We start from the raw sequence: 103,319 nt of genomic DNA, 5'->3' as shown, positions 1-103,319 counted from the left end.
TGAAGACTTCCTTTGCAGGCATGTCGATAGATTATATCATAATCAAGCGAAGGAAGAATACAGGTAAAAGTTTTTAACAAAATACTCTAAAACCAGGAAAGATAAAAAAAAACTAAAAAACCAGGATGACATAAAACACATTTAAAACCGTTGCATCAAGAGTCTGTAGGAGAACGGTGGTGAGTTGTCCATCTGACGCTATGGTCCAAGTGTCCACCTTGACGTTCGTCCCACCCCCAAGTTCTTCGCATGAGGCGGCCTGCACTCCAAGCCACCAGAACACATGCAATAAAAACAAGACAAAACCACAAATAGTTTTAAAAGCACTAAAACAATCATACAAAGGGATAAAAGTCAATCCCTATAAAAGCCAAATAAAATCCACTGGCGGCTGAGCTACAGGCTGTTCATCAAATCAAGCTGACACTAAACTTTAGGAGGGGTGAAGCCCGTTCACCCCTCTGCGTCTCTAGACGGCAGTGTTTGACCTCCCTGCGGGTATCCTGTCTCCCTCCACGTGAGTGTTTTGGTGGTCTTCGGCCCGATGAAGACCCGTGATGGCTGTGGCCGGTGCTTTGCCGCCTCCGCGTCGTGGATTGCGCCCCTCCGGCTCCAAGCTCTCCTCCTGCCTGTACCTTGCAGATCGCGCCCAAGCGTCACGGACCACGCGCCTCTCGACCCTGACAGCAGGCCACGCCCGACTGTCACGGACTCCACACGCTGGCTCCAAACATTCTCTCTGCCCTGCAGGCTGCGTCCCAGCGTCAGGAACTCCACACGCTGGTTCCAATAGTCCTCTCTCTGCCCTTGGTTTCCTATAAGAAAAGAAAAGCCTCCCTGCTCTGTGTGTAACCACACCCTCCCACACAGATCTCCCTCATTCACCATCAGCAAGTTGTGAAAGCAGTCACATTCGACCTGATGACATTTCAGGAGACGGACCAGAAGCATACAAAACAGTGTCATCGGCATAAATGGAGAAAAGAGTAAGGCCAAGATCAGACCCCTGTGGCACAACTTTAAAGACACAGAGAGGGACTTCCGGTTGGGTGAGCATGGTGTAGTGACGTTGTTTTCCTATCCCGCATTACTTCACCTTATTAACGCACAGAAACGGCTTTTCTTATGAAAAACTTGTATTGAGTGTTTTCTCCTAAACCTCTGTCGCTCCTATTGGACCTAATCATGCCACCAAAATATGCCAAATCGACCGACAAAACCCCGGAGCTGGAAACGGCAGCAGCTGTTAGCAGAGGCGGCATAATAGCATTGCTAACTGAGCACAGGGCAACGCTGGTAGCCGAGTTGAAAACAACTTTTTTTGACGAAGTCAACAGCAAACTGGATGGACTCCAGAAAGAATCGGACAGCCACAGTGAGCGCCTAACCTCACTTGAAGAGAATGCTGATGCAATCGACCAACGGGTGGCTAGCCTTGAAGCTACATGCTCCATGCTAAAGTCTGCTAACGACAAGCTAAAAGCTAAGCTGGTGGATGTGGAAGGAAGACACAGACGTCTCAACGCACGCTTGGTGGGCCTGCCGGAGGGGATCGAAGGGCCCCAGCCATTCAGGTTTTTTTCGCAGCGTAGAAAATGTATGTTTTAATATCTTATTCTTTATTATGTTACAGCTTTATCTTTAGTGTGAAGTGAACTTATTTTGAACTATCCAGATTTATGGTCGTGTGACATTCCTTTTTGCTTTATGGTTGCAGCATCCTGTGAAGACATAGGATGTTCTTTGTGCAAACTTAGGTGTTTTTCATAGGTGCCATAAATATGCCATGGGCGATATCCGTACCATCTGGGTTGAAGATTCTTCCCCTGGGAAAGTGTGAAGATTCGTGTTCTCATGTGGAGGTTGAAGCTGACCTTTGCTCTGGATACCGGTAAAAGGAACCTTGAGTTGTCCAGGAATGATTTACTCTGACCAGATGGGGACTCTCTTGATCATCGGACTGTGTGCGCCGGTGAAATGGGCCCCCGAGAGGCGGAGCGGATCCGAAGCTGGCAATCGTCAGCTATTGGCCAGAGGAAGCAGGCGGGCTATCAGCTGACGAATCAGAGCGACCAGGGGCGGAGGACCAGCGACCATGATCTTTCCGGAAGGCGGAGATTCAAACACATCTTAAAAAGACTGGTTTTAAAGTTTTCCATTGTTCTTAGGAAAATCTACGAGTAATTCGCATGTAACTTGTGCGTCAGTAGATCTTTACTTGAGAATCCAGATATCTGCATTAATGTTTTAATCTGTGCTTTAGAACTATTGTCAGGGAAATAAACTCTGTGTATTTTTAAACCGGTTGAATCCTTGTTTGTTTTACCACTCTCGACTATCGAACACGCATGGATGGAAAGAACTTAAAAACGGACGAATCTCTTTCCTTCAGCAGCTACTTCAGGACGCCTTAGGCCGAGAAATTTTCCCCACTCCGCCGGAATTAGACCGAGCCCATCGCAGCTTACTTCCCAAACCGGGCCCCGGAGAGAGACCGCGGCCTGTCATCATATGTTTCCACCGATACCAAAAAAAGGAGCTGCTGATTCGGGAAGCCGGAATAGAAAGAGAGGTGAAATACCAGGAAATGGCTTTCCAAGTATATGAAGACTACAGCCCTGAGGTGATGGAACAGAGGAAAGTTTATAAAACTGTGATGTCGGACATGTATCAGAGAGGCTTACGGCCCTCTCTGCTCTATCCAGCACGGTTACACATCATCAAACCAGAAGGCACCCGTGTCATGTTAAACTCTGTGGCCGGGGCTAAAAGGTATATGGAAGACTTTGGACGAGATTAAACTGTCTACTTCAGGTGAAGTATGGAGCTGCTCTAATGCCAAACCTTTAGCGTGTAGCTAAGCTTGATGCTCCATGCTTCACGCTAAAATCTGCTAACAACAAGCTAAGTGTTCATTGTTTACAATGGGTATTTCATAGATACTCTTCAAGACATGACGTCTATATCTTACTTGCTGTTTCTGTGTGTTTGTTTTAAAGTTTATTTACCTTGTTTTCTTAAACTTTACTTTAATTTTTTTTAATAGTTTAATTTACTATAGAAGTATTTGTAGGATAGGTAGGTTTAGTATGGAAGGTTTGCATCTAGATAAGGTAGGTGTGCTGCAGACATTTGCAGCTAGTTTCACCTGTTTTTGTTTTGCTTTCTTTTTTTTTTGTTTGTTTGTTTTTTTTGGAGGGGGGCTGTTTGGGGTTTGCTGTCAATGTTTCCAGTTTGAAAGTTTTATAAATGGTCTGGTGATCATTTCATTCCTCCCTAGCAACACAAGTTGTAATGGCTGGTTCCTTTTACATTATCACCTGGAATGTAAAGGGCTTAAATCACCCCATTAAAAGAAAGAAGGCTCTGACACACTTAAAACATTTGAGTGCGGATATTATCTTCCTACTAGAAACTCATCTCAAAATCTCGGATCATAACCGGTTGAAATGTGGCTGGGTGGGGCAGCTTTTTCACTCATCCTTTCAAGGGAAAGCTAGAGGGACTGCAATACTTATAGGAAAAAATATCTCTTTTACATGCTCCTCTGTCCTTGCTGATCTGGCTGGCAGATACATCATAGTTACTGGCTCACTTTATAATCTTGGTGTTATTTTGGTCAATATTTATGCTCCCAATTGCAATGATCCTTCCTTTTTCTCACGGGTTTTTGGTCAGATACCATGCCTTAACTCACATTTGCTTATTATGGGAGGAGATTTTAACCTATGCCTGAACCCTGGGCTGGACAGGTCATCTGTGAAACCTGGATACCTAAATCTGTTGCCTATGTTCAATCATTCCTCTCCACCTACGACGTTTTGGATATCTGGGGTTTTTTACACCCACAAGACAGGCAATACTCTTTTTTTTTCAAATGCGCATCAGTCTTACAGCAGGATTGATTATTTCTTTGCAGATAATAAATTGACTCCAAATATTCAGCTATGTCATTATCAGCCATTCGTAATATCTGACCACGCCCCTCTTGTGCTAAAACTGAATATACCTGCTTCCTTTTCTCCCAGGAGACACTGGAGATTCAACTCTCTTTTACTGAGTGACGAAACATTTGTAGATTTCATCTCAGACCAGATCTCCTTGTTCCTGGAATTTAATTTAACATCTGATGTCTCTATTACAACTGTGTGGGAGGTTCTTAAGGCTTATCTTAGAGGTCAAGTGATATCTTTTACGGCCAAAATGAAACGTGACTCTGTGTCAAGGCAGAAAGATCTGGAAAAACAAATAGCTGATGTGGATCAAGGGCACTCTCAAAACCCCACACAAGATTTATATAAAAAGCGCCTGGCACTCAGTGCCGAACATGACATGCTCACCTCACACTCTATTGAATACTTGTTAATGAAAACTCGTAGCAACATGTACGAACATGGGGAAAAGGCAGGTGAAATACTGGCGAGACAACTGAAAAGTGCGAGGGCCAAGCAAGTTATTCATGGGGTTGCTGCACCAGATGGCACAGTGTTGACTGACCAGCAGGAAATAAAGGATGCTTTCCAATCTTATTACTACAAATTATATAGCTCTGATAATATGTGCAACTCTAAACTTCTTTCTGATTTTTTAGAGACCTACCAATACCCACCTTGAGACCAGAGGAATTGTCAAGGTTGAATGCACCTATATAACAGCAGGAGGTCTTGAAAGCATTTAGGGCTTTACATCCACACAAAGCACCAGGCCCCGATGGTCTGCCAAGTGAGTTTTATTCCGCTTTTGCTGAAAAACTGGCCCCTTTGATGACCACAATGTATGCAGACTCTCTTGGCAAAGGTACTCTTCCTAATAGTTTGATCCAAGCAAGTATTACTTTACTCCCTAAAAAGGATAAAAACCTACTAGAGTGCGGTTCTTACAGGCCAATTTCACTCTTGAACACTGACTATAAAATCCTGGCTAAAGTCCTTGCCTGTCGGCTCGAAACTGTCCTGCCTAGTCTTGTCTCTAATGACCAATCTGGTTTTGTTAAGGACGGTCGGTCATTTTTTAGTATTAGATGGCAACTCAATGTTTTATACACCCCTAGGGTGACAGAATCTGAATGTCTTCTTTCCATGGATGCTGAGAAAGCCTTGGATAGGATTGAATGGGAATATGTATTTGAGACTCTAAACAAATTTGGGGTCGGGGGATCCTTTCTATCATGGGTCAAGCTTTTGTATGCCTGTCCCTGTGCTACAGTACTCATTAATGACACCTACTCCAAACCGTTTAGTTTACACCATGGTACCCGACAGGGCTGCCCCTTCAGCCCACTACTTTTTGTGTTAGCCATCGAGCCCTTAGCAATAACAATAAGGAAAAATAATGACATTCGTGGCATTTCAAGATGGGGTACAGAACATAGGTTAGCCCTTTAAAACGGTCTTGGCGCTGTAAGAGACGGCAGCCACTCCAGGCGCTCCGCAGCACTGTTTCTCTTTCTTCAATCCTTTCTTTGTTTTCTTTCTTTTTCTTATCCTACGTTTTACTGATAGGTATCCTATGGATACGGACCTTTTTCACATTAGACCCAGCTCTCTCGTTTATTCTAGAGAAGTTTTGCTGGCTCTCAGGAAGAGTACGCACGGAGTGAGGCACGACATCCCAGTGGAATTGCGGAGGAGATACCGGGGCTGCAAAGCCGGGGCTAAGCTAAAGGCTAGGCTAGCGGACAATCGGAGGCGATATAAACCATCGCTTCCCTCCGTGATTATGGGAAACGTCAACTCACTGCCGAATAAGATGGACGAGCTGTCCGCTCTGGAGAACCAGCGGATTTACCGTGAGTGCAGCTTGCTCATTCTGACGGAGACATGGCTAACCGATAGCGTACCGGACGCTAACGTGGACCTGCGGGGATTTACAGCTGTAAGAGCCGACAGAGACACGAAGGCGTGTGGGAAAAGCAAAGGTGGGGGACTGATCATCTACATCAACAGCCGTTGGTGCAACCCTGGCCATGTCACAGTCAAGGCAGTGTGTTGTTGTCCTAATCTGGAACTGCTAGCCGTTAGTCTGCGGCCATATTATCTGCCCAGGGAGTTCAGTCACGTGATCTCCATCTGTGTGTACATCCCTCCGAGGGCGGACGCAGCCGCTGCTTGCAAGAAAATACACAGCATCACAGCACGGCTGCAGGCACAACATTCTGAGGCCTTCATAATAATTTCGGGAGACTTTAATCATGTCACCCTGGACTCCATCCTGGCTACCTTTCACCAGGTTGTAAACTGTCCAACCAGGAAGAACAGGACAATAGGCTTATCATTGGACTTCCGGTTGAGTGAACGCTGGCGCGTTTTGGCTGCCGCTGCTCCCTGGACTCTATGCCACTTTAAGGCTCTACTTGCCCCTGTGGACTATGTCTTTTGCTATTAATGTGACTTTTCCTCACTCATCACCTTCTCGCAGCTATCTGCAGTTTGTCACCTGGATCAGTGTACGTTAACGTTTGAGCTCTGATCACCATACACGCAGTGTGTGAGAGCTAGCTTACCTGCTGCTCACTCCCAAGGCTGCCGCAATGTGGATCAACTGTGTTTGGATTCTAGTCGCCTGGATCATCCTGTCATTTCTCAAGCATCCACTGACAGCCCTGCTCCAATACTCTGTCGCTGACTTTGCCAAGCTTCGCTCTTCTCCACTCGATTCACCTCCACCAGCGCTGCTCCAGCACCAGGACATCCTATTCCAGCCTCATCGGAGATACATTCACCGCGGCTCGCGTCGGATGATCCGTGATGAGAACTCCAACTCCAACACCATCAGGTCATTTTGGTCCGCCAGTCGCTGTCCGCCGAGAAACTTTGGTCGTCGCGCTAATCAAAGCTTCCTGACTCGTCTGCCTCGGTCACCTAACGATCCGGCCGCCAAACTCTCCGCCAACTTTGGTCTTCTGAACATCCGCTCTCTCACGAGCAAGGGTCATCTCATCCAAGATCTCCTACTCGACCACAAGTTGGATTTTATGTGCCTAACAGAAACATGGCAGCAGCCAAATGACTTCACCTCACTGAATGATGCTACCCCTCCGGGGTTTGTTTACATCGCGCAACCACGTGGCTCCGGCCGCGGAGGGGGGCTCGCGATGATCTATCGCGAGAGTTGGAGGATAACGCCTGTGACTGTCCCTGCCTATGAGACATTTGAGGCAAGTGTATGTCAACTCTCTGGCCCTGTTCCAACTATTGTCGCTGCATTTTACAGACCCCCAAGATCAGTCAAAAATTTTATTACTGACTTTTCTGCTCTTTTAACTCTCCTTTCCACTCTTTCACCGAGAATAATAATTTTAGGGGATTTTAATATTCACATGGACAGTGACACCAACTCCCTCACCAAAGACTTTGTTTCCTGTCTGGACAGCTTCAGTCTCAATCAACATGTTAACTTTCCCACCCATATTAAGGGTCATGTATTGGACCTCGTTTGCTGCTCGGGTGTTACACCTGCGGACTGTAAACCAGACCCCCTCCCGTATTCTGATCATATGCTGTTATCTTTTCATGTCAACCTCTCTGTTTCTAAATCCAATCTTCCACGCACCATTAGCTTACGTAAAATTACGGACATTAACCTGGACAATTTATCCTCACTCATCCATAGCATGCCCAGTCCTGATAGTGCCTCCCCTCCCGAGGAACTTATCTCCCACTACAATTATAACCTCCATCATTTTCTAGACATTCTCGCCCCGCTCAAAACAAGGTCTATCTCATTCAACATCTCTGCACCCTGGTTTACTCCAATCCTCAGACAACTCAAAGCTAAAGGTCGCCAACTAGAACGACTCTACAAGAAAACTGGGCTCACTATTCATAAAGACATGTATTATAACCATATCATCCAATACAAAGACTCCATCTCCAAGACCAAAACAGAATATTTCTCTGGTTTGATAAATTCCGCTAATGGCAACTCAAAGGTCCTATTTTCTATCCTCTCACGTACAACCACCTGCCAAAATTCACTTCCTCCTCATTTGTACTCCTCTGATTTCTGTAACACCCTAGCGTCTTATTTCTCTTCAAAAATCCATGACATTCACCAGCAACTTCAATCCAACTCAAGTCAAAATGTAACGGCACCAGCTCTTCTCTCCCCACATCAGCCATTCTCATCATTTAATCTTCCATCAGTTGAGCAAATCACCGAACTCATTAACAAATCCAAAACCAACTCCTGCCAACTTGACCCAATTCCCACTGCTTTGGTCAAGGCTACTCTCCCCTCTTTATCGCCCCTCATTACTAGCATCATTCACGCCTTCCTTAAGACTGGAACTGTTCCTCCTGTTCTCAAAACCGCAGCTGTCACCCCCATACTGAAAAAAACAGGTTCTGATCCCACCAATCTCAATAACTACCGCCCAATCTCTAATGCTCCACTCATTGCAAAAATCCTTGAAAAAACTGTCACCTCTCAACTTCAAACCCACCTCTCTTCCAATAATTTATATGAACAACTCCAGTCTGGCTTCCGTCAATTTCACAATACAGAAACAGCCCTCCTTAAAATTACTAATGACCTTCTACTCGCCGCTGACTCTGGTTTAGCCTCCATCCTCCTTCTACTTGATCTGACTGCTGCTTTTGATACAATCTCACACCCCATCCTTCTGGAAAGACTTTCAACCATTGGCATCACTGACCTACCCCTCAGCTGGTTCCAGTCCTACCTTTCAGGCCGCACGCAATTCATACAATTAAAGTCATTCACCTCTCCCACAGTTCAGTTACCACAGGTGTGCCCCAAGGTTCTGTCCTAGGGCCCCTGCTATTCATCATTTACCTTCTTCCCCTTGGTTATATTTTCCGTAAACACAACATCCACTTTCACTGTTATGCAGATGATACCCAGCTCTACCTCTCCTCCAAACCTGACTCCACTCTCCCACCTGCCTCCCTCTCCAAATGCCTTCTTGAAATAAAATCCTGGTTCACTGCAAACTTCCTTAAATTAAATAGTAACAAAACTGAACTCCTCATCGTAGGAACAAAGACCACCCTAAATAAACTCCCTAACTTCTCCATTTCCTTCGATAACTGCTCCATCCTTCCCTTCCCCACAAGTTAAGAGTCTGGGTGTCATCCTTGACAGCACTCTCTCCTTTACTGCCCACATAAATAGCATCACCCGGACGGCCTATTTCCACCTCCGAAACATCCGCCGTCTCCGCCCCTCTCTCAGTCCTCACTCCACGGCCATTCTAGTCCACAGTCTCATCACCTCTCGTCTGGACTACTGCAACTCCCTTTTATCCGGACTCCCTTACAAAACCATTCACAAACTACAACTGCTACAAAATTCTGCTGCCCGGATCATAACACAAACCCCCTCAACTATGCATATCACACCTGTTCTACAAAAACTCCACTGGCTACCAGTGTCTTTCCGGATTAACTATAAAATCCTTATCTTGACCTACAAACCCCTCCATAACCTCGCCCCCCCATATCTGTCTGACCTTATCCATGTTGCCATTCCCACCCGCTCCCTTAGGTCTGCCTCTTCACTCCAGCTTGCTACACCCACCGCTCGGCTCGTCACTATGGGGGGCAGAGCATTCAGCCGCTCTGCCCCCCAGCTCTGGAACTCACTGCCCCCAGGTCTGCGGAACATGAATTCACTCACACAGTTTGCTAAAAATCTGAAAACCCACCTCTTCAGAAAAGCATACCCACCCTAGTTAATTTTATGATTCCATTGTTTTGTATGTTTTTAACTAATGTGTCTTTCTTTTAACTGTATTTTATTGTTTCTATCTATAAGGCGACCTTGGGTGTCTAGAAAGGCGCCATATAAATAAAATTCATTATTATTATTATTATTATTAATAGATTTACTGTATACCAATGTGAAGGAGGCATACAGAGTCACCGCCCTGCCCCCACTGGGAAAGTCAGACCACAACCTGGTGTACATACAGCCCCAATACACACCCCTGGTCCAAAGGCAGGCTGTCTCCACTCGTTCCATCAGGAGGTGGACTCCTGAAGCAGAGGAGGCACTGAGAGACTGCTACAACGCCACGGACTGGGATGTGCTGCTGGGTGAACATGACGAGGACATCGAGGGGATGACGCACTGCATCACAGACTATCTTAACTTCTGTGCAGATGTGGTCGCCCCCACCAAGACTGTTCGGTGTTACCCAAATAACAAACCATGGGTAACACAGGAAGTCAAGGCTGTCCTCAACCGGAAGAAGAAGGCCTTCAGGACTAAGGACAAGGAGGAGATGAAAACAGCACAGAGGGAGGTGAAACGCTGCCTGAGGGAAGCAAAGGACTGCTACAGGAAGAAAGTGGAGCAGAAGCTGAGGGAGAACAACATGAGGGACGTCTGGGAAGGTGTCAGGACCATCACTGGACACAAAGCCAGGACCAGCACAGAGGGGGGGAGTGTAGAGCGAGCCAACGACCTGAACATGTTTTTCAATAGGTTCAGTGAGAACACTCCACTCCCCACCGTCACTGTAGCCTGCCCTCCCCCCGACATATCTTCATCACCAGCAGTCACCACAGTCACCAGCAGCCCACCCTCCTCTCCCCCCCACCAGCTGCCGCAGCCACCACTTCTTCACACCCTCCCACTCTCACCTCTCCTGCACTACACCCCCCAACCTGCACCTTCTCCTCCTCCACGGGAGCTGAACAGCCCCCCAACCCATCTACCCTCCTCACAGCCCTTCCCCTGTTTCACGGCTGACCAAGTGAGGGGGGAGCTGAGGAAGCTCCGGCCCAGGAAGGCAGCAGGACCCGATATGGTGTGCCCACGGCTTCTGAAGACCTGCGCCGCTGAACTCGGGGAGCCGTTACAACGCATCTTCAACCTGAGCCTCCAACTCGGGAGAGTGCCCACCCTCTGGAAGACTTCATGCATCGTTCCGGTCCCCAAGAAGAACCGGCCCAGCGAGCTGAATGACTTCCGACCAGTGGCACTCACATCACATCTGATGAAGATGTTGGAGCGGCTCTTCCTCAAGCTCCTCAGACCCCAGGTGCTGCACGCTGAGGACCCCCTACAGTTCGCCTACCAGGCAGAGGTTGGAGTAGAGGATGCCATCCTCTTCCTCCTACACAGAGCACACTCGCATCTGGACAAGGGAAAAGGCACTGTGAGGATTACTTTCCTGGACTTTTCCAGTGCCTTCAACACCATCCAGCCCCTTGTACTCCAGGAAAAACTCTCCAGTATGCGAGTGGACCCGTGCCTGGTTGCTTGGATTTCCAGCTACCTCACTGACAGACCACAGTACGTCAGGCTGAAGGACATCACATCTGACACTGTGGTCAGCAACGTGGGAGCTCCACAGGGGACTGTACTTTCCCCTTTCCTCTTCACCCTGTACACCGCGGACTTCTGCTACAACTCGGACACGTGTCACATCCAGAAGTTCGCAGATGACACAGCCATCGTGGGGTGTATCAGTGGCGACGAGGAGGAGGAGTACAGGAGCCTGGTGGATAATTATGTTGTCTGGAGCCACAAAAACAACTTACAGCTCAACACCTCCAAGACTAAGGAACTGGTCGTCGACTTTGGGAGGGACAGACCCAACCCCAGACCAGTTCTGATAGGAGTGGAGGAGGTGGAGGTCGTGCAGACCTATAAATATCTTGGGCTGTGGCTGGACAACAAGCTGGACTGGACGAGCAACACGGGGCAGCTGTACAAGAAGGCCCAGAGCAGGATGTACTTCTTGAGGAGGTTAAGATCCTTCAACATCTGCAAGAAGCTCCTGGGGATCTTTTATCAGTCTGTGGTCGCCAGTGTAATAACCTACGCTGTGGTGTGCTGGGGGGGGGAGCACCTCAAAGACAGACTTCTCCAGGCTGGAGAAGCTGATCAGGCGGGCTGGCTCTGTGGTTGGCACAAGGCTGGACCCTCTGGCTACTGTGGCAGAGAGAAGGACACTGAAAAAACTGACAGGTATCCTGGACAATACCACCCACCCTCTGCACACGACCATCAGTAGCCAGAGAAGCACCTTCAGCAAGAGGCTGCTCCTCCCAAGGTGCAGGACTAATAGACTGAGGAACTCCTTTGTCCCCCGGGCCATCAAACTCTTTAACCTCCACTTAGGAGGGGGGAGGAAGACGGAAAAGGAAAGGGAAAGGGCCTGAATGACCTTTTTTTGTATATACTGTTTGGAATTTTTCTAGTCACTGTGCTGCTTTTTCCTCTTTACTATATGTATGTCAACCAGTGCTGTATGCGATGGAGATGTCAATTTCCATGCGGGAACCTCCCAAATGGATAAATAAAGTTGTCTATCTATCTATCTATCTATCTATCTATCTATCTATCTATCTATCTATCTATCTATCTATCTATCTATCTATCTATCTATCTATCTATCTATCTATCTATCTATCTATCTATCTATCTATCATCTATCTATCTATCTATCTATCTATCTATCTATCTATCTATCTATCTATCTATCTATCTATCTATCTTTATGCGGATGACCTCCTGCTGTTTATATCTAAGGCTAAAGACACTATCCCTCATATTTTAGAACTTCTTGGTAAGTTTGAAAATATTTCCGGTTACAAAATAAATCTGCAGAAAAGTGAGTTATTGCCACTTAACATATCTGATTCAGCCATGAAGGAAATTACTCTCCCATTTAAGATAACAAGAGCTAGCTTTGTTTATTTAGGAATAACTGTAACACAAAAACCCTGTGATTTGTTTAAAGAAAACTTTGGGAAACTGCAGGTGACAATACAACAGGACCTGGCTAAATGGTCTCCCCTTTACCTCTCGCTAGTTGGGAGAGTGAACGTGGTTAAGATGTCTGTACTACCCAGATTTCTTATCTATTTCAGAGCATCCCCGTATATATCCCAAATAGTTACTTTAAAAAACTTGACTCTATTATATCAGAGTTTATACGGAAGGCAAAAAACCACGGCTGCGTAAGGAACATCTGCAGAAAGCAAAACAGCATGGTGGGTTCTCACCTCCAAATCTACTCCATTATTATTGGGCTGCTAATCTGTGTTGTGTCACATACTGGGCACATTACTCTAATGATGTTGGACCGCCGTAGGTGGATATGGAGAAACTTTCTGCTGGGCCTGGTCTGTTACCATCGGTCGTTGGTGCAACACTTCCCCTGGTTAAACCTTTGACTATTGATAATCCTGTAATACATAACTCGATTAAAATCTCCCATCAATTCAGAAAACATTCTGGTTACTTAGGGATGAGCCTGCAAGTTCCGATAGCATCCAATACATTTTTCCAACCTTCATTGTTGGATGCTGCATTTCAGAGGTGGCGGCGACAAGGTTTGAAGACCTTTAACGACTTATTTTCTGATAATCAATTTGCCTCTTTTCAGCAACTGGTCGACAAATATAATGTTCCTAGCTCCGATTTTTTTAGATACTTACAGGTGCGTCATCTCATCATGACCTCCATCACAGGGTTCCCTATTAAACCTCCTCAAAACACTCTGGATAACATTTTGATCTTCAAACCCACCCGGAAGAAATCCATATCTAAATTGCTTAGCATGATCTCAGCCGTAGAGTCTTCTTCAATGCTAACCATTAAAACATCTTGGGAGCAGGATCTTGATGAAACCATTGGTGAAAAAGACTGGGAAAATATTGTGAGGAACATCAACTCATCTTCAATGTGTGCAAAACACTGTCTACTGCAGTTTAAGGTTGTGCATCGTGCTCACCTCTGTGAAGCCAGATTAGCTCAAATGTATCCACAAATTGATCCACTGTGTAACAGATGCAAATCAGCAGAGGCCACACTAATCCACAATTTTTGGTACTGCCCCAAAATACAGTGCTTTTGGGGAAATATCTGTGAGCCACTAAGCTGCATGTTGGGAGTCAAACTGACTTTGAACCCACTTGTATTTCTGTTTGGAATAAACAGAGGGGCTCCCACAATGCCTGCAGGTGGTCAGAGGATCATTACTTTTTTAACTTTACTAGCTCGACGCCTCATTCTTCTTAAGTGGAAGGATGCTGCCCCACCCACTTCATCACATTGGATTCAAGATGTGCTTTACCATCTTAAACTTGAAAAAATAAGATTTACCGTGAGACGATCAGAGCATAAATTTTATAAGGTATGAAGACCATTTCTCAACATTTTTAGTCTACATCTACAAGTGTGATAGAATGATGCCCCTTTTTTTCTCTCTTTTTTGTTCTTTCTTTTCTTTACATGTGTATTGATATATTTGCACTTTACTTATTGTTTTTTTTACATATATGCTATTTCACCTATACTGTGACTGATTTTATATATTCATGTTTCTCTCTGCTTATAACTTGTACCATTTTATTTCCTTATATTTTCTTTACAAAAATTGATATTGGTGTATATGTCACTGACAGCAGCGGGGGGTGGGGGACTGGGTTTTGAATTTGTTTGTATTATGTTTTAAAACTGAAAACTTAATAAATATATAAAACACTAAAGACACAGAGAGGCTGAGAATATAAAAATGTATATATATATATATTTACCTGTTGCATTCTGTCAGACAAATAGTTAGTACACCATATTAGAGACTGATTGGAAATGCCAATGTTGTCAAGTCTGTTCAATAAAATAGAATGGTTTACTGAATCAAAAGCTTTAGCTAGATCAATGAATACTGCAGCACAATACTGTTTGGAGCACAAAGCAGAGCCAATATCATCAAGTACTTTTATCACTGCAGTGATACAACCATGACCAGAATGGAAGCCAGTACTGGAGATAATATTTTATGAATTTTAAGAAGATGGTGAGTCTGCTGTTTATTAACATGACTCTCCAGAACCTGGAAAACACAGGGTAAAATGGATATTGGCCTGTAACTATTCAGGTCAGAGCAGTCACCACCTTTAAATGAGGGGCCCACCATCGCAAATTTCCATTCAGCTGGAACAATTCATCTATCTGTCCCTTTGTCGAGCTCCTCTGGCACTAAAGCTTCATTTTGGAAGTTAAACAGCACTATCCTTGAGCACCTGGAGGTGATTTCTGAAACTCATCGCTTGATTAAACTTTATTGGAACAAAGCACTAGCTGAACACTCATTCTGTAACAATTGGGAACTTTTAAAATACGAACTTGGTAAATTCTTTAGAAAATATTACTCTGACTTAACAAAAAACAGAAGAGCTGATGAGACAGATGTAATACAGAAGATTGCTCTTCTTACATCTAAGCCAACAGATGTCCTGGATGAAACGGATAAAACAGCTTTAATAGACTTACAACACAAGTTAGATGACATTTATAAACGCAAAGCAGGAGCGTTTATCAGATCTAGGAGAAGGTGGATAGGAGAGCAGAACTCTGCCTATTTTTTCAGGCTACAGAAATACAAGTCCAATATCAATTCTATTTCACAATTAAATATTAATGGGGTCATTTCTGATGATAGAAGTACCATAGCAAAATATTGTTCTGATTTTTATAGTAAACTTTATTCTTCCAACTATTGTTCAACATCTGCCCTTACCTTTCTTAACACTGTCAATAATATTACTCCAGTGAGTGAAGCGGACAGAGTCTGTTGTGATGAGGTCATCTCTTTGAATGAGGTTACAGATGCTATAAAATATCTGAAAATAAATAAATCTCCTGGAACAGACGGCCTTACTGCCGAGTTCTATAAACAGTTTTCTGACAACTTAGCCCCATTTTTATTGAAAGTTTTTGAAGAAAGCATTAACAAGGGTGTACTCCCTCCCACGTTATCTCAAGGACTGATTACGTTCAGGAACCTCCCAAATGGATAAATAAAGTTGTCTATCATATCTACATTGATCCCTAAACCGAGAAAAGATCCTCTCTCCTTAGATAACTGGCGACCAATCACCTTATTGAATTGTGATTATAAGATATTGGCTTTGATTCTTGCAAATAGAATAAAGCCAGTCTTAGATACAATTATTAATGAAGATCAGTCTGGATTTATGCAGAATCGTCATATCTCAAACAATATTAGATTAATTTTAGACATACTAGATTACTCAGAACTCGTGCAGGATGACAGTCTCATTCTTTTTCTGGACTTTTATAAAGCCTTTGATTCTTTGGAACACAATTTTATTATTGCTGCTTTAATTAAATTTGGTTTTGGTCAATTCTTCTGCAATGCCGTTCAAACTTTATATGTCAATAGTAATAGTTCTATAAAACTCGCCAGTGGAACTTCTAGATTCTTCTTAAAACGTGGGGTAAGGCAGGGATGCCCCTTGTCAGTCTATCTGTTTCTTCTTTCTGTTCAACTCCTCAACCTACATATCAAACTCAGCCCATTAAAAGGTTTAATTGTGGCTAAAAGGGAAATATTCATAAGTCAACTAGCAGATGACACTGCTCTCTTTCTCCGAGACGCTTCACAAGTAGCTGTGGCGATTGATATTATCCAGTCCTTTTCTAAAGCTTCAGGACTTACCCTTAATTTAAATAAATGTGACATTCTGCCTGTTAAAAACTGTTTGCTTACATCTATCCAAGGTATTCCTGTAAAAACATCTGTAACATACCTTCGTATTCAAATCACTAAAGATATGCAATCCAGATGTTCTACAAATTTCTCTCCTTTAATGGATAAAACCCAAAAAACCCTAAACCAATGGCTGCAAAGAGATTTGTCTTTGAAGGGCAGAGTTCTGCTTACAAAAGCAGAAGGAATCTCTCGTTTAACTTATGCGGCTCAATCTCTACAGGTTAATAACACAGTCTGCAATGCAATTAATAGAATATGATATAACTTTCTATGGAGAAATAAAACTCACTATATCAGAAAATCTGTTATTTTACATACCTCTGATAAAGGCGGTTTAAATTGTATTGATTTCACTGCACTTCATAATACACTCAAAGTAATCTGGATTAAGAAATATCTCAATAACCCCACATCTATCTGGAGATTTATTCCACATTTTGTATTCTCAAAGTTAGGAGGCCTTAACTTCCTGCTGTGCTGTAACTACAGTATTCCAAAAATCCCTTTGAAACTGTCAAATTTTCAACAACAGGTTCTCTGAACACTGATCTGCAAACATAACTTTCTCCACAGAGTTGTATTATCTGGAATAACTGTAATATTGTCTACAAGAAGAAAACTCTGTTTTTATATAACTGGTTCAATAATGGTATACTTTTCCTCAATCGATTATTCAAAGAAGCAGGATTATTATATAACTACTCAGATTTCACAATGCAGAATAAAATACCAATGACCCCCAAAGAATTTGCAGTAGTGTTTGATGCCGTCCCGTCTGGGCTTTGCATGTTATTCAGGGGTTTCTACAGCGCTCATCCTCTGACTCTTCATCCTCGTGATGTGTTCAAATCCCCTCTGGTCGTTTCTGCTTCACCTCCGCTAAACAGTTGAACTCAAAAATCAGAGCTTTGTTTCAAAATCATTTAGTTTCTGTTCCATCAGCTGCCTTTTATTGGGCTCATTTCACCTCGAACATTGAATGGAAAAAAGTCTGGTCTTTACCACAAAAATACTTCTTAACAAATAAAGTCAAAGAAATCTCTTTTAAAGTCCTACACAGATTTTATCCAGCAAAGAATTATTTAACTAAATGTAAACATAAATGCCAGCTGTACTTTCTGCCAGAACCAACCTGAAGCCTGCTCTCATTTATTCTGGTTTTGTGAATTCACATACAAATTTTGGAAAAGCATTCACAAATTTATCACCAACTCTATTTCTGCTGATATAAAACTTTATAATAAAAATGTACTATTTGGTTTTCATAGCTTTGATGTCAGAAATCGTGATGCTTTTTTTGTGTAAACATGTTATTATTTATGGCTAAATTTCATATTCACAAAAGCAAATTCTCCAATAAAAAACCCGATTTCTTTGTGTTCAAACTTGAACTGAAGCAATATTTAAACTTAATTTCAGCTTCAAAAAATACAAAAGCTCAAAAAACAATTGACATTTGTAAATCTTTTGGACTACTGACATAAGTTTACTCTCGCATTTTCTCTTTCTCTTTTTTTATTTTATTTTTCTTTGCTTAGTTTTATTTTATTTTTTTTATTCCCTTTTGTGATTGTTACTAATAATTAGAATAATTAGAATCTTCTTAAGGATGTAACACGCTTATTCTGTATTCAGAATTTTATTGTACATTATATGTGCATAATTGTTGCATTTTCTTGTTCTGTATTTTGCAATTTTTCACTCATAAATAAATAAATAAATAAATAAAAGGAAGTGTATTATAAATTAACAAACTACTTCCGGGAAAATAAGATGCACTTCCGTTTGGCAGATCTCGCATCTTGTCTACAAACAGGTCGATCTCGCAGCTCGGTTCGGCTAGTTTCCTGTCTCCCGGACGGGTTTTCGTTGTCCCGGTTCGTGTCGCTGACCCGGCAGGCATGTCCTCCCACGAGCCTGTCAACATGAAGCTGCCCCCGATCCAGTCCACGGCGGGGGCCGTGCCGGTCCGGAACGAGAAAGGTGAACGATTCGCCTGTATTAGCCTAGCCTAGCCTAGCTTAGCCTAGCTTAGCCTGGCTCGGGTCTCTGGGTTTTATTAATTTGTACTGCGATACCTTCGAGGCGGAATAACTAGTTCGGAATAGGTTCTGGTTCTGGGTTTATCTTGGACCTGAAACAGAAACTAAGACCAAAGGAGGCAAACCCGTCCCCCGTTACTGTTGTTTAAAACCTTTTGTTGTTGTTATTATTATTATAATATTAATGTTTTACTTCTTGAAGCAAAGAGGAGTATCTGACCGGATGTTGATTTAATACTTTAGGAGGACTTCCGTTGATGTTTCAGGTGTTTGAACCCAGTCTCTGTTGGTACCCAAAGCCAGAACTTTCTACGGTCCAGAGATAAAAGTTGGAGACCACAAAACGACAGTTTCTAATTCTGAACACAGAAATACAAAAAAATTCTCAAGAGCCCTACAATTAAGCAAGTCATTAATATTTTGCGTCTTGCTGATCGCCTTTGTTTTGTGGATAGAAAACAATGGAAAACTTAGAAATCCGTGTTTTTGTCTTTATTCTCACCACATCCTCCCTTTCTGTGCTCCAAAGCATCACTGTGTCACAGGACACTATGATTGACACTGGACACTGATTCTGCGGTGTTTAATCATTTTTAGAAGATGGTTCATGTTGTGGTATTACATGCTTTACGTCTGCAGAGGGCAGTTCATTATTCTGTTCTGGGGCTTGAACCTGTGACCGTTGCTTACCGCCCTCATTGTTCGTCATGATGTGACGTTTGGCATTCGGTCTGCATCAACAAACGCAGCGCGTTTCCTCAGTGTAGAAGGGTTTTTAGTCATCTGGGACTTCTCACAAAGCTGTGAAATCGTTGGCTCACAAATGTCCGCTAAGTCCACTGTACCTGTTCCAAATCCAAACCAAAGTCAAAGCTAGCCCAGGACGCACCGCATGTTTGAACACTGTACAGTTCCCAAACCAAGTTCTTCCACGGTGAACAGACGCCCGTGCCGGACCCACACTCTGACGTCTCTTTCTCCAGGCGAGATCTCCATGGAGAAGGTGAAGGTGAAGAGGTACGTCTCGGGAAAACGGCCAGACTATGCACCCATGGAGTCCTCGGATGAGGATGAGGAGGACTTCCAGTTTGTGAGGGGAAAGGAGGTGGAGCCAGAGGTGGAGGTGGAGCAAGAGGACGTTTCAGACCCACGTCTGAAGCGTCTGATGAACCGGACCTCTGAGGACGTAGAAGAGAGGTAAGGCGGCGCCCCGACCCGACCCCCCTGACACGACCGGCCCCCTGGTGCTCAGCAGCCCCCTCTCTCTGAAACAGACTGGCCCGGCACCGGCAGATAGTGGAGCCTGAAGTGGTGGCGCAGAGCAGCGAGGACTCCGACGAAGGCACATGGCATCCTCGGCATGAGGAGAGCAGTGAGGATGAAGAGGAGGAGGAGGAGGAAGTGGATGATGAGGTGACTTTGACTCTGTCTCTGTGTTTTCCTTGGCATCGTCCGGATCCAAACACGCTTCTGATTGCACACAGGAAATAGAGAGGAGACGAGCGATGATGCGCCAGCGAGCGCTGGAGAGGAAGACGGAGGAGATGGAGGTCATGGAGGTGGAGGAGGAGGGGAAGTCTGGGGCGGAGTCCGAGTCGGAGTCAGAGTATGAAGAATACACCGACAGTGAAGACGAAGCAGAGCCGCGGCTCAAACCCGTCTTTATCCGCAAGTAAGAGCCCACATGTCTGCAGAAAAATGTGTTTCTGCTTCAAAAGTTTGAATGTTTTCCTCAAAATTCTGCAAAAGACTTTGACTTCTGGGAAAAACAGTCATGCCAGCCTAAAAGATTTTTGTCTGATAAAATGTTTCTGTCTAGATTTTTAGTTTTGCACAGTGTTTTTCAACCAGTGAGCCGCGGGAAATGACCCATTCTCTGACCTAAAAACATTTCCATCTCCAAGATCTCAGCTCTGTGTTCATCCAAACAGGCCCTGATAAAATATGAAAAGATCATAAAATACTTTTTCTGTTTATTTGATTCTATTAAAGACACTTTGATAAGAATGACGGTACAGCGATTTAGCCGTAGCTTCAGCTGTTTTAGGAAAAGTCCCGCCCCTTTAACTGTCTCCACCAATCATTCTTGGAGGCTCAATCACATGTCATCAGTCTGACCAATCAGAAGTGGTTAAAGTCTTCACTTCCTTGTTCTGATTCTGCTCATAAAGTCTCTCAGTTCCAACAGAAATACCAGCTAAAGCTCGTCTTTAGCGGTGTAGCTTTCCACAGAATCCGGTATCAGACCGTGGAACAAGTGAACAAAACCATGAAGCTCAGAGAAGAGAGTCTGTCTGCCATCACTACATCTCCCATGATGCATTGGGTTAAAGTGACAGCGTCTCAGCGTACAATGAGTCTTCCTGTTAAACGTCTTAAACCACAACGAACACACATTTAACAGTTTTTCAATCTTCAGAGGTCAACAGTTTAGTTTTCCTTCCAGGTTTGTGTTTCTTAACAGCCAAACATCCCAGAGTTTGGTCCAAGTCATCTTTCTGACTGAAACACTTTTCTAAGAACGTCTGGATTATTTTAGATGTTAAACTTAAGAAGAAGTAAGAACATTTAAGAAACAGGATGAAGGTGAAACAGACACAATGAAACTAAACTGAAACAATCTAATCTTCTAAAAAGAAAAGAAAACATTTTTGTTAAAGTTTTCAAAGACTTCATCTTTGATTAAGACAAAAGAAAATATTGTTTTTTTGTGAGGTTACATAAAATTACATGTTAATAAACTGGAGGGAAAAACAACTACTAGAGTAAAATGTCAAATTATTTAGTTAAAAATTATTACTGAAAACTAACTTAACATTTATTAGAACTTTTAGAAAAAACAGCTGTAACTTCCAGCTTTTTCTGCCACAATCATCACAAACATGCCTGTGAGATCATGGAGGAACTGTCCATCAATACAGACTATGAGTTTCTCCTTTTTCATTTTTGGATGCTGGTGTGAAGTGGGAGTTTTGTCCAGGATAAAGTGCGCCTTGGCTGAAAAAAGGTTGAAAAAGGGAGATTTTTACTCAGGGTGAAGACTTCTGCTTCTTTGAAAAGCTTTGTGTCTGCGAGGAAACGGGTTTGTGTGAAAAGACGCTCCTTTGTGAGGCTGAAGGTGGTAGTGGGGTGACGAAGAGCTCATGCAGGGACTTTTCTGCCCGAAGGAAGGACAGAGTCACAGTGGCTGAGCGGGAAGCCGAGGAGCAGAGGCAGAAGGAGCTGGAGGTGGAAGCCAAGAGGCAGGCGGAGGAGCGCCGTCGCTACACCCTCAAGATCGTGGAAGAGGAGGCGAAGAAGGAGTTTGAAGAAAACCGCCGCACCCTGGCTGCTCTGGACGCTCTGGACACAGATGGAGAGAACGAAGAGGAAGAGTATGAAGCTTGGAAGGTCCGAGAGCTGAAGCGCATCAAGAGAGACCGAGAGGCTCGAGAGAAGTGAGTAACCTGTCAGGGGGGAGAGGAATCCTGGGGCGGGAGCTTTCTGAACCACATCCTCTGTCTTGTTTCCAGCATGGAAAAGGAGAAGGCTGAAATCGAGAGATTCCACAGCCTGACGGAGGAGGAGCGCCGGGCGGAGCTGCGGAACAGCGGCAAGGTGGTAACCAACAAGGCCTCTAAAGGAAAGTACAAGTTCCTGCAGAAGTACTACCACAGAGGAGCCTTCTTCATGGTAAGCACCGTCGTCTGTTCAGGCCACACCCACCCCGACAGCCGTCACACGGATGATCCTGCTGTCACTGAGAGCAGCTCTGTCCTTTGAGCTCCATGACGGGTTTAGTCCCTGATCCCTTCATGTTCTAGACCCGTTTAGTCCCTGTGGGCTGCTGGAGCCTATCCCTATAGGGGCAGTGCAGAAACTTTGGTAACATTTTCCTGCATCAGTCTCAGGTTGTCTGAATTTTCACTGCTTAGTGCCCTGCAGAGGACGCTCAGTGTGTTCTCTGGTGTCTGAATCTTCAGCTGTGTCCACATTCCCTCCCTTCTCCATAACTACTAAAACACCGTCTTGGAAAAACAATGCCGACGCCACGCTCACCATTTGTCTTTTTTAAACGGCAATTATGTCAGCGAATTCACAAAGTGTAACTCTAATCAATGGGAGGATTTTACGATGACTAATCATGAATCCACTGTGTTCTGATGATGCAAAAATGATTTATTTAAAAATACATTTAAAGACGTTATTTTCAAACGCAATGCATTGTGGTCTACATTCGCCAATCTAGTGAGCATCGATGTATGCTGGGTTTTCTGCAGAGATTTTACTGGATCTGCTCAGCCATGTGTCATACTTTCCCGCCCTTTCCAATATGGCATCACTATTCACGTCATGGAAACAGCCGAGTGCAGCGTCTGTAGAAGTCCTCTCAGCTCAGACCATGAGGAGCCGCCCCCCCTGTACTCCTGCAGTAGTGACGTGCTTCGGATGGAGACAGTAGTCGTGAAGCTGCACTCTCAAAGTGTCCAGCAGGTGTCAGTGCTGAGCCATGTGCTACAGGTTTGAGGTTCAGAAACACCTGAGTAATCAGATCCACGGTGGTCACCTGCAGAAATGTCCATCAGCAGTAAAGTGGTCATGGTTGATCCTCCGTTTGTCCCAAACGTTTCCATTGAAACATGAAACCACAGGAACAGGTTTACACAGAGGGACAAATCAGATCATTAGGGAGAGAGGAGAGGACTGCTGTTCAGATCAAACTGGCGTGTTACTAATCAGCGGCTCCATTCCAGGATGAGGAGGAGGACGTCTACAAAAGAGACTTCAGCGCCCCCACCCTGGAGGATCACTTCAACAAAACCATCCTGCCCAAAGTCATGCAGGTACGCTGCTCTCACCTGCTGACCTGTGTCTTAGACGGTCTGAACTGCAGCTGAACCCTTCTGCTAACCCCCCTGCAGGTGAAAAACTTTGGTCGGTCCGGACGTACTAAGTACACCCACCTGGTGGACCAGGACACCACGTCCTTCGACTCGGCCTGGGCCCAGGAGAGCACCCAGAACAGCAAGTTCTTCAAACAGAAGGCGGCGGGGGTGAGGGACGTGTTTGACCGGCCCACCACCAAGAAGAGGAAGACTTAGCTGCACATGCACGCTTTAAGAGGGACTGTACCATTGTTCCTGGGGGGGTGTGCCCCCGAAGCTTTTGTAAATTAACTTTGTGTCTGAATAAAGGACTCGCTAACACTTTTATAAACAAGCAGATGAAAACTTTATTGAACCGGGAGATGACAGTGATGGGCGGGGTTTGGCGGTCAGTCAGTCAGCGCCACCAGGGCCTTCCCCACGTTCCCCAGGTGTTCCCTCAGACTGCGTTCTGCCACCGCCCTGGAAATTTCCATCTCGGACATCTGCACAAGAGATCAGCCACAGATCAGGGAGGGGGCTGCAGGTTCACTGCTATGGGGTTTTTGCAACAGTCTGAGACCAGAGGAGAAACTGAGAAAACTATCGGCGTCATGGCGGTCCAGCCAGTCGGTACGCTCACTCCTATAGAAACCCTATGGAGGGTTGCTAAGCAACAGCCAACGAAACTGAATCTTTTAGAAGTCCTTTTTCTTTATGGAGTTCTTTATGCGCTGAAACCTGCTCAACTATCTGATCTCTGTGCTGCTAATACGGGTTTTACCACCAAGTATTAACTTAAACACTTCTTTACCTCAATGAAATGAAAATGCATTTATAAAAAAATCTTTAACTTCAATTCCTTAATTTTCTCTCCCTCACTGTTCAAATGGACCTACCATCACGATAACAGACTGGATTTGCTTTTAGGAGCACAAACATACAAAACCAGCAGGAGATCAAATCCTGTTTTTTAGTGAGCGACTGAGGCGTGTACATGAACGACTGACGGGTTGTTCACGTGAACGACTGACGCGTTTACGTGAACCAGCAGGGGTTCTGACATCCAGAGACAGACCTGCTGCTGCCCACGGATAGAGTGAGGCCGTTAACATGCTAACATGTCATGGCTGTAACATGGTAGTGTATTGACAGCCATGACATGTTGCATGTTAAATACATGACATTTTGGCATGTTACAAATGTGACAATTTGGCATGTGACAGCCATGACATGTAACAGTCATGACATGTTGCATGTTACAGTCTCGACATGTTGGCATGTTACAGCCTTGACATGTGGGCATATTACAAGTATGACATGTGGGCATGTTACAGCCATGACATGTTGGCATGTTACAGTCTTGACATGTGGGCATGTTACAGCCATTACATGTGGACATGTTACAGCCATTACATGTGGGCATGTTACAGTCTTGACATGTGGGCATGTTACAGCCATTACATGTGAGCATGTTACAGCCATGACATGTGGGCATGTTACAGCCATGACATGTTGGCTTGTTACAGCCATGACGTGGGCATGTTACAGCCATGACATGTGAGCATGTTACTGCCATGACATATGGGCATGTTACAGCCATGACATATGGGCATGTTACAGCCATGACATGTGGGCATGTTACAGCCAGGACATGTTGGCATGTTATAGCCATGACATGTGGGCATGTTACAGCCATGACATATGGGCATGTTACAGTCATGACATGTGGGAATGTTACAGCCATGACATGTGGGAATGTTACAGCCATGACATGTGGGCATGTTACAGTCTTGACATGTGGGCATATTAAAGCCATGACATGTGGGCATGTTACAGCCATGACATGTGGGCATGTTACAGTCTAGACATGTGGGCATATTACAGTCTTGAGATGTGGTCATGTTACAGCCATGACATGTGGGCATGTTACAGTCTTGACATGTGGGCATGTTACAGCCATGACATGTGGGCATGTTACAGCCATTACATGTGGGCATGTTACAGCCACGACATGGTGGCATGTTACAGCCATAACATGTTGGCATGTTACAGCCATGACATGGTGGCATGTTATAGCCACAAAATGTTGGCATGTTACAGCCACGACATGTGGGCATGTTACAGCCAGGACATGTTGGCATGTTACAGTCTTGACATGTGGGCATGTTACAGTCTTGACATGTGGGCATGTTACAGTCTTGACATGTGGGCATGTTACAGCCATGACATGTTGGCATGTTACAGTCTTGACATGTGGGCATATTAAAGCCATGACATGTGGGCATGTTACAGCCATGACATATGGGCATGTTACAGCCATGACATGTGGGCATGTTACAGTCTAGACATGTGGGCATATTACAGTCTTGAGATGTGGTCATGTTACAGCCATGACATGTGGGCATGTTACAGTCTTGACATGTGAGCATGTTACAGCCATGACATGTGGGCATGTTACAGCCATTACATGTGGTAATGTTACAGCCACGACATGGTGGCATGTTACAGCCACAACATGTTGGCATGTTACAGCCATGACATGGTGGCATGTTATAGCCACAAAATGTTGGCATGTTACAGCCACGACATGTGGGCATGTTACAGCCATGACATGGGGGCATGTTACAGCCAGGACATGTTGGCATGTTACAGTCTTGACATGTGGGCATGTTACAGTCTTGACATGTGGGCATGTTACAGTCTTGACATGTGGGCATGTTACAGCCATGACATGTTGGCATGTTACAGTCTTGACATGTGGGCATATTAAAGCCATGACATGTGGGCATGTTACAGCCATGACATATGGGCATGTTACAGCCATGACATGTGGGCATGTTACAGTCTAGACATGTGGGCATATTACAGTCTTGAGATGTGGTCATGTTACAGCCATGACATGTGGGCATGTTACAGTCTTGACATGTGAGCATGTTACAGCCATGACATGTGGGCATGTTACAGCCATTACATGTGGTAATGTTACAGCCACGACATGGTGGCATGTTACAGCCACAACATGTTGGCATGTTACAGCCATGACATGGTGGCATGTTATAGCCACAAAATGTTGGCATGTTACAGCCACGACATGTGGGCATGTTACAGCCATGACATGGGGGCATGTTACCGCCATGACATGTTGGCATGTTACAGCCATGACATGTTGGCATGTTCCAGCCATGACATGGTGGCATGTTATAGCCACAACATGTGGGCATGTTACAGCCATTATATGTGGGCATGTTACAGCCAGGGCATGTTACAGCCATGACATGTGGGCATGTTACAGCCATGACATGTGGGCATGTTACAGCCATGACATGTTGGCATGTTACAGCCATGACATGTTGGCATGTTACAGCCATGACATGGTGGCATGTCATAACCACAACATGTGGGCATGTTACCGCTATTACATGTGGGCATGTTACAGCCATTACATGTGGGTATGTTACAGTCATTACATGTGGGCACGTTACAGTCTTGACATGTTGGCATGTTACAGCCATGACATGGTGCCATGTTATAGCCACGACATGTGGGCATGTTACAGCCATGACATGTTGGCATGTTACAGTCTTGACATGTGGGCATGTTACAGCCATGACATGTGGGCATGTTAAAGCCATGACATGTTGGCTTGTTACAGCCATGACATGTGGTCATGTTACAGCCATGACATGTGGGCATGTTACAGCCATGACATGTGGGCATGTTACAGCCATTACATGTGGGCATGTTACAGTCTTGACATGTTGGCATGTTACAGCCATGACATGGTGGCATGTTACAATCATAACATGTGGGCATATTACAGTCTTGACATGTTGGCATGTTACAGCCATGACATGTGGGCATGTTACAGCCATGACATGTGGGCATGTTACAGCCACGACATGTGGGCATGTTACAGCCATGACATGGTGGCATGTTACAGCCATTATATGTGGGCATGTTACAGCCAGGGCATGTTACAGCCATGACATGTGGGCATGTTACAGCCATGACATGTGGGCATGTTACAGCCATGACATGTGGGCATGTTACAGCCATGACATGGTGGCATGTTACAGCCATGACATGGTGGCATGTTACAGCCATGACATGGTGGCATGTTATAGCCACGACATGTGGGCATGTTACAGCCATGACATGTGGGCATGTTACAGCCATGACATGTGGGCATGTTACAGACATTACATGTGGGCATGTTACAGTCTTGACATGTGGGCATGTTACAGCCATGACATGTTGGCATGTTACAGCCATGACATGTGGGCATGTTACAGCCATGACATGTGGGCATGTTACAGCCATGACATGTGGGCATGTTACAGCCATGACATGTGGGCATGTTTCAGCCATGACATGTGGGCATGTTACAGCCATGACATGGTGGCATGTCATAACCACAACATGTGGGCATGTTACAGCTATTACATGTGGGCATGTTACAGTCATTACATGTGGGCATGTTACAGTCTTGACATGTTGGCATGTTACAGCCATGACATGGTGGCATGTTATAGCCACGACATGTGGGCATGTTACAGCCATGACATGTTGGCATGTTACAGTTTTGACATGTGGGCATGTTACAGCCATGACATGTGGGCATGTTAAAGCCATGACATGTGGGCATGTTAAAGCCATGACATGTGGTCATGTTACAGCCATGACATGTGGGCATGTTACAGCCATTACATGTGGGCATGTTACAGCCATTACATGTGGGCATGTTACAGCCATTACATGTGGGCATGTTACAGCCATTACATGTGGGCATGTTACAGCCATTTCATTTGGGCATGTTACAGTCTTGACATGTTGGCATGTTACAGACATATGAACTGTGCTGGGTCCTCTCTGGCATCCTATGGATAAAGCAGACTTCACCTGTGAGGGCTCTTTACATCATACATGATTATTTTTTCATGCATGTTTTGCATTGATGTCATGGAGGAATAATCTTTGGAATTGGCTCATAAACTCTTTTTTTAACTTAAAATACAATGAACTGCTTTACAGAAGTCAGTGACGCTCTATCCGGCAGGTGGGGGGGATTACTTACGATCAGTTCCACGTCCTCCTTCTTGATGGTGACTTTGGCCAGCTCCTTCTCCCTGAAACAGAACACAGCAGCTCAGGTCCTGCCTGCTGGCTCCATAGAGGTCTGGGTCCCTGTTCGCCCCTCTGGGTCCCTCCGGGCCCCTGTGGGTCCCCGTGGGCCCTGCTCACCTCTCCTGCTTGGCCTTCTGCTCCCGGGATCTTCTGTCTCCGATCACCGACATGGCCTGAGCAGAGAAACAGAGGGGCAAAGGGGTCAGAACTGGTTCTGTCCAGCCCAAAGCCTTTGAGACTGAAACAAAGACTCACATCTCCCAAGATGCATCACTTCTCATCCGAGCAGTAAATTCTGATTTAAAGCTCAACATTTTTCAGGTTTTATTTTTTCTCTTATTTAATACTATTGCTAACACAATCCAGAACTTTCATGTTTCGTTCACCAGGGAATGGGTTGTGCCAGAACGAGCATCTATCGGAACTTTCCTACTGGATCGCTTCTGGACCGGGTTACCAGAGCTCAAACGGTTTCTTCCTGGTCCAAACATGGTTCTGAACTTTGCTTTTCGTTCTGGACCAGAGATCACAGGTCTGGCAGTGAGGCGTCGGTCAGACCGGATCTCCTGTTATCCGGTTCTCTGCTGTATCATCCTCCTCCGGTGATGAGACAACAGGGCACGCGGCTGAGCACGCGCAGCTCTCACCGTCTGCAGGTCGGAGCTGGAGATCTCCTTCTCCTCCGCATAGTCGGTGACTCTCTCCAGGTCCGCGGCCCCGCTGTCATGTTTGCGGGGCTTCTCCGCGGGCTTCCCGGTGCAGTTTTCCTCCGCTTCTAGGTCGAGGTCCACGTCTGCCTCCGCCGCCATGGCTGCCGGAACCAAGAGAAAGGTTCCTACCCCAACCGGATAGAAGACGAGGCTGCACCGGAGGGGCGTTTTTTTGTAAAACTTTATTGACAAAATATTTGCTCTTTGTTGATAAAATTCGACTCATAGGATAGAAACAACGAGTTTATTTTCACACGTTGAGTTCCTTTCTTTGATTGAAAATGATAGGGATGGCCCGTTTGACACGGGGCTTCGGCGCGCGGTTCACCTTCATGAAACAGAGTGTTTCGGCACAATGTTTCAAAGCGTGTGTCAACCAGCGCAGATCACGTGATTGATGACGTATGACGCGCCAAATGCATCACTCACCTGAACCAGGTTTCAGATCTCAGGTGTGTTTGATCAGAAGGGCGCGCTGTTGTCTATAAATACAGATGAATCCCAAACAACGTTTCCCGACCAGTTCTGTTGTTTCCCGTGTATCGTAAGAATCAACGTCATGGCACCCGGTAAAAAACGTTCTGTGGCTTGGGATCATTTCAACTTGATTTCTCCAAATAAGGTAATACACTATTAACGTTATTTTATTAGTAGCCATTGCTGATTATGTCAGTTTTATAGGTATGTCTGTCAGTTGAAAGGAATCATTTTTATTCTTTCCATTTTTTTTTTTTTTAGGTGCAATGTTTGATTTGCAAACATGAATTTGCATTTAATGATAGTACATCCTCCATGATGCGACATCTCCGCTCCGTTCATCATGTTGAAACTCCGCAGTCGGAAAATCAAGCCTTCAATCCACCTCATATTGGTAATAAGAATATATCCAACTAATGGCACTCTGAATAAGAACTAAAATGGATAGCTCAGTGGAAAAAGCAGTGACATGTGAATGCTGAGGTTCTGGGTTCGAGGCTCAGCTTCTACAATTAATATTTTTTTTTTCTTCATATGTATATTTTGCAGTGTCAAGAAAGCAAGAACTTGATTCTGCATTGGTGGATATGATTGTAATGGATGCACAACCATTTTCAATTGTTGAAGACAAAGGCTTCAAGGTAAGGTGGCTAATATTATATAGCATTTACATTATTTATGTTTTTGTGTACATAATAAGCTGTATTTTATTTGTCACTATTAGGCTTTTGTCAACCTTTTGGACCCATCCTACATAATTCCTAATAGGAAGGCCTTGAGGACAATGGTGGAGGAGAAGTACAAAGCCAAAAAGGAGAAGGCTTTAGATGTGGTTAGCAGGGCCTCTGCTGTCAGCCTTACAGCAGACATGTGGACATCCATTAACATGGACGCTTACTTGGCTGTAACATGCCATTTTATCACCGAGGAGGTAGGTATCCCCTGCTTTGTGCAATGCTTTGGTTTATGTATCTCAGTTTGACTTTGTTCATTCTAGGTGGAGCTGGCCTCTGTGGTCTTGGGGGTTCTGAAGTTTCCCCAAACCCACACTGCAGCTCACTTGGCTGAGGCCAAAAATCTTCTCATGGAAGAATGGGGAATTAAAGGGAAGGTGCGAGCCAGATCAATAAAGTACAAAATCATTCATCAATATGGCCTCCCACTACCTAATATACATGATTTGTGAACATGTAATCTTTCTTCCAGGTGACAGGCCTGGTTACAGACTGTGCTCCCAACATGGTTGCATGTGCTAATATATTACTGCTTCGGCACATAATGTGTTTTGCACATATGCTTAATTTGGTGGTGAAAAAGTCCCTTGCCCAAACCCCTGAACTAGAGGATATCCGAAGTAAGGGGCGTAGGATTGTCGGTCTTTTTAAATCCAGCACCACAGCGAAGGAGAAGCTGTCAGAGATGCAGCGACAGCTGGCCAGGCCAGAGCACAAATTAATACAAGAGGTGAAACATTTTCTTTTTTTTAAATCTAAGATTTTACATGTTTTTGCAGTTGTTTATTGTGTTACTTTCTTCTCTCCTTTAAAATGTGCTTGCTGTCTTATCTTAGGTGGAAACAAGATGGAGCAGCACATTTAATATGTTGGAAAGGTTGTTTAAGGAGAGAGAGCCACTGGGGGCAGCTCTGGCCACCCTCCATACGGACCTTCCTCCACTCACCTCAGAGGACTACCAGGCCATACACCACTGCTTGAGCATTCTTTCACCGTTTCAAGAGGCCACAGTTGAGCTTTCGACAGAAAAACGAGTGTCAGCATCCAAAGTCATTCCCATGGTTAAAATGCTGAAACATTACATCTCAAGCAGGTGTGGTCAGATCACACACCCACTTGGTGAAAAACTGGCCACTAACTTGAAGAACAATCTCCATGAGAGGTTTTCAGCTCTGGAGAAGGTCACTGCTCTGTCAATGGCAACCTTGATGGACCCAAGGCTTAAAGAGCTGGGGTTCTGCAGCCAAGGCTCTGCCCACACGGCCATAGAGCGACTCACTAAAGAGTGTGCTGCAACAATGCAGGCGCTACTTCCAGAGGCACAGCCACAGTCGCCACCTAGAGAAGGTCCTTCAAGTCAGCAGGAAGATGGTGGTCTCTGGGCCCTGCTGGACAGGCATGTGGGGGTTCAACAGCAGGGGACCAGCACAACTGCCAGTGCAACAGTGGAGGTTCAGAGGTACAGTAAAGATTAGAATCCTCATCATAACTTCTGCTCATTTTAGACTGGTGCATGACAATAGGCTATTAATGTCCTTCTAGGTACTTAAAGGAACCTCACATCCCAAGGACTCAGGACCCACTGAGATACTGGGTTACCCACAAGGTTTTATACCCACATCTCTACAAGCTGGCAATGAAGTTTTTATGCACACCAGCTTCATCTGTGCCTTGTGAGAGGATCTTCTCCAAGGCTGGCGAAATCGTCAGCCAAAGACGAAACAGGCTGAAGCCCAGCACAGTGGAGAAAATTCTGTTTTTAAATAAAAATCTATAACATGTATCCCACCCAGTCATGTTAGACCCTGGTTCACAATCACTCATTCTCACTTTATACATGGCATTCACAATGTAACACAAGCACTTCCTCACAAATCTTCAAACATTGTCTTTGTTTTATTTCCACACTGAAGTGTTACAAGGGCAAGGAACTTAGTGGAGTAGATGATATATGTCCTGTCTGCCACCAGATGCCGCTGTTCTGTGTGGTTTCGAAGCCCCAAATGCTTCATTCATTTTTCTGGCACATTTACACGAAGCCCCATGAGAGCTTCATGGGGCTTCGATTCCCATCCCTAGAAAATGATATAATTTATGGTGTAAACAAATTTCCTGATGCAATTATTATAATAGGAGGGGATTTTAATATAGCATTAAATCAGCTGGACAAATGGCCACCACGTGCTCCTTCTTCTGATAGTCCCTTACATTCATTCATGCAGAGATAGAACTTAAAAGATGTCTGCAGAGAAAATTTCCCATCAGATTGTGTTTTTACCTGGAGTAATGATGATGGATCCAAACAATCTCACATCCATTACTGGCTGGTGCCTGATTGTGTAGATGCAGATGATATTGTAACGAACCAGCTGAGTCGTCACTTTAGTGGAGACGCAAAACCAAGCTGCTAGCGAAGTGGCTACATTGGCGAGCTGTCCGTGCCACATACACCGCACGAGTCCAGATGGTCTCAAGGAGGTAGAAACAGGCAGGGAAGTCAAGTTCCCATTCAGCATCAAGCCCATTTATTCAAGCACACAAACAGCCTAAACAGCATGGATGTCACTTCAACTTCCAGCCCTCTCACTCAAGGTTTTCACCCCAAAACTCTCCACTTCCCATGAGGCTTAGGGGTTGAAAGCAAGGCTAACCCCCAGGTCGCTACACTATTGAAGTCAACATTCTTCCTTCTCCACTAACAGATCATAAAGCAATTTACATTTCTATTAAATTATCCGAAACTAGATCCCAAAATAAGAAAGCATACTGGATGTTAAATAACTCACTGCTTAAACTAGACATAGTACAACAAAAGGTTTCCGAATTCATCTCTTACTTTAATAATCTAGCAAAAGAAGAAAACTGTTACGGTAAAAACTGGGAACTTTTTAGTTTGAAATCACTAATTTTCTTAGAAAGCTTAGTTCAGAACTAAATAAAACTAAAAAGGCTAAAGAAAGCCAAATTATCAATGACATGACAATTTCAAAAAAAAATCCTGCAGATTTATCAGATGATGATAAAATAAATTTTGCATTATTACAAAAAGAATTAGACAGTATTTATAAGAACAGAGCTGAAGGAGCCTTTGGAAGATCAACGCTGAAATGGTTAGAAGAGGGGGAGAATAATTCCTCTTATTTTTTTCCAACTGCAGAAACATCGTTCCAAGACAAATACACTACAGCAGTTAAACATTGAAGGCCAGATTACCTCTGATCCCAAAGTTATTGCAAATTACGTTAGCCTGTTTTACAGTAAACTGTATGCCTTTGAACCCAGTGAAGATCCTGATCACTTCCTAAACTAGAATCTACAACAAATCCAGGCCTCTGAACGGGATCTCTGTGACTCTCCTCTTTCAGAAAATAAAGTACTTTTCTCTATTAACCATCTTAAGAATAACAAATCTCCTGGACCAGATGGCTTAACGGGAGAATTTTATAAACAATTTAGTGATAAAATGAGCCCCTTTCTAACACAGGTATTTGTAGAGAGCATAGAAAAAGGCTTCCTTCCTCCAACATTAAATCAAGGTGTTCTTACTCTGATACCCAAACCCCAAAAAGATGTACTTCTCATTGACAACTGGCGTCCCGTATATCTATTAAATAATGACTACAAGATTCTTGCATCTGTCTTTGCAAAAAGACTTAAATCTGTTCTAAACTCAATTATTGCAGACACAATCAGGATTCATGCAGACAGACACATCTCCAATAACATTGGTCTAGTTCTTGATATTCTAGATTCCTCACACCTGATCTCTGATGACAGTTGATTCTCTTTTTAGACTTTTATAAAGCGTTTGACTCTGTTAACCATCATTTTATCTTCAGCTGTCTTCATACATTTGGTTCTGGCCCTTTTTTCTGTAAAACAGTTAAAACTCTGTATAATAATGCTAATTGTTCTGTCAAACTAAAAAATGCCCCCCCCCCCCCCAGATTCAATCCTAATAGAGGAATCAGATGGGGGTGGGTGGGGGGGGGGGTCCTATTTCACCGTATCTTTTTCTTCTAGTTACCCAAACTCTTGCTGATTGTATCAATATTCATAAATTAAAAGGCGTCTCAGTTCTTAATAGAAGAAATGTTAATGAGTCAGTTTGCTGATGACACGACTCTCTTCTTCAGAGACAGCAGTCAGGTTTCCTGATCTCTGAACCGTATCCAGTCTGTCTCTGATGTCTCAGGTCTACGTCTCAGTCTGAACAAATAAGAACTTCTTTCTGTTGAAGATTGTGCTTTAGAATCTGCAACAGTCCTGTAAAAGAAACTGTAACATATTTAGGCATTATTATTTCCAAAAGTAATTTAGGAAGATGCTCATTAAATTTCACTCCCCTAATTGATGAAGCCAAGAAACGTTTGAACCAAAGGCTTCAGAGAGACCTGAGTCTGAGGAAGGATTTACTCTCCACAGCAGAGGGGATTTCTAGACTGACTAATTCTGGACAATCAGTCTCTGAAATCTATTGACCAAATGTTGCTAAACTTCATCTGGAAAAACCGTATTTGTTATTTAAAAAAATCTGTATTAATGAACTCCCATGAAAAAGGAGGCCTAATTTTTCTTGATTTTACTACTTTAAATAATACTTTTAAAATAAACTGGATTAAGTCATATTTAAAAAATCCACTCTCCATGTGGAATATTTTCCCTCATCACATGTTTGCTAAAGTAGGTGGTCTCCATTTTCTTCTGCTTTGTGATTATAATATCGACAAAATCCCAGTGAAACTCTCTGCTTTTCACAGACAAACTCTTCTTTTATGGGCATTTATTTATAAACACAATTTTTCCCCTCGTAAGTTTATTATTTGGAATAACATATCCTTTACAAGAACAAATCTTTATTTTACAATCATTGGTTTGACAATAATATCCTACTGGTGGCTCAGCTCTTTAACCACAATGGTCAATGACTTAGATATGAAGAATTTAACCTTAAACACAACCTTGCTGTTCCTCCTAAAGAGTATGCCATTGTTTTGGACGCTGTCAATACTGAAATCTGTGAACTCTTTAAAAATACTGGACTTGATGCAAATATTCCCTTCAAATCTCTAAGTGACACCACTATTGGAAAATCTTGTTTCAACTAAATAACAAGATCATACGTGTTTCAGCAAAATGTTATTTCTGTTCCCTCTGCTGTTTTTTATTGGAGAACATTTATTCCTGACTTGTCCCGGAAAAATGTTTGGACCCTGCATCAGAAATTATTAATTAATAACAAGATTTGATTTGATTTGAAATGGTTTATTTCAAGCAATCAAATAGGAATAATACACAAAAACAATCCAATCGTCAGTTATACATTCATACAATAACTAATCAAACTTAGTGTAATTAGACATACAATTAAGTATTGCTTGAAAGGGAGTGGAAGGAAGTGAACTTCTATAATCCCACCCCTGTTCTACTGTAACCATTTTATTACATGATTTATAATATCCGGTTCCTAGAAAGGACATGACAAAGATGAATTACTTAAATTATTTTGTAAAAAATAACTTTTAGAAATCAACATGGCAATGAAGTATCCAAAATATATGCAGATTATGTTACTTATAAAAGTCATTGATATGATTAAAAAAATAATACTATATCAGTAAAATAGACAAAACACTATTTCAGGATGAGATGAGAGACGTCTCCTACAAACCCCTACATAGAATCTATCCCATAATCAATACATGCTCCGATAGAAGAAGACTATTGACCCCAACTGTACATTTTGTAAAGAACACCCAGAAACAATCAGTCACCTATTCTGGAATTGTAATATTACTAAGTAATTTTGGAAAGATTTTGCACGTTTTCTAAATTACAAATTAGATTCACAATATCAGATGAGATTTGAACATATCATATTTGGCCTTCACGAAAAAAATATAAGATCAAACGTAAAATTGGCAATTAATAATTAATTAATTATTAACTATTATACTAATTGTATTTGGTAAATTTCATATTGACTAATCAAAGTTTTCTTAATCAAAAAAATGTTTCCCCCTGTTATAATTAAAGACTTAGAATCTTTACATTTGTTCATTTTCTGTTCCGTTTTCTCCCTTTCGGGGTCACGGGGCTGCTGGAGCCTATCCCGGCCACTTGTGGGCGAAGGCAGGGGATGCCCTGGACAGGTCGCCAGTCTGTCTCAGGGTAGAATGTCCTCAATCACACACCCATGCACTCTCACACTCACACCTATGGACAATTTAGATTAACCAATCAACCTATGAAGAATGTTTTTGGACGGTGGGAGGAAGCCGGAGACCCCGGAGAGAACCCACACATGCAAACTCCACACAGAAAGGTCCCCATTGATGTTCTGGTTCAATTCCCCCAACCGGGACTTGAACCGGGGGTCTTCTTGCTGTGAGGCAAGAGTGCTAACCACTGCGCCAACATGCAGCTCTTATTTACATACTATTTCTAATAGCTTAAACAAAAAGGCCACACATATTTATGAAAACTCTTTAAATATTATCAATGCATAGCAATCTGTTTCTGTAATTTTTCTTTTTTATACATGTACCATCCCCTGACATTCTCGATGTTATGACTATTGTTCCTGTCATACATATTTGTTCTATTTGTTTTGAACAATAAAGTTTTAAAAAAGAGTTCATTTTCACACTAAATTCAACTTTAGAGCTTTAGACTGGTAACAAAAAAGAAAAAAAGAAAACATTTATTTTTATAATTGTATTGTATCTGTAAGGCGACCTTGTGCCCAGAAAGGCTCCACATAACTAAAATTCATTATTATTATTATTATCATTATCATAGAAAACAGTAGAAGGAAAATGCTCATGGGCTACCGGGTAACTTTTTTTGCCCTGTTCCTAGCTGATCTACACTGTAGTTTTCAGTTTCCATAATTACCAAATGTCATTTATTCATGTAAACTGCAGTTTTTGAGGATTTTATTTACTAGCATAATCGCTAAAGGAACAGCAGTTTGGTTTTGCACTCGAGTTGTTGCCATGTTCTGTTTGTTTGGGATTTTTGGGTCATAAACTAGGAATACTGAATCTATCCTGCTATGTATCAACAGTTCAGGCTGGTGGTGGTGGTGTCATGGTGTGGGGGATGTTTTCTTGGCACACTTTGGTCCCCTTAGTACCAGTTGAGCATGGTTCCAACTGTTGGAAATAATAATCTGTCGCTTTGAGATTACTTTCCTTGTTGCACGTTCAATAAAGTCGAGAAGGAGAAACCACGGAACTCGGCCGGATTAAAGATTAACACATTTATTTCCCTAACAATATTTCTAAAAACAGAGTAAAACAAAATATAACAGATATCCGGTTTCCCAAAGTTTCAGAACTTGCACAGCGCCAAATTACAAACGTCTTACCGTGTCAGCCTGTTGGGAACAACGAAAGTTCCTCCGTCCAGCTGTTTTAACATCTTGGTTTCAGCCTCCTCCTCCGTAACACAGCATGGCATCCAGACTCCTCCTCTGGACGCTCGGATTGGCTGCCAGGGAGCCTGCCTCCTTCTGTCAGTCCATATTAGGAGTCAGCATCCGTTTCCCGCGTCTGAAGTCACCTCCCAGACTGACATGGTCCTGCAACCAAATGGCTCCCTAGGTGGTCCCCCACATAGTAGACAATACACCTTTGTTCCCCACACGGGAGCAGATGCCTGTGGCGATTCCCAGGGATGGAGTCAGTCCATAAGATGATTGATTTATGATCCAAGTCAGACCTACAACCAAATGGCCTCAGAAGATCAAAGACCGTTTCCTCCTTGAAGGGGATGAGTTCGAAGCTCCAGCATCACAACCTCTTTACATATGCAATGTTCAGGAAGCCCCTTTGAAATTCAAAGTATGGGAACCTCACACAGTAAACCTGTAAGAAACCTTCAATGAAATAAAGATAAGATAAAAGCCTAGGAGAAATGAGAACCACAGAAAATAAATTCCTTCAGTTTCCCTCTCTTGACCTCACGAAGTGAGGTCACACAAAAAATAAAAACACATCATCACATCATGCAATCAAAACAGCTGTGGTCTCAAGCCCTCACAATCTTTAGCAGAACCAATGTGCCCTTCAAAGGTGTGAATGATCTATTCATAAGTGTAGGAGCGAAAACCTGTCAGAGTTTGCATTAACCATCTTTAAGAAACGTTCAGTTGGACAGGGAAAATTCTCGCTACGGTCCCGTGCCCCATCGGCGACCATCCCTAAGGATACTTATGCTTCATTAGATATTTGGCACATTGGCATTTACAAAGAACAATACATGAAATAGTAGTCAAATTTAAATTTAAAAAAGTCAAAATATAAAAGTAAAAAGGTAAAAAATACAACAAAGATAACACTTCCTATAAAGAAAAGAAAACACCTAGAATTAAGGGAAAAAATGGAGATAGGTTAAACAGAACAAACTCACACAGACTGATTTCCCACCCAGTGTGGTGAAAAGGGATCACTAACAGGTAACATTGTATATTGTCCGTATTCCCGAACCTTTTCTCCCAGAGCCTGCTCTATTAGGCGTGTCATAAGGGTCCTAAGGCAGGGAATACAACAACAACCACACAGTGTGAGAATCGCTGAAAAAACTGCTCCTGAAACGAGAACGGATGAGACTAAAGTTTTCCATGGACCAAACATTTTGAGCCAGTCACCCCACATAGATGTATTTACGCCTGCATGTTCCTTCATTTTGTTATTCAATGTGCGCATACCTTCAATCGCCACTGTCAATTTTCCATCTGACTGTGTATTGTTGGGGATAAAAGAACAACATTGATCCCCAAAAATACCACAAACGCCAGATTTCTCTGCCAATAACATATCTAACGCAATTCTGTTTTGGAATGCCATTAATGATGTGGCCTTTAACTGTTCATGAACTGCTTCAAAACCTACAATAGTGTAGTTTCCTAATTTTTGAACATTGTAATGGATGTAATTAATTCTGTCAACGTTTTTATTAGGAGTTACCCATAGAAAAATACTTTCAAAACCGGCTGCCACCTGATTGACTGATTTATATTCATCGGGCACACCACGGGGCACACCTAATGCGTCAATATAAGTTGGATCTGCAGCATTCCAATGTGTTGATCGCTTCCTCCAGGTTGGTTTGGATTCGTGTTTTTGTTCCACCACAGCTAAGAAATCTGACAAAGCAACAGGTTGAACATACACAGGGAGTAATAGTGATATTAGAGCACAACGTCCTGATGCATTCATAGGTAACCTGTCAAAAATCTGATCCGTCCCGCACCAAATCCAGAGGTCAGCTCTGGAGACAGGTTTGAAGTTACTGAAGGTTTGAATATTATTACACCAGTCATAATCAATTTTTCCCAAAGACATAATACCTTTATCCTCTGAAAATTCAAAACATGAAAAATTTTGTTTGGCTACTTTCCTGTCAAAAATGGGCTTACCTTTCTCGCTGGGGACCACTGGATAGTACTGATTTAAGTCATTACATTGTAATTTGTTAGGAATTGAATTGACCATGACGTCTGCAATACATTGTGATGTAACAGTGGCAGGCACCACCTTAAGTAAAGGTCTGGGGCCCATACAAACCAGACAATCAGCGTTGGTTGTGTTAGCTGCCTGTTCTACCATTAACAACCAGTTATTAGCGTCTGCACTAATACCTGTTATAGCTTGGAACCAATTGTCTGGAGAAGGAGTACCTTCTATAATTTTAACCTGTCTGGCCGGACCGACACCTGACACTGTCCTTACGGGGGTGGGGGTGGTAGCATTGAAGTCTGGGCAGAACATAAGCTGCCAACACGGATCTTTTCCATTTGGCCATGCACAAATAAGTAATCGTGAGCAAAAAGTGATGTAGCCCTTTGTTGGTGTAGGAAAAAGTTGACCAGTAGTGTTCACACGGAAAGTAAAAAATGAATCTGAAACTGTAAAATTAGAAATGATTCTGGACCATTGTTGAGCCTGGGATGTCCAACCAAAGGTACCTTTCTCCCAAGATGATTCTGCTGTGGATCTAAATATAGATCCCCATCCTTCATCCCCTGACAATCCTCGGATGTACCAATGATAACCCCGCCACTCACTTGCTGTTCCCCAGTGATTATGTTTAAAATTCCCCCTTGGTGCTATAATCAATACATCCATTGTCTGATTAGAATTGTAGCAAAAATAAGGGAATTCTACGGGGGGTGCCAGAGAACCACACATTAATTGTTCAGCTTCCCTGGTATAAGTCCAGATATCATAAAATGCATTGCGCCTGGTTCTGTCATGTCCTGTAGTTGTCTGCCTGTGGGTTTGTACATCAGAAAAGGTAAACCATACAAGAAATATTAAAAATACAACAAAACTAATACCTGCTAATGTCCATTTCCCTCTCTTGGACTGGGAGAATCCCAGTCCACTAGCGGAAGAAAACATATTAGACACAGACATGGGCAAAGCACACAACACAGAAATATAAAACGATAGTAAAAATATATGTAGAAAGTTAAAATGGAAATGGAATGCAAAAAGTAAAATCAAAATAGAAAATACAAACGGAAAAAAGAGAAATTGAATATAAAAAGATAAATGTAAAATTATAAATGAAAAAATAGAAATGAGTGGAAGAATATAAATGAAAAAATAGAAATGGAATGTAAAATTATAAACGAAAAAATAGAAATGAATGGAAAAATATAAATGAAAAAATAGAAATTGAATGCAAAAGTTTGAACAACAAACAGTTCAGTGTCCCGTTCAGATTTAACTGGCGTCCCGTCCACGTTCCTGTGAAAGGCAAGGTCTTAACATGGAGTAATGGTACCACTTGTTGTGTCTGAATTGCAGCTGCACAGCAGACGTCGTTCGAGCTGTAACACGATAGGGACCCGTCCACCTAGGCTCTGACCACTTCCTTTTGTACGCTTTGACGTAAACGTGCGTCCAGTCAGCTAGGTCTGCACCTGGTGGGTCAGCTGGGGGCACGTCCTTCTTTCGAATCTGCGCAGAAAAAGCGGATGAGAAAGCATGCAACATTTTCCAATATGTGACTAAGGACCTGTTGGGGGAGTGGGCGTCGTCTAAAGGTCTAATAGTCGACGAGGGACCTGGCATCAATCTACCGGTCAAAAGTTCGAACGGAGAGAAACCTGTTCTGCGATTCACTGATTGTCTGACAGCCAACAAAGCTAATGGAAGAGCAGTCACCCAATCTAAATTAGTGGAGGTGCATATTTTTGCCAACTTTTCTTTTAACGTGCGATTCATACGTTCCACAGAGCCCTGTGAAGAAGGATGGTACACTGCGCGAAAAGAGCCAGAATCCTCAATATCTGTTGTGGATACTTTCTTAAATATCTAAAGAATCTGGCCCATTTCTAATGCATATCCAGACATGCAGCATATCTGAAGATATCCGGGCAAAAGATACTGGTTGTGTCTTATTTTGGTCATATCAAAGTTCCGAATATGACCTGAAGTCAAATCTGGAAATATCTGGAGTAAAGATACTGAAGAAGGTAAATATCTTGTAGTATCTGTAGTGTATACTTATCTAAGTGTTGAGGCATTTCTGGTGCATATCCAGACATGCGGCATATCTGAAGATATCCGGGCAGAAGATACTGGTTGTGTCTTATTTTGGCCATATCCAAGTTCAGAATATGACCTGAACTGAAATCTGGGAATATCTGGAGTAAAGATACTGAAGAAGGTAAATATCCTGTAGTATCTGTAGTGTATACTTATCTAAGTGTTGAGGCATTTCTGGTGCATATCCAGACATGCGGCATATCTGAAGATATCCGGGCAGAAGATACTGGTTGTGTCTTATTTTGGCCATATCCAAGTTCAGAATATGACCTGAACTGAAATCTGGGAATATCTGGAGTAAAGATACTGAAGAAGGTAAATATCCTGTAGTATCTGTAGTGTATACTTATCTAAGTGTTGAGGCATTTCTGGTGCATATCCAGACATGCAGCATATCTGAAGGTATCCGGGCAGAAGATACTGGTTGTGTCTTATTTTGGCCATATCCAAGTTCCGAATATGACTTGAAGTCAAATCTGAAAATATCTGGAGTAAAGATACTGAAGAAGGTAAATATCCTGTAGTATCTGTAGTGTATACTTATCTAAGTGTTGAGGTATTTCTGGTGCATATCCTCCGTAGTTACCATTGCCGCTGTAGGTACCATAACCGTTCGGCCTGGAACTTCCCTTTGGGGTCCTTCGACTAGTGCTGACGTCACATTATGTGATTGGCTGTGTGTTGGTCTGATGACGTGTCAGACAGTGATTGGTCTGGACAATTTACGATACTATCTATCTATTTACCAAGGCTGTGTCCCACCAAGGTGGGGTAGCCTAGACAGGGCACACAATTTTAACTCCCTCCTTCTCTTCCCCAAACCCTCCCCCTTCAGTGTGTGCGTGTGTGTGTGCGTTAGTGTGTGTGAGACTGGTCTAAGGCCTGGTCTAAGCCACACCACACTGCACCAGGGTCAGCTGCACACTCCAGTGTGGGCACCTCCACAGCAGGGCCTCAGCCAAGGCTGGTTTCCCCTTGCCGCTTCATCCCAAGACCAGACTTCTACCACACCCATCCATTCATTCATACACAAACTCTCTCCACCCATCCCTGTCCTGAGCAGCCTCTCTCCCCTGCACCACAGTCATCCCTCTTGCATTCAACGCTCTCCTTACACCCTCTGTCCATCCCATTCGCGGTCTTCCTCTCATTCTCACTCCACTCACATCAGATTCATATACCCTTTTCACCAAACGCTCCCTTTCCATTCTTTCAACATGTCCAAACCATCCCAGTGCCTTTTGCTCTGCTCTATAGGCCAACTCTCGCATCACACCAGTTCTCTCTCGGATAACTTCATTTCTCATACGATCCATACGCGTCACACCACACATACTCCTCAAACATCTCATCTCAACTACATTCAGCTTCCTCTTTTCCGCCACTTTCAGACTCTGTTTCAGCCCCATATAACGCTGCAGGCACCACCACACCCTCATACAATCTCCGTTTCGCATGCTTTTCCAGTGATCTACATTCAATCACTCTCTTCATCCCCCCCCCCCCCCATATCTTTCGTACTTCGTTCATTCTAAACTCTACCTCTTCCCCTATTCCACCATCCACACAGACACACGACCCCAAATGCTGAAAACACTCTACCTCTTCCAACAACTCCCCATTTAATGCCACATTCAATCTACGTTCACCCTTTAACCTCGTACACCTCATCACCTTACTCTTTCCCTTATTCACCAATTTACGATACTAATATTAATAATATTAATAAATAATATTATGACGTCTGTTGTAAACGAACAGAGCTGCGAGATAGTATTCGAAAGGTGCCTTTATTATTGTTATGATTATTATTGAATTCATGTTCTCTTATAGTTCTTTTTATCTGTGCACCCATTGCTTTATTATTGACAGAACGGACCCGGAAGGGCAACATTTAGCCGTGCTGACAAAAATTTCAGCCACGGCTGAACTTAAACTGGAGTAACGAGCGGATTGTGACAACATGTCTTTATAAAAATGACAAAGAATATTGTCATACACAATTTATGGGGGAAAACTCCTTTAGGTTACAAAAGGGAACGTGAAATGAAAATACGTAGCGCCCAAGCAGATGTCAACGCTACGTAGTTTGTCCAAGTGGGGTTTCCGTAGTGTGACGTTATACTCAGTCGAAAGGACCCCGAACGGAAGTTCCAGGCCGAAAGGTTATGGTACCTACACCGTATTTTGTGATTTGTGCAAAGGCGATACTGCATTAGGACATGTATTGTCTCTGGATATTATATGTATCACTTGTTTGATAAGTGCCTTGCCTAGCAATTTATGTGCACAAGATACTTCAAAAGCACATATATTTGAGAGTTTGCTCTGCACTTATATTTTCCCACAAATTTTTAAAAACAGGTGTGAAAAGTATTGACAAGTCAACCCAAGTTTGATTAAGATATACAGTAATATCCTCATTGCTTCATCAAAGGTAATAAATACAATAGCACTTCGGGCATACAACAAATTTTGTCATTTTCAACAGCCAATTTCTTCCTGAGCATGTATCAAGTGGCAGGAAAGTCTTTTGTGATGTTTTGTAAAACAGTATCTCATATTATACCAAAAAAAACCATAAGAAACCTTTTAAAAAACTTTAGTATCGTTTTTGGTAAGAAATCAATGATAACTGCTGCTCTGTTTAGTGTTTTCAGGGAGTGGGTGAAGAAAGTTTATTTTTTTTAACTTTATTGTTCAAAATGTAGGTACAGCCAGGAGAGCAAACATATTACATGCATTTTACACAAAAACATTCAGGTTTCCACAACTTTCATACAAACATACAGCTTTCTTAAGGCTTTCAGAGATTTAACTGAGATACATTTCAATTTGTTTGATTAACACGGGGGGGGGGGGGGGATAGAAGATGAATAAAATTAGCATTTATGAATATACAATTTGCCAAATATAATAATAACATTAATTATTAGTTTTTATTTGAGTCCAAGTTTTTATTATAAAACCCAAAAATTATATATTCGAATTTCAGAGTGAAGTTGGGGTGAATATGATTACTGATAAATTGTAAACACTTCTAAAAAAATTACCAAAAAAATTATCAAATTCTAATTTCAGTACAATTCCAAAAAAGAAGATTAATTGCTTTTGGATGTTCTTTGCAAAAGGGACAAATCAATTTTTTAATGTATGTTAGCATGAATTGATTAGTGGGGTAAATTTTGTGCATGATTTTAAAAGAAACTTCTTTCATTTTTTATTTTATTTATCATAGATTTTTGGGTCACACTCCAGCCCTTTCTCCAAATGCTGCCGGGAACAAAACGTCTTCAGTAGTTTCGAAGCCGCTAAACAACACGAGGAGAACGAACGGCCGTGACGTCTTACCCGAGCTCCAGTAAAGTGAAATTTGATTGGTCACGTTCTGCAACGCGACCAATCAGCTGTCAAGTTACAGCGCTCCGCGCTGCCATGACGCAGTCTGTTTGAAAACAATGGCGGCACGGAGCGTTAGGTCCGAAGATGAAGACGGAAAAAAAGAATAAAAGTTGACCATAGGAGACATGGACACCCTCTAGTAAGCGAGGCCGACCGCGTCCTCACAGCGAAAAGACCTCAGAGGATCCGGGAGTTGGCGGCAGTGACCCGGCCGAGCCGATAAGTTCAGGTAAAACTTTTGATCTAAATGGGCATGTTATAGTTATATTCGGGGCTTGGAGGCTACGGGGTTATATTTAACCAATTCCGGGGCTATTTTAAATAGCAAAAATAAACCACATCCTTCCCTTTTGCCAGGAAAAGTTCATCTGAAGCGATTGAAACATAATCACAGAGGCTGGACGACGTGGAGAAAACCAAGAAGAAGCTACAAGAACACCGGATACGACCCCCCCTCGAAGTTTCCGTATGTATCTTCCGTGTGTAAAAATATTTTGTGCTGAAAAACTTCGCTTTTGTATAAAACTTCAAGTAACCCAGAAACATGTCATCACCTAACGGACAGACGTCGAACAGCGACTTTGACGCGGTAAACAGCAGGACGTGACCGAACAGGTTAAATGAAGTGCGTGGTGGGGATGGGGGATGGGGGCTTGGGGGGTGGAATCCGCGGCACACGTCTGTGCAGAACCGGGGCCTGTGATCCGTATGGATCATGGATCATCCGCGCAGCCTAGTAGCTTCTCCTGGGATTCGGTGTCAGACTGTAAAACCTCATCATCCGCGGGACGTCATCACCGCGGACCCACACTTAAATTATTTATTTATTTATTTGAAGACACAGAGGACTCATATGGTGTGTGATTTGAACTATAAACATATTCATATTTGCTAATTATTGTGTATTCTCGTGCGGTTATGGACAAATGTTGGACACCCTGGGCACTATGTCAATTAGGTTTCTTTTAGGTTCTACGTGTTGGGCGGCCGCGGCGTCACTCCTCTCGATTCCCCCGCTGGAGCGGCAGACGTCGCCCCCCACTGCCGTGGGGCCTGTGTAGCGTGAGCAGCATGGAGACACGGGGGTCCACCGGCAGCTGCGCCCGAACCGGCTGCACAGGGTCCGAACGTCGGCTCCCCTCTCGCTAAGGGCGCCGGAGGAGGGAAAGGAGAGGCGAGGAGCCTGCGGGGCGAGGGTGGAGCGCAGGCGCCCCGATGTCTCTGCACTTCTGTCAAAAGTGGCAGGAAAATATACGTCTGTATGCACTACGAGCTCCTCATGGGAGCGTGAATTCAGCGCGGCAGGAAACATCGTCACCCCGTTAAGATCCTCACTGATAGCTGACTCGGTTATCATGTTGGTGTTCCGGTCACGTAACATGAAGACGGACGAATAAAAGCAGCAGCACGATTCACTAAAGCAGCCAAACAGACAAACACGTGTTCACTTTTTTTGCACTTTAAAAAAGGTTGTTCATGTTTAGCCTATGTTGAACCTTTCCTGCGAGGACTATTCTCTTTCTGACTGTGGTAGGAAAACGTCGGCGGATCTTCCTTTGGGGTTATAAGCTACATGCGTTCTTGAGTTTGCCACTCGGCCGCTGGGGGTTTTTGTGTTGGGCAGGTGCCTGTATTCTAGAACATTGGCCATAACAGCAATGTTACTGTATCCTCACAGACTTGTTCTTTCTTTCAGATTCTTGTCCATCACAAACACAAGAACCTCGGAGAGCAGCTCCAGTGGAAGGTCCGGGCAGATGACAAGTATGTTTCTTTCTCACTATCGTTTAAGGAAACTTGACAAGAACTCCAGTCAGTTATAAAATATTGTCTTTTCTTTAGCTTCAGAACACCACACAATGAGGACATGACGGCAGCAGTGAAAGATGTGGAACCAAATTGGAGTTTCCACCAAGTTAGAAGTAAGCACATGAAGTTGGATTTACACAACTCGCCATAAGTTAGAGATAATGTGAGAGACTCAATGTCAATAATCAGTGTTACTTTCTTTTCAGAGATTTTTTGAATAGGATTGCAATTGTATTAGTGTGATAGACAGCTCATTTAATGTTTCCATGTCTTAAGACCAAACACTAAGTTACAATAACGATATAGCATTGACAATGGATAATTAAGATAAGCCACTGTGACAGTCTGCATGGCACATTTTGAATATTCCACTTTGGAAACATGTTTGCAATATGTTGACCTCATCTTCTGTACATTTCATATTTCCATCGACTTGGAGCTTGCAATCAAGCTATTGACAGTCTCAAGTGCAAAGAGAGAGAATGGAGATAGAAGCAAGGAGGAGGTCAAAAGGAGGACCAGTCAGCATGATCAGGTGAGTTGTCCTATTTGTGACCTTGTTTCATTTACTCAGGTCATGCATGGTCCAGTTGAACTGTGTATGTCTGTGTATGTTGTTTCCACTAATTAAAATAATATTTTCCTTTCCTGTTGGTCCACAGCTCTTCAAAAAGAGGGTTAAAATTGCTGAGAAGATTCTCAATCAAGAAGATCTGTCATAAATAAAAAGAGCCAATGCAAACTATGTCAGCGACGAGGAAAGTGACGAGGACAAACCATCTTATTATCAAGCCTCGCCAAAGTGGCGCTCCACTAGGCTAACCATGGTGATGCTGAAATGCCATAAAGCCTGGGATGAAAACTGGAGGAGTGGAATTGAGCCAAAATTACTCTTTAGACACTCAGCTGGCTTTACTGAAGGAAACCCACCACCAGTCAAGAGCTGCTATCTGGCAGAAGAGAAAAAAAGGATACATGTTTGTTTGTGGTTTTTGACTTATTTATTTATTTTGTAATAAAATATTTTTGAGTAATACCGGTTTTCTGTTACCTTTTATTTCTTATATATTTTGGAGATGACTGGTATCTTGAAATATCCTGACTTACATCATTAGTGTTTGTTCTTCAGATATGCCTGCTGGCCATATGTTCCAAATCCTAACTTCAGATATGACTGGTATACGGATATCAGATATCAACAGATATGACATGGAGAGAATCTGGAAATATCCTGACCTTGGATATCACAAGTGACGCATCTCATATCTGGAGAGAATCTCATCTCCAGATTCTATCAGAATAAAAGTGTCCCATACTCGGAGTTGATATGCTCAGGACATGAACTTAGAGACAGTCATGTCCGGAGAGTATCCACCGTAGATATCACCAGATATGGGGTATTTCTGAGGATATCCAGACAAATATATGTCCTGATTCTGGGGGCTTTTGCGCAGTGGGTAAACACAGCCAAACTTATGTTGCAAACCAAAAGATGCTTCAACTTGCTGTAGGTGCTTACCATTGAAATGGGTCCCATTGTCAGATCTAATTTTTGCAGGGAAACCATGTGTGGGTATGTAATTATTTACCAGTGCTTTGATCACGGAGAGGGAATCCTCTTTTTTGCAAGGATAGGCTTCCGGCCATCCTGAAAAGGAATCAACGAGAACCAGCAAATACCGCTTACCTTGCACGGGGTTGATCATGTCAGTGAAATCCATCACAATCTCAGCTCCTGGCCAGGGGGCAGGATCAAAAGTTCCTGGCAAAGGTTTTAGGGTGGGCCTAACATTGTAGGACTGACAAACTGTACAGTTTTGCACATAAGCATGACATACATCACGTAACCTGGGATGCCACCACATGCACAGCTTTGTCATCATGACAGATGGACCTAAATGCGCCGGGCCATGGCTTTCCTTAAGGACTTGCTGGAGAAGAGGCCCGTCTGGTGCCACAGGCTGGCCATACGGACCAACCCACAATCCATCCGAGGTTTTCACTGCACCTCTTTGAAGCCAATAGGATCTCTGCTCTGGCGAGGTTTTGGATTGCAAGGTCACCAGGTCATCATGCGTGGGACTCTCCAACAGCTCAGGTGGTGTGTAAACACTTACCATTTGAAGTGTGGGGTTGTACCCTGCTGCTGCCTTCGCAGCCGCATCAGCAGCATTATTTCCCTTTGTTGTTAAAGAATTACCTTTACTGTGACCCGGAACTTTGACCACCGCCACTCTGGAAGGCATTTGCAGCGCATGATCCAGTCGCTGCATCAGATCCTTATGAGCTATGGGCTCACCTCTTGCTGTAAGATAAGAGTTCCTTTTCCATGCAGCGAGATCCAACAACGCAGCCGACACTGCATAAGCAGAGTCCGAATATACTGTTACCTGCTCTCCAGATGCAGCTTCAAGGGCCAGGCACAGGGCCAGAACTTCTGCTGCCTGTGCTGACGGCTTAACTGTCAAAGTTTGTGCAGTCAAAGTGATGAACTTACCTCCAGAAAACTCAACCACGGCAGCTGCTGCCTGAAGGGGTCCAGCTTTGGAGCGGAAACAGCAACCATCTGTAAAGAAAATCCTTCCTGCTGGAAGAGGCTTTGTCTCCAAGTCAGGCCTAGTTCGCAGCTCCTTCGCCACAGCTACAGAGCAAGAGTGAGGGTCCACAGAAATTCCCTCTGACATGTTAATCCCCGTGTGTTGATATTGAATATTTGGAGCTGTCAGAGTTTTCATGAGCCTCGTCTGTCTCAAAAATGACAGTGTAAAAGAAGATGACGCAACATACGATGTGACTGAATGTTCTGTCAAAATTATCAAAGGATGCGACATCACAATGTGTGCTGTTTTTAGAATGACTTTTGCTAATCCTGCAGCATAGCGAGTACAAAGCGGTGCGCGGGCTTCAACAGCATCCAGGGAGATGCTACAATACATCAGCACATCCCGTCTACCCTGATTCTTCTGAAAAAGAACAGCATTAACAACTGTGGGTGTCATAGAAGCATCAAGATAAAACGGCTGAGTATAATCTGGTGGTGCGAGAGCAGCCGCGCATGCCATGTCCTGCACTAATGTGACAAAAATCTCATCAGTTTCTGCTGTCCAGTTTAACACGGCTGTGAGGTTAGTTACACCCTGTTCTTTAATTATTGACCTCAAGGGGGCAGTGCGTTCTACAAAACAAGGAAGAAAATGTCTACTGTAACCACAAAGACCTAAGAAAGCCAACATGTCTCTGACTGTCTCTGGACGTTTATGCTGCAAAATAGACATTCTATGCTCCGTAGACATTGATGATCCCGTGCTAGAAACAATTCTGCCAAGAAATGTAACCTCTCGTCTGCAACATTGCAATTTCTTTTTAGACACTTTAAAACCTAAATTACACAACTTCAGGAGAAGATCTTTCGTCGCCTGAAGGCAGGTTTCAGCAGTGGGAGCTGCTAGCAAGAGATCGTCAACATACATCAGCAAAACACAACCTCCTGGCAGCTCAAGATCCTGTAGACAAGATTTCAAACACTGATTGAAAATGCCAGGAGAGTTTCTAAAGCCTTGTGGCAAACAAGTGTACTGCAAGCGGACGCCCTTATATTGAAATGCAAATAGATGTCTGCTGTTCTCATGTAACGGAATACAAAAGAAAGCATTTGCTAAATCAATAGCAGTGAACCACACACATTGTGGGGTTAAAATTGACAGCATGCGATGTGGATCAGGCACAGGAAGGACTGGAGTAATGGTGACATCATTCACAGCCCTTAAATCATGCGCCATTCGATATGTTTCACCATCTGCTTTCAAAACCGGTCGCAAAGGAGTACACCATGACAACTGCGAATGCTCAATAACACCAGATTTCCACAAACCAGTCAGAGTTTCCTCCATCCCTTCATCTGCATCCTTCACCCAGCGGTATTGTGGTCTGAACACCTTGGCTCCTGCAGTTACCTGAATCTCCACCGGGGGAATGGTGGAGCATGAACCAACATCAAATGGACAGACAGACCATAAAGACTTTTAATAACCCCTCTGCATCTTCATGATCCGTCTTCTGCCTGCCATGATGTCTGGCAATGCATACATGCTCCAGTATTGAGGAGTTAGTAGTCAAAGGCAAAGTTATTCTGTACATTTTTGTAGATGGAGAAAATTGGACACCTGGATGAGCACAATCCTGCCAGTCTGTGTTGTTCACGCCCCTCTTAGTCATGGGTCCGAGTTGTCGAGCCTCATCACCAGGGGATAATGCTAATGATATGTGTGGCACCGCTGTGTCTAACATCCGATACCATTGCATTTGTGTGTGTGTTAATACACAATGAGCCGCTACACCCTCCGGACCAATATATATATCAGTGGAAGTTAAATGCCACGTGTGGCCTTCAACCTGATGAAATGCTTCCTGATATAGTTGATCTTCCTCTCTGTCGTAATAAAGTGTGCAGTGCAGCTCATCTGGAGGCGGGAAATATGGCTTTAAAGACAAGATCCAGGATTTCCACACCTGAAATTCATAAAAAACACCTGGCGTTTCAGGGGTCTCCGGATCCAACAGGGCCCAGTAGATGTCAGCAGTGGGGGTTGGCTGTGCTTGAGGCTGCAGCAACCACTGTCCCTCATATTGTGTGCCATGGCATCCAGTCAGAACCTGTCCATTCGGGAAGGTGATCTGTATCCCATCTGGAGAACATAGGATGCTGGCACCTGTTTTGACAAGAATATCCCGTCCCAACAGATTCACAGGTGTATGTGGTGAATGCACAAATGAATGTTCCACCTTCTGACCAGCCATTTCAAAAGTGAGTGGGATGATCTTTTGCAGGTTTTGAGGTGTCCCAGAGAAGCCAACAAAGTTCATATGTTCATTTGTCAGAGCAGATGTAGGTAACTGACAGTTTATAGAGGAACAAGTCGCTCCAGTATCCACTAATCCCATCATATGATTACCTCTGAGTTTGAAAGGGACCATGGCTCCTGCATCACCAAGTGGTCCCAAGGTTCCTGGGCACCCCTAGTGGTATTGTCCGGTTTGCCACTCCTGTGGTCCCTTTGCCCAATGATCCAGAGCGCCACAGATGAAGCATTCATCTCTAGCTGCTGCAGGCGGGGGTCCCCTGGGTGGTCCACGTCTTCCAGGATATGCACCTCTTCTCCTGCCTCGGTCTCCGTAAACCGGCGCCTGCCACATAATCGCTGCTGGTTCTGGGGATATTTGACTCATCATGTTATTTTCTTTTTTAACCTCCTTTTTATCTTGTTTATCCTGAGTGGATTCTTTACGAGCCTGTGCTAGTTGGAGTTTTAATAACTGTGTTTTTAGCTGTTCAATCTCTCCCTCCGCTTTGTCTTTTTTGTCCAAATGTGCTTTGCAATGATAACCCAAATGCCTTTTGAAACGACCCTCATCACTCGCCATCAAGTCTGGGTCTGCTTTTAATGAATCCTGCACATCCTGAGGCAATTCTGCCAGGATTCCAGTCCTAAACATGACTGTCTCAGGAGGTGACAGGCTGGGATCTCTGCCCGTGCTGTCTGTCCATTTCTGGACGCACTCTGAGTAAAATGTGTTGGGGTCCTTACCTGTGAAGGGGAAACAGGATGGAGCTGCAGTCTGTGGATCTGGAAAAAGTTCTCTGATGGTATCAAAAACTGGACCTTGAACCTCCACTAAAAGAGTGGAGTCCGGAAGGTCCTGCACATCCGCACGCTGTTCTATAGACTGGATCTCAGTAATTGTTGCTGTTATGCCCAAAATCTGTCTCAAATCACCCATACAGGGAACATGACCCTGCATAACTGTACATAATTGCTGGAGGAAGTTACGTCCACCATTCGCCACACGTGGTAAACGTTCACCAAGTGTCGACACATCCTTTAGCGGAAGGGGCTGATAAATAGGCACACCAGCTCCCGTCGCTATCATAGGAAACATATGTTTTGAGTCCCCACCTTTCTTACCTTTTCTGGGTCTTAAATTGTATTGTAGTCTACTTACCTGCGTCAAATCCTGATTGGTGACAGGGACACGTGGTCGGCGTGGAGAGTCTTCATCCTCCTCCTCCTCCTCAGATTTGTCGCCTTTCTGGTCTGAAAATATCAACCTTTGACATTTTTTGAATTCAGCTGGTGATTGATACTGACCTGCCAGGCGCTGCAAGGCATTCTCAAGATGCACAGTGCGGTTCTCATATGCTTGCAGGATCTGTTGGACCTGAGGGTCAATCACTGGTGTCTCAGCTCCTACCTGTGAGACTGGAGGACTGTTAGAGTCAGGATAAGCGCATGCGCCTGCATAACTTACCCATGGCCCAGAGGGGGTTTCTGGCTGAGGATTCATGAGATCTCGGGGGAGGTCTGCTCCTTTGTCACCCCTTTTGGATCGTCTCTCCCGCAGCATGAGGGCTACATGCTGTTTTTCCTCAGGGGTTAAATCTTCATCCATGTCACAAGCAACTCCACCACAAATTTTCAACATTGGGTACATGTTTTGTGAAGCATAAGGAGGGGGAAAAGCAACTGGAGGGGTTTCTGTCCCTACTGGAAGGGGAGGGTAAAGAGGGAGGGGGGCTTTGGGGGAAGATAGCCTCACAGGAGATTCATGTCTCTCCTGCTCCGCCTTTACCACAGCTAATGCTGTAGCAGCAAGAGTTAACTGATGAAGCACGCGTCTAATTTCATCAGCTTCCTTGTGTCTCCGTTTATTTCCTATCCTTTCCATCCATGATCCTTCTTTTACCTTCACCTCCAACTCCCGAACCTGTTTCATCACACAATCCTCATTCCTTCGTAACTGCTGACTAAATGTCAACCAACTTTCAGTCCGTTTCAAATCCATCTGAACCCACACATCACGCAATTTCACTCTCTCCTTCTCTCTCTTACTCTTCTCTATTCCACCCAACACCTGGCTTTCCAAAATCTCATACGTTCTCGCCCATTCAGCATCATTCAAGTCACCGTCACCGCTATTGTCCTCGTCACGTGGTCTGTCGTCAAAACAAAATACACCGGTTTCCTCATTTTTTCTGTCTAGTGCACCTTTCATTTTAATTGTGAATCTCTCTGTGGTTTCTCTCCGCATAAAAATAATTTGTGAAGGTTCGCCGCCTTCCTGGTGTTTCCGAAAATCCTAAAACGCGCAAAATTATTTCCTATAGTAACACCGTTTTTTCGTACGGGATTTTGTACAGGCTCAAACAGACGCAAAACCTACTAAATTTTAACGTAATCCAAATATCACACGCTCCCAATTTAGTGTTTATTCAATTTTTGACAGGCTGAACTGACACAAAACCTGCTCAATTTCCTCAAATTCAATTTCATAAATTTCCTAGGTCCAATTTGCTGTTTCAGTAGGGTGAACCACAAAACTTATAGGTGCGCTATGCCGCTCACACAATCCACTTCCCCACAATTTTTAGTTATTCACTAAGAGAATAACCTTGTCAATATGCAGAATTTATGAACAGGTTCCTGCTTACCTTGTTAATGATGGGGCCCCGAGGGAAATTGACCACGTGAGGGGGGACGCGTCACCTACTTTTCGCCGAAAGTCTCAGAGATCTCGTTATAAACCACTATGTTCCGGTTCAACCGGTCTAATCCGCGTTGCGATTCCGCGTTCCTTTCCCACCTTTCACGGTCGGGGTCACCAAAGTTGTTGGAAATAATAATCTGTCGCTTTGAGATTACTTTCCTTGTTGCCTGTTCAATAAAGTCGAGAAGGAGAAACCACGGAACTCGGCCGGATTAAAGATTAACACATTTATTTCCCTAACAATATTTCTAAAAACAGAGTAAAACAAAATATAACAGATATCCGGTTTCCCAAAGTTTCAGAACTTGCACAGCGCCAAATTACAAACGTCTTACCGTGTCAGCCTGTTGGGAACAACGAAAGTTCCTCCGTCCAGCTGTTTTAACATCTCGGTTTCAGCCTCCTCCTTCGTAACACAGCATGGCGTCCAGACTCCTCCTCTGGACGCTCGGATTGGCTGGCAGGGAGCCTGCCTCCTTCTGTCAGTCCATATTAGGAGTCAGCATCCGTTTCCCGCGTCTGAAGTCACTTCCCAGACTGACATGGTCCCGCAACCAAATGGCTCCCTAGGTGGTCCCCCACATGTGGCCGGATTTACCTAGCATACAGTAGACAATACACCTTTGTTCCCCACACGGGAGCAGATGCCTGTGGCGATTCCCAGGGATGGAGTCAGTCCATAAGATGATTGATTTTTGATCCAAGTCAGACCTACAACCAAATGGCCTCAGAAGATCAAAGACCGTTTCCTCCTTGAAGGGGATGAGTTCGAAGCTCCAGCATCACAACCTCTTTACATATGCAATGTTCAGGAAGCCCCTTTGAAATTCAAAGTATGGGAACCTTACACAGTAAACCTGTAAGAAATCTTCAATGAAATAAAGATAAGATAAAAGCCTAGGAGAAATGAGAACCACAAAAAATAAATTCCTTCACAACCCCACAGCCTACCTGAGTATTCATGCTGACCATGTCCATCCCTTTCTGACCACAGTGTTCCATCTTCTGATGCTACTTCCAGCAGGATAAGGCTCCATGTCATCAAGCTGGAATCCTCTCAGACTGGTTTTTTAGAACATGACAATGAGTTTTCTGGACTCAAACGGCCTCCACAGTCACCAGAACCCAATAGAGAACCTTTGGGATGTGGTGGAACGGGAAACCGGCATCATGGATGTTCAGCAGACAAATCTCTCGCAACTGATGCTGTCATGTCAACATGAACCAAAGTCTCTGAGGAATGTTTCCTTGTTGAATCTCTGCCACCAAGGATCAAGGCGGTTCTGAAGACATAAGGGGTCCAACCCGGTTCTACAAAGGTGGACCTGACAAAGAGGCTGGTGGGTGTACTACACCAGAGAAGCCAGTTAGGAGTCCATCCGATGAAAAGGATTCAGTGATCAAATATACCAAATGCCGCATTGAAATCCAGTAGATGTAGCTCTTAAATGTCATGTTGTTTTTACTAACCGGTCACTGGGATTAAGGGATTTTTAACTTAAAAATGGTAAATTGAGGAACATAGCCTAATACTTCAGGCTCTTTTTTAGGAGGACCCTCATCACAGCTGTTCTAAAGACAACAGAGGATATAACATATTTTTGAAAAAGGGATGTGGAAACTAAATCTTAACCCTTGTGCTATCTTAGATGACCCCCCCTTCCATTGAGGTGTTCTCCCTACCATGACAAAGGTGGATAAAGGTGGAAAGATTTCATGTAATCCATGGACACCAGTGAAGATCACAAACCATTGAAGAAAAAAGGTTCAGAGCACTGTCTAGTAGATGACCCAACTCCCAACGTTAACGTGCCTAGGATACCACAAAGGTTGCATGCGAGCGAACATGCAATTTCATTCCCTGACATTAGATGGCGCTTAATGTAAAACAGAAATACTCCTGTACACAAGGTGGCGCTGCGCAACTTTACGCTTCTTAAAGTCGCTTTTCACTCAGAAGAAGAGAGCAAGTATTTACGCGCTTGTCAGAATCAAACAAAGAAAACATGAATATTTCGGGGATATTTTAGAATGTCCGTCATTATTTCTTCGCGGCAGTGTAGACGCTACCTGGCGTCTATCTTCTTCGCTGGTATATGTGCTCAGCAAGGCAGTTTTGTGTTTGAGCGCCCCCAAGTTGTGTTTTACTGTAACTTCAGAGGCTCTAGACACGTGTGCAAAAGCGGCATTCTCATTGGTCGAATAGATTTTGACGCGAGGCGTCAAAAAAAAAAAACGAACCCGAGGCGTTTTTTTTTTTTTACGCTTTGACGCTTGGCGTTTTTTCGCGTCGGTGTGCACACTGACATTGGTGCCCTTTGTTTAGTCACGAGGCGTTAAACGTCGGCGAAAATCGCGCGCAAAATTCTTCTCGGTGTGTACGGGCCTTTAGGGATGGCCGCCGAAGGGCGCGGTGGAGTTTTGTCCTCCGTGACTGCTCAATGAATGTTTCACACAGATGGTATAAGTTTTGCCCTGGAGGTTTTTGCTTGCCACACACATGCATCACCTACCACCTCTGATATGTTAATTTATTCACGTTGATTTTTATGTATTCTTGTGTATTTACATATGCCTATACCCTTTTGTTTTCGATGCAGAGCCGATATGTCTATACTGAAAATCTTCGTGAAGTGGGATATGGTTGATGATGAGAAGTGTTCTGCTGACTTTCCGTATATAATTTTGATATGACAAACAGGGGGGTATGTGAAGAATAGTTAGAAACTGCCTTTAACTTTTATTACACTAATGGTTTAAACTTAATTTACTAAGCATGTATTGTCATCTCAAAATTATATTACAGGAAGACGACACAGCCAAGCTATTGTTCTCGAAGTTTATTCTCATCCTCCCTTTTTTCTGTGCATGTGTGATGTGCTGAGCAGGCCTCAGAGTTATCTTCACTTTAGCCTTGGAGTTTCTCTCGTCTCTTCGTGGGCGTGATTTTCACACGGGGTCCATCGGACGATCTTCTGAATATGCAAATGCAGGGCTTATATACCAAGCCCATTTTCCCGTTTTCTTTGTTTAGACTTTGAGCTCCGTTGTTCGGACTCTGATGCCACAACCCTGTTCATCTGTCTGTAACCCTGCGTACAAATTTGTGCTCTTTGTGCGGAGTAAACCTACAAGAAGATAAGTGTCTCTGAGTCATTATTCATTTATTTCTTTGTGCAAGAAACTGACGGGGTACGAACTAATATTTAATACAGTCCTTTCTAGAGAATCCAGAGGTATATGTAGAAACCAAATGTTCCTGTGAAATTTACTATCTCACTACCTCATCCACTGAGGCTGCATAATACTCCCACCGCCATGCTTCACTATGTAGTATGTCATGATGATTTTTACCAGTCTACAAGGAACTGTATTAGGAAAAGCTTTGCTTCATGGAGATCAGAACCCATTTTGTTTGTCCAAAAACAGAGTGAAACACATGAAGGAAAACAGATTTAATATTTTAGATGTAGTCAGAATGATTCCCATTTTGGTGCAGACACTTTCAGAGAGTCAGGCCTCTCTCCTGGAACAGCTCAGCCAGCTTCTCCTCCAGAACGGAGTTGGTTCCTTTCAGGTTCCTCACCACCTCAGAGGCCCACACGAAATATTCGTGGACGCGTTCGCTGCTCCAGCCTGAACACAGTTATGACACTCATCAGATGAACTCATAGAAACATGCCTCACTGAGAAGATTCACTAGACCTCTTTGAAATTGTTTTTCTCCTGGATCTTTTCTCAGCCATAAAAAAGGTATTCTGTTGGAAAATGTGTTGCTTTAAATGGAGCCACATTTGTAAAGATATGCATTTAAGGGAGAGATGAGCAGAATTGTGGAAGCAGTTTATGCCCATAAAACACATACAATCTTCTCATGTAACCCTTGTGCTTTATTGTGCACTTTATCCCCCCCCCCCCGATCTGTAGAACTCTGCAGTTCATCCAGAGGGATCATGGGCCTCTTGGCAGCATCTCTGATCAGTCTTCTCCTTGTTCGACCTGTTAGTTTAGGTAGACGACCGTGTCTGGGTAGGTCTGCAGTTGTGCAATAGTCTTTCCATTAGCTCCACTTGAATCTCTGTTGTGATGCAATGTAGACTAAACTTGAGTGAACAATTATAAGCAGTTTCCACTTTTCCAGTTTAGGTCAAAAATCCCTGAAAAGCTAAATGACAAAAGCACTTGAATGTTTTCTGTGAGGTTTTAGACAACACCACATCAGAGAATGCCGTTTCCATAGTGATGATATCATATCTGTACACTGAAACAGGAAACTGGTGAAAAGTCCCAGAGAATAATAATAATAATACCAAACGGCTCCCAGCAGCAAGGAGGCGCGGTCTCAGAAATGAGAGTGGGGAAACGGTTGTCCTGAAAGAGCCGTTGGTCCTCTGAGTCTGCACTTTCATTATACCAGAACTGGTCGCACAACTCTTGTTTGGTGAGAAGGCGGCTTAAGTGGAGGAGTTTAAGTATCTGCTGTTTCCACCAGTGAGGGAAGGATGGAGACACAAAAAGGGGCAGTGGCTGCACAACATTGGAAATGGCCCATGCCATACGACACATTCTTTCACAAACGTTTTTAGAAACAGTCTGCATGTCAGAGAGATGATTTTATACACCTGTGGCCAGAATAAGTGATTAGGACACCAGATTCTGATCACCTGGGTGGGGGAACCAATACTTTTGGTTATATGGTGTAGATTGACTAAGTGTCAGTCATTTATTGACGTCATCTGAGTATAAAAGTGCATCTAAAGTAACAGTAAGGGGCAGCTGGCTCTCCTCTCTTTTTTTAAGTGATGCTTCTTTTGACTACAATGTTTCCCCTAAACTAGCAGTTGCCATTGAGTCACTGGAAAGGGTTAGTGTAACCATGAGTGACGGGTCAGTAGAGCGTCAAGCTTTCCAAAGTACGACCATAGTATGCAGCACATACGGCAGCCCCCCTCAAACCTGCTCCCTCTACACAAACACAGAGACCGTGGCAAAAACAGTCAGTGCAAAACACGATGTGAACAGACGTCTGGTGGAAATCATTCATTCTCTCCAGATGGGAACTAAATCCGGACTGACCCACAGGAGTGCAGCGGTTCAGGTCCCTCAGGTTGTAGAGCTTGTCTGCCAGTTTGACCAGTTTAGCCTGCCGGCTGCACTGGGCTGCGTGCTCCACCTGCACCCGCTTCCGCTCCCGCTTCGGCAGGCTTTTGTCGTCTGTGACTTCCTGTACGATTCGAGCAACAACCGGGCCAAACTTTGCTTCCAGCTCCGTGGGGGTGGTGTCCGTGTCCTCCACCGTGTCGTGCAGCAGTGCGGCCTGCAAACACGGACGGCGTGAGGATGGAGACATCAATGCAGACACTAAGACACGGCTGCAGACATACCTGCAGCACCTCCACGTCTGTCACACCGCCCTCATGGCTCAGGATCCTGGCAACACCTGAGGACCAGAAACACCATCCACTGCATGAGGAGACACGCAAGCGGTCTGATGACAGGTTCAGACTTCTATTTATCAGTTCTATTTCTTACTTCTATACTTCTTCCTGACTTCTTGGCACCTTAAACTTCTGACAGTTGTGTTCATTTGAAAAGAAAATATTACAGCTAAACTCAATCTAAGTCCAAACTAAACGAAGGAGACTAAAGCAGAAAATAAAGTTCAAGAACTTTTCCCCCCGATTAAGCAAAACAAACTAAATCTAAAGTTTGAAGAAGGAAAACTAAACACAAAGACTCAAACCTGAACCCGAAGACGAAAAACGGAATCCCCAGTGTGTGACTGTGTGTGTGAATGTGTGTGTGACTGGGTGAATGGGTCTGTGACTGTAAAGCGCTTTGTCCTTGTAGGAAGAAAGGCGCTATATAAGTATACGCCATTTACCATTACCAAGATGGTAACGTCAAGAACGGAAAAGTCAAACCGGAAAATAAAGAATTCAAATCTGTTGATGGGAAATCGAACATGAAGATATATAACGAAACTCAGGATGGAAAAAAAGCCAACATCTAAAATTGAGACCAAAAGATAAGAAAATAAACCCCAAAAAAACTGAACACAAAACTTAAAAATATTAACGAATGTAAATATCCTACTAAAACAATGCTTTGCTTCACTTTGAGCATGAGCAGTGATTAATAACACATAGACGCTATTGATGTGCAGACGAGACAGATCAAAGTGGAGCTGTGTGACGTCATACGCACCGATGGGGTGGTTGATGTACGGCGTTTCCTCCGGGTCTTTGCGCCGCTGTTTTCGATGTTTGTCCGCAGCAAAGTTAACCGTTTCTATCAAGATTCCCGCCTCAGAGTTCATTGCTGCGGTTAATAGATATTTTCTCTTTTAGGTCCGGTTTTCTTAGACTTACAGTCTAGAATTACAGTCTAACTTAAGAACTACCCGATGTTTTTTAGGAAGTGCCGCAAGCGGGAGCTTCGATCAAAATAACAAAAACGTTGTTGGTGTAGCCAGGAAGTCTTCTTTATGTGGACATAAATAACGTATTAATTACAGGCAAGCTGAATTTAACTGCTTATAAATATAACTGTCAAGCGACACTTTTAGAAACTGCCGAAGGCTTGAATCTCCACCGGTGATTATTGTCGCTGCTCTCCACCCGATCACATTTGCCAGCGCACATCCTGTGCTCCACTTGATCTTTCCGGTGGGGAACAGATCTCCAGGTGATTGGTTCCACTTTATGAGCTACGGAGGCGGAACTCACAGATCGAGACATTTATGCTGTTAATGATCGATTAACGGAGAAATGTCTACAATAATTTGTAGATGTTAAATGTTTCTTTATTGATAAACAAACATTATATTCGTAATCACGTTTCGTTCCTGTGAAGCAGCGCTCGACCTCCGGTCCCGGCGGTCCACTAGCATCCTAGCTAGCCCCAGTCCTGCTGCCCGCTCTCTGCTGCCAGGATGGCCCGCAGGGACACCCCCGGGCTCCCGGACTTCTCTCTGCTGAAGCGGCTTGCCAGGGACCAGCTTGTTTACCTGCTGGAACAGGTAAGTGCGTGAATCTGTGTGGAGGTGTGCGTGTTTGCTGGACAAAAAAGGTCGAAACAGACTTAGGACAGTTTGTCCACAGAGGCTTCTTTTTGAAGCCTCTTTCGAACCAGCCGTCCTCCGTGAAGAATGGGACTTTGTCTTAAGAGTCCACTGTTCTTCAGCGGACCTTGTTGGTCCTGGTCTGGTGACGTCACATCCTGTTTAGATGATCAGCTGGTGGGGAGCAGAGAGCCCTGTCTGTTGATGAACGGATGTAGAAATCCACCTTTTCCCACGTCCACATTTAAATGTATAGTTAATATCTTTTCTTTGTTGGTTGAGTTAACGGCCTGGTTGCTGTTGTCATGTTCTGACATCTTCCAGAGTGGGGGACAACCCAATATTCAGGTTCCTGACTTGTCTTTTCAGAGAACCTGGTTCTTTTGTCCGTTGCATTGATGTGACGAGTGAACTTCAGCCATAAGTGGGATCCGATGTGTGGATGTAGTTCCAGTGAGGACTGCCACTGCTCTGTTTCTACTTCTTCCACACAGAGATCGGCTCAGGCTGCAGTGGGGGACGCTGCTGACTCCTCATGTGTCCAGCAGCTGGTTCTTCTTTGTCTTTTCGGGTCCGTCACTGGTGTCCAGGCTCCTGGGGTTTGTAGGGAGAGGCAGAAAAACGTCCTCCCTTCTCAGAGATGCTCCGGGTCCATTTGAAAGACACCTAACTCCAGATCCAGACTTCAAAACAGAGGGAGACCTTTACCAAAATGTGGACATGACCAGCAGTCTGTTGTGGGTGGATATTTTATGTGGATCTCAGGACCCACAGATGAAGTTTCAGCCTGAATCAGATGCACCCATCTGGGTGCTGTGTGAGTTTTTGGGCCTAAAGAGGGCTGTAAACAGGAGGAGCCTTGAGGGACATCGTAAAAATTTTATCGGGAAGTACTTGTAAGTTGAACATAAGTTACTCACACTTCTGTCGTACGGGTGTTGCTGACGTACAGAACACTTACACCACACTCTAGTAATAGTATGGAGCGAGTATGTGCTCCCTACTGAGCATGTGCAGATGTGGGTGTGCTACGCCGTATACGTCTGCAGGACATTTACCCAAACTACTCTGTCTCCTTTCCCATTTCTAACATGCAAGGAGTGTGCACATGTCACGTGAACAGCACCAGTCTGCAGGATTGGCGAAAAAATGAAATGTTTTCAACATCCCTGTGTCTGGAATTCTTTACCAGTGCTTGAACCTTTGTGTGTGTGTTCAGTAGGAGCTGTCACTCACAGCATGCCTGTGGAGAGAATGTGGCAGGAACGTTTTCTTTCTATGCTGTGACTGAACGCTCTAAGACTGTAACGTTTGGTGCAGGCCCTGCATGTATGAAGGTAAAAATGCTCCAAAAAGAACGCACCTGTAGATTCGATGTGAGAACTTTTAATATAGAATGTGAAAACTTGTGCATCAAAAATCTGCATCTGTGTGTAAAAATCTTCTGCTGTGAACTGACAAATTTCCATTAGCATGAGTTCATTTAGAGTTCCAACTTCAAATCTGTGATTCCAACTGCTCAAATGTGCTTCTGCGTGAATCTGCTGGCTCAAATCACAAGTGCGCTACAACTGCGCTCTGAATTCTGACACATTCCTTGCGAGAAACTTGTCTAAACTGATCTGTGTCCGATAATGGGACTAGGGGGGGGAAGGAGGGTTAGAGGAGGCGGAGTCGACCAATCAGAGTGCAGGATTCGGAGAACTTGGTAAAGTTAGAAAAATTTATTTTTTTGGTAAAGTTAGAAATATCTTCACAGATTCAGACTTCCTGCTTCAATAACTCTTCTGATAAACGTTCAAATGTGACAGCAAGTCTCTCAATCATTTTGTATTAACACAGAGAGTGAACTACAAATGCATTTCTGAAGAAAAACTCAGGAAAATCATCTTTGTTGTAGCAGGACAACAGGGCCAGGGCAATTGAGCAACTTTATTATAAAGCATATGGATTAACATTTGAAAATATATATATATATATTAGATTAGATCAACGCGTTCCCCGCGACATTCCAGGCGACGGCACGGCGGAGCGCGGTACGCGACACCGCGCCATGCCCTCGTCCAGCGGGATCGTCGGCCTCTCCTTCCTCCGTGGAGCTCGGCGGCTGGCAGCGGTGTGACACCGTGCTACGCCCTCGCTCAGCCGCGCTCCGCCGAGCCGTCGCCTGGAACGTCGCGGGGAACGCGTTGATCTAATCTAATATATATATATTTTTTGTAGGTGTGTCACGTACAGGTGTGTCACGTACAGGCGTACCCTGTACAGGTGTGTCAAGTACAGGTGTCTCACGTACAGGTGTCACGTACAGGTGTGTCACGTACAGGTGTGTCACGTACAGGTGTGCCCTGTACAGGTGTGTCAAGTACAGATGTGCCCCGTACAGGTGTGTCACGTACAGGTGTGCTACGTACAGGTGTGCTCCGTACAGGCGTGTCACGTACAGGCGTGTCACGTACAGGTGTGTCAAGTACAGGTGTGCCACGTACAGGTGTGTCACGTACAGGTGTGCCCTGTACAGGTGTGTCAAGTACAGATGTGCCCCGTACAGGTGTGTCATGTACAGGGTTGCCCAGTACAGGTGTGCCCAGTACAGGTGTATCAAGTGCATGTGTGCCCTGTACAGGTGTGCCCCATACAGGTGTGCCACGTACAAGCAAGTCCCATACATTGGTTTCCTCAATTCAGACCAGAATCCTTAGACTGAAGATGTGTGGATCCTGATCTGCTACTTATTGTCTTCTCAGCTGCCAGGAAAGAAAGACTTGTTCATTGAGTCGGACCTGATGAGTCCTCTGGATCGGATCGCTAACATGTCGACCCTAAAGGTGAGCAAAGGTTCAGCCCCTCCCCCACCCTACAGCTGACTGTCCTGATGGAGGTCTTCCTCATTAAACCTTGTCTTCTGTCTAACAGCAACATGACATCGTCAAACTGTACAAAGTGGAGTACAAAGCAACAGTGAGCCTGTCCGATCAGTAAGACCCCCGCCCTCCCTCAGTTTAAACCCCACCCACCCCGCCGTGACCCCTGACCCTGTGTTTCTAATGTCTACAGGCTCTGCTTTCTGATCAGACCCAGAATCCAGACAGTGAAGTGGATTTGTGGTGAGCGCCCCTCTGTTTCTGTTTTAAGACTCTAGAACAGCTTTAAGGAGCATGTTCCAGCTTCTATGAGTCCTTTTTGTCCCTCTTGTATGTCCGTGATTGGAAAATTTAAAGTTCTGTGACCTCTTATCCTTTAGCATGGAGGTCCTGGGGGTCACATGACCTGTGCTGTGGAGCTGTATCTGGACTATGGATGAATGAAAATGCAGATACGTCGTCCTGATGCTGCTTCTCTGTCTCATTTCTCAGATGTGGTCAATGCAGACAAAGCAGTGGGAAGGTTCAGAAGATACAAGATCATCTTTACCCCTCAGAGGGTAGGTCTGCTGTATAGTCTTTACCCCTCAGAGGGTAGGTCTGCTGTATAGTGTCAGTCTGCCCCAGGGCAGCTGTGGCTACAACAGTAGCTTACCGTCACCTAGTATGAATGAGGAGTGAATGAATAATGGACACAATGTAAGCACTTTGACTGTCTGGAAAAGCGCAGATAAATCCAATCCATTATTATTATTATTATTATAGTCTTTACCCCTCAGAGGGTAGATCTGCTGTATAGTCTTTACCCCTCAGAGGGTAAATCCGCTGTATAGTCTTTACCCCTCAGAGGGTAGGTCTGCTGTATAGTCATTACCGCTCAGAGGGCAGATCTGCTGTATAGTCTTTACCCCTCAGAGGGTAGATCTGCTGTATAGTCTCTACCCCTCAGAGGGTAGGTCTGCTGTATAGTCTTTACCCCTCAGAGGGTAGGTCTGCTGTATAGTCTCTACCCCTCAGAGGGTAGGTCTGCTGTATAGTCTCTACCCCTCAGAGGGTAGGTTTGCTGTATAGTCTTTACCCCTCAGAGGGTAGGTCTGCTGTATAGTGTCAGTCTGCCCCAGGGCAGCTGTGGCTACAACAGTAGCTTACCGTCACCAAGTATGAATGAGGAGTGACTGAATAATGGACACAATGTAAGCACTTTGACTGTCTGGAAAAGCGCAGATAAATCCAATCCATTATTATTATTATTATTATAGTCTTTACCCCTCAGAGGGTAGATCTGCTGTATAGTCTTTACCCCTCAGAGGGTAGGTCTGCTGTATAGTCTTTACCCCTCAGAGGGTAGATCTGCTGTATAGTCTTTACCCCTCAGAGGGCAGATCTGCTGTATAGTCTCTACCCCTCAGAGGGTAGGTCTGCTGTATAGTCTTTACCCCTCAGAGGGTAGATCTGCTGTATAGTCTTTACCGCTCAGAGGGCAGATCTGCTGTATAGTCTCTACCCCTCAGAGGGTAGGTCTGCTGTATAGTCTTTACCCCTCAGAGGGTAGATCTGCTGTATAGTCTCTACCCCTCAGAGGGTAGGTCTGCTGTATAGTCTTTACCCCTCAGAGGGTAGATCTGCTGTATAGTCTTTACCCCTCAGAGGGTAGGTCTGCTGTATAGTCTTTACCCCTCAGAGGGTAGATCTGCTGTATAGTCTTTACCGCTCAGAGGGCAGATCTGCTGTATAGTCTTTACCCCTCAGAGGGTAGATCTGCTGTATAGTCTCTACCCCTCAGAGGGTAGGTCTGCTGTATAGTCTCTACCCCTCAGAGGGTAGATCTGCTGTATAGTCTTTACCCCTCAGAGGGTAGGTCTGCTGTATAGTCTTTACCCCTCAGAGGGTAGATCTGCTGTATAGTCTTTACCGCTCAGAGGGCAGATCTGCTGTATAGTCTTTACCCCTCAGAGGGTAGATCTGCTGTATAGTCTCTACCCCTCAGAGGGTAGGTCTGCTGTATAGTCTCTACCCCTCAGAGGGTAGGTCTGCTGTATAGTCATTACCCCTCAGAGGGTAGATCTGCTGTATAGTCTTTACCCCTCAGAGGGTAGGTCTGCTGTATAGTCTTTACCCCTCAGAGGGTAGATCTGCTGTATAGTCTCTACCCCTCAGAGGGTAGGTCTGCTGTATAGTCATTACCGCTCAGAGGGCAGATCTGCTGTATAGTCTTTACCCCTCAGAGGGTAGGTCTGCTGTATAGTCTTTACCCCTCAGAGGGTAGGTCTGCTGTATAGTCTTTACCCCTCAGAGGGTAGATCTGCTGTATAGTCTCTACCCCTCAGAGGGTAGGTCTGCTGTATAGTCTTTACCCCTCAGAGGGTAGATCTGCTGTATAGTCTCTACCCCTCAGAGGGTAGGTCTGCTGTATAGTCTCTACCCCTCAGAGGGTAGGTCTGCTGTATAGTCATTACCCCTCAGAGGGCAGATCTGCTGTATAGTCTTTACCCCTCAGAGGGTAGGTCTGCTGTATAGTCTTTACCCCTCAGAGGGTAGATCTGCTGTATAGTCTCTACCCCTCAGAGGGTAGGTCTGCTGTATAGTCATTACCGCTCAGAGGGCAGATCTGCTGTATAGTCTTTACCCCTCAGAGGGTAGGTCTGCTGTATAGTCTTTACCCCTCAGAGGGTAGATCTGCTGTATAGTCTTTACCGCTCAGAGGGCAGATCTGCTGTATAGTCTCTACCCCTCAGAGGGTAGGTCTGCTGTATAGTCTTTACCCCTCAGAGGGTAGATCTGCTGTATAGTCTCTACCCCTCAGAGGGTAGGTCTGCTGTATAGTCTTTACCGCTCAGAGGGCAGATCTGCTGTATAGTCTTTACCGCTCAGAGGGCAGATCTGCTGTATAGTCTCTACCCCTCAGAGGGCAGATCTGCTGTATAGTCTTTACCGCTCAGAGGGCAGATCTGCTGTATAGTCTTTACCGCTCAGAGGGCAGATCTGCTGTATAGTCTCTACCCTTCAGAGGGTAGGTCTGCTGCATACGCCCCGCGGTGCTGGGTCTGAGTCCTGATGTTCTCCCTCTCCCACAGTTCTTTGCATGTGAGGCGGTGCTGGAGGAGGAGGGCGTCTTTGGCGGTAAGCTTCTCTGCATGTCTGCCTGGAGGCAGGAATGCCGGTTCCAGGTGCTAACACAGTCTCCGTGTCCGGACAGACGTGACCACAGACGAGTGGGCCTTCTACCTCCTCCCCCTTGATGATGACATCTTAAGTATGGAGCTGCCTGAGTTCTTTCACGACAATTTTCTGGTAAATAAAGTTCCAGTGCCTGTGTGGACTATGCAGGACGTACATCTTTGTCTGAGCTGCTCCTAGAATTGTCAGAGTTGTTTTCAGGTCTTCTAGATCAGTGTTTTTCGACCAGTGTGCCGCAGCACACTAGTGTGCGGTGGGAGATGGTCAGGTGTAGGAAATGACCCATTCACTGACCTAAAAACATTTCCATCTCCAGGATATCAGCTCTGTGTTCATCCAAACAGGCCCTGATAAAACACTGAGTAGTTAGGAATATAAAATACTTTTTTCTTTGTGTTTATTTGATTCTATTAAAGACATTTTGATAAGAATGACGGTACCACAATTTAGCCGTAGCTTCAGCTGTTTTAGGAAAAGTCCCGCCCCTTTAACTGTCTCCACCAATCATTCTTGGAGGCTCAATCACATGTCATCAGTCTGACCAATCAGAAGTGGTTAAAGTCTTCACTTCCTTGTTCTGATTTTGCTCATAAAGTCTCTCAGTTCCAACAGAAATACCAGCTAAAGCTCGTCTTTAGCGGTGTAGCTTTCCACAGAATCCGGTGTCAGACCGTGGAACAAGTGAGCGAAACCATGAAGCTCAGAGAAGAGAGTCTGTCTGCCATCACTACATCTCCCATGATGCATTGGGTCAAAGTGACAGCGTCTCAGCGTACAATGAGTCGTCCTTGTTAAACGCCTTGAAACCACAACGAACACACATTAAACAGTTTTTAAATCTTCTAACTTAACTTTTATTCCATCTTTTAGAAAAAACATCTGCAGCTTCCAGCTTTTTCTGCCACAATTATCACAAAAATGTATGAGATCATGGAGGGACTGTAGATCAATACAGACTATGACTTTCTCCTTTTTTTTTTTTTGGATGCTGGTGTGCCGCAGGATTTTTGTCAAGGTTAAAGTGTCCCGTGGCTCAAAAAAGGTTGAAAAACACTGATCTAGACCTTTCCATTTCAATTAAACACCTCACAATAAAGCTTTTCGTAACAGAACTCTCTATTTGGAGACAGGATTTGTTTTTGTAGGTATGGCTGAGATGACAAAGCCTAAACTATCATTCTGTCTTTTGATTGGCCCATACTGTTCAGGGATCCGAACTGTAAACAGAATCAGAGGTTTGATGTGTTTGTGGTGGCAGGAATGCCTTCTCCCTGTTCTGGTTCTCACATCCATTGACTGTTTAGAGAACTGGACCGGGTCAGTGGGTCATCACCCCTAGACAATGGCTTGTTTCCAGTTCCAATGAAGTAAAGTGCGTTTTTCTTGATGTGGATGCTGCTATGTTGAAGCCAGATGATGTCAGTAAGCAGAGATTGGTCTGAATCAGTCGTGTTACACTCATTCAGTCCACGTTTTCTGTACAGTCAATGTGTTTCACATTAACGTTTAGTGATGTAGTTGTTATCAGTTGTTATGCTCCCAATAAATATGTCAACAGTCTACAAAGGATTTTTTTTAACCTTTTCCCTCATTTTTGTCTTGAGTTCAGTAGTTGTAAAGCTGCCAAGCTCAAGTCTTCTTTTCAGAATACAAGTTGAACCCCTGCTGTTTTCCACCAGGAAGTCAGAGCTGGGCTTTCACATCAGGATTTACGCTGTCTCTCTTCCAGGCAGGAGATCAGCGGTGGCTGAGAACAGTAGGGGGCGCTCTGCACCTCCTCCACTCGGTTTACGGCCCGTTCTCCAAGCTGTACGGGATTGGCTCCTGTTCCCAGGTGCAGCGAGTCTTCTCCGCCCCCTCCAGGTTCTCCTGGCCTTTTTTCCGCTGGCCTGAAAAGTGTTTCCGTCTTGACTGCAGATGACGTACGAGTGGTGGAGGGAGCAGGTGGAGCAGGGAGAACAAGGAGCTCGTCCTGCTGAGATTGGGAGTGTCTTTCTCATTGACCGAGGTGGGACGGTTGATCCTGGAGGGGGGGTCCTGATGCGCGGCTCTGCCTTATCGGCTTCTCCTCTGTCTCCTCAGACGTAGACTTCGTCACTCCTCTGTGCTCACAGGTGGTGTACGAGGGGCTGCTGGACGACATTTTTCGGATCAAGTGTGGTTGGTGTTGGTCGTTGGACAGTTGACTTGGCTTTGACTCTGATGTGTTTGTGCTCAAACCTGCTCCATGCACCTCAAGGTTACCTTTGAAACTTGAAAGAGGCGGATGCTGGTTCTGCTGCTTCTTCTCTACTTTTCTGCTTTTTTGTTGTTTGTCTTTCCTCTCCTTTTTGGTTTCCTTTGGTCCTTTCTGTTTCTTCTTCAGTTTTTCCCTGACTCTTCTCTGGTTGCTCTGTGCTTCTTTTGGCCTCGTCTTCTCTCCTCACTGGTTTTCATCTTTGTGGTTTGTCTGCAGGCTGCGTGGAGTTTGGTCCAGACGTCACCTCCTCTGACAGAAGTGTGAAGGTCATGCTGAACTCCCAGGATAAGGTGGGCTGGGATGGGAGCTGCAGCTCCTTCTCTGTGCACACTCTGGACTGATCCTGTCTCTTTCTGCAGGTCTTCAATGAAATCCGAAACGAACATTTCTCCAACGTCTTTGGTTTCCTCAGCCAGAAGGCCAGGAACCTGCAGACTGCATACGACGTGCGTGAGTGTTGTGAAACCCGTGGTAGTCAGTGAGCCGCTCTGACGCTGTGGTGACCCTGCAGAAGCGTCAGGGGATGGACATCAAGCAGATGAAAACGTTTGTGTCTGAGGAGCTGAAAGGACTGAAGCAGGAGCACCGGCTGCTCAGCCTGCGTAGGTTTGAGTGACAGGCTCCACGGGGTGACACCAGCAAATGCGTGCTGACCTGCGTTTGTTCTGCAGACATTGGTGCTAGTGAGTCCATCATGAAGAAGAAGACAAAGCAGGACTTCCAAGAGCTGCTGCAGAGAGAACACTGTGAGCCACTGATGCTTTTGCCGCTGAGCTTCTCCAGAGAGGCTGATTGAAACAAGCTTTAAGGCTTTTTCTTCTTCCTATTGGTTTTTAACGTCTGTTTCTTCAGGTCTACTTGAAGGCTTTGAAATCCGTGAAAGCATTTCCTTCATAGAGGAGCACATCAACAGACAGGTGAGTCCTCGTCGACACGGTTAGGAGATGAAACTCCACAAAGTCCGACCCCGTTCCTCCGTTTCCTGCAGATCTCCATGATGGAAAGCCTGCGGATGCTGTGTCTTCTGTCCATCACAGAGAACGGTAAACACTCACTCCTCAAAAAGGGATGGGTTGTTCTTGTTTTTTCATGATTCTGCTTCATCACAGGACTGCTGCCCAAAGACTATCGCTCTTTGAAGACGCAGTACCTCCAGGTACGTTCTTAAAGCAGCTTTATGAGTCCAATGAGGTGGACATCAACTTCTGCAATGTCGGCTGTCTTCAGAGTTATGGCTTTGACCACCTGCTCACCTTCTCCAACCTGAGGCAGCTGGGGCTGCTGGTGGAGCAGCAGGGGGCGGAGACGCTCACCGTCATGGAAAGCAAAGTGGGAAAGCTGGTCAACGACAAAACGGCAGGTACACCAGTCCTGATTAGTCCTTCAGACCAACGTCAGATCATGAAAGTCCACTTTGAGGTAGAAAGTGTCATCATAGCAAAGATCTAAATAACGGGGGTCCACACGGCTTACAGAAGATTCATGAAATGTTCACAGAACCTCTAAGAACAATGGAGACAAAGCTTAAGTAAAAGGAAAGAAAAACCAGTTAGGCAGGACTGTAGAGAACAACAGAAAGGAAAAAAGAACATTTAAAGAAGTAATAGAGTAAACGGGTTAGTCATGCCAGTATGTAGTGCAGAACCACGGAGGAACAGCTGTTCATTTCTCTATAGAAGGCTCTGGAAAGTTGGCTTCCTGGAGCCAGCAGCTACTTCCTGTTTGAAACACGAAGGGGGGAGGAGTCACTCAGTCCAGTTCTCATGTACAGTCAATGGTTATGACACTGTAGTGTACAGTATTATAAGTCTGTGGTACTTTACACAGACTTTTTTTTAGTGTGGAGTTTTGTACATAAATTTTGTAAAAATACTCTACAATTGTTCAAATCTAATTTGTTTATTTGTATAAAGTTCTTTACTTTTATTTAATGCATATTGTTGTATAGAGTTGTATGAAAGTCTTTGTTGTATTTGATCTATACATCTAAGGCTACGTTCACACTGCAGGCTGAAACGACCCAATTCCGATCTTTTCATGACAGTCTGAACGACACAGATCCCATCTTTTCAAATGCGACCGCCGTCTGAACGGCCAGGCCACCTGAATCTGAATCGTACGTCATCGATACGCTACAAACGTCATCATTCTGCGTTGAAGTAGGCGGGAACGAGAACATAAACAGCAACCATGGTGGACGATGCTGCTGAGACCAGTCAGTGGAAGGGAAGTGAGGTCACCCATTGGATTAACATTTGGGGTGACAGCTCTATTCAGGACAAACTCCAGGGCTCTGATCGCAACCGGGCGGTTTTTGAAAATATTTCCAGCTAAATGGCCGAGCGAGGTGTTGAACATTTCCCGCAATGTTTTCTTTCCTCCGTAACACACAACATGAATGCGCCCCCACTGCCCCCCCCCCCATTCTCTACCTCGCTGCATGCGCTCTCTCCTCTCTCTTACACACACACACGGCCCCAGCACACACACATCCCCATTCCACTACAGTGGGTCCAGACGACCCTGCCTCCATTGCCTTCTTAAAATGAGAAGATTGTAATTGATCTGGCTCCTTTGTGAAAATAAATGTAATAATGCAAAAAGAGCTCAGCTGTTGACAACACTGATGTTGACATCCATTGCTAACGTTGGCTACTTCCACAAACAACAGTGACGTCGTTCACCGTTGAGGACTCTTCTGCGCATGCGGGTCACTTCTGGGTCATTTCAGGGTCACACTGGAGATCACAAAAGTTCGGATTTACTTGGAAATGTGAACGGTCTTGCAAAAAAATTCGGATTTTTTCAAAAAATCTGAATTGAGCATTAAGCCCTGCAGTGTGAATGTGGCCTAAAGTTGCTGGAAATTTATATTTTGGGTTGTTTAAAGTTGTGTGTTTTGTGTAGTGTTTGTGTTAAGCTTCTTAAACAGATGTTTGTGTTGCAGGGAAGATCACAGACGCCTTCTCCTCTTTGGCTAGGAGAAGTCATTTTCGGGCTCTGAGCCGGAAGCTGAATTTGGTAAAGCACACGCCTCTCTGGTCACGCCTTGCTGGATTTTGCGGGGTTGTAAGAGGCGGAGTCATTTTTTCTGGCAGGTGCCAAAGTCGGATGAGGAGTATGACCTGCGCGTTCCTAAAGACATGGCTTATATCTTCAGCGGTGCCTACGTGCCTCTGAGCTGCAGACTCATCGAGCAGGTGAGTCCGGCAGCGGCTGACCGGGGCGGGAGCGGTCCAGACCCCGGCTCATCTTCCTGTTCTGGCACAGGTGCTGGAGAGGGACGGGTGGGCGGGGCTTGAAGACGTCACCAGGCTCCTGAATGGCCACGAATTTGCTGTGACAGGTGAGAGCAGCAGAACACGGCTGACCGATCCTGCAGGTTTACCTTCATGCCTCTCTGTCTCCAGGGGGCAGCAGAGCTGAACCCAACAGCGATGCCCAGCGCCTGGTTCTGGTCCTGTTCCTCGGAGGATGCACCTTTTCAGAGATTTCAGCGCTGCGCTTCCTGGGCAGAGCAAAAGGTGGAGACGGTCTTAGTACACTTTACCTCAGTGGCTTAAGTGCTGTCCACTTCTACCAGACCCTTGGGGGGCATTGAACAGTTTTTGTTACACAGAGTCATGGATGAAAGCTGGACCCTAGACGCCTGTTCCTGTAAGTGTCTGTCCCAACAAGAACTTGTTCCCATAGAAACGGGTTTTCGTAAAGGCTGACTTTGGTCATTCAGTCAGGAATCCTTCTAACCCTGCAGATGTGGCCGTGACGCATAGCTACCCGCTCTTTGACCTACCGTAAGGCTGTGACCGTTTACGCCAGTCAGCTGATTCTGACACAGAAAAGCAGCTTTTCATAACCGACTCTGGGCCGATGATTTCTGTACTTCACTACTAAGTGTTGCACATTAGCAGAGGCAGCTTTCTCCACTAAGGTTTTTCAGTGTTCCCTTGTTCATCGTTTCAGAAAGAACTGGCTGTTTTAAGGCTGGAAACTCCTCACACACACTTTCTCAGACAGACATGAACTTTTTCACACTTTTCTCTCGTTTAAAGAGTTAAAGTTCCATCCTTCATAGAAAAATATGTCCAGTTTTTTAGAATAGAAGCAAAGATCTGATCTGCATCAAAGATTCATGGAAATATGTGCAGGAGACACAAATGGGATGCAGCCAATCAGGATGGAAAACGGTGCACTGTCAAAGATATTTCTAAAAAGCAAGCAGCATTGCACTACAAAATGTCTGCAAAAGGTGTACCGCTATACCACTGGACCACTGTGACGGTGTAAACGGTTGTAGAGTTACAGCAGTCCAAAGACTGTGAAGACTGGAGCCAAAACTCCGTGTTAGAGGGTTCAGTGTCTTTGCTTTAGCCTTAGACGCTGATTTGAAAGTGTCACTAGGTGCGTGCGTGCGTGTATGCGTGCGTGTGCTCGTGTGTGTGCGTGTGGGTGTGCGTGCGTGCGTGTGTGTGTGCGTGTGTGCATGCGTGTGTGTGTGTGCGTGCGTGTGTGCGTGTGTGTGTGCGTGTGTGCGTGTGTGTGTGTGCGTGTGTGTGTGCGTGTGTGCGTGTGTGCGTGTGCGTGCGTGTGCTACAACAGACCCTGTTCAGGTTGTACCCTGACTACACCCAACAGTGGTCTGGATAGGCTGCAGTGACCCTGTGACCCCGAAAAGGGGGGCTTAGAAAATGAAGGGGTTTTACCTTAAACTGCATAATGTCTGAATTAAAAAGATGTTTTATTTCTACACCAACTAAAGTAATGATGCTTCTGAAGACAGAATGAATCTCAAATACAGGCTGGTCCTTCAGTTACCGTTGCAGACATGTCAGCCCCCCCCCCCCCCCCCCCCCCCAGTCAGATTGTAATTTCATCTCCTGTTTGCTTCCAGGTTATAAATTCATCGTTGTCACAACTGCAGTGACCAACAGCTCCAGACTGTTGGAGGCTCTGCTGGGAAACCACGCCTGACTCCACCCTCAGCCGCCCCTCTGGGACCGGTCCGGGTACCCCTGTACAGGATCCGCTGTGGATCCATGTGGGTCTGTCTGCCTCACACTACAGATGAAATAAATGTCTTTAGTAGCTTCATTAGCTCACCTGTCTTCAAACCATCATCTATACTGAAGTATGGAGACAGAAGACTTATTATGGGATCTCAGGCTGAATCCAAATGGCTTCTCCATCCCCCTACATCGATCCCGTAAGGAACAAAGAGCCTTTTCAAATGCTGACATTAATCACTCGATGACATCATCAGTGGTCGCCGGTCTTCTAGTTGCTACCAGCGCTCAGAAATACAGAACATGGGTTTTATAGCTTCAAAAAGCCATGCAACATCGAAAACGATTCATCATTATTGATCATTAATCAGACTTACATGTAAACGTCTGAGCTTCAGAACACACCACATAAAGAAATGCCGCTCTCCTCCACGCCACAGCGTGACAGGATCACCCCACTGGTGGAGGGATACCCATCCCTGAGTCGCTGCGTCTCCTCCTTAAAAACATCAAATGCCCCCACAGTTGGAGAAATGGGGAGGAGCCAGAAGGGTAGGGGATGAATTCAGTTTCGGCCCGAACTTGAACGTTTTATCAACGTTTTTAACTGGAAGTTGGAGTGTGATGTGAAACAGGAAACATAAACTTCCTCTTTGTTCAAACCACAGGAACTACTTTGTCTTCCACCTGTAAAAGTGATGTGTAATCTGGTTGGATATAATCCCAGGAATCACGAGTTTAGTCTGACAGGATGGACAAAAGACTAGAATGACCGATAACCTTATAACGTCTGATGGAGCATTTAAACACACTTAGGTGCAGGAGCCAGGCGGGGGGGACACCAAAAGGCTTTGCCCCTCCCATGTTCTTGGTCTTAAACAGCCTGTAACATGCAAAACCAGTTTTTCAGATTATTATTTGTTACCTTTATTTGGGAGCCCTGGAATATTGCAATGTTCATTCCTCTCCTCCTCATTCCCATCCAAGCGGTTTTGGATCCATTCACGCATCTCTGAGTGTTCCTCTACAAACCGGCTCTCTGAGCCCCTCCCATCCCACCAGGACGAGCTGACGTGGATAAGGAACCGCCCCTTCCAGGAAGAGTCTGCTGCCAGCCCCGCCCCCAGGCCAACACCGGCTGCCCCCTGACCTGCTAAACATTGGCTCTGTCCCACGATTCACCAGGAAACTAAAAACAACCTTTTCCAACTTGCATATTTCCTCCCATAACTTAAAATTCCTGGCCTGTTTTAAAGTGCATATTTTACTGTACATTTTATTGCTTTTTTAAATTATTTTTAACCTTCACTGTTTTATGTACGGCGACCTTGGGTTCCTGGAAAGGCGCCTAACAAATAATATGTATTATTGTAATAACTTTATTAATAACGCACACCGGTTTCCTGAGTGGTGTTTGACATAACACTTTAAAGTTTGGATGTTTGTTTTCCGGAGAAAAACCAGGCAGACTATGATGATGTCATGAAATGGGCGGCACCCAGACGGAGAGAAAGTCGGAGCCTCAGAGAGCGAGTCGTCTTACTTATGGTTAGGAAAGAACCCAGCAAAATACTCAAACTAATCTTTAATTAAAAAAATGTTTTTAAAGTACCAAAATTAATAAATAATCAAATATATGGATGTTGTTTACCATAAAAGGCTTAAGAATAATATGCTACAGGCCCTTTGATGAATGATGAATAGAGAATAACTGTGAGCTGTTAGTGAATGTCTTAGTTTTGTTATTGTTTTTTTTTTTTTTATACATATGTATAACACTTTGAGTTACATGTGTAAAAAGTGCGTTATCAATAAAGTTTGATTTGATTTAATTTGAGGTAATTGGAATGATTTGCATTTCAATCATCTTAATAAAATAACTTCTGATAGAGAAAATGAATGTTTTAACTGTGAGAAACAAACTAAATCAGTTTTTTCAGGAAATGTTTCTTAGATCCAAAGGTTTAAACTGACAGCAGAAACGACGATGACTGTCGGATCTGCACAGAATCAGACAGTTGACCTGAACTGTCCTCTCTGTAAACACCAGAAACTATCAGTCACCCATTGAAACTGATATTACTAAAAGGTTTTGGACAGAATGAACACGTTTTAGAAATCACACATTTGATTCACACTTTCACATGAAATTTGAATCAATCATATTTGGTCTACATGAAAAGAACACAAATTCAAACATAAAATTATAAGTAATTTTTCACAAATCAGGATTTTCTTCACAACTTTTTTCCCTGTAATAATTAAAGAATTATAAACTTTATTTACATATTATTTCTAATTGTCTAAACAAAAAGCCATTGAAAACTGTCGGTCTTTGAACATATTCAATGTGGTTTACAATGTTTCTGTTGTTCCTGTCGTTCTTGTTCTCTATGTTTTGAACAATAAAGCATTTACAAAACAAAATCGGTAAGTGTTGCTTGTTTCATCCACCGGCGCACACCGCTGCTCTTTCAGGGGTCAGTTCGCTTCAATGGCCAACGGAAGAACTACTGGCGGCTCACACCGGTGAATCTGTTGATGGACATTCACTGAACGAACCAATCAGAAGGCAGAACGCCACCGCGTGCGTAATTTGAACTGCGGGGATTTGATCAGAGCGAACCGAGACCCGAACGGAGAGGACGGTTTCACGGAGGGTCTACGCGGAGCGACATGAGGAGAAGGTGAGACAGGGGGGTCCGGTCACCGAGGCGGCCTCCGTTAGCCCCGAACCCTCTGACTTGTATGTTTATGACATGTGATTGCTCATTTATGATAATAGAATTCATAATGCACCTTTCATCAATCAAAGTTGTGGTTGTTGTACAGAACTGGAGGTAACCTAAACCTCAAATTCTACAACAAGATGTGAAAAGAAAACTAAATAGAACTAAATAGAACTGGCCAACAAGCAGAGCCTGGGTTTACTGCTGTTAGCTGTAGGAAGTTGCTGTTCATCCACGCCTTATCATGATGATCTCCTGATGCATGATGTGGTGAGATGGGATGGAGCTGCAGGGGAGTTTGGAGCGGTTTGTGTGTAGATCTGTGTGTCATCAGCATAACGAAGGAAGGACAACCCATGTTTACTGATGACACGGCCAAGGGGAGGCATATAAATGATGAAGAGAATAGGGCAGAGAACTGACCCCTGCGGAACACCACATGACCCTGAAGCGGTCTGGACTTCCATCCTCCCATGTTCACTTCTGTCAGTCAGATGATGATTGGAACCACTGCAGCACATCTGCTGACAGTCCTTAATGGAGGCGGTGCAGAAGGACGGTGTGGTCCACTGTATCAAAAGCTGCCGTTAGGTCCAGGATTTTCTATAATTTCCGTATTTTCACCACCATAGGGCGCAGTCTCAGTTCTGGGGGATTTTTCAGTATTTAACACATACAGAAGGTGCACCAGGTTTTAAGGCGCGGGCATGTTAACATATCCCGGTAAAACATGCATGCTAGTGTGTGTTTAAGGCAGCGAGAGCAAAACTGAGTTGGTTGTGACTAGGCCTGCACAATAAATCACAAATTTATTGTTATCACGACATCAAGCTGTGCAATATGCATATCCAAAAGACAGCAAAAATTGCAACAAATGATTAAAATAAATGTGCTAAACCAATCTTATGTCAGTTAGAAGTATTAAATGAATCAAATAAATCCATTTATGCATTTGACCAATCAGAGCCCTTCACGTTGTCGACTAATCAGATGGAGCCCTTTATGTTAGGTGTTCACCTCCTATGTAGACGAGGGTCATTTGGAGGATAATTTTCAAACTGTTGCAGTAAAATGGAAATTATGTTTTCAGTTGTTTTGCTATTTGTATATTTACCGCAAGTTATATCGTTATATATCGTTATCGCAATATTGATCACTAATCAGGGGTTGACATAGCCCAGAAATTTGCACTGGCCCACAGGGCCAGTAGGTTTTGAAAGTTACTGGCCCGACACTGCACACAGCTCCGCAGGTGCTTGCAACTTTAGGGGGGTCGGGGGGCATGCCCCCCCGGAAAATTTTAATATGGGGAAATTTGGTGCATTCTGGTAACATCTAGCACTTATTTATACACTTTTCAATTACTGAAAATAGAGCATATCAAACTTAAATCTGCTCTAGTCTGTTTCAGATGTTTTGAAGAGAGCACTGCAGTGAAGTAGGTAACACTAGTTAAGAAGTTTTCATGCATTGCGGGGCTCCAGACTAACTTTTTTCACTAGGAGCACAGTGGCCCCCAACTGAAAATTTTAGGGGCACAACCAGAAGGGGCGCATACCGTAAATCAACATGCTAACCAAATCTACTAATTTCCACTGTATTACTATTAATAAATACTTTAATAATAGATGCAAAAATTACAATGTGCCGTTTGAAATTCAGTGTCACATTTTATTCTGCACTTTTGAAAATGCAACAAGGTAAACTGACAAAAGCATCGCTGTCACGATACAACGATACAAGCGGTGTTGTATCGGAGATTTTATTTTTAGGCCATATCGCCCAGCCCTACTTTAGTTACTTAATTAAATTAAATAATTGAAAAATTAAATAAAATTAAATTACTGAGATCATTCAGCTAACTAGAAATACTTACTGCTTACAGTGTTGTAAAGAAAAAGAAAATTAAGTAGTTTGACATTCTACTCCATTTGAGTCTGAGATTCAGGTATTTGGAGTTGCCTTTGATTCTTTAACATTCAGCTTAAAGCTTAGTGCATACAGTTTCATCTTCAATGCATTCATTAAATATCTTGCTGTCCATACTACTAATTCCACCCGTCACTCCATCTAACATATTCCTATCTATTCCTGCCATGTCTTCCACATCTCTGACATGCTTCAGTCTCTCTTCAGTGACGGTGTTGGATTTATGATCATCGCGGTGAAAAACCACCAGGGGCCGCGCTGATATGTGTGTCAGTTTAAATATATCTGCCTAAAATGTAAAAATAACCCACTGGCTTGTTCCTTCGTTGTTGCTGTTTAACATTGTTTAGTATTGAATTGTTACATTCAATAAAGTTTGGGAAAAAAAGTAGAGTGAGCGCGTGCCGCGTGGTGCTCGGCAGTGACAGCCGCGCGCGCAGGTGGGAGAGAAGGAGAAGAGTGATAAAAGGTTTCCCATAGAAACCCTTGAAGTCTGAACACAGGACTAGCAGAAAAAGTGAATTATAAAGACGAGGTAAATCTACACGTTTTCGCAAAATATACTTTATTGAAAAAGGTGAAAAATGTATTAACCGTTAGATATTTTAGTGGCCCGAGCGGACAAGTAAAAAATAAAGTCTTGTGGTCCGTACTGCTTGAAAAACAGGACCGGGCCAGCGGACAAATGGCTATGTCGAGCCCTGCTAATATTGCATATTGCAGGTTTTCCTCATATCGTGCAGCCCTATTTGGGCGACAGTGGCTCAGGCGGTTGAGCGGGTCGTCCAATGATCAAAGGGTTGGGGGTTCGATTCCCCACTCCCCCCAGCCAAATGTTGTTGTGTCCTTGGGCCAGACACTTCACCCTCCTTGCCTCCAGTGCGGCTCCACTGGCGTGTGAATGTGCATGAATGTCCTGGTGATGGTCAGAGGGGCCGTAGGCGGGAACTGGCAGCCACGCCTCTGTCAGTCTGCCCCAGGGCAGCTGTGGCTACATCAGTAGCTACCATCACCAAGTATGAATGAGGAGTGAATGAATAATGGACACAATGTAAGAACTTTGCGCGTCTGGAAAAGCGCAGAAAAATCTAATCCATTATTAATATTATTATTATTTTTTAAGCATCAAAAATCCATCAAAGTCTTCATCTACTTCCTCTTAAAAACCACCATGATGGCAGTTTCTGTCCATTATTTTGGCAGTCAAGAACAACAGGAAAAGCAGACTTTTCATGCCCCGTGTGCATATCGCCATCATGCTGGTTTCCTTCTTCTCGACAAGGAGGGGACCAGACAAAAAGCGTGACTCACCGGGATGTGGAAAGTCAGCGGCGCCTCGTCCGTGTCGGGGATTCGTCTGGGCTGGAGGTGATTGTCGGCCATGTTTATACTGCCGATGAACAGCTTTTCATTGTACTCCACTGGAAGTCGCTGTGGCACTGTAATTCTCGCCCGGATGGAAAAATAATGGCGTTTCATAAAACGAAAGCACCATGACGGACCTCCTTGAAAATGTTGACTTTTCATTTCCTCTGCGATCGTTCCTGCCTTCAGTGGAATGGTGACTGTAGAGACGCTTCTCCCAGCAGATCTTTAATCCATCGCTACAGTCGGTTCTCCAACTCGGGCTGCCTCTCCTTGTTTCCATGGAAACTCAGCTGCGTCTTCTTGACTGTCGGAGTTCATTTTCCAGCTTCCTCCACTTGTGAACCATGGATTCATTCATCTTGAATTCTCTGCAGCTGCGCCCATGTTCCTCAGTGTAGCTGATAGCTGCAGTTTAAACTGGGCTTCATAATCGGGTCTCTCTGCAGCATTTCCAGGGTTTCCAAAACGATGTTGTTCTGCATAATGCTCATAGCTGTACTTTAGTACTATTGGGGAGTGTGTCTTCTTTCACGTCCTCACTTTTCTCCTTACCGTTCTCATGCTGTCCTCTTTTACATCCTCTTTACCAAAGTAACGCAACAACACGAAGGCGCACCTATAGTTATAGATATAGGTGCGTCTTTGTGTTGTTTCTTTCAGCTTTTATTCTATGGGTTGAACAAAAAGATTGTATCAAAATGTGAAAAACTAAAGCATTTTTTAAACACCATCCCTTCATTTCATGGACTGGTAAGTCATTGGACAAATGAAATAAAACCAAATGTTCATTACTAATACTTGGTTGAAAAGCCTTTGTGGTCAATGACAGCCTGAAGTCTTGAACTCATGGACATCACCAGATTCTGGTTTTCTCCTCCTGAATGCTCTGCCAGGCCTTTACTGCAGCGGCAAACAGTTCCTGTTGGTTTGTGGGCCTTTCTGGCTGAAGTTTAGTCTTCTCTGGCCATCATTCTGGTAGAGGTTGACATTGGTTTCATCTGTCCAAAGAATGTTTTTCCAGAACTTTTTTTAGATGCTTTTTAGCAAAGTCCAGTCTAGCCTTCCTATTCTTGAGGCTTCTGAGTGGCTTGCATCTTGCAGTGTTCCCTCTGGATCTACTTTCATGCAGTCTTCTTTTGATGGTAGACTTGGATATTGATCCGCCTACCTCCTGGAGAGTGTTGTTCACTTGGTTGGCTGTTGTGAACGGGTTCCTCTTCACCATGGAAATGATTCTGCCATCATCCACCACTGTTGTCTTCCGTGGACGTCCAGGTCTTTTGGCGTTGCTGAGTTCACCAGTGCTTTCTTTCTTTCTCAGGATGGACCACACTGTTGATGTTGCCACTCCTAATACTGTAGTAGTTTCTGGTTTCATGGTTTTCTTCTGTTTTCTCAGCTTAATGATGGCTCCTTTCACCTGCATGGAGAGCTCCTTTGACCGCATGTTGTCAGTTCACGGCAGAATCTTCCAAATGCAGCACGAGTCCTCTAATCAACTTCAGGCCTGTTATCTGCTTCACTCATAATGACAGAACAAGGGAATTGTCCACACCTGCCAAGGCAATAGGATGGAAGTCATTTGTCCAATTACTTAGGAGCCCATGAAATGAAGGGATGGTGTTTAAAAAATGCTTTAGTTTTTCACATTTGTATGCAATCTTTTTGTTCAACCCATGGAATAAAAGCTGAAAGTCTGCACTTCAATGGCATCTGAGTTGTTTTATTTCAAATTCCCTGTGGTAATGAACAGAAACTACATTAGAAAGAATGTGTCTCTGTCCAAATATTGATGGTCTGACTGTATATGTAACGGATATGGTTTACATCTATAACATATATAGGTTATATATAACGTATAACATGTATATACGTGATAGGGTCCCGAAACATAGTGTTCAAATTTGGCCATGTGTCTTGAGGTTTATTTATTAAACTAGAATAAAATAGAGCTTTTGAGAACGTTATTGATCCCATGACAGGGAAATGATCTTGTTAGCATAACTCTGTTGAAAATGGAAGAAAACAGATAACGATACACAGGGCTGTACAGTCGTGGCCAAAGATTTTGAGAATGACACAAATATGAGTTTTCACAAGGTTTACTGCTGAACTGCTTTCAGATCTTTGTTTCAGTTTCTGTGATGAACTGAAATAGAATTTCAAGCACATCATACGTGTCAACGGCTTTAATGGAAAATTCCATCACATTTATGCAGAGATTCAGTATTTGCAGTGTTGGCCATTCTTTTCCAGGACCTCTGCAGTCCGACTGGAGATGCTGTCAATCAACATGTGGTTCAAATCCTGACTGACAGCAACCCATTCTGTCAGAATTTTGATTTGATTTGAAATGGTTTATTTCAAGCAATCAAATAAGAATAATACACAAAATCAATACAATTATCAGTTATACATTCATACAATGACGTATCAAACTTAGGATAATTAGACATAAAATTAAATATTGCTTGAAAGGAAGTGGAGGGGAATTCTATAATCCACCCCCCCCTTATACCATAACCATTTTATTACATGATTGATAATTATCCGGTTCATAACTTTATCAGACAGAATTAAGAATCCTGAAGTATCAATAAATCACATGACAAAGATGGATTACTTAATTATTCTGTAAATATAAATAAGTATTTTAGAAATCAACATGGCAAATGCAGACCAGTTCTATCTATCTAAAATATGTGCAGATTATAGTAATTATAAAAATCATGTATATGATTAAAAAATAATACTATATCAGTAAAATAGACGTAACACTGTTTCAAAAATCTTCATAGCAAAAATTGATCAAGTATCAAAAGTTAAAATATGTGCAAAATTATGTTACATTAGGAAAAATCATGAATCAATTTATGGAGCAAGTGAAGTAATATCATTCGAAATCCATCGATTTAACTGTCAATAATTAATTTTTCTTGAAATAAAATAAAAAAGGGTCCATTATCTGTCAAATGACCACGGTTGGTCTTCCTTCTTCTGCTGATTAACAGTTGTCTTCTGGGTTTAAACAGTTTATAGGTGGGACCTAGGACCATCTGTCCCCTGCCTCTTCCCTGGTGGGGGGTGCGGGCCCCTTTGCAACGGCGGCCGTGTCCCCGGGGTGCCGGCTTCCTGGGCCCGGCGGTGCTCTCTCCGCGCGGCGGGGGGGTTCACATTACATCTGAGCCGGGAGTGTTCGTGTCCCTGGGGGGTGGGTTCTGGTCCTTGCTCCTGGGCGCTGGGCCCCGCCATATTTCCAACTGTGGCCGAGCCTGGTCGGGCCATATTTACAACACCCCTTGTGGGCCCTCTTTTTTTTCCCCGGGGTTCCCCCCCTCTTGGGCGGGGGCGGCGGGCCCCTGCCCCGCTCCTCCCTGGACCAGCCGCGGGCCGGGCGGATGGCTGCCTGGAGCGCGGAGCGGGTCTCCCTTGGGGGGTCCTGGCTCGTACCTGGGGTTGGGGCGGGGGGATGCCCGGAACTCCTGGGTGGTGGTGGGGTGCTCGTCTGGGGCTGTGGGCGTCCGTCTCCGGTGGGGCCCTGCGTTGGGTTCTCCCGGCGCGGCGGGGGGGCTGCTCTCCTGGTTGGGCTGGGGCGGCGCTCTCTTTCCCTCCGTGCTTCCCTGGCCTCTGGCTCTGGGGCCTTGCGGCGGTCCTGCTGGCCCTGGCCTGGGTGGCGGGCTTGGTCGCCCGGGCGGCGGTTGTTCCCTGCCGGTTCCCGTGTGGCGTTGGGGGGATTCCGGCTGCCGCTGCTGCTGCGGTGGGGGTCTTGGGGTGGGGATGGCTGGGCACTCTCCCTCCTTCTTTCCACGTTCCACCATCCATTTTAGAAGAACATAAACACTCACCTGAGCACAGGTGTTAGCTCACCTTTGCACTTACAGTTTGCATGACTGAATGACTGAAATATTTCACACTAGTTGGTTTTAAGGCATAAGTATGCGTGTGAACACTATCTGTTTTGTATATATGTCGACAGGTGGACATTTTTTGCAGCTAGCAGGTGTGTTTATAACATTTGAGTGTGTGTGTGGACAGGCTCCGCCCTTATTGTACTACATTTGAACGTTACCATAATGATTAACAACCAGTAAACTTGTTGCTTTATGCTGCTTCATGGTCTTATCCCCCTTCCCCTCCTATTATCACCCCCTACCCCCTCTCTCTCTATCGTCCCTCTCTCTTCTTCCCCTCTTTCCTTTTCCGTCCGGTCCAACACCAAAGATTTTCAGACATGATTGAAATTAATAAAGTTTGGCCTCAATTACAAAAGGGGTTTATCCAGACATACCTTTGGTTTGTCTGAAGATTAATAACCCCTCTTGTTAAAGTAAAATCTGTCCAACACAAGAGGCCCTCAGCTCTCATCTGTCTGCCCAGCTGTTGGACAGGACAAGTTTAAGAAAAAAAAAAAAAAAAAAAAAAAAAAAAAAAAAAAAAAAAAAAACAGTTTATAGTTCTCTTCGCTGTAATGTCTGCAGAATTAGATAAAGGTCCATGAAGAATCACTTCATGGACTTTGTCAGAATTAGTGGGTTTGTGTTTGTCCACCCGCCACCTGAGGATTGACTACAAGTTCTCAAGGGGATAAAGATCTGGGGAGTTTCCAGGCCGTGGACCCAAAACATTTTGGTCCCGAGCCACTTACTCCTCCCTTTAGCCTTATGGCCCGGTGCTCCATGGTGCTGGAAAATGCATTGTTGGTCACCAAACTGGTGGATTGTTTGAAGAAATTGCTGTTGGGGGTGTTTGGTACCATTCTGTATTCATGGCCGTGTTTTAGTGCTAAATGGTGAGGGAACCCCCTCCCTTGATGAGAAGCATCCCCACACATGGCTTCAGGATGCTTTACTGTTGGGGTGACACAGGACTGATGGTGGCGCTCACCTTTTCTTCTCTGCACAAGCCTTTATCCAGATGCCCCAAATAAAAGGAAAGAGGCTTCATTGGAGAACACGACTTTGCCCCAGTCCTCAGCAGTCCATTCACTTTTAGAAAATCAATCTGTCCCTGATGTTTTTTGGAGAGAAGTGGCTTCTTTGCTGCCCTTCTTGACACCAGGCCATCTTCCAAAAGCCTCACTGATGCAGATGTGCTCACACCTGCCTGCTGCCGTTCCTGAGCAGCTCTGCGCTGGTGGACCTCCCATCCCAAATCCTCTTTAGACCATCCTGGTGCTTGCTGGACTTTCTTGGACGCCCTGAAGCCTTCTTAACAAGAATTGAACTGCTTTCCTTGAAGTTCTTGATGATCCTATCAATTTCTGATTTAGGTGCAGTCTTAGTTGCTACAATATCCTCACCTGTGAAGCCATTTTTAACATTCTCACCTGAGTTAACGAGACGATGACTGACATGATCTCAGCAGGTTCAATGACAACAATGACATGACGTGGAACGTTTTTTTCTGGATTAGGTTCATTTTCCCTGTTGGCTTCATCGAGCCGGGACCTCCAGCTTGCATTGAGGCAGTTTGCGGCCGAGTGTTAAGGCTTGGTTGAGGCTATGCTTCTCGACCAGAGAAAGGTAGTTCGTCCTTTCTGGGTGGGTGGAGTGACCCTCCCCCAGGTGGAGGAGTTTAATTATCTTGGGGTGTTGTTCACGAGTGAGGGAAGACTGTAGCGTGAGATTGACAGGCGGATCGGAGCAGCGCCCGTGGTCATGAGGTCGCTGTATCGGTCCGTTGTGGTGAAGAGAGAGCCAAGCCAGAAAGCAAAGCTCTCAATTTACCGGTTGATCTTCGTTCCATTACTCACCTATGGTCATGAGCTCTGGGTCATGACCCAAAGAAGGCTAAAGCTAAAATGAGCTTCCTCCGTAGGGTGGCTGGGCGCTCCCTTAGAGATAGGGGGAGGAGCTCTGTCACCCACGGGGTGCTCTGAGTAGAACCGCTTCTCCTCCACATTGAAAGGAGCCAGTTGAGGAGGCTCGGGCATCTAGTCCGGATGCCTCCTGGACGCCTCCCTGGGGAGGTGTTCCGGGCATGTCCCACTGGGCGGAGGCCCCGGGGAAGACCCAGTCTCTTGGCTGGCCTGGGAACGCCTCGGGGTCCCCCCAGAGGAGCTGGTCACTGTTCCTAACATTCTGGAGTTTATGCAAATTGGTATTATAAAAACTTAAGAAGCAACTTTTCCAATATTTATGTCATTTTCGAGACTTTTGGCCACGACTGTAGGTCATTTTCTATGGCTGACGTCACGCTCACTGGGTCCAGTTCTCATATAGAGTCAATGGTCCACCATCAAAGAAAGCCCCCCACCCCAACATGTAATTGGAATGAATCATGTGCTTCTGCCTTCAGAGCAAAGCAGCTTCTGAACAGCAACATATGGTCAATTTTACCATGATTTACTTTAATGCCTGTTTTAGTCACCCTCTAAAAATGAGATGAAAAGAAACTTTTAGACAACTTTCTCTGATTCCAGCTCGCACAGAACGGTTCCAGTTCCATGGAACAGACGAAGCATTGAAGGCTGAACTTCAGTGATGTTTAGCTGATGGAGATGCTGTCATTTACACATGAAAACAAGACAGTTATCTGTGGTTTTGGTCAGGATGGGTCTACATTGCTTTAATAAAGCAAGTCCTTATTGTAAAAGTGAGGATGAGCAAACAGGAATTGAATCAGCAGACTATGGCTGCTGTTAATGGTGATGGGATGGACAGAGCAGAGACTGAGCCACAGGAGGAAAAGATGTTCAAAAAAAGTTTTTCATTTAACAACTTATGGACTGTTCCAATAAACACATTAAACACGTTCATCTTTGCTGATAATTTCCTTTTTCTGCTAGTCCTGTGTTCAGACTTTCCTTCTTTCTTTCAGACTGTTCTCTCCTTCTCTCCCACCACGCCTCTCACTCTCTCTCCTCGGCGGGGGCTCTCGCTGCCTCTGCTGCACACGGCTCCCTTCACACACACGGGCGCGCTCTCAGATCCACACATCCTCACAACAGAAGTTTCCGTCTCGCGAGGAATTACGACAAATTTACTGCGTTCTAATTATTAATTTCCATTTGTATTCATTTCCGTTACAAGCTGCGTGCGTTCTTGAGTGACATAGCCGCCCGCCGGAGGATTTTGTGTTGGGGGGGTTTATTACTGTTCTCAGTCACTCTGTAACACCAAACATGAACGCACACTTTTAGATTTAGATGAATATCACTACATGTTTCGTTTGGGAACTATTTTGTGCGGCGCAAAGTTACGTGTCTGTATAGGTGGAGCCTCCTGCCCCGCGTTCTTCATGGGTGTCAGGCTCACGGCTACCAGAAAGGTGACAAAGTGTCTGCAGTCTGTTTATTACTGGAATATATACAATATTCTGAGAAAGTGTCTGTACCAGAGAACACAGGTGAAGCCTCACATGCAGCTAGAGAGCAGAAGAATCAACACACACCCCCAACACACAGCGCTGACCCACACAGTCACAGTCAATCTACAACACCTATATAGTTAGTTCATTAGCTAGATAGGTAGTAGTTAGTTGTTACTGTTATTTGTTAATAAAGAAAATACGTTGTTTTTATTTCTGATGCAGCCGCCAGGGGATTTGGGGGGGGGGGGGCTGCGGTTAACCGCGACACCACGCCCCCTGGTGGTTCACCGCGGTTATCAAAAATCCGACACCATCACAGCTCTAGTCACATGGATGTAAGGTGAAAGTGGTAGATCATGCTCAGTACTGACACTGATAGATCTCTGACAACGCTCTGTCTGCAAGTTGTTGAAAAGATAAGACCTTGTCTGCCCCCGCCCCATTGATGAGCTCTCCCTCCCCAGTGAGCTGCTGGCCGCCGAAGCTGAGGCCTGCCTGAACACGGCACTGAGCCGCCTGAAGGACATCTGGGAGGAAATCGGCATTCCGGAGGAGCAACGGCTCCAACGGACCTCCATGGTCAAGAACCACATAAAGGTGAGGCTGTCGGCCCGCAGGGGGGGGAGGCGGCCAACGCAGCTACCTGGTTCTGCTCTGACCTCAGCGTTGCTCTTGCAGAACCTGCTGGAGATGATGATCGAGGAAGAGGAGGCTCTGAGGAAGAGGCTCATGCACAGTATTCACAAATGCAGAGCAGAGATGCAGCGGCTCTGCCTGGAGCTGCAGCTGCCTGTTTTTCAGGTACAATGATCCATAGCAAACGTGGGAATGTTCCTGGGAGTCCAAATCATCTGCCGCCAGTGAAACTCTTCCTCTGCATCCTCCTCCCTCACACCAGCCCTCCTCAGGTCCTCCCTAGACCAGGGGTCAGCAACCTGCGGCTCTTTGTGGTTTTGTAAAATAATGTTCTACCATTATCGTGGTGCCTTTAAAAAGGTCCATTTTTTATGATTTCCCCGCAGTTTTTCTAGACTAAGACCGCCAAATTCCACGTAGAGATAATGAATTTTGCGCCCCAACTATCGTGTCCACTGTCTGCTGTGATGACGGTATGTTGTCTGTGTAGAACACGCTGGAGGAGCTGTGGAGGATGTGAACAGGTAGAAAGGAGGGGGCGGGGCTTAGACTCACCGCTTCTGATTCCAGACAAACTAACAACTATGTGTCCTCCTTAAAAGTAGTGTAATTTATTGGGATTTTATGAAAATTTAAAGGTAAAAGCTAAACTCTAAACTTTTCTTGAGGCCAATTGATCAAAATCTTTTTCAAGACTAAATTGGATCATCATAGGATAGGCAAAAGTAGATAAAATCCTTCTCCTTAAACTTTACACTAGCTACTTTACCCTGTTTTCCTAAACTGGAGTGTGTTTGGTTGAAGACCCTCTCTAGACCGCTCTTTAAGCTCTTGTTTCCATCAAGTCTGTCTGTCAGGAGAGACAGACTGAACACCCGTCTGTCTGTCTTTGTAGGAGGAAGAAAGCCTCAGCATCCTCCAGCAGGAAAAGAACATCCGCATCGAGGTGGAAGCCCTGATGAAGGAGAGGGGTCAACGGATGCAACAGCTCCAGGATCTGCTGGACCAGGAACAGGACTTATGCCATACTCTAGACTGCAAACCCTTTGGCCTTACTGCAGATGCCGTTCCCTCACAGGAGCAGTTGCAGAGCTTTAAACACTACATCAGCCACCAAAATGCAGAAAAGGTGACGACTGTGTTTGGCTAGGCCTGCTATGACGCGCAGCGTCCACCTGCACTGATGCCCTCACCGACCTTTACAGGCCCAACGCCATGCCGAGTTCAGAGAGCTGAAGAAGAGAGTCATCCTGTGTATGGAGGAGCTGGACCACATCCCAGAGTCCAGCTTTGAGAAGGACGTGGTCTATGAAGACCAGGACTCCTTCTGCCTGTCCAAAGACAACGCCGCATCCCTGAGGCTGCTGCTCCACCAGGCAAGGAGACCCTCTTATGATTGACAGCCACAGATGACACAAACACACCACAGAACAGGGGGGTAAAACACACATACACTACACAATGCACACACATGCTGAAAGAAAGTCTTACTGACTCCCTCGGAGCAGCTGGAGGAGCGCAGGGGGGAGCAGGAGGGGAGGTGCCAGGCTCACAGGGCGAAGATCGGGCAGCTGTGGGAGCTCCTGCAGGTTTCTACGGGGGACCGCGAGGCCCTCAGCGAGCACATGGTCGCGTCCAGGAGGAGAAACCTGGAGGCAGTGAGTGACAGTGAGGACCACTGAACCTTACAATTGCCCCTCTGCTAACACTTTGCTGCCCCCACAGCTACAAGCAGAAGAGCACCGTCTGGAGGAACTCAAGCTGCTCAACATCCGCGGCGTCACCGACGCTCTCCGCTCCCAGATCCTGGCGCTCTGGGAGAAGTGCTTCTACAGCAGCGAGCAGCGACAGGACTTCCCAGCCTTCTTCAGGGGTGGGTCCTCGCTGTCGCCGATGCCGCCTAAATAAGGGCATTTTCTGAAGGACTTCTATTTTCAGTGGACTTTGACGAGGACCTGCTTGCTCTGCATGAGGCTGAACTGCACCGCCTGAAGCTGCACTACGAGAAACACCAGGAGCTTTACAGCGGAGTCCACAGGTGGAGGGAAAGCTGGAGGCTTTTGCAGGAGCTGGAGGTCCGTGCATGTGCACACTGTAGTGCTCAGACTGTTTAGGCAGCGGGATCTCTGGGAGCTGAGTGTGGAAGTGACATCTTCATCTTCATGTGCAGAAAAAAGCTGCAGATCCGTCAAGGTTCACCAACAGAGGAGGAAACCTGCTGAAGGAGGAGAAACTACGCCGTGAGCTGCAGAAGAATCTGCCAAAGGTCAGGCAAAGACCACCGTCAGTCTTCTGAACACAAACCAGCAGGTCTGACCCAACTGTGCTTGTAGCTGGAGAAGAAGCTGAAGGTCCAGATCCAGTCCTGGGAGAGCGAGCAGCACTGCAGCTTCCTGGTCAATGGACAGAAGTTCATGCAGTTTGTGGAGGAGCAGTGGGAGCTGCACCGCGCCCAGAAGGAGAAGGAGAGACTGGAGCGGGTAAGAAGGCCTGTGCTCCCCCACACATGACAGCAGAGCAGGGCTGTAAATATGACTCAGAGGCTTCAGGTAGGACGTCCTGCTGAGGAAAAGGTGTGGGGGAAGATGGATGTCAGGTCCATGAGAGTCCTGAGAATCCTCATCCTGCAGTCAAAAACAGGGAAATGTGACAAAAGCTGTTAAAAAGGCAAAGCATTACTTTAGACCCCCCCCCCCACTCTGCTAATGGTGGAACCAGGAGAAGCAAAGAGAAAAGTGAGAAAATGTCTGAGACAAGAGAATAGATCAGGGGTCACCTGATCTATACTGTTCTAAAAAAAGCACAACTCCCCAGTGAGCTGCGTCTCAGGTTTACTTTTAATAAGCTGATGTTCTTTTTAAATCACAAATGACAATATCTCATAAATATGTTTGTTGTACAGTGTTTTCCCGCAGCTGCAGCAGCTGCTTAAATGGCGCTGCAGAATCTCTCTGAGGAAACAGGGACTCCTGGGTTTAAGGCACAGACCGACACTCCCACTACGGTTCAGTCTATTGCTCTGAATACATAAATTAAACTCTTTATGCTGAGACATAAAATGTTCTCTAATTTGAATAAATGTTTCACAAAGCATCAGAAATGTCTCTGAGGGGTTCTTGATGAATCAGTGACGGACATTCTTCAGCCACGGGGTGGGGGGCGGTTCTCCATATTGGTGGTCCCTCATCCTGGCAAATACGGAGAAGTTGGATGATGAACAGCTCAAAGGCCACCAGGCTGCACCAACCGTTTGGTTCCTGGTTGACCCAGATAAGGAGTGGTGTTTGTTTGACGGGAACTTCATCAGAAACAAACACAACACGCCTCGCTGATGCACATCTGATAGACCCACTCACCACACCAGATTACAACACTGGTGAACAGCGATGTCTGTCTGCCCGCTAACAAAGAATCCATCCCAGACGTCGTCAGTTAAACACGGCAAAATATTGAAGAAATGTGATCAATATTAAAGTGTGTTCATGACATGCAGCAGGTAGAATTTTGTTAAATGCTGCAGATTTGGTCATTAGTTCAAATGTGAGCAGATTTAAAAGATCTAACATGACATAAGTGATAAACAAGGTCACCACAGTGAAATGGGACATTTTTCCTATGAAATGTAGAGATGTAAGGGATCATCTGACAATGTAAGCATTACTCAGATTAATATGGGCTGAATGTTGTTGTCATTGTTGATAATTATTGTGAGAAATCATTAAAGTGATGAATCTTTTCACATATATGAGTATCATTTATCATTATTAATGAATAACGGAAGGGAAACAGCAAATGTGTCAGTCAAACTGGTAGCCCATTGAATGACTCAGCACCCATAAAGTAGCTCTCACTTTCAAAAAGGTTGGTGAGCCCTGGTATACAGTGTATAGTGAGGAGTTTTAAAACCTTAACACATCTGTAATCCTGTGATAAACCAGGAAACACTGTGGCTGGGCAATCCCTGCAATAAAAGGCTGCAGTCCTCTGATTTCTCCTACCTGGTTCTTGTTCTAAGACGTCCTGACTCCTTTTCCAGCTCTGGAAGAAGAGCCAGCAGCTGGAGGAGGACATGCGCTACGGCACTACAGTACAATCTCCAATCCAACACAGGTTCCTTGGCCAGACTACCCCCAAAAAAGCTAAACAAATGGTGACTCTGCTTTCTGTCTGCCTGTCGTGGATCCGTTTCAGAGGTACCGTCTCATGTCTGCATTGACCGGTCCACTCTGTCTCCAGTTCAATGCCACCTCCAGCACTTCCTGTGGCAGCAGCCAGCGCCTCCTCTACAGTGGGTGTCGCTCTCCTGGGCCCATCCCCACTCTCTCAGCTACAAAGGTTGGTCACCTCTGGATTCACCACTTTTCTCTCAGACTGAAGGTTCATTTGTTTTATGCTTTGCTGGCCTCTTCAGGCTCCCACGGTGCAGACCCTAGGTGGATTTAAGCCCCCACACCCAGGATTTGGTGGATACAACAAGGAGAACAAAGGCCAGCCTAATGGGACTCCCCCCTGCACGCAGCGTAACGTCAGCATGGCTTCTATTGCCAGCACATATTCCGAGTTTGTGGTAAAGAAGCCCTTTTTTCTCTCTTAACTCTGCCTTGAAAGCATTTGAGCAGTTCCTCAAAGCTGACCTTTGTGTTCTAGAAGGACTTGAAGAGCACCGAGCCACTAAAGTCCAGGTGTGTTCTGAGAGCTGCTAGCATCTAACTAACCTAAGTACTAGCTCAGAATTTCTTTGATTAAACCAAACTAACTTTACTTATTAAATCAAGACAAAACCTACTGAAGACAACATCAGGCCTCATCTTTGAGAGACAATGCATTGATGTTTGTTCATGTGTTTAAACATGTTTTTGTGACGACCACTTTCTCATACACAACTTATTGTATGTATGAGTACCCTAGAACAGTGTTTTTGTACCGTGGGAAATGACCCATTCACAGGCCCTGATAAAACACTGAGTAGTTAGGAATATAAAAGATCATAAAATACTTTTTTCTTTCTGTTTATTTGATTCTATTAAAGACACTTTGATAAGAATGACGGTACAGCGATTTAGCCGTAGCTTCAGCTGTTTTAGGAAAAGTCCCGCCCCTTTAACTGTCTCCACCAATCATTCTTGGAGGCTCAATCACATGTCATCAGTCTGACCAATCAGAAGTGGTTAAAGTCTTCACTTCCTTGTTCTGATTCTGCTCATAAAGTCTCTCAGTTCCAACAGAAATACCAGCTAAAGCTCGTCTTTAGCGGTGTAGCTTTCCACAGAATCCGGTGTCAGACCGTGGAACAAGAGAACAAAACCATGAAGCTCAGAGAAGAGAGTCTGTCTGACATCACTACATCTCCCATGATGCATTGGGTTAAAGTGACAGCGTCTCAGCGTACAATGAGTCTTCCTGTTAAACGTCTTAAACCACAACGAACACACATTTAACAGTTTTTCAATCTTCAGAGGTCAACAGTTTAGTTCTCCTTCCAGGTTTGTGTTTCTTAACAGCCAAACATCCCAGAGTTTGGTCCAAGTCATCTTTCTGACTGAAACACTTTTCTAGGAACGTCTGGATTATTTTAGATGTTAAACTTAAGAAGAAGTAAGAACAACATTTAAGAAACAGGATGAAGGTGAAACAGACACAATTCAACTAAACTGAAACAATTTAATCTTCTAAAAAGAAATAAAAAATTTTTGTTAAAGTTTTCATAGACTTCATCTTTGATTAAGACAAAAGAAAAACTAATAAAATTTCAACATCTTCACTTTTAGTGGAGCTACAGAAAACATAGATATAATGTTGGTTTTTCTGTGTAAAATGTATCAAACATATTGTGATCATATTGTTCAAAAATTACAGTTGCCGGTCACACAGAGACCGGACAGCTCTCAGTACGGCTCCCCAGACCCCGTACTCCCAGAGCAGGGGTCGGCAACCGTGGCTCAGGAGCCACATGCGGCTCTTTAGTGCTGCCCTAGTGGCTCCCTGGAGCATTTTCAAAAATGTTTGAAAATGTAATAAGATGGGGGAGAGAAATATATTTTTTGTTTTAATATGGTTTCAGTAGGAGTGAAAACAAGACACAAATATTCCTAACGCTTCCAATGCTGTAAGAGCTTGTAGAATTAAAATTATAACGCCCAGCAGGTACGTCTTTTGAAGCTTGAAAACGGGAGCCAAGTTATTTACAAGTTGAACTGTCAATCAACAAGCTGCAATGGAGAACAGTCAGAGTCTCTGATATGGCTCGATTCCACACAGTCTAAGAGGAAGGAGTAGTGAGGAAATCTGAGAGCATACTCTCCCTTCCACCATTACAAGCCCCGTTTCTTTGAACACGCTACACAACGAACATTGCACAGGAGTCATCAACCTCTCCCCCTTCCACACTCATGGCACAACAAAAAGAAACAAACATAACAGGAAGAATAAACTAAGGTGGAACAACAAAACTGCCATATGAAAAGAAACGTGGGCAAACAGAAACGCTCATGCGGAGCCCTAATAAGATCAGGAGACCGCGTCCCACAATCCCCTGCTGCTAACAGACCTAAAATGCACATGACCACCACTACAGCCCCTAAGGCTCATGGGAAGTGGGAGTTTTGAGGTAAAACCTTGAGTAAGAGTGTTGTGAACTGAAGTGAGGTGCATGCTGTTTGTACTGTTTGTCTGTGATTGACTTGTGCCTGAGAAGGAGACACTGCATCTCCTGATGTTACCTTGTCTATGAGACTGTTCCGAGTTGTGCAATATGTGAAGCACGAACAGCTCACCAAAGAGGCCTGTTGGCAAGCAGTTTGACTACTGCTGTCCGGCTGGGATATTACAATATTAAACTTCTACACTTCCGTCATCAGAGAATAACGTTATAGCTTACGACACACGTTTCTACCAGCAGGGCTTTTTTTTTTTTGTACTTTCGGCGGACTGCTAAACAGGTGGCTGATTTAAATGGAACCACCGTCAGTTCGGTGCGTTGCTTGATGAAGTTGAAAGCGAATATTGTGATCTCCTGCTACACAACACAGTCTGATGGCTGTCCAGGGGGGACGCTTTGCGTCACTTTGTCGTCTGTTTCAAACACGTGAAAACATTCCTGAAAAGCAAAGACCTGAACAACCCGCAACTGGAAGATACTGAGTGGCTCAAAAAGCTGCACTTTTTGGTGGATATGACTGTGACAAGCCACCTTAACGAGCTGAAGGAAAGTCTGCAGGCGCCGCAAATGCTTGAAGCTGTTCTGTCATTCGAGCGCAAGCTGACTGTCATGGGGCACGTCGTCATGCACGTTCCATTTTATTGTTTTGTGTTTGAATCCTCAGAATAAAACTGACATCAAAAATCGGATTTCTTTACTACATTACTTTCATTTTATCAAAGCAATGAAACATAATTCATTGATATTGTAATGAAGTTAAACTTGCGCAACAGAGCATTCACGTGACGCGTCGTTCTCCCAGAATGCACAAATAAACATTTAATCGTTAATGCTCATTATGTAGTCACTTTGATAGTAGGCTAATATAGCTAATATAGATACATATTGCATGTGTTGCCTTCATTATAAGGCTTAAAAAGGGCTTTTAATATTATGCGGCTCCAGACATATTTGTTTTTTGTTTTTTTCGTCCAATTTGGCTCTTTCAACATTTTGGGTTACCGACCCCTGTCCCAGAGCATCCTCCACAGGATACCACGGGGGACGTGGTTGAACGCCTTCTCAAAATCCACAAAACAAATATGGACTGGATGAGTGAACTCCCACAAACCCTCCATCACCCCGAAGAGAGTGTAGAGCTGGTCCACTGTTCCACGACTAGGACAGAAACCGCACTGTTGTTGCTGAATCTAACGTTCGACAATTAGACAAACTCTCCAGCTTGAGTGGTGGAAAGCACCACCCCAAAGTCCTCAGCCTCTGCTTTCTCAAGAGAAGGCTTGTCAGCAGGATTGAGGAGATCCTTAAAGAATTCCTTCCACAGCCCGACAATGTCCCCAGTCTAGGTCAGCAGCTCCCCACCTGTACCAAACAATGGTGCCTGCAGGAAACCTCTTTCCCCTCCTGAGGCGCCAGACAGTTTTCCAGAATTTCTTCGAGGCTAACCGATAGTCCTTCTCCATGGCCTCAAAGAACTCCTCTCAGGACCAAGTCTTTGCCTCCATAACAGCCCAGGCCGCAGCTCACGTAAGGCTGCCGGTACCTGTCGGCTGCCTCAGGAGTCCCACAAGCCAGCCAGGCTTGGCAGGACACCTCCAGCTTGGTGGCATCCCTTACTTCCAGTGTCCACCACCGGGTTCGGGGATTACCACCGTGGGAGGCACCAGAGAACTTGCAACCACAGCTCTGAACAGCAGCAGAGACGATGGAAGTGGAAAGCATGGTCCACTCTGACTCAATGTCCCCAACCTCCCTCGGTACCTGTTTGAAGTTCTCCCAGATGTGGGAGTTAAAGACCTCCCTAACGAAGGGCTCAGCCAGAGGTTCCCAGCAGACTCTCACCGTACCTTTGAGTCTCAAAGTCTTTCCAGCCTCCATCCCCACCAGCAAATCCAACCAACCACCAAGTAGTGATCTGTGAACAGCTCTGCCCCTCTCTTTACCCGAGTGTCCAAGACACAAGGCGGAAGGTTGCCTAAAGAAACTACAAAGTTGATCATCATCCTTCCGAGGGTGTCCTGATGCAACGTTCATTAACATATAGTGCTCAAATGGGATGTTTGTAATGGACAAGCTGTGATGAGCACAGACTTCCAACAAAAAAACACCACTCGGGTTCAGATCAGGGAGGCTGTTCCAACCAATCATGGCCCTCCAGGTCCCACTGTCATTGCCTATGGGGACATTGAAGTCCCCCAGGAAGACAACAGAGTCCCCCCTTTGGAACACTTTCCAGTACCCCTAAGAGAGATCACAAAGAAGGCTGGGTACTCCCAACTGCTATTTAGCCCTTAAGCCAAAACCACAGCCAGAGACCTGTCCCCCAAGGCGGAGGGACCACCAGGGTGAGCCCTAAAACTTGGCGGCTGTGCTGGACCTTAAGAGTACGCCCCCCACCCCTCACCATGAGCAACTCCAGAGAGTCCAACCCATCCTGAGGGACAGAGTTTCAGAGCCCAGGCTGTGCGTGGACGTGAGCTCAAGTATATCTAGCCGGTACCTCTCAACCTCCCACATAAACTTAGGCTCCTTCCCTCCCAGAGAGGTGACGTTCTGTTATGTGCACATGAATTTTTACATTGTGAATGCGCATGAAAACATGAGGAAGATGAAAATATTATTTCACATTTAGCCTATAGCTTTAATCATAAAACATTCTTGGTGAGGGGTTGTTGGTGTTGTAGAGTTCACCTGTGCTACCTAACGCGATCTGATGGTCATGGGTCACTCCATGGGTAAGGTATGTGAATGAATGATCCTGATATTTGTTCTTGTTCTTCCCAGCGAGACCTGTCCATGGCTTCCAACTCCAAGATCCAGCACAGAGTCCTGAACGCTACAGCTACCAACCTCTAGCTGCCTTCTGAGTCTGCTCTCTGCTGCCACCTGCTGGAAGTGGTCACTCAGGCTTTGAAGGAAACATTAGTTGACTGACAACAGTTTGTCTTTGGTTCCTGCAGTTGCTTTGTACAGGGAATTTCCACGTTGTGAATGAAGATGACGCTATTCGCCTTTTCTTAGGTCACCAATTATTTTTTCACAAACTGCACATTTTAAACAGGAGTTCCTCTTGCTGAGCATTTAGGCTCACAATTAATGTCTGCTGCTTCTGTCGCACTTTTTTTGTAAATAGCTGAAGGGCCTATCCATGCAATCTTAAGCCTTTTATAGTTAACAATATCCGTGTATATAATATATTTATATATATATGTGTGTGTGTATATATATATATATATATAAATACACACAGATATATATATATCTGTGTGTATATATATATATATATATATATATATATATATATATATATATATATATATAATGTGTGTGTGTGTGTGTGTGTGTGTGTGTGTGAATACATATGTGTGTAAATATATATACATATATATATGTACACACACACACACATATATATATATGTACACACATACACATATATATGTACACAAACACACATACATACATATATATATATATTTAATACATTACCTTTGTCACACAAAAGAATGACTAAGATGTTTCAATCTCTGAGGCTCCGCCTTGCTCTCCCTGTGGGGGCCGCCCATCTCATGATGTCCTCCCAGAGTCGTCCTCACCAGCGTGTCTGCATCTCACCCACGAAAACAAACATCTGAACTTTTTCAAATATGGATGTGCAAACTGCATGTAAGGGAAGTTTAGCCAAACACCACTAGCTCCACTGAGAAAGTGGGTGTGTCTGTTAGCCTGGGGGTGGGGCAGTGTAAATTCTTCCTGGAAAGGGTTGTTCTCACTGGTCTACTTCGCAATGTGAGGACCCAGTCGTTTTTGTGGCTTGGGAGAGGCTGCTGCTCAGAGCAGGTTTTTGGAGGAATACTCAAATGTGTGAACAGATCAAAATATCACTTTGAGGTTGATTTTACTGAGAAATTAACATTATAAAACACCTAAAGGCTCAAAAAGTTGATTTTGCATGTGATAGGCACTTTAACCAGATAATTGAATTTAATGATTGCTTCTTTGCCATTATCAAATCAAAGTTAATTTCCGTGGGACTTTTCCTATAAAAGCATAACACAAAGTGCATTACACCTTTACCATTTTGCTGATGCATTAAATCACATGGATTTACCACCAAAGTAACAAAGCAAGGTGGATGTCATGTTTGTTTTTTGTCTGATAAGGACTACTACTAATTATTGTGATTAAAAGCAGTGACACCTCCCCATTAAACTCTACCACAAAGCCTCTGAGATGGTGGTACATGTTTGAATCCAAAGACCTGGGGGGTATTCCAGGAGGCCTGTTTAAACTACCCTGACTTTAACTCTAACCTCTGGCTGAAGTCCGCCTGAACTTGTTTACTCTGGGTATGTCGGTTCCAACAGACCGGATATGAGTTAGCGTAATTACGCTCCACTTGGTAACCCTGGGTTAATGCGCGTGCACAGCAAGTACATAAAGACATTCTCAATGGATCACCGATTTCCGGAGTCACCATGGAAACGCGTGGTGAAAAAAAGAGAGAGCTATACTTTAGTGAGACGGAGTCTGAGATTTTAATGACGGCGTATGAAGATTATACGTCCATCAAAAAAGTAACACGGCTGCATCATCAGAAGAAAGAGTTTCTGCTTGGAGTAGAAGAACAGACAAAGTAAACGCTCGAGTTTCTTATCTTCTTTCTATTTTCCTTGTGACGCATGTAAATAAAACTTATCCAACTTAAATTAATTAATTCAATTGGTAACAAGTAATTGAGTTAAATTATTTCAACCTAATTTCTTACATCTATCCAACTCAATTGTGTACCTCGTCTCTGCTCCTACACCTGGCTGTGGTTCCTGTCTCCGACTCGACTAGCGCCACTGACTGTCCCCCCAACTCCGGTTGGATGAAGCTCGTCTGCTGGACTTTATATGTGTAGTTGTAGATTTAGATAAGTTAATTCTTCTCTAAGAGTTCTGGTAAATCGTCTGTCTGTCCTGGGGGAGGATCCCTCCTTCATGTGGACACCCCTGAGGTTTCTTCGTTTTTTCCGGAATCCGTTTTTTTAGGAGTTTTTTCTTACCGCGAAGGGGGGTCTAAGGGCAGAGATGCCAGTATAGTTTAGCCAGTTTGTTAGATCATTTTAGTATTTTCCTATTGAACTCTATGTATTCATGATCCTTTTGAGTTTATGTTTCACTTTTACAATTACCGATACGAAGCCCATCGAGACGACTGTTGTGAATTTGGGCTTTACAAATAAAATTGAATTGTACTGAATTGAATTATTGTTTATACAACTCAAATTTACATTTTTATCTAACTAAATTTCATTTTACTCCAATTCAATTAACTGTTTTTCCATCTTAACTTATTGTACTTCTTGATCATATGTTTAAGTTTGAGCCTGCAGATATACTCATTTTTATAACAATAAAATGAATGAATCAAAATGGTTTCACAACATCGCACATAACATCATTTACCATTCCTCTGACTTAAACATCACGCCATAAAGTAGTAGCGGTGCTAAATATTCTCATCATCCTCTTCCTCACTCTCAATTCAATTCAATTCAATTTTAGTTGTATAGCCCAAAATCACAACAACAGTCGTCTCGATGGGCTTCGAAGTAAAACATGAAATCAAAAGGATCACGAATACAAAGAGTTCAATAGAAAAATACTAAAATGAACTAACAAACTGACTAAACTATACTGGCATCCCTGCCCTTAGACCCCCCTTCGCGGTAAGGAAAAACTCCCAAAAAAAACGGATTCCGGAAAAAACGAAGAAACCTCAGGGGTGCCCACATGAAGGAGGGATCCTCCCCCAGGACGGACAGGCGATTTACCAGAACTCTTAGAGAAGAATTAACTCATCTAAATCTACAACTACATATATAAAAGTCCAGCAGACGAGCTTCATCCAGCCGTGGTTGTGGGGACAGTCAAAGGCGCGAGTCGAGCCGGAGACAGGAACCACAGCCAGGTGTAGGAGCAGGAGCAGAGGCGAGGTACTCGGTCAGGTACAGAGAAAATTTTTGTTCCTCTTTCGGCTATTCCCATCAGGGGTCGCCACAGCGAACGAGTCGCATGGTAAACTTGGCAATGTTTTACGCCGGATGCCCTTCCTGATGCAACCCTCTCAAAGCAACTGGGCTTGGGACCGGCACAGAGGTAGAGAAGGGACCAGGGAGCAGCCCGGATTTGAACCTGGGTTTCACGGACGGAAGGCACCGCAAACCAGCACGAGCTAAACCGGCTCACTCATGGTGCAGAAAGAATTAAATATAACAGGGTAAAATAACTAGACAAAACACGATAAAACAGCTAAACAACTAAACACATTTGGTCAAAAAGCCACACTTAATCCCAAATCTGTCCAAACAGGCAAAGGGAATGGTATCCCACAATCCTTTGCGGTGCCGATCTAACAGCAGCACCAAAGTTACACCTACTTAATTGAATGAAAGTAAAATAACTGTCTGAAAACTACGTGTTATTTTTAAGCAGACTGAACTCAAAAAAATGATTTATCTTAACTGAAGCAAATAATTAAGTTAGATCAAAGTAAAAAGTTTATCTTTCCAACATCCATATGTGGTCTTATCACCCTCTCACGGTGGAAAAAGTATTATCTGAGCTTCTTCATCAGCTAAATCATCTTCAAATGGACACGCCATGCTGCTTCACCTCTCTGTAAACAAACTAACCCTCAACTAAACCTGCTCCAGACCAGGTTATGTTCAGAGCATGAGTTGCTATGGCAACTTGACCTACCCTGAAACATACCTCCATTTCTGGAACTGAAAGCTGAGGTTATCCACTTCCTTAGCCTCAAACTTACCGTGGGAGCTAGCATAACCTGCTTTCTGGAATACCCCCTGAAACACAGGGGTAACTGGCGTCAACCAAACAACCCAACAGTACTGAAACCAGGATAAGTCTGCAAGCGGTTTATTTTGAAATCAGCTTACATGTGCTGCTGTCTAAAATAAAAAGTTTGTTAAAATATGATTCAATTATTGTAAATATTCCAAAGCAACATTTTACAAACTAATGGTTTAATGGTCACAAAAGCATAACTAAAGTGGATTTTTCTAAATGAAGTGTGACTTCAGTGGGTTTTGTTCAGTAAGAAACTGTACTAAGTGACTATTAACATTAAAGGTTGCAGACCCCCGTCCTAAACGCCCACGTTTACACCCATTGAATTCTATACATCAGCAATGAAGAAGGCGTTTACTGCACCCACTTCAAAAACATGGAGGCAACATGCAGGTTTTTGCCCTCAGAACTTTAGTATGGGAGGGAATGGGACTTAGCTGTTCTTTACATCCAGATCTCAGTGGATTTGGATGGAACGGCAACATCTGTTCCCTCTTGAGTTTGCGAACTTTTATTTTGAAGGATCCACACCAGAAGTGACGCTGCTGAAGTTTCCGGAAACGGACTGTCTGCGGTCAGAGCGGTGACTGTCAAAGGGGCAGAAGTTACAGGACCGGGCGGGTTTGTCGAGTGAATTCGGACCTGTGGTGCCGGTTCTCGGCTCGGTTCGGTCATGTCCGGCGCGCTCGCGCGCCTGTTCTTCTATCCAACTTTGAGTTACAATGTGATTATGGAG

The 103,319-nt window shown here is 44.4% G+C and overlaps 7 protein-coding genes and 1 long non-coding RNA gene across 17 annotated transcripts in view; 6 read left to right on the top strand and 2 right to left on the bottom strand.

Annotated features, from left to right (window-relative positions):
* Positions 1–18,399: 18,399 nt before the first annotated feature.
* mfap1 (microfibril associated protein 1) lies at positions 18,400–23,736 on the top strand. The gene is made up of 8 exons (XM_004084805.4): positions 18,400–18,481; positions 19,524–19,737; positions 19,815–19,953; positions 20,025–20,212; positions 21,708–21,977; positions 22,053–22,212; positions 23,274–23,363; positions 23,442–23,736. The coding sequence occupies exons 1-8, from the start codon at positions 18,400–18,402 to the stop codon at positions 23,619–23,621; spliced, it is 1,323 nt and encodes a 440-aa protein (XP_004084853.1). The 3' UTR covers positions 23,622–23,736.
* On the bottom strand, positions 23,728–29,351 carry hypk (huntingtin interacting protein K). Its single transcript, XM_004084806.4, has 4 exons — positions 29,159–29,351; positions 28,629–28,684; positions 28,462–28,513; positions 23,728–23,890 (listed from the first exon to the last, which is right to left on the bottom strand). The coding sequence occupies exons 1-4, from the start codon at positions 29,318–29,320 to the stop codon at positions 23,795–23,797; spliced, it is 366 nt and encodes a 121-aa protein (XP_004084854.1). The 5' UTR covers positions 29,321–29,351; the 3' UTR covers positions 23,728–23,794.
* A 237-nt stretch (positions 29,352–29,588) lies between these two features.
* LOC110015802 (zinc finger BED domain-containing protein 4-like) lies at positions 29,589–32,511 on the top strand. The gene is made up of 8 exons (XM_023951209.1): positions 29,589–29,843; positions 29,960–30,092; positions 30,248–30,339; positions 30,423–30,629; positions 30,696–30,809; positions 30,905–31,162; positions 31,269–31,891; positions 31,975–32,511. Exons 1-8 carry the CDS (start codon positions 29,781–29,783, stop codon positions 32,207–32,209), a joined length of 1,725 nt encoding a protein of 574 aa, XP_023806977.1. The 5' UTR covers positions 29,589–29,780; the 3' UTR covers positions 32,210–32,511.
* Positions 32,512–45,175: 12,664 nt separating this feature from the next.
* LOC111946813 lies at positions 45,176–45,809 on the top strand. The gene is made up of 2 exons (XR_002872584.1): positions 45,176–45,627; positions 45,756–45,809. It is a non-coding gene; the product is annotated as an uncharacterized LOC111946813 (long non-coding RNA).
* A 12,380-nt stretch (positions 45,810–58,189) lies between these two features.
* On the bottom strand, positions 58,190–61,421 carry hddc3 (HD domain containing 3). Its single transcript, XM_004084841.2, has 4 exons — positions 60,957–61,421; positions 60,134–60,189; positions 59,826–60,066; positions 58,190–58,385 (listed from the first exon to the last, which is right to left on the bottom strand). Exons 1-4 carry the CDS (start codon positions 61,066–61,068, stop codon positions 58,255–58,257), a joined length of 540 nt encoding a protein of 179 aa, XP_004084889.1. The 5' UTR covers positions 61,069–61,421; the 3' UTR covers positions 58,190–58,254.
* Positions 61,331–77,522, top strand: vps33b (VPS33B, late endosome and lysosome associated). Of its 5 annotated transcripts, none has more exons than XM_011493175.2 (24): positions 61,331–61,436; positions 61,608–61,770; positions 64,560–64,640; positions 64,729–64,790; positions 64,870–64,919; positions 65,169–65,236; positions 67,751–67,796; positions 67,873–67,967; positions 69,583–69,687; positions 69,771–69,861; positions 69,936–70,013; positions 70,309–70,382; positions 70,452–70,538; positions 70,604–70,694; positions 70,764–70,838; positions 70,945–71,009; positions 71,081–71,135; positions 71,202–71,248; positions 71,320–71,452; positions 73,040–73,113; positions 73,191–73,292; positions 73,363–73,438; positions 73,503–73,616; positions 74,984–77,522. In XM_011493175.2, exons 2-24 carry the CDS (start codon positions 61,684–61,686, stop codon positions 75,061–75,063), a joined length of 1,836 nt encoding a protein of 611 aa, XP_011491477.1. In that variant the 5' UTR covers positions 61,331–61,436; positions 61,608–61,683; the 3' UTR covers positions 75,064–77,522. The 5 variants fall into 5 exon arrangements, 4 of the variants coding, with proteins under 4 accessions (XP_011491477.1, XP_004084888.1, XP_020555939.1 ...); XR_002288896.1 differs by having other exon boundaries at positions 61,435–61,770; positions 74,984–75,134; positions 76,083–77,522; XM_004084840.2 differs by having other exon boundaries at positions 61,435–61,770.
* An 84-nt stretch (positions 77,523–77,606) lies between these two features.
* Positions 77,607–98,743, top strand: LOC101159882 (protein regulator of cytokinesis 1). Of its 6 annotated transcripts, none has more exons than XM_020700275.2 (15): positions 77,608–77,782; positions 88,897–89,029; positions 89,111–89,233; positions 89,964–90,197; positions 90,274–90,444; positions 90,577–90,726; positions 90,794–90,941; positions 91,007–91,143; positions 91,239–91,334; positions 91,402–91,548; positions 93,105–93,218; positions 93,305–93,403; positions 93,480–93,635; positions 93,719–93,750; positions 98,511–98,743. In XM_020700275.2, the coding sequence occupies exons 1-15, from the start codon at positions 77,772–77,774 to the stop codon at positions 98,557–98,559; spliced, it is 1,800 nt and encodes a 599-aa protein (XP_020555934.1). In that variant the 5' UTR covers positions 77,608–77,771; the 3' UTR covers positions 98,560–98,743. The 6 variants fall into 6 exon arrangements, with proteins under 6 accessions (XP_020555936.1, XP_020555937.1, XP_020555934.1 ...); XM_020700274.2 differs by having other exon boundaries at positions 77,610–77,782; positions 93,716–93,750; XM_020700277.2 differs by lacking the exon at positions 93,105–93,218 and having other exon boundaries at positions 77,607–77,782; positions 93,716–93,750.
* Positions 98,744–103,119: 4,376 nt separating this feature from the next.
* Positions 103,120–103,319, top strand: part of ptpmt1 (protein tyrosine phosphatase, mitochondrial 1) — a 13,761-nt gene continuing 13,561 nt past the window's right edge. Inside the window, exon 1 of the mRNA XM_023951174.1 lies at positions 103,120–103,319. This exon is cut by the window's right edge and continues 84 nt beyond it. Within this exon, the coding sequence (XP_023806942.1) occupies positions 103,257–103,319 (63 nt within the window). The 5' untranslated portion in view covers positions 103,120–103,256.

The sequence above is a fragment of the Oryzias latipes genome, chromosome 3, assembly GCF_002234675.1.
Source record: "Oryzias latipes chromosome 3, ASM223467v1".
Lineage (NCBI taxonomy): Eukaryota > Metazoa > Chordata > Actinopteri > Beloniformes > Adrianichthyidae > Oryzias > Oryzias latipes.
The sequence above is the reverse complement of the archived record's forward strand: the minus strand, read 5'-3'. Positions and strand labels throughout refer to the sequence as shown.

Bases quoted from the DNA above. Each gene is read 5' to 3' on its own strand.
- hypk (XM_004084806.4), bottom strand. From the start codon at position 29,320: ATGGCGGCGGAGGCAGACGTGGACCTCGACCTAGAAGCGGAGGAAAAC. The intron at 28,514-28,628 runs GTGAGCAGGGCC...GTTCTGTTTCAG, and splicing joins CAGAAGGCCAAGCAGGAGAG to GGAGAAGGAGCTGGCCAAAG. The intron at 23,891-28,461 runs GTAAGTAATCCC...TCTCTTGTGCAG, and splicing joins AGGAGGACGTGGAACTGATC to ATGTCCGAGATGGAAATTTC.
- hddc3 (XM_004084841.2), bottom strand. From the start codon at position 61,068: ATGAACTCTGAGGCGGGAATCTTGATAGAAACGGTTAACTTTGCTGCG. The intron at 60,190-60,956 runs GTGCGTATGACG...TCTGGTCCTCAG, and splicing joins GTACATCAACCACCCCATCG to GTGTTGCCAGGATCCTGAGC. The intron at 60,067-60,133 runs GTATGTCTGCAG...CCGTGTTTGCAG, and splicing joins CAGACGTGGAGGTGCTGCAG to GCCGCACTGCTGCACGACAC.
- mfap1 (XM_004084805.4), top strand. From the start codon at position 18,400: ATGTCCTCCCACGAGCCTGTCAACATGAAGCTGCCCCCGATCCAGTCC. The intron at 18,482-19,523 runs GTGAACGATTCG...CTCTTTCTCCAG, and splicing joins GCCGGTCCGGAACGAGAAAG to GCGAGATCTCCATGGAGAAG. The intron at 21,978-22,052 runs GTGAGTAACCTG...TCTTGTTTCCAG, and splicing joins GACCGAGAGGCTCGAGAGAA to CATGGAAAAGGAGAAGGCTG.
- LOC110015802 (XM_023951209.1), top strand. From the start codon at position 29,781: ATGGCACCCGGTAAAAAACGTTCTGTGGCTTGGGATCATTTCAACTTG. The intron at 30,093-30,247 runs GTAATAAGAATA...TATATTTTGCAG, and splicing joins CTTCAATCCACCTCATATTG to TGTCAAGAAAGCAAGAACTT. The intron at 30,810-30,904 runs GTGCGAGCCAGA...TCTTTCTTCCAG, and splicing joins AATGGGGAATTAAAGGGAAG to GTGACAGGCCTGGTTACAGA.
- vps33b (XM_011493175.2), top strand. From the start codon at position 61,684: ATGGCCCGCAGGGACACCCCCGGGCTCCCGGACTTCTCTCTGCTGAAG. The intron at 64,641-64,728 runs GTGAGCAAAGGT...TCTGTCTAACAG, and splicing joins CTAACATGTCGACCCTAAAG to CAACATGACATCGTCAAACT. The intron at 70,014-70,308 runs GTTGGTGTTGGT...GTTTGTCTGCAG, and splicing joins CATTTTTCGGATCAAGTGTG to GCTGCGTGGAGTTTGGTCCA.
- LOC101159882 (XM_020700274.2), top strand. The intron at 93,636-93,715 runs GTAAAGAAGCCC...TTTGTGTTCTAG, and splicing joins GCACATATTCCGAGTTTGTG to AAGGACTTGAAGAGCACCGA. The intron at 93,751-98,510 runs GTGTGTTCTGAG...TGTTCTTCCCAG, and splicing joins ACCGAGCCACTAAAGTCCAG to CGAGACCTGTCCATGGCTTC.